Genomic DNA, 111157 nt, shown 5'->3' with positions numbered 1-111157 from the left:
ATTATTTGCAAATTGTGTTTCAGGAACTGTTTTCCATGTTCTAAATCCCAAAAACAGGGTATTCTGTGCAGCAAGTACATTTATATATGGTTCGTAATAATACATCTAAAATTTTCACAGAAAGTAGACCATGCGGCTAGTGTCCAAGGATTTTAATTTTTCTACATTTCTGGCTACTTTTACCATTCAAATGAATTTCTTGGATCACATACATGAAAGTAACTGAAATTAATTTGAACTACAAGTAAATGGTAGATTTGTTTCTAAAAATTACCAAATAATCATCTTGACGTACCCATGTAGGAATTTTGTTATTGATACATTATGCCAATAATTACCAATAATTTTCAATGCAAAACTTCAAGAACGGAAGAAAAAAAGTTCAAAAATAGTTTGAAGATGGCATTTTAGAATACACTCGGCGAACATGCTTGTTGTCAAGTTTTTATTTTCAACCCATGTGGCGAAGTCTTTTTGGGCTAAATGGGCCTTAGGGTTGTTTGGGTCGGAATAAAAACCAACGGCCTCTCTGTTTCAAATTTGAACTACATGTGCATGATCGATTTTTTCTAAAAATTACCAAAAATACTTTTGACGTACCAAATGAGCCACAATTATTATTAATTTTACATTATGCAAATAATTACCCACACTAATTCCCGCTCTCGGCCAGTAATTTCCCACACTAATTTACTCTTAAATATACTTGGTTGGTCAGAGAGTTCAACTTGGTTGAAGTTGACAAATTTATATGAGATGGCTCTTTTGGTGATTTTTCTTAAACATGTGCCAATAACTTGAACCTCATTTAAAAAACAAAGAATATAAAGTAAATATTATAAAAGAAGTGTGTTGGCATGAAGTCCTTTTATGTGTAGTAGTTGCCAGAAAAAAGCAATCAGGTTAAAATTTTGTATGGTTCCTGATGAACTTTGAATAGAGGGTCATTTTTTATGAAATTTCACTAACCAAAAAGATAATTCAAATTTTTGAAACGGTGGAACGGAGTGAAAAATAATTTTTTATTAATAGGAGAAATGTTTTTGTTCCCTAGAGAAAAATGTTGGTTCGTGCCAATAAAAGTGTTAATGTAGGCAGAGAATTCCAAATTAAACTTTTTAATTTCTACCTAGCTAGCTGTAGCTAAACCTCCAAATTCATTAGTCATGCATCCCTGAATGGCAACTACCAAGACCTAGCTGCCGATAAGATACGATGGATCTCACATCCTTCGGTCAGGTAAGCAAACTAATTAACAAATAGTTGTGCGCACAAGATGCTATGAGTATATATGTGAGTAAACTAGCCCAACTGCATGCAACGATTATGGCTACGATCGATCCAACCGCGGTCACCGGAAAATTTAGATCAAATATTTGAATTCAATTTTTTTAAATCAAATATTTGAATTCAATTCTTTCTAAAGGAATAATTAGAATCTGAATGCAGCACTAACGCAATGGCACTCATATCTCGGGGGTATAGAGTGCCACGACGTTACCGTGCACAGCACCCAAGTCCAGAGTACGAGCCCTCCTGAGTCCAATTCAACTTGATATTCAATATTGCTCGCTCCGATCCTAAATCGTTATCGAAATATTATATGTATCTAGACACCTTTTAAGAATGGATACGCCCATATTTGGACAAATTTGAGACAAGAATTTAGTATCGGAGGGAGTACTAAAGTATCGGAGTAGTACTACAAGCAAGCTACAGGGGGCTTCCAGGCTTCCAATAGACCGTCTTAATTCCTTCGATTAAGATTTAAGATGCAATTAACGAGAGTTCAACTTGGTTGAAGTTGATAAATTTATATGAACTGTTTTATGGAATGGACAGATCGAGCGCGATATCCTTTTTAGTGAGCCGTGGAAGCGCGTACTCCGAACGATGCAAGCACTACTTACTAGTTCAGATGTTGTAGATCTTTCCTCCAAGTCAACAAGCGACATGCATCATTACTAAAGGGTCGTGGGCGATCACTTCCTTTCCATGCATGTTCCCTTTCACGTTAATTATCCTGGTCACACACGCATCATTGGGTCGTCTATGGATGAATCGACGGTGGTGTCGTATCACCATTTATGTTTCAAGTACTATACGACACTTGTGCTTCCTACGCGTGTACTGCTACGTATTATGTGATTGATAATAAAAATGTCATTCTGTTTGTCGCAAAATGTGTCAAATGTAGTCGTTGATATTCCTTTTTCTCTTGGTGGTATGTCGTTCATGAGGGCCTTGGTTAGAGTACATGGAAACGAGAAATATGCATGGCAGAAGATTATTTTAGGTCTCTATAATTTGCAAACATGCAAGCACACGTCATTAGTTGCGACAGGAAATGAATGGTCGTCAAACGTAGATGGTACTTAGTCTCGTGAAGGAGTACAGGACTAGCGATATATATACAAGTAAGCATCTACGGAGTATATACAGCTCGAAGATCAAAGCCGCACAAGCTGGACTAACCTTATTGGTTTTGAATAGCCGCATGAGTCGCTCACCGCAACCGATGAGAACCTAATATCGTTGAACGCACTCTGGCCGGGGACACACCCCTTGCAAGGTAGGTTGTCGATCTGTTGTTTTGTCGCCGAACTGACTAGAAAGAAGACCAAAATAACGAAAAAACAAACCGCGAGATCCGCTAGCTCCATGGAGTAGATCGTATTGACTACGCCAGGAAGAGGATGGAGCCGGTAGACTATTATTCCATACGCCGTTGCCTCCTCCAGCAAGACGCCGTCGCGAGGACACAGAACCACATAAAAAAGGTAGACAAATTGCAGCCGGACGTTGATCTATGGTTCCACGTTGTCACGATATCTTTGTTCCCCTTATTATTTTCTCCCCCCAGGCCTGCCGCTTAGGTCCTGAGGAAAAGCTTCCGGCAAAGGTTTTGGTGGAGGCAAAGAGGCCCTTGCCGGAGGCTTGGGCCGCCGGCAATGCAGCATTCTCCGGTAGAAGATAGTGATAGCTAGCCTGACTCCAGGCCTCCTCGGCATCCTTGCCGATGGATCTAAGAAGGCCTCAAGGCCAACATTACTGACAGGGGCGCCATCAAAGACATCGGAATAACCCAAGCATACAGACAAACAAAAAATTAAGATCCCCACCTGAAGTCTTTAGACCGCCAAGAGGTGTCGAGTTTGAGACCCGGTTGCCGCAATTAAATTGCAACGCACTTTCGGTCCATGTTTAGGCCTGCGGGAGCCACACATGAGAGGGGGTGTTGAAATATAAGTGAATTGCATAGCTCTTTCCATCAGAATGGTCCTTTGGTTGCGTTGGCTAGTGAACACAAGAATATATTGCGCTCCTTCTTTGTGTTAACACGTATGCGTTGCAACCGAACGACGGAAACGTGTGTCTAGCCAAGTTCCTTCAACTAGAGCTCACTAGCTAGAAGTGTGGAGAGTTCTTAGAGACAGGTATCGCCACGAGATGATTGTAGCTAGAAGTGGGTTAGATTTGGTTAAAGTTTTGTATGGTTTCTGATGAACTTATTTGAATGCAGGGTCCATTTTGATGAGTTTTGACCAAACAAAAAGTTGATTCAAAGTAATTTTGAAACGATGAAACTGGGTGAAAAATATACTTTTGTTTACAGGAGATCGAATTACTGCTTTTCTTACCTAGATAGAAATGTTGGCTCGTGGCAACAATAAAGGTGTGTTAATGTAGCTGGTTCTTTTAGGTAGAGATATTCCATATTGAAGTTTTAAATTACTACCTAGCTGTAGCTAAATCTCCAAATTCATGAGTTACGCCATCAAAGAATTAAGGATATATGCATCGGTACTAATTAAATGGCAGCTACCACTACCTAGCTGCCGATAGGATACGATGGATCTCACATCCTTCCGTCAGGTAAGCAAAGTAATTAACAAATACTTGTGCGCGGAACATGCCATGAGTATATATATATATATGCAAGTAAACTAGCCCAACTGTAACGATCATGTCGTTGAGATATGAGCATAATGGCCATGATCCTAACGCGCGCGCCAGCTCGGAACCAGCATATACATGATCGCCTCCGGCCGGCCGTCTCCAAGAAGCACTGCTCTTGCTTCAATTATTCCTATAAAGACCAGCCAGGCATGCATGCACATACACACAGTTAAACACACCACCAAGAGCAACGCTCCTCTGCCTCTGCAAGCTAGCACGCGAGAATTTAAGCTCGATCCATCCAAGGCCATGGCACCTAGAGCAACGCTCCTCCTGGCCCTGAGCCTCCTAGCTATGGCGGCCGTGGCGAGCGCCCATGGTGGCTATGAGACCTGCCCCTCGGAGCTCCACTTCACCAAGTGCGTCAACGTGCTGGGCCTGGGCATCAACTTGGAGGCCAACGAGCCGTACAAGCTCCAGAAACAGTACTGCTGCCCTCTCATCGAGCACGTTGTCGACGCGGACGCCGCCCTCTGCCTCTGCAAAAGGCTCTACCTCGCAGGTGTTGTTGACCTCACCATCCAAGTCCGCGTCATCCTCAACAACTGCGGGAAGTACTGCCCTACAGACTTCAAGTGCCCCACATATTAGAAGAAGCTAGAAAACGATCAAGTCTATATGCATATGAATGCGATGATCTCGTATCGTCACGTTGTTGATTTTCAAGCTTTGTTAATTTGTACCATCGATCCATGTATTCTTTAGTTTCTTTTAATTCATGCCTGATTTATATGTGCTAAAGTTGATTCGCTGAGTGAAATTTATTAATCGTTTGGAATTTCTTATAGCCTCACTGCTAGCTAGCTACTTGTGGACTGTCATTCTGCTTTTCTTTTCTTAGAACAACAACATGGCTTTATGATTCGTTAAAGAAAGTACAAGACGTCGGAATAACCCAAACATACAAACAAACAAATTAAGATCCCAACCAAAAGTAAAAGCTCCATCAAAGTAAGTATTTCAATGTCAACCTCATCAATGTCTTCGGTGACAAAACTAAACGTTAGAATACCAGAAGCATGAAAGGACGATCCACAAGAACCACTGGTTCCCTTCGAACTACTAGACCAACTCTCTATCCTCGAAATTGATTAGTTGAAGAAAATCTAATCAGTATCCATGAAATGAAAATTGAAAGTTCATCCTCGTTCCATGTTGCGGAGAAAATGCTAGAAACTAAAAGTACTTCCAAAATGATAGGTCCGTCAAATTCTTCTCACCCGTTAGAATTCATGTAATGGCAATATAGAGTTAATCGTGAGATTGGTCACTAGATGTTAGCTGAATTTGGAGCCCCTAATCATGCATGGCCTGTGATGTCATCACGTGCACATTGCCCTCGAATTCCAACGGACAAATTAACTTTTTTTACGCTACTCATATGCTGCGGTTTCGTTAAGACGAGGGACAGCTCCATCATTTAACTAACATGCACGCTTGCTCTAGAGGGGCTCCGGAGTGGCGCCGATGAGGGTGGGCTTGCGGTCGTCGTCATCGCAATGGATTAGATGGAGCGATTTGACTTGTGCGATAGACCATAGTGACATAAATGTTAGACATCGGAGTAACCCAAACATACAAACAAACAAATTAAGATCCCCACCAAAAGTGAAAGCTCCATCAAAGTAAGTATTTCAATGTCAACCTCATCAATGTCTTCCATCGATCGGTGACAAAACTAAACGGTAGAATTGGAAAAAAATCTCATCAGTATCCATGAAATGACAATTGAAAGTTCATCCTCTTTCCATGTTGTGGAAAAAAAATGCTAGAAACTAAAAGTACTTCCAAAATGACAAGTTGGTCAAATTCTTCTCGCCGTCGGAGAGGGAGGGAAGACGGGAGGTGTGTGTGTGTGTGTGTGGAGGGGCGTCTCCGACGCACGGAGAATGGCGAGGATCCATGACGTCGATCGGGTATTTAGATCGGCATGATGTATCGTTTCCGAGGAGGACGACGAATCATTACGTGCACGCGAGAAAAAGGCAAGGGGTTTTGTGTAAAAAATATGTTTAAGTGGTCTGAGGGATTCCCACCTTTATCCGAACCGTGTAATATTGATAACCGCCCATGGAGGTCCTTTGAAGAATTTCACTGGAGGGAGTTTTCACCGGCAACGTCACCCCTCAAGAACAAGCAAGTTACGGGAAAATTATATGATTTTGAACAACCGAAGTTTTTAACCAAATGCCAACTTTTGGAGTCGGTTTACGACAAGAAACAAAATGTGTAAGGTGATTATCTAGCAGATTCAATTCCTAAACCAAATAAGATAACATGTTTGAATCAGCTGGTAAATTTTCACAGCCGACTCAGCAAGTTTATTTTTCCAAATAGAATATCCGGTCTTTTTTTAGCCGGTTCCGAAGGATGGTTAAGACCACCCTCTATAGTAGATGTAACTAGCATGTTTCTAAAAAAAAAAGTGTAACTAGCATGGTCGCTTCACAATTGTGAGGACATTAATTGTTCAAACTGCTAAAAAAATAGGTAAATCTATGGCGTCATAGACATCATACATGATGTTATGTTATTAGAAACACTATGGTTCGATAGACACGGCAGTCATTGTGCCAAATAAATTTCACATGTGCATGAAAAATCTTTATTCTTTTTTGAACTCCTCTCTTTATCCAAAAATATAAGAACAAATTTGAGGATTGAGGGAACCAACGAAAAGTTCCAAATATGCAGGAAAAATCTTTACTCGTCTTTATACTACTCCCTTCATCCAAAACATATAAGAACAAATTTAAGATTTGAAGGGGCCATTCCTCGGAAAGAAAAAAGAATTCAAGGAGTCAAAGAAAAAATTCCTGTTAATTAAATGTTGAGTTCCTTTACCTGGCGCTGCCTTCTGCACTGCACACGAGACATCGTGGTACACATAAGCCATGTGTGATCATTGGTCCGATGCTTTCGGACCAAACCAATTCGTTCGGTCTGATCGACGATATACACCAGCCGCGCACTCTTGAGAAGCAGCAGGCCCAATAAGAAGAAGAAAAGAAGGAGGAGGAACTTTTGTAGAGGCTCAATAATTCAGGCCCACACCGTAGCAGTGGGCCTTCAGCCCATAAAGTGGAAGCGGATCAACCGTAGCACTTCGAGTTCGACCACGTCCGTCAGGCGCCGAAAAAATACTTAGCACTTCAGAAGAAAGAATACACTGGAGGTAGTACCATACAACGATTCTTGCCGATCTTCTACTCTGACAGAAGAAGATTGAAGATGAACAAATTGGGCAAATTGGGCTCTTGTCCGATCGGATCGTCAACGACTCGAATCTCGCGAATTCGCCTAGTTTCAAGAACTCGTCGTCCGTTGGCATGGCCATTTTGCCGATGACTATGCCGAGCTTCCTAAGCTCGTCCAATTTCGTCAGTTCTTCAGATGGCAGGGATCCTTGCTGTTGCTGTTGCTGTTGCTGTCCCAGCCCTTTAGGCATTCCACCGAGCAGGTGGCATTCAGACAGATCCAGATACTCAAGCCGGTCGAGCTTGGTGATCCCTTGCCATATTCCTCCAGATTATGGCACGCCCGGAGATCCAGCACCACGAGCTCCCGCAGCCTGCCGATGGAGTCAGGGAGCGACTCCATCCGCGAGATGCCACGGAAGCTGCCGTGGCTAGGCGCTGCACGCCGCTGACCTCGATGTGGCTGGCCATGGGGTTGGCGATCTGCTGGAGCGGGCGGGATTCTCTCCACTGGTCGAGCTACAGCGCGCGCAGCTCCTTCTTCTTCCCCGCGAACCAGCCGGAGTCCAGCTCGAGGTACTTCTGGTCGATGTTGTAGATCGCCCTCGCGTCGGCGCTGAGCCGCCCCGCCGCCGCCAAGAAGGCACGGGCGGCGCGCGAGCGTGAAGTCGTTGCCGGGGTCCAGGTCGAGAAACCCGCTGCTCCTCGCCACGCTGACGAGTAGGTCGTGCAGCGGTGGACTGTGGCGCAGATCGAGGGAGGTCGTTGGACGATGAATCCCTTTGAGATGAGCTGGTCGAAACGCCTCTTCCCAGCATCGGCGGATTTGACGAACCCCTCCCAATCCACCGGTGGATGAGGAGGCGCTTCCTGAAGACGGCGCCGGAGGGGAAGGCGGCGAGGCAGAGCACGCAGCCCCACAGCCGCGCCTCGAGGCCACCGACGGGGAGCCTCAGGTGGCGCATCTGCGGGCCGTGCCGGATCTCCCCCATCCTCTTCATCGTCGCCATGGGCGTGCCCGTTGGAACCACCGACGAAGGTCCCTCGCCGCCCCCGCTGCTGCCGTTGAGGTCGTCGCAGGGATGGATGCTGGCCTTGATGGCCTTGATACCACGTAGAAATATGGGACCGTGAACCTGAATTATATTTCACGATATTGAGTGTTGTATTAATTTGACCCTCATATGGGGTATATATAAAGGTATAATGGGAGAGATAGACTTGGACTACAAGACAAGTAATTCCTTTAAACCGATTCTATCTTATCTCTAATCCCAACCATATCATATCTCTAACATTCCCCCTCAGTCGTAGCGGGAGCGAAGCGGACGATTGCGACTGAATTTGAAGTCTTGTGCTTCCGTCGTCTTCTCCGCTTCGCCATCATCAACTGCGTCTCTGATGGACTGGTCCGTCACCTAGGGCGGTGCCTACCGTCCCCTGTCTCTCCTCTATTCCCTCCTGCAGTCATAGCGGGAGTGTCGTGGACACTAGTGATGACGCGGACGCTTTGACTAGAGTTGTTGCCGACGAGTCTCTATAGACGTCGTAGCCCTTGATGTCGATGTCGAGGTAGCCGATCATGATGTAGCCATGGTCGAGGTAGTCGTGGTCGAAGTAGTAGTCGTCGTAGTGGATGGAGCCGTAAATAGCCGAAGGCGCAAAAAAAATTGCGCTATGATGATGTAGAGACGGAGTTGCAGTCGAAGACGATGCACCTTGCAGATGTCATAGGGTGTCGTCAGGAGGGTCTTGCGGATGTCAGAGAGCGCGCCAAAGGAGATGAGACCACCAATTTTGCCAGAACCGGTGGAAACTCATCGAGCACACATCGGTTTTGCCAAGACCGTGCGTGCCGTGCAACCGCCAGCTTTGCCAGAACTGGAGGGGAGTCATCACAAATAGTGATGTTGGTGTCGATGTAGTCGAAGCCGTCTGAGATGCGGGGATGCTGTCGTGGGTGAAGCGTCTTGCGGAAGAGTCTGTCAGAGGACGCTGGAGATGATGACGCGGTCGATGCCGTCGTCGGTGAAGCTGACGCGGGTATGCCGTCGTCGCTGGTGCGTCTTGCAGTTGAACTGTCAGAGGACGTGGGAGATGTCCAAGCGTGTGGTCGAAGTGGCGGCGGCGTGTCGACAAAGGTTATTGATGTAGACCACGCTGATGCAGACCTTTGGCGATGAAGTATCGGCGATGGCATATCAACGGACATGTCGACGATGATCTGTCGTTCGAAGGCGTCCCTTGTGGCGACGATGTGTCGATGCCGTGTTGTGCCGTGTCTGAGAAGTCGCTGTATGTCGACGTAGAGGTAGCTCACAGCTGGGCTGATGTAGTCGTACACCTTGATGTAGAAGGCGTGTTGGGTCGATCTTGGTCTCGTTCGCTCGTTGACGTAGAGTTGTTGCAGCAGCCGTGCGTGTTGCGTCCACGAGTCATCATTTTGCGGTCGATCAAGTCAGCGCAAGGTGGCACGTTAATAGTCCGAGTAGATGCGTGCGACACGTAGGGTGCTCGGGTTGTTGGAGACGTTCGTCTGCTCGTGGATGCCGGTACGTATAGGCGGACAATCCAATCTTCACGCTGCGTCTTGCAGCTGATGCATACGCGCCTTGATGAGATGCTTGCCGAGGACGAGGAGCCGACGCTGTCCGGCCGGTCGCGGACGATGGCGCTGCCTAAAGAAATTCCCTGAGAGCTGGACGCCGGGTTTATTTGTGGCTAAAAAATCAATCTACTAACTGGAAATTTGGAATTGATCTAAGATGAACTGATCTAATCTAAGGAACCGATCTAATCTTTGGTTGATCGGATAAAACTAAAGATGAGAGCCCTCCGGGGAGATTACGGAGATCCATCTCCCCGGAGACGGCATGATGCAGAAGGTGTGTCCAAGGATCGGCGACGTTAGTATAACCGCTCTGATACCATGTAGAAATATGGGATTGTGAACCCTGAATTATATTCCACGATATTGAGTGTTGTATTAATCTGACCCTCATATGAGGTATATATAGAGGTACAATGGGAGAGATAGACTTGGAGTACAAGACAAGTAATTCCTTTAAACCGATTCTATCTTATCTCTAATCCCAACCATATCATATTTCTAACATTCCCCCTCAGTCGTAGCAGGAGCGAAGCGGACGATTGCGACTGAATTTGAAGTCTTGTGCTTCCGTCGTCTTCTCCGCTTCGCCATCATCAACTGCGTCTCTGATGGACTGGTCCGTCACCTAGGGCGGTGCCTACCGTCCCCTGTCTCTCCTCTATTCCCTCCTGCAGTCATAGCGGGAGTGTCATGGACACTAGTGATGACGCGGACGCTTTGACTAGAGTTGTTGCCGACGAGTCTCTATAGACGTCGTAGCCCTTGATGTCGATGTCGAGGTAGCCGATCATGATGTAGCCATGGTCGAGGTAGTCGTGGTCGAAGTAGTAGTCATCGTAGTGGCCTCGCGGATGCTGGCCTTGATGGCCTTGATGTCTCCTCCACGCCTCTGGAGATCTAGTGATGGGATATGAATCGTTCAACCCTTTGTCCACCTCACATTTGGTGCGCAGCTCCCATCACCTAACAAACCACAGACCAGCCCCCGAGCTGCACACAGAGAAGAAGCAAGGTCTCGACATGGATGTCGCGAGAGATGCGATGTGGGTGATGGACACGCTAAGCTCGGCGCGCATGGAGAACAATGGGCCGGCTGCTCGGCGTTGGGGCCCTGCTCGACAAACTGCGTGTCATCATCATGGGCTTCTATGATGACACAGTTATCGTCAGAAGATTGATGATCCGCCTTCGCCATGTGCTTGCCGAGGTCCTGCACAAACAGGGGAGAGCAGAGGCATGGTATCAGGTACCTGCCCTCTCCATTAGAAACAACATCTTTCGCCGTTCCACTGCCCGCGAGCTCACAAAATTGCTGGAGTATCTCACCACAGAAAATTTTAGGAACAATAATCCTATGTTTGTCGGAAGAACTGACAGTATTGAACTTGCTCATCGTCGTGGCGTTAAGTCTAGTGGAGCAAAATTTGAACAACGTAACCATTTTCTTGGTCCAATGGTGGGAAGAGCAGAGGTGGTGGAGGAGATGCTGCAGATCTTGCTCACCGATGAGCAAGACAGGCCGCTGGTTGTGCCGATCATGGGAGGGCTTGGGGTTGGCAAGACTTGTCTCGCCGAGGTGCTGTTCGAAGATGCAGGAGTCACACAAAAGTTCCATCTGCGAAAGTGGGTGCAAGTTTCACCGCAATCGGAGCTTTGGGACTTCTTGACCTCAGTGTTTGACTTTGACACTCCAGATTTCGATTTTGACTTTGACAGTACGAATCCGCGGGAACTCATTCGAGGCTTCCTAAGAGGACGGAGTTAGTTGATCGTCCTGGATACTGTCTGGAATGTTGACGATGAGGACTGCACAGAATTGGAAAATTTCTAAAGACCCTTCCTCCCAATGTCAAAATAATTCTCACCACGCGGACTCTTAGTGTCGTGCCAAGGATAGACAACATCTTGCACACCATTGACAGCCCCTGGTGCTTCTTGCACCCTCTGAATCTAGAATTCTTCGGACAGTTCCTGTATCATCTATTCATCTACATGGTCTCTCCCTCACCAATATTGGCGATGTTGGTGCCAAGATTGCCAAAAGATGTGCTGATTTGCCAATTCTGTGGGAGTATACCGCATTTTTGTTACACCAGAATAGGCCGGAGAGTTTGCTTCAGTGCGAGCAAGCTTTGGAAGGTTTCAGCACGCTCAATTAGGAAAGCTCTCCCTCGAACAAACAGAGTGTAGTCCTCTCCTTTTTGCAGGAAAAATCCATCAAAAGTCCTTGTAGGAGCTTACCCTAGCTACCAGCATCTCCCATCACACTTGCGGAGCTGTTTGCTTTGTTGTTCAATATTCCCATTGGACTACAACTTCAGTGCTGAGGAATTAGCTGAAATTTTTGCTGCCCAAGTGTATATACCATCAACGGTGCCTACATCCCGACGAGTGCAGTTCTTCCAGCAGCTCCTCGATGAGTGCTTCCATCCGGTGCAAGAATATGAGCATGGAGATGTAGGGTCGGCGAAGCTTATCTACAGGATGCACAAGGCATTGCACATCTTTGCACAACACGTGGACAGAAATTATAGCTTAATCATCAGAGCTGGTCAGTCCAATCATGCTCCAGCTGAAGTCTTGTCTGTTCAAAATGTATTACTGCTCACTCATCCCTCCACAAAATCCTTTCCAGATAATTTGTTTCAATTCAACAAGTTGAAAACACTCAACTTACAACTTCAAGCGAAAGATTGCTCATCTGACGAGCAATGCGAGATCAAAGAGATTCCCCAGCCATTATGTCAAACACTGAGATATCTTGAGGTACTGAGTTTGGAAGCTACCAAAATCAGGAAGCTCCCTAATAAATTCGAAGCTACTGTCCCAGTTAGATATCTTAACCTCTCATGGTCAGATTTTGAAGTCATCCCTGGCTCAATCTCGAAACTGCAAACTCTGAAACTGTCCCATTGTAAAAGGCTCCAACAATTGCATGGAAATATATGCAAACTTGCCTGTCTGCAGAAGTTAGACCTGGAAGGTTGCCACTGTCTTGCTGAGTTGCCTCCGAATATGAGCAAAATGAAGAACCTTGAGTACCTAAGTGTTGTTGGATGTGCAGCACTTATTAAAATGCCTCCTAGAATGGGCCATCTTACAGACCTTCGGACGTTGTTGGGCTATATTTCATCCAACAGCGATGCAAGCGTGATGTCAGAGTTGCAACCATTGGTAGACCTTCATATGCTAAGTCTAGAAAGCCTTGAAAAGGTTACGGAACTCGATGATGCAAGAGATGCAATGCTGCAAGACAAACAACAACTCGAATCATTAGCATTGAGATGGAACATGGATGCTGAACATACCAATATAACAGCATGTGAACTCCTTGAGATTCTTAAGCCACACCAAAGTTTGAAAGAACTAGAGATTGTTGCGTACGAAGGTGATAAACTTCCATCTTGGATGACAAGCACCGAACCATATCTCAGGTCTCTGGTTGAGATAAGATTAGCTAATCTCGCATCATGTGAAACATTACCTCCTCTTGGGCTACTTCCATGTCTGAAGGTTGCTGAGATAAGTGGAGTTGAAGCAATCAGCCGAGTGGATGAAAGTTTCTATGGCCACAATGGCACATTCCCCTCACTGAAGAAGATAAGTTTTTCTTATATGCATAACCTTGAATTCTAGGAGCATACACCTACCGTGGATATGTTCCCTCATCTTGCAGAAGTGGCAATCATTCAGTGCCCAAAATTAAGAGCATTGCACATGGATCTTCCATCAGTTAAAAAGCTGATCTTGTGGATCAATAACCAGATATTGTTTACTTCCAAAGGAAGCATGAGAGGTGTGGCAAAAAGCCTGGAACACGTATCAATTTGTTTCAGCGAAGATTGGTACTTCAGACTGTGAGGGCCTGCAGGATCTTCGTATGCTGAAAAAGTTGGAGATATGTGGGTGTGATGAGCTAACAAGCCTCCACAGGGCTTTCAGCACCTTTCCTCTATCCGAAGACTGACAATTGACAATTGCCGCAAACTGGAGGCTTTACCAGATTGGTTGGAGAACCTACCTTCTCTCCAGGTTATACGTCTGTCAGGCTGTCCTTTATTGCGTTCTATTCCCAGTGGCTTGCAGAAACCTGACAAAGTCGAAATATATGTAAGAGGATTGCCCCATGTTACCAGAAGAAACACTCTTCTTTCTGAAAGAACCAGATAAAGCATCAGGTCTCTCTCCGTCCCTCTCTCGCGGATAGTTATCTTGACTCTTAAATGCATTATTCATGGGAGTCTCCAAAAAATATTACGAGAATGTTTAGTTTTCCCTATTTTGAGGGAAACTGCTACTGTCTTCATAATGATGAGTAACATTGTTAATTATTAAATAAAACCAATGAAATGCACATTCGATTTTTACAGTACCGAGTCAGGACTGTATTTCGCCTCCCGAAAAAAACACAAAAATTTATATCAGTAAACCTTCTCATTGATCAAATGATCAGTGATACATGCCTGAGCCACCTCCCGGGTGAGAGAATCAAACCTTAACAACTGCCGCTTCAATCTCCTCCATCCTCTAGCTTACTTCTGTATCAACGCTGGTCAGTGTGTCCTTTTTCCTATTATAGAAGATGATTTCTGCATCAACACTTTACACGCCGGGTAAATAAAATGTAGTTGTACGTATCGCATCCTCCAGATACTGGGAAGGGTGATCGTTTTCCGAGAAGGAGGGAAACCCACTGGCCTCTGCGTCGGGATGATCTTTCTGGTGTGTGTGTGTGTGTGTGTGTATATGCTTTCTGCAATACCCTGTTTTTTTTACTCAGTTCATTTCTTCATTCTAGGACAATCCAATGATACTCGAGACAAGAAGGGCAAACAAATCATCTGCCTCGATGACATAGAATTACAAACTGAGATTATGAGTGACGATGATGAAGGCTAATCTTCACTTTCCACCAAGCATGAATATTTCTCCAACCAAAGGAATCTTTCTTCTTAAAAATTTAGTACTGTATCACAAAAGGCATTTGCTTTGGTCCCTGGGTCTTCAAATAGGAAGCAATAATATGGCAGCACGGGGGCTTCGATCATCAGCGGATCGAGCGAATTTGCAGGCCATCATCCTACAGACGTCATCAAGGAATATCATTTTCAATCGGATCCAAGGAGAAGGCCTATTGTAAACTTGTATATCCATGACAGCAAAATGTGAATGATCTAGCATTCTAGTAGGAAATAGGAAACATTTGCTTATTGTAAAGAACGGAGGTGGTTGTTTTACTTGTTGATTTTTATACCGAAAGTACCTCTCACCGACATGAAAAGCTTACTGGTTAATTAAAGGTCAGAAAAAATACAGCACGTCTTTACTATTTCTTAATTTACAGTTGCGTTCGTGACAGTTACGTTCGTGGTAGACTCTCACGTCATCTCACCCCGCCCGCAAGGCCGCGAACCGCCCGCGAAAACAACAACAGCGCGCTATCCCCACGCGTGATCATTGCCGCGATTAACTCCATCTCTCCTGATGATTTCGGGTCCCGCAATTATCTCCAGCAACCAAAATTACAAACAATGCCACCGCGCACGAGCACGATCGATATGCTCCCCCGACCGAGGTGGCAAATTAGCAATTTTCGTGCGCCACCGTTCTCCCTTCACCGCACCCAAATCCTCCCTAGCGGCCTAGCGGCGAACGAAGATGACGGCTGCTGCTGCCTGTTGGCCACAGCCGAGGCCGCGTTCGGCAGGGGCGGGACCGGGCCACTGGTCATCGGCGGCGTCCCTCGCGCAGACGCCTTCGGGCGCTCCTCCTCTCACACAAAGCAACGGCGGACAACGACGACAATGGCCGCCGCCGCCACCTGTTGGCCAACGTCGAGGACGCGCTCGGCGGGGAACAGCACCGGGCTTCGGTCCGTCATCGGCTTCCCTCGCGCGGCCTTCATCAGCGTATGGTGATGCACCTCCCTCCTCGTATCGGTCCGCCCCCGCGCTCTGGCCCGTCTCACCCCGCGCGCCGCTCCTTCTCTCCCCGCCTCTGTGCACCCGCTACTTCAGCTTCCACCTCTGAACGCCCACCACGGAGCTCGCCGCCCCGACAGGCATGGCCAACACGGAAGCCGTCCTCCGCTCCCTCTCCGTCCCTGCCTCCCGTCTTCCCGATCTGCGTGGGCGTGGAGTGCTTCCTCCTCTGCGGATCCAGCCGCCCCGACCGGCAGGGCCACCACCAGCCGCCGCCGGCCATCCTGGAAGATCTACTGCTGCCAAATTTGTTGATGCAAATCGGTTTCTAGGTCCTTCAGAAGATATGTATCAGGAGAAGAAGGCATTATACAAGCTAATTTCAGGATTGCACTCCTCAATTTCTGTACACATTGCTTATTGCGGTTATATTCTAGACGAATCTGCTAACTTGGTGTCTACCCACTACCGTACAACGTCCTGTTCATAGTGCAATTATGGACTGACGATTTTGTTTTCTGTTGATGGAGAGAACAATTTGAATCAACAGGTGTGGTGTTCTTATCTCTTTGGGCTACTGCCAGTTAGCAACACAAAGTAAGATAGGGTAGATGCCGTGCGTTTGGTTGGTCCATGTTCCAGCTTGAGAGCATTCCCCAACATTTTGCCTTTATATGACTTGTTGTTGTTGTCGACAACAATTAGAATAAGTGGTGCCAACGCTCGATGGCACAAGTGCGGATATAAAAGTAAGGCGTGTACGCCGGTCTTATAGCGAATGTAGCCGTACACTTGGACAAGTTGACACGTCGATATTTCTTGAATATGTTCGGTCGACCCTGCGGGCACGACTTAATCCTATGTTAGAAAAGGCTTCAAGAGGATTGTTACCCAGGTCCTTGGGCCGAGCGGATCTTCCCAACTCACCTTTAGCGAGAGATTCGTTGGGACAGCCTCGTACTTGGACCGAACGCGTCTTTCCAAATATCGAGGTTAGGATACCCTCGGAACTCTAACCCAACCCATTCTCCTTCGAGCCCGTGCTAACCAAGGTTAGCTCGGAGCCTCGAAACTAGAGTCTCCTAGAAGGATTCCTCGAGGCCGGTCGACTTTCAGTCGAGAGCGGCGCTCGAGAGCGAACCTTAGAGGGAGCACTCTAACCCTCTCCCCTTGAGTTTATTCAAGTTGAAAGTGAATGGTACATGCCCCATGGGGGTTTTTGTAGCTTAGGGGTCCATGACAAAAGACCATGGCTACCCTTGGGGAAGAGAGAAAAGTGGGAATAAAATGGTAAAAGTAGCTTCTTGGTCCATAGATTTTGTGTGCACCAAGTGGGAAAAGTGGGGGTTGGTTCATGATCCACCATGGACTAAGAACCTCATCCCCACACCTTTCTTGCCCCCTACTCTAGCTCATTTCACCCTTTGACCACGGCATGAGAGGTTTGACTTGTTCACTTGTCTTCCTTTGCCACGTAGGATTGACTGCGTCACGTGGGCATCTTGACTCATGCTTGGGAAATGTTGACTTAGTCGTCGCCACGTAGGATTTACATCTCGGCCCATATAAGGGTTTTATTTTACTACAACAGTAGCCCTCTTGAGCTGGAGGCATTGAGAATGCCTTCGGGTCAACCTTCGATGCGAGACTCTTGATTCTTTTTCTTGTTCTTGTATTTATGATGGTGTCTTTGATGAATTCCCTAGCGAGCTCCCTTGTGAGAAACAGAGGTACTTGGCAATTTTCATGCAAAGAATAGGAGCCTTGGGGGTGTTTCAGGAAAATCCCATGCCTATGGCGATTTTCTCTGCGAGAAATCGAGTTTCGAGGGTATTTTAGCAAAAAAACGGGACCCTAGGGGCCTCTCTACGAGAAAACCGATGTCCCGGAGGACTTTTTTGCAAAAATCAGGGGCCCTGCGGGCCTCCCCAAAAATTCCAAGGTCTTGTTGGCAATTTTCCCAAAACCTTGGGTTTTCCTGCAAAATTGGCGAATCCAGCCGGCCCGGTACCGGCTTTGGGTCGACATTCTTTTTCAGCACGAGATCTCTTTGGGAGAAGGCTTGTTCCCGCACACTTGTGTTGTAAAAGCGTGCGGCGCTTTGGTCGTAGACTGCGTGCCTCAAGAGGGCTTTGTCACGAGCTTCTTCCACAAGATCGATGGCCGTCTTGTGATGCTCTTCATTATCGATGAAGGCAATTGGGGTGGCTTCTTGGAGCCTTTCGACCCGAGGTGAGCGGAACTCGACCTCGGCGGGAAGAACTGCTTCAGCTCCATACACCAAAGAGAATGGTGTTCGGCCCATGGAACGGCTTACGGAGGAGCGTATGCCCCAAACCACGCTAGCGAGTTCGTCTCCCCATGCTCTCCTTGCTTTGCTAATCGTGTGCTCTATCCTTTGGCGGAGTCCATGGAGGATTAGTCCATTTGCCCTTTCGCAGCGCCGTTGCTCTTGGGGTAGGCTACGGATGCGAAGTGCAGCTTGATCTCAAGGCATTCACAGAATTTGATAAATTACGCACGGTCGAACTGTTTGCAGTTGTCCACGGTTAGCTCTCGTGGGACGCCATATCGGCATATGATGTTTTTCCAGAAAAAATTCTGGACAGCCTGTGACGTGATTTTGCCAAGCGGCGCTGCTTCTATCCATTTGAAGAAGTAATACATTGTCACCACGAGGTACTTGCAAGCCCCGTTGCCTGCAGGAAAAGGCCCGAGAAGGTCCATTCCCCAGCGTGCAAATGGCCATGTTATCGAGATATTCTTCAGGGAAGTCACGGGCGCATGGATTGACTTAGCCATTTTCTGGCAAGCTTTGCATTTCCGCAATATGGTGATTGCGTCTTGCACCATGGTGGGCCAATAGAATCACTGACGTAAGGCTTTTGCCGCGGTGGCTCTTGGCGCAAGATGGTGGCCGCATATTCCGGAATGGATTTCTATGAGGAGCTCGGCTTCTCGGTCAGGAGTTATGCACTTAAGCAATGCGGCCGCTCCTTTCTTGTATAGGATGCCGTCGAGGAGCACGTACATCTTGGCTTTTGCGAGCAGAGTTTTGGCGCTTGGGCCTTCCGCTTCTTCGTCCACCTCGCCTTTCAAGGCGCGGATAATCGGTGTCATCCAAGATGGTGGAGTGTCGATGACCATGCTAGTTTTTGAAGTTTCGTCAAGGGCGTCGGCTTCTTCCTTTATGGATGGGGCGCGAATTACTTCGAAGAATGCACCAGGTGGCAACGGTTCTTTGGAACCGGCCGTTCGGGCTAACCTGTCGGCCAAGTGATTTTCTCCTCGTGGAATGCATCGCGCCTCCATGCCAAGGAAATACCGTTCCATCTTGCGAACTTCTTCGATATATTTCTTCATCCTTTCATCAAGGCATTGATATGACTTGTCCATTTGGTTTATCACCAGTTGTGAGTCTCCTTGGATGAGAAGGCGTCGGACTCCCATGACCTTGGCTAATCGCAGTCCGAGAAGGAGCGCCTCATATTCTGCCATATTGTTGGTGGCCTTGAAGTCAAGATGAACGGCGTACTCTAAGATCTTGCCTTCGGAGCTGATGAGTATGACTCCAGCCCCCACGCCGTCGAGGCGTTTAGAGCCATTGAACCTCATTACCCAATGTGGTTCGGGGGGCTCGGTCTTGGATGCGATTTCTTCGGGCAGGGCTAGTGGAGCATGCCACTCGGCCACAAAGTCAGTTAGGACTTAGGATTTTATGGCCGTTCTCACTATGAGTTCCAGAGAGAAGGGAGCCAATTCGGTCGTCCATTTGGCGATTCGTCCGGTGGCCTCCTTATAGCCGAAGACATCCTTGAGTGGGAAGGTAGTTGGCACCATGATGGTGTGGCCCATGAAATGATGACGGAGTTTGTTGGAGATATGCCCTAGAGGCAATCATGTGATGATGTTATTTCCTATGTATTCATGAGTTATTGTTATTGTCCTTGAACATCATCACTGATATGTATCAATAAATACGTGATTTGTTTGTGAGACTATGTATTCTATGATGTTGTTCTAATGGTCCCTAGTCATTGAGGTTATGCGGACACATAATCTAGACTAGCAATGTGAATCAGTATGATGACTATGTTTCACAAGTCATAGGGCAAGGTGTTGCCGACTGATAGCATGGACTCAACAATGAGATTGTTGAGTCGGACAGACCCGCACTGAGACACAACGAGATGATTGTCATTTGTTAGTCTCAAGTACGATGTATATGCCAGTCCTAGACCTGAGGTCATCGTATGAGCTTGGGATGTGAATCGGCCTACTTAGGGGTTGCCAAACGCTACTCCGTAACTGGGTGGTTATAAAGGTAGCTTTCGGGTTTGCTGAGAAGCATACTGCGAGTCATGGTTGATCAAGATGGGATTTGCCCCTCCTGTTCGGAGAGATATCTCTGGGCCCTCTCGAGTGATCAGATTCGGAAAGCATGGCCATGCGACTTGGGTTAAGTGTTAACCCGTTCGGGAATCTGTATCACAGGAACGAGAAGAGACTCGAGCTATCCACAAGGATGACACGCACTCGCCTTGAGCTCGACACATATATCGCGAGGCAAAAGGAATGTTGCATATGACACATTGTATGGTTCGTCAATATACCTTGTGGTTACTCGGGAGTTGGCACGTGCTGCTAGGCGCCGATACCAACTATCGACTTGAGTCGGTGCCAGTGGACGAGTAAGGTGTTACTCGGGCCCACAGTCCGAGCTCGTAGTCATGGCCGACTGACCGCGAACCTGAAGGGTCACACGCTTAAGGGGTGGGAACCGAGTTGGATCGGATCCAACTCGTATCGGGCTTGGACTCCTAATGGGCCTCAAGTGTTGAGCCCACTAGGGACGTCTATATAAGTGGAGGAGACCAACCCGTCTAGGGAGAACCCTAGTTGAGACGCGAGTTAGACTCGGCCGTCACACCTCCACGCCCAAAGCCTTGCGATCGGATCTAGCAGTCCGCTGCACGGAGTTCCTCCCTGTACGTGTGGATACCTCGGAGGCGCTACACCTGCGGCGCTTGGACGAACTGTTCGTGGGATCGGCGAGGAGGAGCAGGCTGTTCGACTACTCGGCATCGACGCGCCACATCGACTCTACTTCCGCTACGGGTCTGCGCGTCTAGTGGTAATCTCGTGATCCATTATCTACAGCATTGATCCGGGCGGAAGCGGTAGAAAATTTTATTTTGTGCTAGCGTAGCATACCGCGTTCCCCAACAGAGTTTTCGAGAGGCCATGAGGAGGGCGTATGCAATCTTCTCGATCTGGGTGTATCGACCTTTTGCTCCTCCCAAAGCTTCGCACACATAATATACCGGGCATTGTGACCCGTCTTCTTCCTTCACGAGTGCTGCGCTTACGGTGACCGGGGTCGCGGCAAGGTACAGGAGCAAAGGCTCCCCTTGTTTTGGGCTCTTGAGAAGTGGAGGGGTCGACAAATAGGTCTTGAGCTCTTCGAAGGCCCTTTAAGCTTCGTCGGTCCACTCAAAGTTGTCGAGGCTTCTCAAGGCTTTGAAAAAAGGAAGACCCTTCTTGGCTGACCGGGCAACGAATCGTCCCAAGGCTGCCATTCTTCCCGCTAGGCGTTGCACATCTTTGACGGATCGAGAAGGCTCCATCTCTAGGACGGCCCGGATTTTCTCCGGCTTGGCCTCGATCCCTCGTTGAGAGAGAAGGAAGCCCAAGAGTTTTCCTCCCCGAACTCCGAATGCGCACTTCTTCGGATTGAGCTTTACACCATACTTGCGGAGATTGTCGAAGGTTTCTTGCAGGTCCTTGGGATGGGTCTTCGCGATTTGACTTTTGATGACGGTGTCATCAACGTAGACTTTGGCGTTTCTCCCCAATTGTTCTTTCAGGATGAGGCTGACGAGGCATTGGAAAGTTGCGTCGGCGTTCCTCAAACCAAAAGGCATTTTGCGGTAGTAGAAGGTGCCGATGAGAGTGATGAAGCTGGTCTTTTCCTCATCTTCCTTGGCCATGTAGACTTGATGATTGTCGTAACACGGGGCTCAAACACCGGGGATGCATTGGCACCCCCCCCCCCTTTTTGCTTCGGCAGTGGACGATGGGGATCGCTCCAGCGATCGCCGGCGAGGGCCAATGCGAGGCGTAAGAGCACAAAGAACGCGAGAACACTTTTTACCCAGGTTCGGGCCACCCTGAGGTGTAAAACCCTGCGTCCTGCCTCTGAGTTTGTTATCAGCCGGTGAACAAGGGTTTACAAGTTGCCGAGCGGGGTCCCCGGGTGCTCTCTCTCCTTAGCTAAGTGTTACTTGCTATCCTTGGCCTGAGCTAGTGTGGATCTGAACGAACCGAACCCTTTTGACCGTCAGCGGGGGTTCTCCTTTTTTTACCGAAAGGGATACAATAGGTGCCACGGTGCATACGTGACAAATGACGAGCAAAGAGCTAGGGCAGCTCCTCCTCGGTGCACTGGCTTGCATGCAGGCTGGGTAGCCCTGCAACTAGGGGCCTAGGCGCCTAGAATTTACCCCAGGCCAGTCAGTGTAGGCTGAATGGACGAGTAATCCCCTTTCGGTCAGAGCATTTAATGCTGGCGTGTGCTTCACTCCTTGTCCTGACGAACCCTGTGCCCAGTGTGCCCGCCGAGCGGCCACGTGGTGCTGCTGTCGCTCCCGCTCGCTCCTGCTCATGTAACGGACACCTGCACCCGGGAACACCCTTCCCGGCAAGTAAACTTCCCGGAAAGCGCCTAGGCGAGATTTCTCTTGCTGCCCTACAAGGCAACCCCCGCAGCCCGGCTAGCCCTTCCGGGCTGGTGACTTGCCGGGCAGCTTGTGCGGAGCTGCCCGGGGTGTGATCCTTCCGGGGAGCAAGCGAGGTGGCCCACGCGTCATGCAGCGGTGGTACCCTGGGTGCCACTGGTGTGACAGTAATCCTTGGGCGTGGGCCGGCAACGCCTGTTCCAAGGTAGACCCTTCCCTGTTCGGTTGCCGGGCTACGCCCTAAACCGACGCGTGGGTCCCGAGCCGCTTCGGGGCCCCGTTTATGCGCTGTTTCAAGGATTCTGCCGTTACGTGCAGAGTAGTGGGCGCGAGATTTCCGCCCTAACCTCCCCATTAAACACGGGTGGTTAAGGCCACGCCCTGCGTTATCCCGTTTTGGAGTGTAGTTATCCCAGCGCACCCGTATGGTGCGGATGCGACCGTTGCTCAGCGCCGAGGCATTACAAGACCCCGCCGCTGTGTTGGGGAGCAAACACTTAGCCCCCCAGCTTTTCCCCTTCATCTCCAATCTTCCTCGCACCCCTGCCTCCGGCCAGCTTCCGCCTGCATTTCTCATGGTAACCCCCTCTCCCAAGAAAGGGAAAGGCTCCAAGAGGCCCGCAGCCGGCAGGAGCGAGACGGCTCCCTAGAAACCCGCCTCGGAGAAGGACCAGAAGAGGAGGGAGCTGAGGGCCACGTGCGCCTTCTTCCGGCCCGGCTACAATGGTGAGGCGCTGGACAAGGTCCGACACGCCGTCGCCTCGCGGTTCAACGAGTACGGGGAGACCCTCATCTTCCCCTCCGGCGCCGACCACCAGGAAAACGACTTCCGGGTGTTCGCACACTTCATCCTCGCCGGGTTGGTGTCTCCGTACTCTCTGTTCCTCCATGCGCTCATGGAGGCGTACCAGCTCCGGGTGGCGCAACTCCACCCCACCTACCTCTTTCTCCTCGCTGTCTTCCAATTCCTCTGCGAGGGATTCATCGGGGTGATGCCGCCAGTGGCATTATTCCGGCACTACTTCTACTCGCGCGTCGAGCAGGCGGGGGCAATGTCGTCAGGGGTGGTCTTCCGTGCCCGCGACCGGATGAAATCGGAGTTCATCTTCATGTCCGGTCGGAGAAGAAAATCGGGAAGGAGTGGCGCGCGGACTGGTGTTGGGTCCGCGTTGAGGAGCCGGAGGAGTTCATCTTCACGCCCACCGAGCTGCCGGTGCCCAACGACACCTGGCGGAACCGCTACAGCCGCGACGCCGAACTCCTCCCCATCGTCAAGCAGATCAAGGCCCTGCGGCTAACGGGGCTCACCGACCTCGACGTGACGCGCACTTACATCGGCAGGCGTATAGCGCCGCTGCAGCTGCGCTCCCGCCCCGCGTCGATGTACGCGGGGCCTGGGGACACCACCCGCCTCCAGCACGGGGACGTGGCCCCGGAGGCCATCCAGGCATGAGTGAAGGGGATCACCGGCGAGGATGCCCTCGTCACGGAGCTACCGCCAGGGGCTCCCTCCCTCCATGCCGGCGTCTTGAGGCTGCACAAGATCATCAGCTCCTGCCCGCCCTGTGACAAGTGGGGGCTGATGTCCGACTCCCCCGCCCGGGTCCCGCGTCCCCCTCCGCCGACAACCCGTGGGAAGCGGGCGCTCGTGGAGAGTGGGGGAGAATCGGAGCTCAGCTGGCCCGACCTAGAGTCCTCCGGCAACGAGGCGGGCCAGTTTGCCGGGGTCCGAGTGGTCCTTCTCCCGACGGAGGAGGAGGAAGACGAAGACGACGCACCCCTGATCGTGCAAAGATCAAGGGCAGCCGGCGCCGCGGCGACTTCCGCGGCGACCGGGAGCGCGACAACCCCTCGGGCGCCCACGGCCCCGCCTAAGCGGGGGCTCTTCCGGGGCTTCGAGTTCAAGCTCAATCCCCCGAAGGACGGCGCCCCGTCGGGAGCCGGCAAGAGGGGGAGAGCCGATTCTCCACCCGCTGTGCCGAGCAAGAGGACGTGCATCCGGGCCCGCACCAGCACCGACCCGGCCAGCGCGGGGGCCGGCGCGCCGGCACTGCGCTCGCCGCCGACCCAATTCCAACGGAGGAGGAGCCGGCAACAGGTACTGACCCCTTCCTTGACCCCATTGCACATGTTAATCCCGTCTGCTGACCTGCAACCGTGCCGCCTTCTTGACTCGCAGGCGAAATCCAGCCCACGGCAGGCGGCCCGGCAACAGCGGCCGGGACGGGAGAGGAGGAAGCTCCTCCCGCAAGGCCCTGCAAGGTACTCATACAGAGCTTCCTTGCGTTCATCGCTGGGCAATTCATCTTATTTCTGGATTCCGATTTCACTCTTTGCCGCAGCCCCGACTGTGCTCACACCAGGAGCGGGCGACGTGGTGGTCGACCTCGGCTTCGACGCCGAGGACGCGGATACGAGGGAGGAGCCGGAAGAAGCTCCTGCACCCAGCTCCTCCGCGGCAGACACGACGGTGGCGGTGCCCGCCGTCGCTACCGAGGCGAAGCTCGGCGGCGCATCTCTGGCCATGCAGGCCGGAGACGCGGACCCCGCGGTCACCCCGCAGGAGGCGCCTCCTGCCGGGGGAATAGCAGCGAGGAGGAGGTTGCGGTAGGGGAGCACCAGGAGGCTCCGCCGCAAGTGGACGACGCCCCTACCGGCCAAATAGTGGCGGCGGGGGCCTCGTCGTCGTCTGCTGCTGCCTTCGGCCCGGACTTCGGCATCCTTGCCGGGCCAACTTGGGACCCAATCACCTGGGACCCAAGCATCTACAACCAGGGGCACCAGTTCCTTGACGCGATCAAGGAGCAGCAGCTAGCGTTCGTCACCTCCTTCAACAAGGTCAGGGAGCGCCACGAGCTCGCGAAGGGCCAGCTTGGCGAGGTGCGGCAGGCCATTGAGAGGGAGCGGCAGGAGCTCTCCCGGCTGCGGGAGGAGGCGCGCCTGGCCCGGCAGGCCAGGGACGAAGCTGCAGCGCCGGTCGTCCCTGAGGTAGAGCTCCACCGGCACCTGGAGGCCCAGCGCGCCGAGCACCGGCAAGCTTTAGACTCGCTGGCCGCGGTGCACGCGAAGGCCGGGAAGGAGCACGATGAGGTGCTCGCTACGGCCTAGGCTCGCCTCAACGAGAAGAGCGAGATGGTCTGCAGCTACCTCTCCCAACTCCAGGGGCTGCGCACCAAGCTGGTGGAGCAGGCTAAGGCTGTGGAGGACGCGGCAGCGGCGTCGGTACGGCGGGAGAAGGAGCTCAACTCCGCCAAGGAGAAGAGCGCCCAGCTTGAGTCCGAGTTGGCCGCCGCTCAGGAGGAGCTCGTCAAGGCAGGCGAGGACAACGTGGCCAAGGCCAAGGAGATCGTGCGGCAGGCGGACCTTCTCCGCAAGTCTAAGCACGCTGTGGTGCGGGCGTGCAGCAAGCATGCCGCGCTGGTGGAGCAGCGCCAGAGGGAGTCCTTGAAGCTACTCGAGATCGCCAAGGCGGTGCGCAACCTGCTACCGTGATTCGAGCTACAGGCCGCGCAGGTGGACGGCACGGACGTCAGCACACTGATACCGTTCTTCTCCGACATGGTGGGGAAGCTCGGGGCGCTCGACGTGTGGATCTCCAAGTTCTGCGACCAGGAGATCGCCACGTGCGCCAGGGATATCGCCGGGACGATCCTTCCCCGGGTGCACCTCCGCCACCCGGATTTCCCCTTCGAGACACTGCTGGACACCTGGTCGGACAGCAAGGACGGCCCTACCCACTGTCAGGCGGTGAGCAGGTTCGTCGACGAGGTGGTGGACCGGATGCAGAGGAAGCCGGAGCCGGAGCCAGAGCCCCCAGCGGAAGACGCCGGCAACTAGTCTCCGCAGCCCTCTGCCGGCCCTCGTTTTATCTTCATGCTTTTGTCTTTGATTCCTGCAAGTTTCGCGCTTGGCGCTGTTTAAACAATTAATGTTTTATTAGTTCATGTAATTGTTTGCTGCCTTTATGAATTTTGTTCTTTGGTTCTACTTGGTGCTTGTTTCTTGTTCCCGAGATTGACTCACGGGGTGGATCTCCCGGCCTTCGTGTGTTATGCCTCTTGTTGCCGGGGACTCGCACGCCACACACTTAACCGGACCAGGGACCCGGGATGGACCCGCAAGCCGCACGAGGAGCACACTCGCCCCGCAAGCATCCTTCTAACACCCCAGCCACACAGAGGGCTCGAGCCACACCAGCGAGCCAATGTTAAGCGTCAGAAAGTTCAGCGTCCAAGATCATGCAGTTAGCTGTTCGTTCTTGCGCTCGGAATGCCTGCCGGAGGGGTGGCAAGGACGCTATGGCAGTGCACCCATCGGCGCTAGGCACTGATGGCATGCACCACCAGAGCGCCGCCGCAGCAGCCCTCGCCTTTGACCCACCTGCTTGAGGGATGCGGCAATAACGCTATGGTGGGGCCGCCACCGGTGCCAAGCACCGGTGGCGGCGCCATCACAGCGTCTCCGCGGCAACCCTCGCTCTGGAGACGCCCTCTGGAGGGATGCGGCAGGGACGCTGGGGCAGTGCACTCATCGACGGTGAGCACTGATGGAATACACCTCCACAGCGTCTCCGCAGCAACCCGCGCCTCGGAACTGCCTGGTGGAGGGATGCGACAAGGATGCGATGGCCGTGCACCCATCGGCACTGAGCGCCGATGGCATGCACCCCCATCGCGTCTCTGCGGCCTCCCTCGCCTTTGTAGCCACCTTCTTGGCTTCGCTCTGAGCTGCTCCATGGCCACCGTGCCCTTTTATAGGCGCGGTGAAGAATCTTGCCACCGCGCGCGCCGAGTCACCGCCGCACACGTGGTGCCACACTCCTTGAAGTGCGGTAAGGGCCCTGCCACCGCGCGCGCCAAGTCGCCGCAGCACACGTGGCGGCTCCCTCCTGCTGCAGGAACCTCGGAGTGCGGTGAGAACCTCGAAGTGCGGTTGCTACGCACAACTGGACGCCGCTGAATGACGCAGCCCGTGAGCGAACCACGAGCATTACAGTGCGCACAACTCCGTCGTTGCCCTGCATGTCAGATTCTTACCGAGCCCAAGTCTTTTTTCGAAATGCACGAAAAAAGACGCAACATGGATAAAGCACAGGTAACCCACCCTCCAGCCTCCCAGCGCCCGGGCACAGAAGGGTCGATATCAAGTAAACTTCCCGGCAAGTAAACTTCCCGGGAAGCGCCCAGGCAGGATTTCTCTTGCTGCCCTACAAGGCAACCCCTGGAGCCCGGCTAGCCCTGCCGGGCTGGTGACTTGACTTGCCGGGCAGCTTGTGCAGAGCTGCCCGGGGTGTGATCTTTTCGGTGAGCAAGCGAGGTGGCCCATGCGTCATGCAGCGGTGGTACCCTGGGTGCCACTGGTGCGACAATGATACCCTGAATAGGCGTCCAAGAAGCTCAACCGTTCGCATCCCGCCGTGGAGTCGACGAGTTGGTCGATCCGACGGAGCGGGTAGTCGTCCTTGGGGCACGCCTTGTTCAAGTCGGTCAAGTCGACACACATTCGCCACTTGCCGTTGGCTTTCTTTACAAAGACCGGATTGGCTAACCATTCGGGGTGCCAAACTTCTCGGATGAGCCCGGCGTCGGAGAGTTATGCAATTTCTTGCTTGATGACTTCGCTTCGCTCGGTGGAGAGCTTCCGAAGCTTATGCTTTACGGGAGCTTTGTCGGGTCTCACAGCGAGGCGATGTTCCATGACGTCGCGCGGGACTCCTCCCATGTCGGAAGGTGACCGAGCAAAGAGATCGGAATTCTTTTGAAGTAGGTCGACGAGTTCTTCCTTGAGTTTACTCAGGAGGTCGGCTCCAATCTTCACCGTGCTCGTGGCGTCATTTTGGGAGACGCGTACTTCCTTGAGTTCTCCTTCGGGGAGGGGCTTAGGGATGTAGCGCTCCGGGCGATCGGTTTTGGATGCTCCCGCATTTGAAAGCATGTTGATACTCTTGGATGATTCTTCCTTTTCGGCGCACTTGGTCTCATGGCGGTAGTGTCTTCCTATCGGAAGATTGCTCGCTGCGGACCGTTATCACGCCCTTCAGGCCCAGGATCTTCATGCACAAGAAGTTGTGGTGGATAGTGGCGCAGAGACGGTTTAGCGTCGTCCTCCCGAGGATGGCGTTAAAGGAGGCCTCCATATCCACCACGTCGAAGCGCACGGGCTCGGTACCATGATTTGTGGCGTCTCCGAAGGTCGTGAGGAGCTCAATTTGTCCGAGCGGCTGAATGGACTTCCCCGGCACGAAGTCGGTGAGGGGATAAAGGGATGGCTGCAGCCAGCCGTTCTTGTATCCCCCTTGTGGTTCCATCAGCTTCTTGAACGTGCTTAGATATAGGATGTCGGCGGAGCTTCCGCCATCCACAAGAATCTTCTTGAGCTCACAATTGGCGACAATCGCTGCCACAAAGAGGGCGTCATCGTGTGGGAAGCGTATCCCCTTGGCGTCTTCCTCGATGAAGGCAATTGGCACGCTCGCCCACTTGGGTGGTGGTGTCGAGGTGAAGGTTCCCATGATGTTGACTTCGCGAGCATACTCCTTGCGTTGCCGCTTCGATCTCCGTCCCGTGGCGGAGCCCCCGAGGATCAATCCGACATGATGCGCGGGTTCCTGAAACGGGAGGTTATCCTCCTTAGGTGTCGGGTCAGTGACAAGGACGTTGGCAGGGCGTGGAGCCTCGGCTGTCTTCTCATTCTTGCACCGGGCTTGCATTCGTGCCTGGAACTCTTCGCGAGCCGCGATGAGAGTGTTGCACTCTTTGGTGCTGTGGCTTGCTGAGTTGTGGATGAGGCATCTTCCAGTTCCTCCCTCGGCGGGGCAAGGTGGCTTCTTGGGTTGCCAAGTCTTTTGGGATGATGCTTGTCCTTCGACGGCGAAGATCTTTCGGGCATGGTCGCCGGAGGCCTTTTTCCCCCACCTCCTCTTCTTCTTGGAAGACGAAGTAGGCGCAGGGGGTTTGTCAGACGAGGGAGTTTCTTCGGGAGCGGCGCGCGGCGCGTCTTTTTTGGCAATGTCCCCCTCTTCGCCTCGGGCGTATTTTTGCAAGATTCGATCGAGCTCCTCGGTCGTCTTCGGAGGGTTCCGACTTAGGGCCCGATTCACTTCTCCTTGGAGATGGCCTTGCATGGAAGAAGCTTCGGAGGCCTTGCATGGAAAAAGCTTCGAAGGCCTTGCATGGAAGGCCGTGCATCGATCACGGTGGTCGATGGTGGGTTGGCGATTTGGCTTTGTACCTTTGCAAAGCGATGGAAGAAGCTTCGGAGGGATTTCCCCGGCTTTTGTTTCACGGCGTAAAGCTCGTGAGCCTGCACGGGTTCTTTGAAATTTCCCTGGAAGTTGGCGATGAAGACCTCTTGGAGGCGCTCCCACGAGTGCACGGAGTTCTTCCGCAGGTTATAAAACCAAGTTTGCGCCATCCCGGTGAGCGCGAGCGGAAAGAGGTTGCACATCTCGACGGGACCTCCCCCGGCGGCCCGTATGGCGGTGGAGTAGACATCCAAGAATTGAAGAGGATTTGACTCCCCGTCATACGGCCGTATTGTAGGCGGCTTGAACCTTGGCGGAAAAGGCGCGTCATGCGGGTTGCAAGTCAGCCGGTTCTTCCGGTTCCTTCGGTGGCGAGGTCCTCCCTCGTCAGAGTCGCTTTCGTTGCTAGAGGGGTCGCTTGGAGAATGATCTCGGTGTTTTCTTGGGGGGTCGGAGCATCGACGGGAATTCCTTTCGCCGCCGGCACAAGCTCCGGACTCCGCCACTTGCTCGTTCCCATGCACGCTGGGGTCTCGTTCCCCGCGAGGCGCAACTTGAGGTGGTACCTGGTTGCCACCTTGCTCGACCCCGACTGGGGGAGCAAGGGGCGCTTGCGGGGCGCTCGCAAAGCGAGGTTGGTGTTGAGCGTGCGTGACTTGGAGAGCGCCTTGTGGCGGAAGCCCCCAATAAGGATGGTACCAAGGAGCTCCATGGGTGATCGCGGCGAGCGCCAGCGGAGGCAATCCCGTGTTGGAGGGGTTGTAGGGTGGGACTTTTTGGTTTTTTGGCGCGGATCCTCCTGACGGTACATTGTTTCCTCTTGTAAGTTTAGAGGGTAAGGTCACTACCGGTTGTAGGGGAGGTGGCGCGAAGTCCATCGAGCGAGGCATGCCGAGTTCCATATCCCCTGCGGTGGCGGCAACCGTAGGCAGCTCGCCGATCCTTGCCACCACGTCGGGCAGTGTCGAGGGACCGTCTACGACGGTTTCGAGCACCTCGGTCCCTTCCGGGACGGCTGGGAGCGAAGAGGCGACCACGACTTCCGTCGTAGCGACCATGCTTGCGGCGACGTCCGGATTGGTGAGGGTTCCTTGTTCCTCGGGAGCCCCCGAGGCACTTTCTTTCTTTGTTTGCAACCGTGTAGATTTCGTCGGGGCCATTAAATCTTCAATTGCGGCGAGGGTTCCCCACGGTCGGTGCCACTATTGTTGTTCTCGACAACAATTAGAGTAAGGGGTACCAACGCTCGATGGCACAAGTGCGGTTATAAAAGTAGGGCGTGTACGCTGGGCATACAGCGAAGGTCGCCGTACACTTGGACAAGTTGACACGTCGATATTTCTTGAATAGGTTCGGTCGACCCTCCGGGTACGACTTAATCCTATGTTAGGAAAGGCTTCGAGGGGTTGTTAGCCAAGTGCTTGGGCCGAGCGGATCTTCCCAAGTCACCTTTAGCGAGAGATTCGTCGGGGCCGCCTCGTACTTGGACCGAACGCGTCTTTCCAAGTATCGAGGTTAGGATACCCTCGGAACTCTAACCCAACCCCTTCTCCTTCGAGCCCGTGCTAACCAAGGTTATCTCAGAGCCTCGAAACTAGAGTCTCCTAGAAGGCTTCTTCGAGGCCGGTCGACTTTCAGTCGAGAGCGATGCTCGAGAGCGAACCTTAGAGGGAGCATTCTAGCCCTCTCCCCTTGAGTTTATTCAAGTTGAGAGTGAATGGTACATGCCCCCATGAGGGGATATTTATAGCGTAGGGGTACATGACAAAAGACCATGGGTACCCTTGAGGGAGAGAGAAAAGTGAGGGTGGGGGGGAATGGTAAAAGTAGTTTCTTGGTCCATAACTTTTGTGTGCACCAAGTGAGAAAAGTGGGGGTTGGTTCATGGTCCACCATGGACTAAAACCCTCATCCCCACACCTTTCTTGCACTCTACTCTAACTCGTTTCACCCTTTGACCATGGCATGAGAGGCTTGACTTGTTGACTTGTGTTCTTTTGCCACGTAGGATTGACTGTGCCACGTGGGCATCTTGACTCATCCTTGGGAAATGTTGACTTAGTCGTCGCCACGTAGGATTTACGGCCTGGCCCATATAAGGGTTTTATTTTATTACAACAGGACCCAAGTTACCTGCACACATGATACTTTGCCATATTGGTTACCTACAATTTGCTGTGGAATAACATCTTTCTTAAAAAAGAACTCTGGCTCCTATGTGAATATTGAAGAAATCAAATTATGGAAGTTAGCTCACGTGAGAGAAAAAAACACTTACATCTCTTTGAGTGTTTGTTTCTCTGAAACTATCTGAATCTACCTTTTGAATTCATTTAAGATGTTCACAGTGCTGATTTGTCTTACAATTTTTCATCTTGGTTATTATTCAGTTCCGTCTGCAGCTAAACGAGGTCATTGCACTGGTAAATCTTCTGAACGGGCTGTTAGAATGTGTCAAATTTGTATACATGAAAAATGACCATCCACCGACGAAGGAATTAACCTGAATCTCAACCGTAAGTGTTACCTCTTGCTCATCAGTGGTATTGAACTATTGATTTGTGTTGACCACTTGATCTCTGCTCGTCTCCTTGCATTCTTTCGTCTATTTGAATGATCATTCTTTCTTATCAAACTGTGTGAGCTAAGGTTTTTCACATTGTATGATGCATATATTCCTTGTAAAGTTTTTCGGATTCCGTACATATGAGAAATGAGAAATTATGTTTTCTCTCAAGATATATATGAGAAATAAAAAGTATAGATAATATTGGGATACCCTGCTATGATGGGCGTTGTCTTTTTGTTGTGAGTAGTTCCATATGAGCTTTTTTTTTTCCTTTTCGTGGTTTGTTCCTATACTATTCCTTATGCATATGGTATTGAAGGTAACCATGTTTTTTATGAAATGCACGTCATGGTAGTCTGTTCTAATATATATCTATGGTTTGTTCCTATACTTTTCTCTTCCCCCGTTTGATCTACATGCCTTAATGTGGTGAACTGAGCTTATTTTGTCTTACACACATTCATGAATTGTTTTTGCAATTATCAAACTGCCTCACCATTTTTGGTCCTGAGTCAATGTTCCTACTGCTGCTCCTGAATCTGGGATCAGGTGGATGGACCTTTTTCCAAATATTCACCCGGTGATCGAATAGATAAATTTAAGGAGCCTGATTTTGTGTACAATGAAAAGATCCCACCGTGGAAATCATTGCAAAGGAAATACATATACATCGCTGACTCGGTCATGTTAGCTTTGCAGATTAGGCCTTCGATTAAGGTAAATATGGTAATGAAGGTAACCATGTCATCATTCTTCTTCTTTTTTTGTACTTCTGCAGTCTGTTGCTGATTTATTAGGTTGTGAAGAAAAATATGGTATTGAAGGTAACCATGTTTTTTTGTTAGCTATATCAAGACCATATAGGTTTTGGCATTAAGTAGTTATGATCAGTTATTTGAATGAGCATGGCTTAATGTATTTCTATTTGCTTTGTCAAGGCTGTTGAGGTTTGTTATAATTGTCAAAACAATGGTGGTCAAGTCGGCAGTGAACCGGTTGTGACGGCCAAAACCTCTGCCCAACGCGCCCCATACTTCTGCTTGAAGGCCGCCACAAGCACTCTGCCCTTAGATAGGAGGTTCGATCCTTAAGTTTGGTGAATCACTAGATCCTGAGAGCAGGAAATATATTTCAATTTGGTATTTTGGTATGTATCATCAGGGTCCTTATTTTCTACTTTTCTGAATTTTCACGCATAAAAATGGGTGCACTAATGCTTTCCCTGGTTATTCACGGAGAGTCAATTTAGATTCAAATGAGTTGCATATACGACATCGACGGTGTCCTTGTAGGAATTGTTCTTATAGAAAAGACGGTGAAGAACAAAATTTGTTGAAGTATAATATTTTCTTCCTTGTTTTCTCTACTCACATATTGTTTTTCCATAGCAACGCACTGGCTCCTAACTAGTGTATGTGAAATAGGCTAGCTGTCATTGTGGACTTTCTTATTTCTAGTACAGTAATCAATCTGCCTTCATAAAAGGAAGATTTATATTAGAGTGTGGTAGCAGCCCATAAAGTTCTTCATGTTGTCCATCATTCAAGTAGGAGCTTTTGATAAAGTGAACCTTGACTTCTTAGCAGAGCTTCTCAGTAAGAGATTTAGCAGAGAAATGGCTTCACCGGATACATAAGATCGCACATAATGACTGGAGATGTCTTTTCCCTTTTGTTGTTTAATCTACTGGTTAGACACTCTCAATTGGGAAATATCATCCTAAGTTCCATAATTCTATTTTTCAAGATTTTTTTCTCCGTGTATATGTGAGAACAATATCAGGCTTCCACGTTATAAATTTCTTCAGGTTCAGACTATCTAACACAACCTTCAGAGAGTAAAGGACCATAACTTATCTTTTTTTTTTGAGCCAAACGGAAGGGGAGCCCCCTACCTTAATTTTATAAAACAGAGCCAGAACGGCATTACAGAGGAGTTTGTACAGGGGATCAGGAGGAACATGAGGATAAAAAGAAAATTACAACATGCAACCTAACCATCTAATCTGGCCATGACTTATCTACATGGTTGTATTTTACTTTGATCGATAGAAAAACAAATTGGGCACCATCCTGGTAGTGGGAGTAAGATGAGAAATGTGCTAAGAGGTTGAATATACTAGTAACAAAATGTGGTAGCCTAGAAAAATGATCGATACAGAAGGAACAGAAAGTGAAAATTGCACTGCTCTGCATTCTTCCCTCAGGTCCGGACTCTTCAGTTCATGTGATAGCCGGGCTGATAGGTAGTTGCTGAAGAAATATACTAGCACAGTGCCACAACCTTCAGAGACTGAAAAACCATATAGGTCCATGTCCTGCTGAGCTTCTTCAGTAGCAGCATGACAATCAGGCCTCCTCAGTAGCAGCATCTGACAATCAGGCCTCCGATAAAATATGCCATCCAACTCGTTCTGAATAGCATGTACTGGAAATTAACAGACAGTTCACTTAATGGCACAAACGAAATTTATGCTATGGATAAACATAGATGCACAGTGGGAATAAAATAAGCAGCACCTGAACAAGAGTTTCCAGAAAAGTACATACATGGTACACATCATTATTTGCCCATGAAGTTTGGACATGCGTGTATTCGGTGTGGTCAGGATCGAGTTTCTTGAAGCAGCGCTGAAGCGTATCATGGTTGTATTGAAGATCTCTAAGAAACCTCAGGCGCAGCACCTCAACGTCCCAGCCCTCCTCATCGCTGAGAGTTGCCAACTTGCCTCCCCTAATGTACAGCTTCTTGACACCCTTCGGAACCCACTGCGGGAACTCAGCAAGTGGGAAGCAATGAAGGTCCAGCTTCTTCAGATTGGGAGGAAGTGCAAACTTCATCATAACGACTGGATGAGGTGCCGGTCCTTCCTCATTCCGGCTCTTCTCTGAGGCAAGCAACCCCCATCTGATCGTCAGTGACTCGAGGACCGCGAATTCAGCTAATTTCAGGAACTCATCATCTGTCGGCACGGCCATTTTGCCGATGACAATGCCGAGCTTCCTGAGCTTGTCTAATTTCGTCAGTTCATTCAGATGGCAGGGATCCTTGCTGTTTGTGTTGGCAACCACAAACCCCTTGAGAACCTGAAGCCGCGTGAGCCGGCCTAGCCCCTTAGGCATTCCACCGAGCAGGTGGCATTCAGACAGATCCAGATACTCGAGCCGATCGAGCTTGGTGATCCCTTGCCCCAATTCCTCCAGGTTATGGCACGCCCGGAGATCCAGCACCACGAGTTCACGCAGGTTCCCGATCGAATCGGGCAGTGATTCGATTCTGGAAATCCCTCGGAAGCTGATGTACCTCAGGCTCTTGCAGCTCTGAATGTCCGCAAAGCGCTCCACACCACTGACCTCGATGTGGCTGGCCATGGGGTTAGCAATCTGCTCGCGAGGGCCCAACTCCCTCCACTGGCCGAGCTGCAGTGTGCAAAGCTCCTTCTTCCCTGCGAACCAGCCCTTGTCGAGCTCCACATACTTGTGGTCAATGTTGTAGATCGCCCTCGCATCGGCACTGAACCTGGACAGCACCTTCCCACCGGTGAGGCAGACACGGCGTGCCAAGGCGAAGTCACTGCAATCCAACTCAAGGAAGGAAGTAGTCCTAGCCAAGCTCATGAGCAAGTCCAGCACCCATGGCCGCACCGTGCACCTGCTGACCGTACCACAGAGCGCGCTCCGGACTGGGATGATGAAACCCTTGGCGACGAGCTGGTCGAAACGCCTCTTACCCGCATCGGCAGATTTGACGAACCCCTCCCCAATCCACCAGTGGATCAGGAGCCGTTTCTTGACGACGGCGCCCTCCGGGAAGGCGGCGAGGCAGAGGAGGCTGCCCCTCACCCGCGCGTCGAGGCCGCTCACGGCGAGCTTGAGGTGGCGCATCTGCGGGCCATAGCGAAGCTCCTCCATCCTCCTGGTCATCGCCACGCCCGTGGCCTCGGGGCGCGGCGGATCATGGTCTTCCCCGGCGTCGCGGTCGCTCAAGGGGAGATTGTAGGCTGCGCAGATCTTGGTCCTGATGGCCTCGATCTCGGCGTCGACGGCGAGGAGCTGGGAGTGGATGTGCTCGACGCTGGGCCGCTCTTGCTGCTGGATCGCGTTGTCCATGTGCTGCTCCACGGGGTCGAAGCTGTACCGGATCCCCTTCTCGGTGCGGTCGATGCGGCGGAACAGCCGCCGCAGCGCCGCCATGTCCCCCTTGATCTTCTCCAGCAGCGCGCGCGCGTGAGACGTCGTGGCCTCCAGGGCGGCGGCGGTGGCATCGGTGCCCGCGGACGGCTGCGAAGAAATTGGATGCTCAGGTGAAACGATGGGCGGCGGTGCCGCGGCGGCGGCGGCTGCATCGAGGGCGGTGCAGACGGTGGTCAGACGAGCGAGGAGCGGGATGAGGATGTCCTCTTCGACGCCACGAGCGCTAGGGTGTGCGCTAGCAAGCAGAGGCATGAGCGGCTAGTATTGGGGTGGGGTTGTGGAGCAAAAGAACAATGGCGGCCGGCCGGCCGAGAAACACAGCCTACAGACTCATTAAATTTCTTCCGATTTGTTTGCAGACAAAAAAAACACAGCTTCAAATTAGTTCATATATACTCCACTCCGTATTCATGCTACTATGCCTATACGGTACATTGTTTCTTAGGTACTTATCATACTCTTTCCGTTCCGAAAAGAAAGACGCGTAACATTCCGCGCAATGTTCTGAAAGGAGTGCGCGCTCCTCTTTTCTCCTCCCACCTGACCAAAGAGTCCCTACTTTCTGTTCACTCAACTGTCCACCCTTCTGATCACTTTATTTTACTCTGCATGCAGATTCTTCCCCCTTTTCTCTTCTCCTCCCGAATACTACTCCTCCCGCTCCTCCTCCACTGCACCTTGCTGCCTCCGCCTCCAACTCCAAGAGAAGAACACCAAGACGAGATGAAATCAAAAAGAAAAATCGAGATGTTTGATGAGAAATCGAAGAGAGCTTGTCTTCCGTCTGTGGAGGACGAGTCAGCTACGCTTGCCGTTGGCTTCGACATGCCTGGCGACCACTCCGACGACGAGACCGACGATGGTCAATACCAGGATCTTTCAATTTGGGGGGAGAGTCAAGAAGATGGCTTCGATGAACTCTACGTCTGCAGCGAGGAAGAAGACACGGAAGAAGAGAAGCGCGTGGGTGGAGGGCGACGTGTCCGTCACAGCGAGCACTGCGACCCGCGCGGCAGCCACCGCGACGAGCCCGGCGGGCTCGGTGAGGGCGCACGCAGGCACGACTTGTCGGACGACGAGCCGGTGGAAGACGGCATGCGCGGGGTCGGCCACGACACGAGCACGGGCGGCACGCACGGGCGTGGCCACGGCTCCCGCGGACTCAGCAGTGAACTCTCCGTCGGCCGCGAGGAAGAAGGCGACCAGCACAGCGAGGGCCGTGCGTGCGGTCTCGATGACGGCGTGTGCGGACTCGGCGGGGACATGCACGGCGGCACGGCGCGTGGACTGGGACACACGTGAGGCAAGCTCGGCCACGGCCACGACGACGGCGCGCGTGGGCTCGACCACGACCAAGGCCACGGCGCATGTTGGCTCGGCCACGGCCACGGCCGCGGCGTGCACGGTAGGTCGTGCAACTCCCAGCTTGGCGAGCGCATCCAGTGCGTGCCCGTGGACTCAAGCGACGATGACGGAGCTCGCCATCTCTGCTGTGTGCGTGGGTGCGGAGGCGATGGTGGTGGCATGCTTAGAGACAGAGCTTGCGGCCGCGGTGACATGGGCGATGGCAGTGGCGTGCGCGATGTCATGGCCGTCCAGTGCGCGTCCATGGACTCAGGCAAGGCAAACAAAGACCAGTGTGTGGCTGCAGAACCTGGAGTTGCTGATTGCTACAAGGAAGAAGCTCCCGATACCATGAACAGCGAGGACTACGAATTGGCGTACGCACCTGATACTTACGATGAAAACACTAAAGATATTTATTGGCCTTTGATGAAAATTTATCTACCTGATTACTGGAAAATGTGTCACATGAAAGTGAAGAAGTAATACTTTATGTGTGGAGCATTGAAACTGGGGAGTATTTTGTTGTTGTTCTTGTTTTTGCAAGGCTTGATGCTTGCATAGGATGTTGATTCGGCAAAGTGTATGTTTGTGTAAGATTTGTTCCAAAACTGGGAGTATTTTGTTGTTGTTCCATGCTTAAACTGTTCTTTCCAAACAAACCAAGCTAACCAAGATAGCTAGAGATAAAAGACCGACTACAAATTTTTGATAGAAACACTACTTGCGACACTTTGAAATTCCTAGCAAAAGCTTTACACATTGTAGTGACAGCATGCTGTACAAAACATCAAACCAAGGACAGAGTACTGGTACTACTCCTGTGTAGTCCCATTTAGGAACTCTGTAGTCTCACTCACAATAGTGGGTTCACAGTGCAGCCCAGCTGGAAGTGCACCAAGTCTCTCCATAGCTTGTTTGCCGATATGCGGGATCTTCTACTTGTGTTCTCCTTTCAACCTCATGATCTCTCGCATGCATGTTTGATGGGCTAAAAAGACACGGTTGCTCCTGACAACCGGATATTCATCCCAAGCTTGAATTACCTTTGTGACTATGTCCTTGAGAGATCTTGGAGATGACTTTTGGAACAAAGACACAAGTGCAGCAAATAAACCCAAGTCTAGAATGTTGGTATCAGGAGAGTTGGGTGGCTGACATGTAAGCCGAATGTCAAACCCATCGGAGGTGGCTGCTGCTACAAACTCTGGATCATGGACTAAAATGTGAGTTTTTGCATTATCTTGTTGAATGATGATTGGCCTACCACGATCTTCTTCGGGCCACTTCTCCTTGATAGCTGGCAATACTTTGTTCACCAGGTAATCACGACTAACCTCCTTGGTGACCGTCGGCAACACCTTAGTTTCCATAGTACCTTTCGGTCGATTCACACTACTCCTTTCAGCCGGCTTCTCGGTCACAAATGGAAAGATGCCAATCTTCCCATCGAATGTAATGTTTTTTTCTGCATCAAATCTTGGTCTAGCAACGGCTGCAAGAAACATAACCTTCTCGATGAAGTGCTTGCTCTGTGTGGTTCTCAATGGATCCTCCTCATTTGCCAAGTAAAATTTCTGGGTTCTCTTTGTGCGATAGAACCATTTCTCATCAATATAAATGGTGTTGTACATGTCCAGAAATTTAGGCTCATAAGGTAAGCTCTGTGGGTCTAACATGGACAGTGCATACCGAACCCTAGCTTTCTTGTTTTCTTCGGTGATAGTCGGCTTGATCGCATTAGTGTGCCGCCTAAATCTGCCCTCCTTCAGCCGCCTAAACAAAGTGGTCTTCGCCATATGCAATTCATTGGCCAGATCCTTGAGGGTAGTTCTCTTAGATGGCGGGATCTCTTTGATGGCATCGGCATCGAATGCAATTCTTTTGCGACCACAATTCTTCAGCTTCTTGTTATTGACTCTTTCAACACCACCATGTTGTCCATCAGTCCAGATCCTCTGCACAGTCCGTCTAGGTACATCAAATTCAAGAGAAACAGCATGAGTAACACCTTTATTCAAAACATGGAGAGATGTTCTACAAAGCATTGCCGCATAAAGTGTTTGTCTCTCTTCATTGCTGTACTTTCTCCTTTGATTGACCATTGTGCCGAAATCTACAATTGAAGAAAAAGGGAGGAAAAGAATTAGCTTTAGCAACTTTTAATGGCAAAATCAACAATAAAACACCACAAGCATAATCGATGCGTGTACAACAGATCCGCATTGCAAAAGAGAAAAAAAAACTTACGGAGATGCTGCTGCTGGTGATGGGCGTGCTCCTCGTCTGCATGGCCATCGTGATGGGCGTGCTCCTCGTCTGCATGGCCATCGTGATGGGCGTGCTCCTCGTCTGCATGGCCATCGTGATGGGCGTGCTCCTCGTCTGCATGGCCATCATGGTGGGTGTGCTCCTCGTCTGCATGGCCATGGTCATCGGCGTCGCCGTGATCTCCGGTGCGCTGCTCGTCGGCGTGGCCGTATTCGCTCGCGTGCACCTCTTCGGCGTGTACCAGGACTTCAATGGCTGGTACACCGTGTCCGCGACTAGCAGTGAGTCCCAGCCGGGTGCGTCCAGCGCGTTCCAGCGTGCCCGAGCTTGAGCCAGGCGAGAAGCTTCTGCTGCCGTTGAGCTCGAGCCGTGCGCCATGAATTTCGTTGCCGCGTCCAGAATGAGGCTCGCCGAGGTGCTGCTCCGCTTGATGATCGCCACCGCGTCCAGCATGCTCGAGTCGTCCGTCGCCGTGCCCAGCGTGCTCCAGCCGTGGGCTGCCGCGGCCGGCGACGTCGTCCACTCCATTCGCATGGCCGGTGAGTCCTAGTCCGTCGCCGCGTCCGGCAAGCTCGAGCGGTGGGCTGCCGCGGCCGGCGACGCCGAGAACTCCATTCCGGCGGCCGGCGAGTTCGAGCGGTGGGCTGCCGCGGCCGGCGACGCCGAGAACTTCATTCCTGTGTCCGGCGAGCTCGATCCGTGGGCTACTGCGGCCGGCGGCGGCGTCCTCTCCTTCTCGTTCTTCATCAGTATCCCACTCCAAATCATAACTCAAATCCTCAACTTCACCCTTATACTCTTCTACCCCATCCCAGTTGATCGGTTGGTTAAGATCCAAGTCAGTCATGAAGGAAAGCAGAGAAGAAAACAGAGTGAGTGGTGAGCAGAATTGGATTTTCAGCTCATGCTAGCGCATGGAAGATGGAGCAAAGGATGAGCAGAATGGAAGATGGAAGATGGAGCGTAGGACATGAACAGTTTTTAAATTTCAATTTCGTTGGCGGTACTAATCAGTTTACTGCCGAAAATCCGTTCCCTCCAAAAAATTTCTTGTTGGTCGTCCGTCCAATGAGCAAACAGTTCTGTCCATACCGCATGCAAGGAGGTGGAAGCTGAGCGGACGTGGGCAAGCAACAAGCAGCGTAATGGTGGGCCCAATGCAAATTCTTCCGAATTGTTTGCATGCAAGGAACTGACTAGTGATAGCGACACAGCCCACAGCCAGCACTCAAAGGGCAAACAGTTCCAAAATGAGATAACTTTGCACTGCATTGGTTTGGCTGCAAGAGGTTATGCGCCCTGCTTTTTGGAATGGAGGGAGTATATTTTAGAAGCTAGTTTTTTTTATACACTTGGTCATATTCGGAGAAATTTGACTTAGAACAAAGTTAGGACCACTTAATATTTAGAAAACGGAGAGTACTAAGTTTATGCAGCTATGCGAAAAATATTTGAAGGCTATAAATGTTTCTCAAGAAATTATGAATAACTAAAATCTTGTCATGTAAATGCATGAGTTGTCCTCCTAGTTTTGCTGAAAATAAAGCGGAGACATGTCTACTACTCTCTTCGTCCCATATTAAATGACTCAAATTTGCCCAAATATGAATGTACTATGTCTAAAAAGCGTCTCGATACATTTAATAGAAAATCACTTAACATGGGACGGAGGGAGTATTAAAAGTTGAGTCAAAAAGGAGGCATTGCTGACAAAAAATGGTTCAAGATCATAATTTTAAGAACCGGACTGGACTACCGGTTAAACCGGAAAAAACATGAACCAGAGACCTCGCCGGTTTGTTAAGCGCGCACGGGTGCTTCCGCCACCGAATTGAAAACGGGCTGTGCTTGCTGGTTTTTATGAAACCGTGAATTGCTGGTTTTTATGAAACGGACTCTTGGAAAAATAGGTCAAACCGGTGTTTTTTTATGGTACCGTTTGTTAGAAAAAAAAATTGTATGTGAAAAATGCATAAGTAATAACTTTGGAAATGGAAGAAGATGATATTGTTTCTTGGTTGTCCAGCCAATCCCAATTCACTCTATGAAATTATTATGTGAAATATTATTTATATTGTCAAGTATGAATTTTGCAGCATACAATCTTATCTGTTTATTACATCATTTATGGACAAAAATGTTTCATATCTTAAAAAATCGGACATAACAGCGGTTTGATATAGTTCTTAAAACTATTTCGAGACTGTAACATCCAATCTACTGCAGTAGGGATAGTTGAGTCATTTCGGTCCTCCTTAGCACGGCCAGCCGGGCAGTCATACCTCTTTGACATATATGAAGAGTTTGCCTTTTTAGCTTGTAATTTTTTTCCTAAAGAGAGTAATGTAGTTGCTCGTACCTTCTTTAGCAGTGTCAGATCAGCTCATTGTTTGTCATGACGATCCACCCGATTCTAGTACCAGAGACCTGTTCGTTAATGATGGAACGTTATTTTCCAATAATAAAGCTGCCACGATGGTTTTTCTAAAAGAAAAACCTCTTTTGACTCACGGCATGGCCTCGCAAAATAGCATATGGGATGTCAAATAAACAAACTGCAAGGGAATCTAAAAAGCATGATTACCATTTTGAAATACGAGTAAGATAATGACACGCCCGAAATTTCAGGGCACACTAGTAGGCAGCATTATTACGGAGTTATTTGATTGCATTTTTAATTGCTAACCACATTTTCCAAGAAAGAAAAAGAAAATTGGGGGCCCCGCTTATCCTAGCGGCTTTCTCGGATTTGGCTTACCGTCGTCGTCTACTGGTTTTCCCGGTCTTGACTCGCTAGCGACACTCGCGGTGGCCGCCGCCGGCAAAGATAAACCCAAATCCGAGTAGACGCGATAGGATGGGACTGGGACTAGTCAAATCCAGCACAGGGGAGGTAGCCGCCTTGCCTAGCTAGAGTGCGAGGCGAGACGAGAATGTCGGGGGCAGATCTGCAGCGCGTGATGGACATGCTGAGCTCGGCGCGCCTGGAGGGCCAGCTACGGCTGCTGCGCGCCGGCGGCCTTCTCGACGGGCTGCGCGCCGCCGTCGGGGCCGTCTACGAGAACGGCACCGTCAGGAAGGGGGCGAACGCCAGGCTCACGCTCTGCATCGGGAACCTGAGCGCCCACCTCGGCGACGCGCTCGAGGCGGTGCTGGGCCAGCAGACGAGCGCGGACGCGTGGCACCAGCTGCCCGCCGTCGCCCTCCGGAACCGGCGGCTCCGCCGGGCCACGGCCCGCCGGCTCGCTCAGTCCTTGCGCGACTTTAGAGCCCTGGAATCCTACGTGAGGCACGATGTCGTCGGCGACGACACTTTGTCGTTGTCGTCCAGCACGGTCTTCGCCGCGCCCCCCACGCGGCCGCCCGTGGGGCCAATCGTGGGGAGAAGGGCGCTGGTGGAGAAGATGGTGAGGAGGATCCTGCTCGCCGCCGGCAGCGGTGAGACCCGGCCGTTGGTGATGCCCGTGGTCGGGGGGCCGGGGGTCGGCAAGACCCGGCTCGCGCAGGCCCTGTTCCTCGACGATAGGGTCAGGCGCCGGTTCGATGTGCGGCGGTGGGTGCACGTCTCGCCGCAGCTTCACCTCGCCAAGATGCTCATGATGATCTCCGGGTCAAGGCGGTCCGCCATGCGCGCGCTGCGCCTCGGCTACTCCAAGAAGACCATGAAGATCCTCATCTGGGACGCGCTGCGCGGCGGGAGCTACCTCATGGTTCTCGATGACGTGTGGAGCCACAGCGCGGCCGGCGCGCGGGGCTCGCTGGAGCTCGACGCCATGATGCACTCGCTCCCTCCCAACGGCGTCGTCGTCATCACCACCCGTACCCCTGCTCTGCTCTCCATGATTGCCACGGGCGTCAAGCCTTACTACCTGCTGCCACTGGGGGAGAAGCTATCTTCCTCTCTCGCGCGCAGATGGACGTCCCCGTATGCTGGCACTTGCCCGCCGGAGCTCATCCAGGAAACAGGTATGATGATTGCCAGGAAATGCGGCGGAGTGCCATCCCTACTGGAGCACGCGTGCAGAATGCTCTGTTTACCGCAGCTCGGCGTGGACTTCTGGTCGGGATTTATGGGGAAAACTTTTGACGAAAACCGCATAAGCAATCTCTGGAGGCAGCTGCCAGCTTACATTGATATGCTTCTAGAGGAAGAGTTCTGGCAAAGATTTCTCCAGCATTGTCATGGGCTCCCCGGTGCTGATCTGCTTCTCGAGAGCGCATCCGTCAGCTACCAGCAACTCCGGTTCGACTTGCGTGGATCTCTTGTGTATTGCTCGCTCTTCCCATCAGGTTACACCTTTGACGCCGAGCAGCTGGCCGAGCTTTTAGCCGTCGAAGGCTTCATACCGCCGACGGTCACAGAAGCTCAACGGAGAGCATTTCTACAGGTGCTCTTTGATGAGTGCTTCTATCCACTGGAAGAACACGGAACGGCATACAGGATGCACAGGATGTTGCACATATTCACCCGGTACATGGATAGAGAATTCATCTCAGTCATACCTGGTGGCCAGGTGACCCATATCACCAGTAGAGCTAGAGCACAACCGTCTGTTCGGCATGTGTCAATGATCATCCATTCTTCGGTTACGTCATTTCACAGTGACTTGTTTGCCTTCAGACACTTGAGGACACTGATCTTACTTCGTCAAGGAGAATCGAAGACACGGCTGCCCGACCACCAGCCTCAATGTGAGATCAAGGTGATCCCTGCCTTGTTTTGCTTGTCCTTTAAACATCTGCAAATATTGAGTTTGGAGTCTACCAAGATTGGCATGATCCCTACTAGATTTGAGGAGCTGTCCAGCTTGAGATATCTCAACCTTTCCCGGTCAGATATTGATATCGTTCCCAGGTCAGTCTCCAGGCTGCAATTCCTGCAGACACTGATACTGTCCCGATGTGAAAAGCTTCAGAAACTGCACAGCAATACAACCAAGCTTTCAAGGTTACAGAAGTTAGACCTCGAAGGCTGTCGCCAACTTGTTGAGCTGCCTCAGGACATGAGCAAGATGAGGAGCCTTGAGTACCTAAATCTGCTTGGTTGCTCATTGCTCACTCAAATGCCTCGTGGTGTTGGCCAGCTATGCAACCTCCGCACGCTACTGGGGTATGTCACGCCCATCTGCAGCGATGGAAGAACCATCTCGGAGTTGCAGGCGTTGCCGAACCTTCATAGGCTCAGTCTGGAATGCCTCGACAAGGTTACAGAACCTGTCAATGCGAGATGTGCAAAGCTGGAACTCAAAAGGAACCTCGAGTCATTGAAACTGAGGTGGAGCGCTGACGCCGAGAGCGTAAACGCAATAGCCTGTGCAGTCCTTGAGAGTCTTCAGCCACCACAATGTTTGAAGGTGCTGGAGATTGTTGCATATGAGGGGAACAAGTTTCCAACTTGGCTGATGGCCCCACAAGGGCTGAGACCATACCTCAGCTCACTGGTTGAGATCAGGCTAGTCAATCTCAGAGCGTGTGACAAGATGCTGCCTCCACTGGGGGTACTGCCATGTCTGAAGATTGCCGAGATTAGTGGAGTCCAAGATATCAGCTGCATTGACGACAGTTTCTACGGACGTGACGGCAGGTTCTGCTCGCTGGAGAAGCTAACTCTGTCTTTCATGCCTAACCTTCAAGTCTGGGAAGCAGTACACAGGGACGACGACGAAGACGTGACCAGTGGTTCAGCAGCCGCAGCTATATTTCCTCTTCTTACAGAGGTATCCATTATCCAGTGTCCGAAATTCAGAGCACTGCACATGGAGCTGCCATCAGTTGAGAAGCTCACGCTGTGGATGAACACGAGATGCTCTACAGCTCAAGAGGAGGCCTGGGAGGTGTAGCTGCAACCCTGGAACATGTCTCTATTTCCTTGTGCGAAGAGCTGCTAGCTTCCTCAGGCTGTGAGGCGTTGCAGGATGTTGCTGGTCTCGAGAAGCTAGATATCTGTGGGTGCCATGGCCTCACGAGCATCCCGCTGGGTTTGCAGCATCTTTCGTCGCTTAGATCCTTGACAGTGGACAACTGCAGTAACGTGGAGACATTGCCAGGTTGGCTGGAGGACCTTCCTCACCTGCGGCTAGTGCATATGTCAGGCTGTGTTGTGCTGCGGTCCGTTCCCCAGGGGCTCAGTCAACGCCACGATGTCGAAATAATATTTGAAGAGTGCCCCAGTTTGTCAGGACAATCAGGTATACATTATCCATCGATATTTCATTTTGGTGCACAGGGATATCGTTTCGAACTACCTGCCCTTCTAGTTTGATCTCATCCAGGTGTGTGTAACAAACATAATTTAGTTTCTGAACACGATCATGGTTTTAATTGGGCTTGGGCAGTAAATTCTAGGTCCTATCTGTGTCACTTTGATATTAAAAGGAAACATAATTTAGTTTTAATTTATGGTTGTTATGCGGTCTTATGGTGTTCTTATTTATTTGCACTTGTGCAGTAAAATCCGTCAGAGGAGCTAAAACCAAGGGCAAACGGATTGTCGGAGAAGATGACTTCCCTCTTCACTGTGCTGATGAAGATGAATATTAGTTTCTAATCCATGGATCAATCACAGAAAAGATGGCAAACTGAAGCAGCCGAGCCGCAAGCCAGGAAAGTGCTTGCATTGAGATTCGTTCTTCACTTGTTGAGCACTTGTAAAAAAAGTGCCGATGAACTACTTTTTGTATGTTGAGCCCTGCCGGAAAGCCAAAAGCCACGGTGAATTTTCCTTTGCAATTTCGACTCTTGCATCCTCTGCTTAATGTTGTACGAGTGCCAATTACTTCTGAATTGAGCTTGATTGTATTTCCAAGAGAATAATTGATTGAAGTCTTGAGAGTGGATTTATTTTTCAAATATTTCTAACTCCATTGAGACTGGGCAATATTCTGTGTTTTCGTTGTAGTCATGCTATCTCCTCATCTACGTTTCGTATGGTGTACAGGCTTTTTGTTTCAATGGTTCCACCTCAATTTCTTCCAAATTCCACATCGTGCCACGTCCCGGCTGAATGCAACTGTTGTCACTCTTTGTCACACATGACGTGGCGTGAAGAGAAGACAGCTAGTACGTAGCATCCCTAAAAAGTTACAACTTTTTTCGAAAACATTTGAGAGAGTCGACAAGATATGCGCGTACGATCATACAAAATTTCAAACTCAAATTCCATCTAATCAAAGAGAAACAACTTTTCAGACATTATTTATGGTTCAGTTTTTTTATTCTCTACGCGTAGAGCAAAGACTTAAAATTTTACATGACTACAGAGACCACTCCTCCTAACCACAGGAAGCAAAAGAATAAAAGATGGGAGTGGCTGTTTTTCAGTCGTTTGATTTTTAAGCAAATCTATACTCATATAAAAGAGTCAATCGGTGGCGACGGTCCGTCACTTGCTCCTTCACCTTCTTTTAATGTCAGAAAAACTTCTCACCTGTCTAATGCAAACAATTAAATCTATTCCAAAAGAATAAGATGGTGGTGATGTTTCTCACCAAAGTTGGGATAAATTTACTAGTAAGTGTTACTACTATATTATAATGGGTTTTAATCTAATTTATCTTTTCCTAGATAATGTAATCTAATTTATCTGTAAGTAGTAGTCTAATTTGTTTTATCTGTAGGAACGCATAGGTATTTGGCTAGTGATCATAAATTTCAGTTGATGTATCATGACCGTTGGATTAAAATCTGACGGTCATCTCCACAATTTTCATCTCTCACGTGTTATCTTAAGACCTGACGATCAAGCACATTGACTGATCTCTAACTAAAAATAAGATGATTTCTCAACAGTGAACAATAAAAATATACAGGAGTGAGGGGCCCCGTACAGTATATGCGAGATAGACAACGCGCGGCCACGAACAAGACGACGACCAGCTCGCACTCGCACGAGGAGAAACCCTAGCCCAGGTTCGTATGTTGATTGGGAGTCAAGGGCCGTCCGATCGACTGACCTCATGGAATCCCGGCCGTTGGCGCCACGACCGCTGTGCTTGGGTCTAGGCGATTCCCATGGATGACCCGGACGAGGCTTCCAAGACGGCACCAGGCCAGCAGCAGCCTCCGCAGCTCGTCGACATGGGCCTCAAGAAGCCCATCTCGGTTATGGCGAGATGGGCCGACAATTGGCCCATAGAGCTACAGTATCTTTCTATGGAAACTGCTTCCGAGCTCTGGCGTCGTAGGTGAGAGAGAGAGTGAGACGACCTCGGCGCTCGTCCGCTTCTCCCTGCTTGCCGCCTCTCCGGCCGGCGTTTCCGCTGTCGAGGAAGCTGCCGGATCTCCCGGTTCCGGCTGGAGCATCGCCGTTTCCTTCACGCATTAGCGGCGGGAGGGGGGCGCCGCCGCTACGACGGTGCTGCAGGAGCCCAATCTGCGCAGGTCTGCTTCAGCCATGGGGTTTCAGTCTTTCAGAGGAGAAACCGCCGGACGCCGGTCCGAGGTACGGATTCTTGCCTGCCTTATCCTTTTTCTTCGATGAAGGACAAATTGGCCATCATCGGCATGCAATTAGTGAGGTATTTCTCGTTGAGATATTTAGGATAGTTGCTGTCAGGTTGTGTAGCCTGCAGGGTAAGTGCAGCACAAGTTCAAGTAATAATCCTTACAAAGCCATGATAAATTGTGAAACCATAACCATATATATATATATGTATATATATTAGACTCACCTCTTAGATATTCAGTTAATTTGTCTGTGAGGCCTTGTTGCCTGCATGGCTGCATCCAAATTAATCTGCAAAGACTACAATCTCCACCGAGCGCCCATCACTGGTACTTATTTCTGTCAGTACTACTTCTCTTAGTAAAACTAGCATATATTTCCATTGGTAGTGAATCCCAACTCCTAGTTAGCTACACTGAGGACTTGAGGAGTGAAGACCTTGTGGATCTGTTTGCTAAACCAAGTAACAGTTCTTACTATTGCGTTGCTTTAGCCAAATTCCAGTTTGCCGTGAACTGAGCCTAGCTCAGGTGGTCTGGTTCCTTGTGGTGGAACCAGCCCACCCAGGTTCAAGTCCCAGACTTGACGTGGGTGTCACATTTTCCTGGATTATTCCAGGATTTAACCGGCGCTATGCTTTCAGTGGTAGGTGATGTACCCGTTAACAGCGAGGCGCCTGCGGTGACTTCATCAATCTCTCAAGATCTGCCGGCCAGTCTTTCGGAGGTGCTCATAAGGGTAGGGTGCGTGTGTGTGCGTTCATAGGGATGAGTGTACGCGTGTGTTGTGAGCGTCTGCGTTTGTACTGTGTTCCAGTTTGTGCACCTCATGGAGATTTCCTTAACTAATTTCCAGGCCAGTAGCACTTGAAGGCAGCATCAAGGGTCAGGACAGGAGTTCATCAGATATGGAGCTGAAGCAGCTATGGAAGCAACGTGGGGAGTGGGAGATCCGTGTGCTAGTCATGTCTAGCCTATCACTGCAGATCTTCCTTCTCTTCGCGGGAGGCCTACGCAAGCGCAAAGCTAACTGGTGGCTGCGCATACCACTGTGGCTCGCCTACTTGCTCGCCGACTATATTGCCATCTACTCGCTCGGCCACCTGTCCCAGAACCAGAAGCTTTGTAATGGCTCCCTCGACAATGAGATGCACCTCCTTGTCTTCTGGGCCCCGTTCCTCATTCTCCACCTTGGCGGTCAGGACACTGTCACTGCCTTTGCTGTCGAGGACAACGAGCTGTGGCTGCGTCACTTTCTGAGCCTCATGTCACAGGTTGGTCTTGCTGTCTATGTCTACTGGAAGTCAAGCCCGGGGATCAGGCTCATTAGACCAGCAATAATAATGTTTGTGGCTGGGGTCTTGAAGTATGGTGAGCGCACTTTGGCACTCAAGGCAGCGAGCATGGGCAGCTTGCGCAGTTCCATGCTCACGCTTCCTGACCCTGGACCCAACTATGCCAAATTTGTGGAGGAGTGCCAGTCAAGGAGAGATGCCGGGCTGGATGCCACGATTGTCATCGTGCCAGAGCGGCCTCCAGATGATGATGTCCATGTAGAAGATAAGCCGGAGGATTATGGCAGTCTTGTGTATAATGCACATAGGCTCTTCCAAACCTTTCGCCGTCTCTTTGTCGATCTCATGCTCAGCTTCCAGGACCGTGTTGACAGCCTATCCTTCTTTCGGAAGCTGGAGATGGACCAAGCGTTCAAGGTTGTGGAAATTGAGCTGGTACTTATGTACGAATGCCTCCACTCCAAGGCCTTGGTGATCCATGGTTGGCCTGGTCGCAGCGTGCGCTTGTTCACCCTGGCCGCTCCGGTCGTGTCACTTGTGCTCTTTACACGTGTGGTAGACGATATGCAAGGATATAAGCGGGTTGACATTATCATCTCCTACGTGCTTTTGGCTGGTGCTATCTTCTTGGAGATATATGCGATCCTGTTGATCATCATTTCCCCATGGATGTATGCGGATCTCCGAGCCAGTGAGAAGCTACAACCAGCAGCGAAGATTGTGTTCTGGTTGATCGAGTCCTTCCAGCCAGAGAAGAAGCCGAGGTGGTCCAATAAAATGTCACAGTATAACCTGTTCAGCTACTGTCTGAAAGACGAGTCTCGCTGGTACAAAAGGTGCATGGAAAGGCTGGAATGGAAATGGAACTTCCGTGTGAAGACGATGTGGGACAGCTGGCGGTACACAAAGAGTATTGCTGTGTCATGCCAACTCAAAGGTCTCATCTTCGAGCAGCTTAAGAGCAAGGCAAACAGCACCAAGGACCCCAAGAGTTACCGGAAGCTTGGGGAGCACCGTGGCCAGTGGGCGCTCCAACGCAAGGGCTTATATCAAGAGCTGGGGTGGAGTGTCGACTGTGAGTTTGACGAGAGCATCCTTCTCTGGCACATAGCCACGGACCTCTGCTTCTACGCCCAATACCCTACCGACAAAGATGATCATTTGGCTACAATGAGCAGGGAAATATCAGATTATATGATGTTCGTAATGGTAATGCGGCCTTTCATGATGACAGCGAGCATCGGGCAGATCCGCTTTGGCGACACCTGTGCAGAAACTAAGAATTTTTTCCGGCGAGACAATGACATCGAAGACGAGAAAGGCTGCGAAATCAAGCTCACAGATGTGGACACGTCGATTGCTGAGCCACGAGATGTGAAGGGGGACAGAAGTAAATCGGTGCTCTTCCAGGCCTGCAAGCTCGCCAAGCAGCTCAAGGAGTTGGAGGGCGTGACGCAAGAGAAGAGGTGGCGGATCATCTCTAGCGTGTGGGTGGAGATGCTGTGCTACGCGTCTGGCAAGTGCAGCGGCAGCTCCCATGCAAGGCAGCTAAGCCAGGGAGGCGAGCTGCTCACTGTGGTGTGGCTGCTCATGGCGCACTTCGGTGTGGGTGACCAGTACAGGGTGGAATCTGGCCATGCCAGGGCCAAGCTCATCATTGATATCTAAAGAAATTACTCTGCACAGATCCCTTTGATGAATTACCTTATGTTTAGATCAGCTCTTCAAAGTGAAACCTTTTGCAGTATTCTATGGCATCAATATTAGTCCACATAACATGGGATGTGAATAGATGCTTCAGCTTTTCATTTCATCAGATTTCATCACCTGTTCACCTCAAAACATACATTGAGAGTTTGTTGTACCATGACATAGTGCATCTGTATAGTTGACTAGATCACAAGATAGTATTGGTTTGTGTTCTCCAGGATACAGTTGCCTAATGCGTTGCAAGAATCGCAACTGGAAGTCAAAGTAAAATGTGCTGAGGTGAGGTGCGACTGAGGTTAATGGCTCTCATATCTGGATCATGGGAACGCAGGATGCCTGTGGCTCCCAGGAGAATATCATGCAGGATCAAGGTGCTCAAGCTGTGTGCATGTTTGCTGAGCAGAGATTCAGTAACCACCTGAACATTTATGTTGAGGAAAGGGTGCTCTAGTCTCTAGGGATGCAAAGTGTGAATTTTGTAATGAAACTGAAGATAGAAATTATGGATTATCTGCTTTTCTTGTGACTGTGTATACATATTATTTTATTATCTCCAAATTAGGTTCTGTTGGTGGCTATGGTGATTATGTCTACCAGCTGTCAGAGGGCCAGAAGAAAACCAGGTGGAAAAATGGTACATACAGTACAGAAGGCAGTTCTTGAGGAGCATCGGTAAGTTGTTGTAACTTGCATAAAGAATTTTCTTTATGCCATGCAGGCACATCGTCTGCTTATCATATTCTAACTAGACTAATGGTAGAAATTTTGAATTATAATTTATTAGCTCAACAAAATGGATTATTCACTAGCACTAGAAGTCTGAAGTATGCTCCGTGCTTACCATATATAAGCGTCACCTAATTCATAGAACCTGCATGTCCTAGAAATTCTTGTCAAACTTATGCAAAGATATGTTCATGATTTCCTAATACACTCAACAAGATGAATTCACTGCCACTAGAAGGTCCTGTTATGCTCCATGCCCGTATAAAGTGTCACCAAATGCATAGAACTTATATTTCCTATAAATTCTTTTGATAGTGGCAAGCTTGTGTTCGTTGTTCCTACTGTAGTTTCCCTTTTCTTATTTTATCATTTGCACTGAACATTTTGATCAATCTGGTGAAATAAGAGCAAGAGTTGAATATGGCAGATTAAATCCAACCGAAGCTGTTTGATCATTTGGCTCCAAGGTTGACACATCTTGTGAATGTTGGGTCTTGCCGATGCTTCTTCTGCTATGGCGATGGATGGCGCTCCTCGGCTAAAGCAACCACGACGAACATGGCTCTTCAAGATCTAAGTAGTGGATAATGAAAAATGGAACGATCTTGGTTCGAAAAGGAATTTCGCTCTGGAAATCTGTGATTGATTCTTCTTCTTCTTTTTTCCAAACTTAAGCAGCTGAAATGCCGTAATCAGGCAGGTAGATTAAAAGAAGAGCCTGATGCTGTAGCTAGAATCTGCAGCGACCCTTGTCAACATTCAGAAATGTATGTAAGGTACTCTTGAGCTTGTTAGCGTTCGTATTTCCCCCCAGGATGGCATGAGCTAGCTTGAGCTGCAAGATTACATTTAATCTTGACTGCATCTGTGGAAAGATACACATTGGTTTGGCATTAAGTTCGAAAATTAAAACTTTGATTGGCATTTGATACATACTCCAGCCAACTAGCTTGAGCCAGAGAGCTTGGATCACTATTGTTTGTCTGAGAAGAATGGTAAAACGAATGCCAAAAACTATGTTTCTTCTATGGTGAATTGCACGCTGTCAACATTCAGAAACGAATGCCGAAAACTTGTGCAAAGATATTACACATCCAGATAAGAAAAACAAACAAAATTTGAACACTTGCTGGCTGTGGGGTTCGAACCCACGCGCACTTCTGTGCAGAAGATCTTAAGTCTTCCCCCTTAACCACTCGGGCAAACCAGCTTATTAAGAATATTGGTTACACAGAATTTGTAAGTACCAGTACAAATAACCAAATCGGGGGATGAAAACAAAAACAAAATCACCAGCTATATATGCGCGCACACAGACAGGATGCTTCACTCCCGCGGCAGCAGGTCCCCTTGGTCTCCGCCCCCTCCAGCTCCTCCAAAACTCCCCGCCGCCCCCCAGAGCATATCCTGCTCCGGCGGCGATGAGGGGCAGGCGCGTCGACCTCATAAACGTGGCCCTCCCGGAGGAGCTCCTGGAGGAAGTGCTCCTCCGCGTGGGCGGCGCCAAGCGCGACCTGGACGCCTGCGCCCTCGTCTGCCGCCGCTGGCGCCGCCTCGAGCGCGGCACGCGCCGGTCCGCCAAGCTCCCGGCCTCCGGGGCTGGAGCCAACGAGCTGGCCCGCCTGGTCGCCGAGACGTTCTCCGCGCTCGTCGATGTCAGAGTGGACGAGCGCCTCTCCGCCGGCACCGGTCCCGGTCTCGTCGCCGTCCCGCCGCCTGGATCGCGCCGCCGCGTGAGTACCTCCGATCTGTTATTAGGGAAATGTGTTTCTTTTGGTCCGCCCTACGCGAATCGTGGGGAATCACGCCCCCTCCCTCGCGGATAATTCCCGGATCTAAATCGTGAAGGACGTTATTTTCATGTTTTTGTTGGGACAGAAATTCGCATGATTTAAGGTTTTGTAGAGGGAATGGAACACGTTATCTACTTGTGCTTGTTTTCCTGTTGCTAGTCTACCTGTGGTTTATTGCCGCTGGCCATCCGTATGCCTGAACTGTACTACCCGATTGTAGGTTGTTTTAGGTGGACTTGTTGCAATACACTAAAAATACTGCTTCTGGATGCAGAGAGTTAGCGGGAGCACATCTGCGCGCCGCAGAAGGATGTCCCGCTCGCGATGGTTATTTCCATCGGACCAGACAGCCAATGGTGATGGGATAGAGGGCAATTTTTTCACCGATGTTGGCTTGACGAATCTCGCAGAAGGTTGCAAAGGGCTTGAAAAACTAAGTCTCAAATGGTGTACTAACATCACTTCGACTGGCCTAGTGAGAATATCAGAGAATTGTAAGAATTTGACTTCTTTGGATATCGAGGTAATGTCTTGCTACCTTCTCTGTACCATTTGATCTGTTTTTGATTTGTGAGCTCCATGTTCTGTCATGTGTGTTTTCAGAAGACTTAAAAAAATGTCTCTGTGTATTTCCCTGTATAAATGGTAAATGCCCGACGTAGAGTTTACATGCAATGCGGTCATTGAATGTAATGATATGTGTGAATTGACAGCAAGCAGGTATTCTGGTTGATTATTGCTTTATATTAATGAAAGGGAAATATTTTTGCACTACAAATTTGTAGTTGATAAAGTCTAGTTATATACTTGAAGTTCCCTCACATTTGTTGACAAAATACATCTATTTCTTTCCTCGAGCAGTCTCAGTAGTCAATGGCTAATTTTGAACAAAATATGAAGTGATATTTATCTGCAGGCTTGCTATATTGGAGATCCAGGACTTGTTGCTATTGGGGAAGGCTGCAAGCGACTTAATAATTTGAACTTGAATTATGTTGAAGGCGCAACAGATGAAGGCTTGATTGGACTAATAAAGAACTGTGGACCATCACTGATTTCTCTTGGTGTTACTATTTGTGCTTGGATGACTGATGCATCTTTACGTGCTGTTGGATCCCACTGTCCTAAACTTAAAATCCTGTCACTGGAAGCAGAACATGTTAAAAATGAGGGAGTGATATCTGTCGCTAAAGGATGTCCCTTGTTGAAATCTTTAAAGCTACAGTGTGTTGGTGCTGGCGATGAGGCTCTAGAAGCTATTGGTTCATATTGTTCGTTCTTAGAAAGCTTTTGCCTCAATAACTTTGAAAGATTTACGGACAGGTACACAGTACAATCGCACTCTAATCTGTAGAGGCACAAACTCCACTATTGTTTTGTCTGTTTGCTTGGTGTTTGTAAATTTCTGTTTGGACTTTCTATGCTAGGGCAATAATATTCCTTTCCTACCTTTTTGTTTGACCCGAATGTATGCTACCCTTTGGGCAAACTTACTTCATTAGGATGTTAGGAATACATATTGTTGTTTCCCAGTGAATTACAAATCCTGCAATTGCAGGTACCAATGACCATCATAAATTCTTGTTATCTCCGACTTTTGCTTCTTCTATTACTTTTGTATGATCTTCTAACCCATTTTGCATTTCCAGGAGCCTTTCTTCCATTGCAAAAGGTTGCAAGAATCTCACAGATCTTGTTCTCAGTGATTGCCAATTGCTAACTGATAAAAGCCTTGAATTTGTGGCACGCAGCTGCAAAAAAATAGCACGTATAAAGATCAACGGTTGTCAGAATATGGAAACTGCTGCACTGGAGCACATTGGACGATGGTGCCCGTATGTCTCTTGTTGAGAACTTGATCTGTTAAAAGTTCCCTTTCTTCAGTTGACATTTATGTAGAATTGATTATCGAATATTAATCCAGTGTTTTTTCAAGTAAGTGAACTAGTGTGTTTATCTTACATTCTTTGTCTTCCTATGAAAGCAGGGGTCTTTTGGAGCTCTCTCTAATTTACTGCCCAAGGATCCGCGATAGTGCATTTTTGGAGCTTGGTAGAGGCTGCTCCCTTCTCCGTTCTCTTCATTTAGTTGACTGTTCAAGAATAAGTGATGATGCTATCTGCCACATAGCTCAAGGTTGCAAGAACTTAACTGAACTTTCCATTCGCCGTGGTTATGAGGTACTCCCTCCGATCCTAAATTGTTGTCAAAATATTACATGTATCTAGACGCTTTTTAAGAATATATCCATCCATATTTGGGCAAATTTGAGTCAACAATTTAGGATCAGAGGGAGTAATTTCCAAGTTTGCACTGATTTACTGCAAGCCTAGCATGTAGAGATAAATTGGAACCTCTTCTGTAAATGGTGCACAACTTTCTGCCCTGATATATTCTATACCATCGCTTGCATCTCAAATATGAAATGAGGTGTGTTTAATAACTTTAGTTATAGAGGGAGAAACATGATTTGGTTGCATGGTTTCGAGAACATGATTTGGTTGCATGGTATTTGAGAAATGATTTGGTTGCATTCACATTTTTAAATTCCGAACTCAGATTTATTTGTTGATTGAATTATTATTTTTTGGTGTGCAGATAGGAGATAAAGCATTGATATCAGTTGCCAAGAATTGTAAATCACTTAAAGTGTTAACACTCCAATTTTGTGAGAGGTAAAAATTATGAAGCATCTATCCTGTCTTTTTTCTTATCTTGCCCATGCATATCAATTCTTGACTGAAATACATGTGTATGATATGTTTTTTTTTGTTGGAAAAATAGGGAACCTCACTTGCTCCATCTTTTATTAAAATGAAACCAAACCACCATCTCTATGATATGTTGACATCTCAGTTTGTGAATTTTGTTTCAACTTTTTTTTCAGGGTATCTGATACAGGGCTGTCTGCAATTGCTGAAGGTTGCTCTCTTCAAAAGTTAAACTTGTGTGGCTGCCAATTAATCACTGATGATGGACTGACTGCCATTGCAAGAGGATGTCCTGATCTTATCTTTCTGGATATAGGTGTTCTCCAGGTATATATATCTTCCGAAATTTGAGAATGCAACCAAAATGGCCTCTACTTCTATTGTTGTTGTCCAAACTAGGTTGGGGAAACCTAAAGTTGACTGTGAAGACCTTTTATCACGTGTTGGAAACTTGTTAATTAACATCCCTAGCACAAGCTGTTAGGAGTTTGGCTTACATATTAGCTCCATTCTACCAAAAGAACTTTAATGATACGAGATACTAGTCCGGATCCAACATATATTCTGTTCATAGCCTTTGATGCCGGAATCTGCATTGTAGATGTACAGAAATCTGGCGCTAGTCTTGATAGATTGTGTTTATCTTCAAGATGTGGAGATGCCCATTTTGTAATTATCCTGATTTCACAGTTCTTTCATATTTTCATGTGCAATTCTCTCGTATCCATCCATATTTAGGAAGAACTTGCATTAATTTTCTCTGCAAGTAGCATTCCAAGTTATGTTATCGTTCCTGATGATTCGCTCCCCAAACTGCAGATCATAGGAGACATGGCGCTGGCAGAGATTGGCGAAGGTTGCCCCCAGCTTAAGGAGATTGCACTCTCGCACTGCCCAGAAGTCACCGATGTCGGCCTGGGACACCTCGTCAGGGGGTGCTTGCAGCTGCAGGTGTGCCACATGGTATACTGTAAGAGAATAACCAGCACCGGAGTAGCGACTGTGGTCTCGAGCTGCCCGAGGCTGAAGAAGCTCTTCGTCGAGGAGGCTAAGGTCAGCGAGAGGACACGGCGTAGGGCAGGACCCGTCTTAGCCTTCCTCTGCACCGGGATTTAGTTCCAGAAGATAAAAATGTTGTGTTACATTAAACTCCGTCGTTTACAAATTAGCAGCTGCGCTGAAGTTGCTGGACTTCAATACCTTTATAGCTCAAAAATGTTGTATGGAACTGTTGTACCAAATCAAGATGTTGTATCCACTATGTAAACAAAATAAAACACAAGTTATGAATAAATTGGGCATTGTCCCCCTCTTATGTTACACAGGAGCAATCCGTTTGCTGCAACTATGCCTTTTTTGTTGGCCGATTTGGAGCAGAAAAAACAAAAACATCTATTTATTTTTAGCCTCTTCTCTCCTCATGTGACATGGAATTGAGATACATTCACAAGAGAGTATATATCTCTCTTGCCACACTTGGAGTTGCTTGAACCAGCAATCGATTGCTTCATGTAGCCATCTGGAATCACAAAAGAAAACACAAAGGATGGAAACCAAGATAGAATCTTTACCTGTGATCAAGCAAAGCACCTTTATTTTCTTCAGCTTTCTTTCTCCATCCATCCCAGCTCCTGCAGGGAAGGAATCGATTCCAGCCTCTGTGTTGTCGGCAATGTCTGCTTCTTCCCCACGCTAACTGTCGGCCGGCTACCACCATTGTTCCTCTCCCTTATCCACCCCAAAGGCCCAAACCCAAAGCATCTATAAAGTTCATCAGCTAATTCCTCCATTTGGGCACCCCAAGGATATCATCAAACACAGAACACTACACTCTCGTCCAACCTTCTTCTGATGGAGAAAGGCGCTGCCGGCGGCGATCCGGCGAGGGCGGCGGTGGGCGTGTGCGAGAAGCTCCTGACCTTCTTCTCCAAGAACCTGTCGATGACCAGGCAGAAGGCCATCACCGACGGGCCGAGAACCGGCGCCGGCAGCGACAATCGAGACAAGGATCGTTCCAAGGAAGACGAAGAGGACGAGTTCATGGTGAAGATCGAGAGGGCCGAGTTCGAGTTCCGGGAAGAAGAAGAGGAACAGAAAAAGAGCTTCACCACTGCCACCATTCTTGGAGGACCAAGTACTGATCTGAGGAGCTCTGCAGGAGCAAGCGATCTTCAGCAGCAGCCAAAGGAGGCGCCATTGAAAGCTGCCCAGGAGGTGGCGGCGGTGGCGGCGGCGGGGCAGGGGGAGAAGAAGGTGAAGAAGACGGTGACGATCAAGGAGGAGGCGAGCGAGACGAAGGGGGTGAAGAAGGCGGCGTCGGTCGTGAAGAAGAGGGAGAGGCAGGCGTCGTCGTCGTCGGCGGCGGGGGACCAGCAGCAGCAGGGGGAGGAGGGGAAGGCGCCGGCGCAGAGGTGGGGGCTGCGGCCGAGGATGGCGTCGGGGCTGCGGGTGGCGTCCAACATCAATCAGAAGTCCACCGACTTCATCGAGCAGCGCAGGAGGGGATTCGGCGCCGGCGGCAAGTCTAGCCGGAGAAATGACGAGTCCTAATCGGGATTCAGAATTCTCCAGATGGATGATGTTGTTGTTTCTCTCCCTCCCTTCCTTCGTGGCCCATCCCAACTCGTGTACCGCTTCTATCTCTGTCCCGAAACACGAGGCATGTTAATTTCTGTTCCTGACAGTGGCTTTGACAAAAAATATATATAATTCATGTGACATATGCAAAATAACTCATGATTAAGGTTTCGATCAGATTATCCAATGTTAATAAAATATTATTGGTCAAAAAATATATTATTTTTTGACGAAAGAAGTACTATGCCACCAATCTTTGCTTACAGGCCTAATGAATGGGGTTGCCATTATTGATGTGTTTGTGTGCGTGCAAGGAATATAATGAGGATGCATAGAACTGTTTTAATGCGGAGCCACGATTGATATACAGAGGCAGAGGCACATATGTCTATAGCTGAGGTCAAGGACATTTTTGATACTTCGAAGCGGAAAAGAACTAAGACCCATAAATATGGACTAAGCGAGAATCAAAACATCTGGTAAAGCCTATAAGAAAAAAGAGTTTAGAAGAAACGTTTACATGGAGATCCCTCTTCATCCACCTGCCCACCCCGGGGGTAGTTGATGCACCACCACCACCGGCCTTTCCAGGAAACATTGAGTTTCAAGGAGCGAAAAGTGTTAGCAACTCATTTTTTTTACAAGGACGTTAGCAACTTAGTTACGTTGCAACCTTAAGAGTAAAGTTAGGGCCAATCCGATTCAGCACCAACTATGCGAGAAAGAATTAAAACAACTACAAATTTAATTAGGCCGAATGAAACCTACGATACAGAATTTCTAAAAAAAAACATAGGAGAAAAACAGAAAAATTAATATAAAAAAACATTTTTATGTGTCAAATACTCCAGTTTACAACTCCACTATACGTAGTGCAAAATCAAAATGGCCTGAATTGCTGTCAAAAAGAAAAAGAAAAAGAAAAAGAAAAAGTCCTGATTTCGACAGAACCCTAAACCCAGCGAGCCGTCGATCCCCTTCCCCAGGCGGCGGTCGACCGGCCGCCGGCCATGTCCCCGCCGGCGCCGCACCTCGTAGACGAGATCCTGGAGGAGATATTCCTGCGCTTGCCCACCCCACAGGCTCTCGCCCGCACCGCCTGCGCCAGCCCCTCCTTCCGCCGCATCGTCACGCAGCGCTCCTTCCTCCGCCGCTTCCGCAAACTCCACCCGCCGCCACTCCTAGGGTTCGTCACCGCCGGCGAAGGTGGCTTCGCTCCGGACCAGGAACCCCACCCCTCCGCGCCAATCGCCCGCGCCCTCGCCGACGCTGCTGATTTCACCTATTCATTTGTCCCAGATCTTAGCGCCGATGGTGGCTCGTTCACCGCATGGTCTCCCTGCGACATCCGCGACGGCCGTGTGCTCCTCGAGTCCCCACCCCGCTTCCTCCGGACATACGCCAGCACCTTTAGCACAACACTCCTTGCGGTGTGCGACCCCTTGTCAAGGAGGTACGTGCTGCTCCCACACATACCTGTGGATCTGTATCAACAGGGCAACCGGGAGAAGAGGCTTTATCATTTCCAGCACAGGCTCGCTCCCACCGGCGAGGACGATGAGGATGAGACGTCGTTCAGGGTGATCTGCTGGGTGCACTTCAAGGACAAGATGGTCGTCATTGTCTTCTCTTCCGCCTCCGGACAATGGTCTGTAGCTGCGACTCCCAGCTGGAGTTCACTTGGCTTAGTTAATCTAAGTTGGCGTGGGCCAAAGAACCGTTTTAAGAACTCTTGCGGCTGCTTTTACTGGACGGATCGGTGGAAGGGCGATATGATTGTGATGGACACGCGGACCATGGAGTTCTCCACTGCCAACATCCTCGACAGCGACCATATGCAGGTTATGAATCTGCCTGAACAGAGCAAGTGCACGTCTGCCGTTGTTGTGCCTACAGAAGGAGCGTTTGAGAGGTTCACTGTTGTTTACAGTCCAAATGGCTCATTTCATCTATATCATACCACTCAGCAGAGTAACGATGGTTCTTGTCAGCTAAAAGTTGTTGTACCGTTGCCTCGTGGATCCCGCTATTATACCGTGTGTGCAACTGACGGATTCGTGTTCCTTCAAGGCATTCCAGATCAAGCTCAGTCAGGAGATCTCATAATAAGAATTTCTAGGGACCTGCACCAATTACTAGATTTATTTTCGCTGGAGGTCAAGACATCTCAACTTAAGAAGGTCTGTGGACCAGCACCAGTTTCCAAATGTCTTCACTCCTACTTTGGCTTCCCACCATCAATGTCAAAACCGAGTTTATGAAGTGGTAAGTTTGTTGTCTATCATACTAAGTGCTTGCACATATAATTTTTTAGACTCCCTCTTGTGAAGTGGCAATAATATTTGGTTTTTGTTTGTGTGGTATTTTTCTAACCTAGTTTATTGTTCACGTAGGAAGTTGTCCTTTTATGATATTGACAGAACTTGTCAAAGTAATGAACTAGTCATGGTTGTTTTCTGTCCTGTTCAATACTAATTTCCAAGCAACTGGCAGATAAGGAAAAAAGTTAGTATCAATGTATCATACCAAGAAACACATTTATATCCTAGTTAATTACTCAAAACACCACCTTAAGGGACCATATATACTACACTTTGACACAACGGGTGTTGTCACACGGAACCACATGTTAGTGCTAATGATCCACATCACACCCAATCTCTAGCTTTGGCCTATTTGACAGCTGGGGCTCATGTATCGGGGCATATATGGACAACAAGCTGAGTTGGACAGGGAGTGACTTGTTGGTCTCCTCACATTCTTCATCTATATGTTTTCAAATATTCATCTTGCTCGGACAAGGTGGCCTGTCTCTGGACCTCGACCTCCTAAGCGGGACCCGCTCATCGAGGGGGAGGCTGTCATTCAAGCTCTTGGCGCTTGTCCCAGAAATCCTGTGGAGGGCCTGCTGGCTAGCGGGATGGAGGAGGCGTAGGTTGAAGAAGGGAGAGAGTGCAATGGGATAAGGATGGGAGCGTGGCTGGCTTGGCCGGCAACCTGGAGGTGCACAGCGAGAGATTGTAGTTTGATGCTTGGTTGGCCATGGTAGCCACGTCGAGCTCTGGCCTTGGTGGACTGGGATTTCGGTGGGGTGTGACAAGGCTTGCCTTGGTCTCCAACCACGCCTTCGCAGCAGTGCCCCCACATCAAGGGACCGCCATCACGGCAAGAAGAGATATGGAGGGAGGTAGGCAGAAGAGATATGGAGAGAGAAGAAAATGTGCGCCCTTTATCCACATGAACATATTGTCCATGTGTTGACCATATCAGTGCTGCTGAGTGCCGAGTGGCTCCATGTATCAGATTTGTTCTCGAATGACTAAAAGTAGCAGATTTGGGTGTGCTGTCGATCGTTAGCATGGAACATGCCACTCCCCGTTATGGAAGGAAACCAAAAGGTTGTGCGAAACTGTAGTAAGGTCCGCTGAAGTGGTGGTTTTGAGCAATCAGCCATTTATATCCCACAAATTTTGCATAATCCAGAGAACGTTTTTTTAGGCAATATCAGAAAGTTAATTTTCTATGCTACTGGTATAATTTGTCATATTATGGAAGGTTGTCATTTTCTTTTTCCTGTCCTGGTCAACATTGCCATCTGAGTGCACAGATAACACAGAACAATTTCATACTAGGGAAGACATATCCTTCTGCTGTTCTGAAATATCAAATATCCCAACTATGACGATCCACAGGGCATAGTTCAGCTACAGTAATATATTCATTTGTAGAACAGGAGTAACCACTAGGCAAACATAAACCCACAGTGAACTAATAAGGTAGGGCATGCAAGTTTTTCAGTCCCATTTCCATCCGACAACCAGTAAGCACTAAGCACCCAACTTCCCATCACCATCTGTTTAGCAAAATCCACTCAGATTGACTTAAAAGCACGAGGGTTCGCTGGGTTTTCCCAATCACTTCCTCTGACCCTGAGGTAACCTAGAGCATTTTGTTCCTTGCGTTCGAGTTGTTCTGGTCCAAGTGTCCAACTGCCGGACCAAGCTGGGTCTGATAATGCTGGTCTCAGCACCTCAGTTGAACCTATCTAAGCTAATCTCATGCTTGATTAGAGCCTATAGGAGTTTGTCGAACTATCTGTAACCATGTTATAGAAAAGGCGGAAAAAAACTAATCTATTGGTGCCAATCTTATTCTTGCTGGCTATGTTGGAACAAATCAATTCAATAATTTTCAAGGAAAAAAGTTAGTATCAATGCATCATACCAAGAAACACATTTATATCCGAGTTAATTACTCAAAACACCACCTTTGGGGACCATATATACTACACTTTAACACAACTTTTGGGTGTTGTCACGTGGAACCACATGTTTAGTGCTAATGATCCACATCACACCCAATTCTCTAGCTTTGGCCTATTTGACAGCTGGGGCTCATTTATCGGGGCATATATGGACAACAAGCTGAGCGACTTGTTGGTCTCCTCACAATCTTCATCTATATGTTTCCAAATATTCGTCTTGCTCAGACAAGGTGGCCTGTTGCTGGATCTCTACCTCTTAAACGGGACCATCTCATCGAGAGGGAGGCTTTCATTCAAGCTGCTGGCACCTGTCCCAAAAATGCTGCGGGATGGAGGAGGCGTAGGTTGCAGACAGGAGAGAGGTATCGGATAGGGATGGGAGCGGGGTACCTTGGCCGGCGACCCGGAGGTGCACGGAGAGAGGTGGTAGTTAGATGCTTGGTTGGCCATGATGTCCACGTCGAGATCTGGCCTTGGTGGACTGGGATTTCGGTGGGGTGGAACCGAGATTGTCCATCTGTTGACCACATCAGTGCTGTTGAGTACTGAGTGTCTCTATGTGTCAGATTTGTTCTCAAATGACTAAAAGTAGCAGATTTAGGTGTGCTGTGGATCATTAGCACGGAACAGGCCATTCCGTCTTACGGAACCGAAAAGTAGTGTCAAAGTGTAAGATCCGCTTAAGTGACGGTTTTTAGTAACTGACCATTTATACCCCACAAATTTTGCACAATCTGGAGGACATTTTTCATTTTTGTAGTTAATATACCTTGGAAAGTTAATTTTTCTTTTTTTGGCATATAAGTGGTTAAGTGGTGGTTTTGAGTAATTAACCATTTATCGTTTGTAGGCTACTGGTCGAATTTGTCATGTTATGGCTGGTCGTTATTTTCTTTTTCCTGTCTTGGTCAACATTGCCATCTGAGTGCACAGATAAAACAAAAAAAATATCATACTAGGAAAGAGATATCGTCCTGCTGTTGTGAAATTTCCCACCAAACTATGATGATCTATAGGGCATGGCTTTAGCTAATATATTCCTTTGAAGAACAAGAATAAACACTAGGCAGACATAAACCGACAGTGAACTAATAAGATCAGACATGCAAGTTTTAGTCCCATTTTATCTGAAAACCAGTAAGCACCCAACTTCACATCGCCATCTGTTTTGCAAAATCCACTCAGGTTGACTTAAAACCACCAGGGCTGGCTAGGTTTTCCTGTCCAGGTCCTCTGAGCCTCTGAGATCACCTAGACCATTTTGTTCCTTGCGTTCGGATTGTGTGGTCCACGTGTCCAACTGCCGGACCAAGCTGAGTCTGATATTGCTGCTCTCAGTGCCTCAGTTGAACCTATCTAAGCTAATCTCGTGCTTGATTAGAGCCTATAGGAGTTCTCCAAACTATCTGTACCCGTGTTATAGAAATACCGGGAAAATAGTCTATTGGAGCCAATCTTAATCTTGCTGTGTATATTGCAGCAAATCGATTCAAATTCCGGCATGTCAAACTATGGAAGCTAATCATGGTTTTTGTCTGTCCTGATCAACATTGCCATGCGACTGCACGAATAACGAAACCAATTTCATACTAGGAAAGGCATTTATCCTTATGCTGTTGGGGAATATCTCACCAATATCTCCGTTCCATAATTCTTGTCTCAAATTTTCCCAAAATTGGATGTATTTATTCCTAAAATGCATCTATATACATGTAATATTTCGACAAGAATTATGAAACAGAGGAATACTATATAATGGAGCTAACTTTGAACTTTTGAATCTCTACAGTACTAGCTTCCAAACCCTCTAAAACATGTTCCAAGCCGTTGATTTTGGGTCATCCAAGGGTCCATATTACTGTGATTCGCGCCTCTGTTTCCCGCGCGCACGAGATGGTGCTGTGGGTGCTTCGCAATTATTCCGGCGTCCAAGTCACGCCCGCCCGGCACGCCTTCTTTATTTTATTTTTCTGCTCATAGGCGCAGATCCCACAAGATTTCTATCTGAAATTTGCAATTCGCACCACGATCTTACTTCTGTATTCTTGTGCATCAGGCATCTCCACCGCCGTGTTGAGTATTGGACGCCGGTTGCTCCCAATTAACACGCACGTCAACTTCGATCTGTAGCCAGAGAGTCGTCCGTCCCCAGCGGGCAGCAGCCCTGCCCTACCTCGATTCCCTGACGGCCATTGCTGCAGAGTTCATCTGGTCTGGTGCGTGCTTGCCGGCTGCCGCCCCTGTCCGCTCTGCACCTAGGCGCCTTGGAGCTTGGCTTCCCTGTACGGCTCCGTTTGGCTGATCCAAAGTGCCAGAGCCAGTGAGTCTGTTGCTATCTCGATGATTTTTATTCTGTTCTGTTTTTGCGGGAGAAGAGTTTCAAGATCGATTGTTGGCTGGGCGGGCTATCTTTTTTGTTGCACACCAGATGTTTGTGTTTTTGTCAATTCAATGTATCTTTACGGCCTGCTCAAAATCTGAAAGAACATATAGCACACCAGATGTTTGTGTTTTTGTCAATTCAATATATCTTTACGGCCTGCTCAAAATCTGAAAGACAATATAGTCTCTGATTCTTTTCATCTTTTAATGGTTAAGTTTAATGATACCTGTATAACATTGGTTATGAGTCCTTAGATGCTCTTTTCGGACTAAAAAATTGGGGCTTGGGAAGTGGAACATACCACAATATGCATCAATAATCCAGTCATTATAATAGCATGAGCAAGCAGTACATTGAAATTTAGTAGCACGGTAACTATGCTTGCAAGTTGAATTGTCTTCTGCTTACTTATTTGGCGAAGTATCCAGTGAAAACCCTCATTCGGTGCAAACTTCATCAAAACCATGTTTAAAAGTTTCAAAAAAATTCTATAAAAATACCATATGTTGGGAGTGTGATGTTCTACACACCTGCAAAATTTCAAGTTCAAAATCAAAATCATTTGGAAGGAATTAAAAAGAGAAATTTACAGTGGATAGTGTCAAACATTGAAAGATCACTATTCATACAGAATTTGTTTTTTCGCTGCTACCAAACGCCATTGAATTTGGACTTGAAATTTTACACATATGTAAAACACCACTTTCTAACATATGTAATTTTTTCGAGAATTTTTTGAACTTTTTTCGATGGAGTTTTCACAGTTTGCACCGTAGAGGTGGTTTTCACCGGATATTTCGCCTACTTATTTATTCCCACTCTTGCTATTTTTAAACACCCGAACCATTTTAAATGAAGGTTAGGCAAAATATTAGACCATCGAGAGTTCCTGATCTATCTTCCCGACACCCAATAGATTGTCACAAATAAGTTCATCATTATGGGTTTAAGAGGAGTCAAGTGCATGAAAAGAGACATTGTTATTTAGCTGCAGGAAAATTAATTATTCCTGTTTAGAAACATATGGGTATAGAGAAAGCCATTCTTCATTGATGGGTTCCTTATGCATACATTTTCTATTTTTTATGTATACATACACGAAATTAATATTTGGTGTTTCTCTACAGAATTTGAACACTTATTTCAGTACGTTGCATCAAGGACATTTCCTGTAGAACATATGTATGAACATGGAAAGCCAAGATCCTTTCAGAGATACTACAAATGTTGTGAAGGTTGATTCCACATCTTCGTCATCGTCAAAAGGGAAACAAGGTACATATATATTTAGAACAATCATCAATTATTGTTTTCAGTTAACATTTTTTCACTATACATAAACAATGATAAATTTTGGTTGTTTGTGTGCTGTGCATATAGTACTTATTGCTGGAGAGGCGAAATTTTATCCAATTGAAGACAAGAATGCCATACAAATGACTCCTTCTCAACGCAAGCATTATCGTGATCGGGAAAGATATCTGCAAATGACTCCAGCCCAAAGAGAAGCCTATTTGCAAAGAAATCGTAACTATAAAAGATTAAGGCGAGATGATACTGCAAGTCGTGATCGTTCTGACATCTACACCTGATCAATTGAAGATTTGCCATCCAAAAAGTGGAACTCGGTTCAAGATCAGTCCGTCTGGCATATATGTATCACTAATTTCATCAGAAGATCAAGCTGCAAACAATAACTTTACAAATCTAGGGATGCTTAAGCGGCACCATGGCACTAATGTATACTCAGAACAAACATCTGAACATGGAGAAATATTCTTTCAAGAGAGCTGTGACTATAAAAAAAAAAAGAAAGTCAGATGAGGCAAGTTGCAGTACCACAATTACACAAGACACAACTGGATATAGGAACAACTTGCATGAGGACACTATTTATGTGCCAACGGATTCTTTTCCTGCCATGCAAAGTATTTTTCGATATTAAATAACAATGATTTAATTAATTGTCTCCTTATGCATTGTCTCAACAGTTTATATATGAATATGTAAACAGATGATTCATTAGCAGATAATATGCAAAGTGAAGACAAGATCGAGTATGATAACCTGGATGGCGAATTTCTTACTTACCGTGGACAGAGTAAGCGTTTACTGATTTTTTTTTATTAATCAATCATACAACGTTTCATTATATATTGATCTTCTAACATACTGAAAAATCTACAGGTTCTGAATTTGAAGCATACCAAGAACAGAACTCTAATATAGATGGCATACGCGAGGATCCATATGACCATATATATCATAATTTGCCCAGTAATTGTCATTTCCTGGAGCAAGTACCTAATTGCAGATATTGCAGTGCAAAAAGGTTCCAACATGAGACACCAACATTTTGTTGCATGAGCGGAAAAATAAAGATTGTGACACCATCAGTTCCTGGTGAATTGCATCAATTGTACACAAGTCAAGAACCAAATGCAAAATACTTTCGAGACAACATACAGTACTTCAACTCTCACTTCTCTTTTGCCTCTCTTGGTGTGGTCTTGGACAAACGGTTCTGCAATAATAGGTGTGGAGTATACACATTTCGTGCACAAGGCCAAATCTATCACCGAATTGATCAATTGGTCCCAAAAGAAGAAGGCCCCAAGCATATCTACAGTTATACTTCTATGACACGGATGCAGATTTGCAGCAAAGGTTTCTGTCATTCACCTAACCTTGACAAAGATCTATCCGAAAGTTATCGAATATTCTCTCATGTAATCCTTATGTCAAAATATTTAGAAGCCTTGGTTCTGTTCCGAACCTTGATGAATACAAGATTGAGCTTAACGCAGATATTGCTTTAGACCAAAGAGTGTATAATGCTCCAACAACATCACAGGTAGCAGCAATATGGGTTGAGGGGAATGATCCTCAAAGCCATTTTGACAGGAATATCATGGTTTATGGTGTATCAGATCGACCACAATACATAAAAGCATACCATGGCTGCTATGATCCATTGTCATATCCACTTTTTTCCCAAATGGTGAAATCGGATGGAACTTAAATTTACCAAAAGATGGTGCACATGCTAGAACCAATGTAGATGACCAAGCAGGCGCTGTCAACGAAGAAGTCAAGTATTTGTCATATATAACTTACTATATTTTTTTGGGATAACGTTAAAAATGTTTTTCTGTCTAACAATAAATTGTTTCGTATGTAGGTACCTCTGGTGTTTATGTTTCACCGAGAGAATATTACTGCTACAAGTTACAAATTCGAGATGGAGAGTTTAATGTGTTATTATTCGGAGGGAGGTTAACTCAACAGTACGTTGTTGACATGTACATAAAGATTGAATCAATAAGATTGGCATTCATTCTACAACCATCAACTCAGGTTCTCATACGGGCGGATCTGTATCAAGGATTGCTTGATAGCAGCATTGTTGCTGGAGAGACACGTGCAGGCATGATAGGAAAGCGTATTGTGCTCCCTCCAACATTTATTGGAGGACCAAGAGACATGAGACGAAGGTATCTTGATGCAATGGCCTTGGTCCAAAGGTATGGAAAGCCAGACTTGTTCATTACCATGACTTGCAGCCCACACTGGAAGAAATAACAAGAGAGCTCGGGCCAGGTCAGACACCACAGGATCGGCCGGATTTGGTAGCAAGGGTCTTCAAAGCAAAATTAGAGGACCTTAAGGATCTTCTGTTTAAAAAGAAATTATTTGGTGAAGTTGCTGCACATGTTCGTGTAATAGAGTTCCAGAAGAGGGGTCTACCACATGCACATTTCTTGATAATTCTGAAGTCAAATTATAAAATAACTAATCCCGATCAATATGATACGATAATATCAGCTGAGATTCCTGACAAAGACAAATACCCAATGCTTCATTCCTTAGTTATTAAGCATATGATGCATGGACAATGTGGGGTTTTGAACCAAAATAATGCTTGCATGGAAAAAGGAAGTTGCAGGTTTCATTATCCTCGACAATTTTCAGAGACTACACTCCAAGGAGAGGATTCATATCCAATCTATAGGCGCAGGGATGATGGTCGTCGAGTACATGTAAGAGGTGAGGTTTTGGATAACAGATGGGTTGTCCCATACAATCCCTACCTACTTATGCGATACAACTGCCATATCAATATAGAAGTTTGCTCTAGCATAAAGGCAGTTAAATATCTTTTTAAATATATCTACAAAGGTCATGATTGTGCCTCATTTGTCATTGAAGTTGTAGGGGACGATGTTGTTGTAGATGAGGTCCGTGATTATAGAGATGCAAGGTTTATATCACATCCAGAGGCAATATGGAGGATTTATTCTTTTAACCTAAGTGAGATGTATCCACTGGTTCTACAATTACAGGTTCATTTGCCAAATATGCACCTTGTCCGTTATAAAGATTCTGAAGATTTACAGGAAGTTTTACGCAAAGACTTATCTTCAAAAACAATGCTTACATAATATTTCAGAATGAACTCTATCGATAGTTATGCAAGGAATTTCTTATATAAGGAATTTCCAGAACATTTTATATGGGATAAAAGTCATAAAACATGGAGACGCCGTCAACGAAAAATTTAGATTGGCAGACTTGTGGCTGCACACCTTGCTGAAGGAGAGCGCTATTATTTGAGAATACTACTAAATCATGTCAAAGGGGCTACATCGTTTGAAGATCTACGCACTGTTAATGGCATTCCTTTTTTGACTTTTAGAGAAGCTGCAGAGAAAACAGGTCTTATAGAAGCTGATGGTAGTATTTCAGACTGTCTCAACAAGGCTACAACATTTCAAATGCCTTCTGCACTTAGAAGGCTTTTTGCCACGATTTTGGTCTTTTGTGAGGTAACAAATGTTCGTAGATTATGGGAGAAACACTTTGAGGCCATGGCTGATGATTATCGACAGAAGGGTGTAAGCAATGAAGAAATTGAGCAAATGGTTCTTAGAGATATTGGAAATTTACTCTATTCAATGGGGAAAGACATCAAGACCTTCGATCTTCCAGATATTTTGGGTACTGATGATATGGAAAGCTTAGAGCTGAGAGAACTGGCTGAAGAGATGTCTATTGTAGTTGACAAGAAGGACTTGGAGTTGTATGAAACTCTAAACAATGAGCAACGCTTTGCTTTTGATGAAATAATGGACCATGTATTACAAAAGAAGAGTAAAGTATTTTTCATCGATGGTCCAGGTGGTACTGGAAAGACATATCTTCATAGAGCTTTATTAGCTAAAGTGCGCTCCATGAAGCTAATAGCCATCGCAACAGCCACATCTGGCATCGCAGCTTCCATAATGCCCGGTGGTAGGACCGCCCATTCCAGATTTAAGATACCAATAAACATTCAAGAGGACACCATGTGTAACTTCAGTAAGCAGAGTGGAACTGCAAAATTACTCAACAGATCATCTTTAATCATTTGGGATGAAGTTGCTATGACAAAACGATAAGCTGTTGAGGCATTGGACAGAACCCTCCAAGATATTACTGGTCATAAATTACCGTTTGGAGGAAAAGTGATAGAGTTTGGAGGGGACTTTAGATAGGTTCTTCCTGTTGTGAGGCGTGGCACTAGAGCACAGATTGTAGATGCTTCTATTCAGAAATCTTATCTATGGAAAGGTATAAAACAAATAAAACTCCAGCGCAATATGAGGGCACAAATTGATCCATGGTTCTCTGATTTTCTTCTCAGAATTGGCAATGGTACAGAAAATACAATTGGAGAAGACTATGTACATCTACTAGAAGAGATAGTTGTAGATTACACAAATTCAGAGGCCTCCATTAGTAAGTTGATCAATGACATCTTTCCTTCACTTGACCAGAATGGAAGATCACCATCTTATATTAGTGAGCGTGCCATTCTTTCCACCAAAAATGAATATGTTGACGAGTTAAATGACATGTTTATAGACAGGTTTCCTGGAAAAGAAAAAGTTTATTACAACTTTGATTCAGCAGTGGATGATACACAGAACCAGTACCCACCTAAACTCCTTAATTCGTTGACACCTAATAGTCTGCCTCCACATGCTCTTAGATTGAAAATCAATTGTCCTGTGATCTTAATTCGAAATTTGGATCCTTCTAATGGGTCGTGCAATGGAACAAGGCTTATCATAAGGGCATTTCAAGATAATGCTATTGATGCAGAAATCATTGGCGGGCAGCATGCTGGAAAGCGTGTGTTCCTTCCTACAATTCCTCTGTACCTTTCAGAAGATGATGTGCTGCCTTTTAGGTTCAAAAGAAAACAGTTTCCAATCCGTCTTAGCTTTTCCATGACAATCAATAAAGCTCAAGGCCAAACTATTCCAATTGTGGCATCTATCTTCCAGAGCCGGTATTCTCTCATGGTCAACTCTATGTTGCTGTGTCAAGAGGCACCTCGAGAAAAACAACTAGAATACTTGTAAAACCAAACAGGGAAAAATGACCCATCAGGGAAAAGCACAAAAAATATTGTCTACAAGGATGTTCTGATGTGATCCAATGCAGATTTAACTCTGCATTATATTCCATAATAACTACAAGCATGGTTTATTACCGTGTGGATAGGTATGTCTCTCATTATATTATTAGAACTGAAACTACAAAACCCTTATTTTCTTCAGATTTTTACAAAGCTGGGAAGTACTGAATTAATCTAGATATTATACCATTCTGCAGATATTATGATCGGCGCATTATCTCTTTTTGTCAAAGAGATTAGAAGATCAGATGGAGCGCTTGCAACCTGGATCCTCTCTTCTGTTATATGCATAGATATAGATCAAACGTTCTGATTTTCTCTTGCATTATGATGGTATCCGATAAACTGAAGAGTACCGTGCTCTAGGTTGTGTTAGTCTTTGATGCAAAGTTGTCTTCCCAAATTGGAACGGAAGATGTCATTTATTTTCTGCAATTTTTGTTGTAAATAAATTTTATGTATCTTTGGTGGTCTATAAACTTTCAGACTGCAACATTATGGTGATGTTTTGTCAAGTTTATGTAAATAACATGGATATAAGAGCTTTTCAAGTTTATGTCTCTATAGTTGCAATATTTTCAGAAGATTGTGTTTTTTTTTACTATTGGAAAATTCAACCGTACATTGATCATGAAAAGAGTTACTTTACCCCATGTTTTAACATATCTTACCATAACCATTTTCTGCCGTAGCGCTTTGATGACGTGCAAATTAAACGCACGTACAACTTACTAGTATGGTATAACTTACCATCCATTTTTCAGCTATTATATGACCTTTGAAGAAGAAGGGTAAAAACTAGGCTTCGGTCAAAAAAACAAAGGGTAAAAAACTAGTCAAACATAAATCCCTAGTGAACTCATAAGGCAAGACATGCAAGTTTTCATTTTCATTCCGACAATCAATACCCATCTGTTTTGCTAAATCCACTCAGATGTACTTCAAACCACCCAGGTTGGCTGGATTATCCGAACCACTCCCTCCGATCCATATTAATTGTCGAAATATTACATGTACATATAGACGCCTTCTAGACACAGATACATTCATACTTTGGCAAATTTGAGTCAATTAATATGGATCGGAGGGAGTAGGTCCTCGGAGGTAACCCTTTCTCTCATCCAACTCTGAGGTTTGATAGCACTGGTCTTAGTGCTGCAGTTGGACCTGTTCAAACAAAATCTCATGACCGTTTGAGTATAGCCTCTAGGATTAGTCATATGTAACCAAGTTATAGGGTGAAAAGAACTAGTCTATTAGAGCCAATCTTAACTTTGTTGGTTATATTGGGCTTGCTCTATATTAGATCAGCTTGTCTCGTGCCCGTAGATTTAATGGACGAGACATGGTAATTTTGGCCTAATTAGTTTGGAATATCTTGGGTATTACACATGATGCATGGAGCATTACAGGGCCCATTTGCTTTGTATTTGGCATTCTAGTTTTGTGTAATTGTTTTTACATTGCCTCCAAACTGGAGTTACATGTCCCTGATACTCTCCTTAAGCATGAGATTTACTGTATTTTTCAATTTTGCATAGAAGACCTGCTCCCAAACTGTTAAAAAAATGTCTCTTTGACTCTTTCAAAGCAAGAACGAGCAGGGTATTTACTTTTAGTCTTTAGCCGTACTGTACCTACAGATGTGGCACTGGCACATAAGGCCGTACTTCAACTGTGGAAGCAAAGATTTTTATGGCATCCATATCAGTTTATTCTTTGTTCTAACTAAAATTCCTGCAGGGATGAACTCACTTTGCTCTTGGGCTCTGTTATTTGGACCATGGATCTGGTGCCGTTGAGGATAGATAGAAGATGGTCAAGATGGTGCTGCGTCTCTGCTTGCTGGGCATTTTTATTCCAGAAAATAGTTATGGGTTTTAAGCATGGTGGCTCTGTCAAACAATAATATGTGTATGAGATTGAAACCGACTGTTGTTGTGCTGGAAGAATGACCATCACCAATTAAGTTGACTTTATCTGGTACTAAAATATCTAAGAGACATGTTGTGCTGAGAGAAACGCTACTTATTATCGTACTTAATCTGCTCAACAAGTTCATCGTCTACCTTTATGCTCTAGTGCCTCTTGCATGAATTATAAAAGAATTGCACGATTTAGAATTGTTATGGAAGTTTTCTTGTGGGTTGTTTAGATTACAGGAATCATGTTGCAGGAAATCTACATTTCCCCTGTGCAACAGCCTGACCTCTGCATTTTGGAGGAGTGAAGGTACCCAAGTGGTGCTTTGTTCCAATCTGTATATCCTATGATCTTGTTCTAAGTAAGGTCACAGGCTGCTTCTTTTTCCAGGACTGGCTCTCATCTCCCCCTCTTCTTGTTCTTGTAATCTCGAGTCGTAATCTCACCTTCCGGTATCCATGGCGTAGCGCGTGAAGTGTATGTATGGTGTAGCTTGCTTCGGCATCGATTCAAGCACGGTGATTTTGTTGTCCAAAAGCCTGGCCAAAATCACAATAACTTGTGTTCAAATTTTCAACCAAATCTAACCCCATTTGTTTTAGAGGAAATCTAACCCTATTTTGCAAACGCCTCAAATAGGCAGGGAAACGCCAAGCTGGCGTTTCTAGCCATCCGGAAACGCCCAGGGACTGCCGTTTCGGAAACGGACGGAAACGCAGCACGTTTGGCGTTTCGCTGTCTTCCTGAAACTCCAGACTACGTGGTACAACCAGTTAGTTCGGGACGGAGGGAGTAGATTTTGTTAAAAAATTAGCCACAGGTTAGTTTAGCCTAAAATTAGGCACAGGTTAGTTTTCTGGTTCTGCCGCAAGCTTTTTACAGAATAGCTAAAGCCTGGCAGACTCTTAAGCATCCGGTACACATCGACACTTGCACGTTGCCCTCTCACGGCACTCTGGCAGCATGATGTCTTTTACAGAATAGCCTCTCACTCAGTCCCCGACCAAGAAAACTTCCAGTGTAACCATCCAAAAGCGTCTACAAGAGCAAGTACTAAAGCATCTTTTTCACAACCACACAAGTTCCTGATCCCCATGCTAGCCATGGCCGCAGCCGCCGTGGTGGCTGTCTTCTTCGTAATGGCCGCCTGTTAATTATGTTGTACAGATAGAGTTAGTTGTGCACTACACGCGTTAATAAGCTGTAGTTAGAGATAGAGTTAGAGTTGTTAGTGTCTAACCTAACACCCTAGTCGGTTTCAATCTGAACTAATCTGTAATCTGTACGATACATCCGATATATAAAGCAAACCAGCCGGCCTGTGGAGAGCTGTGCAATTCCAACCAATCCCCTGCTTCTGTTACGTTTTACATGATATCAGAGCTTATCGATCCCAGGCTATGACTTCCTCCTACAGCTCTGCTTCGACCATGGCGGCGACCTCCGCAGCCACGGCTCACTCGACAACACCAGCTGCCTCTCTCTCCAACTCCACGGGCGCGACCCTGAGCATTGGGTCCATGATGTCCATCTCCTTCGGGCACCTCATCAGCATCTCCTTCGGGCACCTCATCACCATCAAGCTAGGTCAGGAGAATCATCTCCTGTGGAAGGCACAGGTCGCGCCACTGCTCAAAAGCCTTGCTCTCTATGGCTACGTCCAGGCACCTTCGCCTGTCCGCCGGAGACGGTGGCCAAGAGCGATGAAGACGGTGCCGAGTCACGCCCGAACCCTGCTCACCATGCATGGGAGAAGCAGGATCAAGCGATCATGTCGGCGTTGCTCTCCTCCATGACCGAGAGTGTACTCGGTCAGTTTCTGTTCTTGGGTACGTCCCATGCACTGTGGTCGGCGATTGAAGCCTCCTATGCGTCGCAAAGCACTGCTCGTACTTTGCAGATCCGTCGTCAACTCTCGCAGATCAAGAAGCGAGACTCGTCCGTCACCGACTACTTCAACAAGATCAAGCCGCTGTCCGACAAACTTACATCGATCGGCCAGCCCCTCACCTCCATCGACTTCGTCGCCTATGTTCTCGCTGGTCTCGACTCCAACTATGACTCGATTGTGTCATCCATCACAGTCGGCGGGACAATCTCCGAGAGAGAGATCTTCTCTCACATGCTCAATCATGAGCAGCAGCTGGCAAGCTGGGAGGCAGACGACATGCCTGTCGCTCCTTCGGCGAACATGGCGGACGGATATGGCGGCGGCACCAGGAACACCTACCGCCCACCTCAGCAGCGGCATGAGTACAAGCAGGTCGCACCTCGCCCCAGCTACTCCAACAATTCTGGTGGCGGCGGTGCGCCCTTTCCCACAGCTGGTAATGGCGGCAATGGTGAAGATCGGCCCATCTGCCAACTATGTGGCAAGGTAGGTCACAACGCGTCCAGGTGCTTCAAGAGGTTCAAGCGTGACTTTGCCGGTATGGGCAACGAAGGGTGCATTGCTGCTGCTGCACAGCGAGGCCCTCAAGGCAGCACGCCCTCCTACTCCATCGACACAGCATGGTACACTGACACAGGGGCGACGGACCACCTGACCGGAGAGCTCGACAAGCTCTCCATGAAGCAGCCCTACACCGGCAAGGACAACGTCCACACAGTTAATGGAGCAGGTATGCAAATTCTGCATGTTGGTCAAGTTGCACTTGCATCTCGTTATAAAACTTTCAAACTTCGCAATGTGTTACATGCCCCTTCTGTAACTCGTAATCTCCTTTCCGTTAGAAGATTTACTACTGATAACCATGTTTCCATGGAATTTTATCCTAATCATCTTCTTCTTAAGGATCTGGACACAAGGAACACGGTCCTTAGTGGTCACTGTCGCGGCGATCTCTATGCAGTCAACGACAACACCACATCTTCTTCCTGCAAGTCAGTCTTCAGCGGCATCCGGACCTCCTCTGAGCAATGGCATTGTCACTTAGGTCATCCAGCGTTGCCGATTGTGCAACATGTTTTAAATTCTAGGAAACTTCCAGTCGATTTAGAGAAAAATGTTAGACAACATGTGTGTGATGCCTGTCAACAAGGCAAGAGTCATCAACTTCCTTTTTCCAATTCCGAATATGTAATAAAAGCTCCTCTCGAGCTCATATATTCAGATGTGTGGGGCCCTGCCCAAACTTTTGTTAGTGGACATCGCTTTTATGTGAGTTTTATTGATGCATACAGTAAATTCACATGGCTCTAACTGCTTAAGTCCAAATCTGATGTCTTCTCTGTGTTTGTTCAGTTTCAAAAGCATGTTGAGCGTCTACTCCATAGCAAAATAATCTATGTTCACACAGATTGGGGAGGGGAATATCACAAACTCAACACCTTTTTTCACAATCTTGGCATCACTCATAGGGTGTCCTGTCCTCACACACACCAACAAAATGGTACAGCTGAACGCAAACATAGACATGTTGTCGATACTGGGCTTACATTACTAGCACATGCCTCGGTTCCCCTTCGTTTTTGGAGTGATGCCTTCACTACTGCTTGTTTTCTCATTAATCGAACACCAAGTAGAGTTATCTCCATGGAAACACCACTTGAGCGATTACTAGGACAGAAACCTGACTACTCTTTCTTCAAAGTTTTCGGGTGTGCTTGTTGGTCCAATCTTCGTCCCTATAATTCTCACAAGCTTTCCTTTAGGTCTCACAAGTGTGTGTTCCTCGGTTATAGCCCCTCTCACAAAGGGTATAAGTGTTTGCATGTCCCATCCAGTCGTGTTTACATTTCACACGATGTCATCTTTGATGAGCATGTTTTTCCTTTTGCTAATATGCCTCACACTTCAGCTACTCCATCTTCTTCCTTAGTTCCATCTGTTGCATCGCATGACCAACTTGCAGATTATGCGTACTCTCCTGTACTTCTTCCTAACCATGGTGCAGATCCAGTTAGAGGTGCACGGATCCATGATCTCATGGGTAATCCAAATGGGGAAGAAGATTCTGCCGCATCCTCTGTCGCGGCAGACGCCGCCCCGCCAAGCTCTCCAGCGGTATCTTCTGTCGCGGCGGCAGATTCTCAGTCTGCCGCGGCAGACTCTGTCGCGCCCTCCGACTCTGCCGCATCTTCAGCAGCGTCGCCACCTCCTGCACCGCCACCTCGAGCTCGCACCCGCCTGCAGAACAACATCAAGAAGCCCTATATCCGGACAGATGGAACGATCACCTATGCGGCTGTTCGTGACTCTTCAAGCGAACCGACTTCTGTCGCTGAAGCTCTAGCTGCCCCACATTGGCACGATGCCATGAAAGCTGAGTATGGAGCTCTCATGCTGAACCAAACTTGGCGTCTCATTCCGCATTGACCGGGGGTGAATGTGATTGATTGCAAGTGGGTGTTCAAGACCAAGCGCAAAGCAGATGGGTCTATTGAACATTACAAAGCACGGCTAGTTGCGAAAGGTTTCAAGCAACGGTATGGCTATGACTATGAAGATACTTTCAGTCCCATTGTTAAGCCTACCACTATTAGGTTGCTGTTGTCCATAGCTGTGTCTCGAGGCTGGCATCTCCGTCAATTGGATGTCCAAAATGCATTTCTGCATGGGCACCTTGAAGAAGAGGTCTTCATGAAGCAGCCACCCGGATTTGAAAGCTCAGACCATCCCTCTCACTTATGTTATTTGGAGAAGGCATTGTATGGTCTCAAGCAGGCTCCACGGGCATGGCATGCACGGTTAAGCTCTATCCTATGTGAATTAGGATTCAAGGCTTCCAAAGCAGACACGTCACTTTTCTTTCGGTGCCAGCAAGGTGTGACAATGTTCTTGCTCGTCTATGTTGACGATATCATCATGATTAGCTCAACCTCCAGTATGGCAGATGCGCTCATCCAGCAACTTGGCAAAGCCTTTGCGGTGAAGGATCTTGGTAAGCTTCACTATTTCTTGGGCACTGAAGTACATGCACGTGGCTCTAGCTTGACATTGACTCAGAAGAAGTATGCTGAAGAGCTATTGATCAAAGCTAAGATGGATAAGTGCAAACGGCATCCACACCTATGTCATCGAGTGATCAACTCAGTAAGGAGGATGGTGATCCTCTATCAGCCGAAGAAGCCACACATTACAGGAGCATTGTAGGAGGTTTGCAGTAGCTCACTATCACACGTCCGGATATCTCCTTCGCAGTAAACAAAGTCTATCAATTTCTCCAAGAACCAAGCTCGGTGCACTGGATGTCAGTAAAAAGGATTCTGCGGTATATTCGGGACACAACCTCACTCGGCCTTGTCTTGATAGGCTCATCGTCAAAGCTGCTGTCAGCAAGGAAGCAGGCGACTATCTCACGCTCGAGCACTGAATCAGAATACAAGTCGCTGGCAAATGCAACTGTTGAACTTGTTTGGGTTGAATCCCTTCTATCCGAGCTTGGCCTCATGACAGATCGTGCTCCAGTACTTTGGTGTGATAACCTTGGAGCCACATATCTCTCAGCCAATCCTGTGTTTCACGCCAGAACCAAACATATCGAAGTTGATTTTCACTTCGTCAGAGAACGGGTAGCTCAAAAGCGACTGCAGATCAAGTTCATTTCCTCAAAAGATCAAGTCGCAGACGGCTTCACCAAGCCCCTACCGACGCATCCGTTCGTCAGGTGCAGACGCAATCTCAACCTCCACTACCCGGTTTCGATTGAGGGAGGATGTTAAATATGTTGTACATATAGAGTTAGTTGTGCACTACACGCGTTAATGAGTTGTAGTTAGAGATAGAGTTAGAGTTGTTAGTATCTAACCTAACACCCTAGTCGGTTTTAATCTGAACTAATCTGTAATCTGTACGATACTCTCGATATATAAAGCAAACCAGCCAGCCTGTGGAGAGCTGTGCGATTCCAACCAATTCCCTGCTTCTGTTACGTTTTGCACCGCCAGTGGCTACGCGGCGGCCGTCGAAAACACATTCGTCGTACGTAACCTCAACACTCTAGGCCCAACCCTTTACAGTTTTTTCTTGTGATCTGTTCGAAATGGTTGGAATGATACATGTCTGGTGCAATAGGTGAGCCAGGTGAGCATGAATCACCTGTGCAAGGACACGCTGGCCACCGTGGTGAACGGGCAGCTCCCGGCCCGATGATCGAGGTCAGGGAAGAAGACTCCCTGGCTGTTCATGTCGTCAATGATTCACCCTATGGACTCACAATCCATTGGCAATCAATTCTCCTTAAGTTGATTCATTTGCTTGTTGTCGGGTTTTTTTTTCATTTTAGAGTGAAGTCTGTTTCAAACCCAGAGCTTGTAGAGCAGTCCAGCCTGAGATCATTGTGCGACTTCTGCCAATAAAGTCTGTTTGAAACCTTGAGCTTGTATAGCCGGTAGAAATCAAACCTCCGCCTTATAGTCCCTGAAATCTACACATTGGCCTTACTGTTTTGGGTCATTGGTGGCCTTAAGAACGTATACAAACAGTGATTGCCGGTTTGGCCCACAGTCAAGCCTGGATTGTCGACTTAACTATTGTCAGATGGATTTTGTGTGTTGGGAAAATTATAAGATTGCCTCTTTATTTTAATGTTTTTTTTGACGAAACAGCCGCAGTGAGCTATTTATTGCCAATAGAGGAGTTGAGAGACTGAACCCCAGGAGAAAATACAGAGTTGAAATACATAAAACGTGCATGAGGAGGGGGAGTGATTTCTGATTTCTAGTCTTCATTTTATAGTTTTCTTCCGTGCGACATGTATGGCCACGTAGGCATGGGGTGAAACAAAGGTTGAACGGCTGGGTGAACTGAGCAGGGATGATAACCCAGTGTCCAATCCAGCCAGGCCACAACTTCACCTACATGTTCAACGTCGCCGGGCAGGAAGCCACACTGTGGTGGCACGCTCATGTGGCGTCCCTCCGGGCAACCGTCCATGGCGCCCTGGTTATCTGGCCGAGATCCGCCTGCCGCCGCCGCCGCCTTCGGCTCGTACCCATTTCCCAAGGCTCATGAGGAGATCCCCATTATCATAGGTTCCTTCGACAAATGCATTGTGCCAGAAGTACCCTGAGAGAGGTGTCCTCCTCTGTCGTGTCTGATGTACTTGTTGATGATTGTACTATGCCTTGTACTATTGCAGGTGAGTGGTGGGAGATGGACCTTGTTGAGTTGGACAGGAGGATGGTGAATGGTTTCTTCCATGACAACCCAAGTGCTGCAATGATCAATGGAAAGCCTGGAGATTTGTACAATTGCTCTGGTAATTACTGTCTGATCAAATGAACTACTCCGTAGTCCGTACAATAATCCTCTATATTTAAGTAGAAACAACCCACTAGCATATTTCTCTCGACATGCAGCCTATCCACGTCATCAACCAATCATGTTAAAATTTGTGCCATGTCAGCAGCCCAGTTTTTCGGTCAGCAGTAATTCCCGTCCGCTCACCTCCCTCCGGCTCCTCGACTTTGCGTTTCCGTGGCGTCCCGCGAGCGAGCCGTGCGTCGCGTTTAGGCGCCTGGGCCATGTTAACATCCCACCAGCAGCCTGCCGGCCTGTGCAGCCGGAGAAAAAAAATCAATCGGATCGATTTTCCCGTGTTTTTTTTGTGCAGCCGTGCTCCCGTTTCCCCTGCACCAGAGCTTGGCCCTGATGTGCGCCACTCCCCTACGGCCTACCCACCGCCTGCCCTCCCAAGCTGCCGTGCGCATCCATTTCCGACGCGCTGGGCGCCATGCCTCTTTCCCTCTGCGTGCCGCTTATGTGCGCTGCAAATCGACTTGTGCCGCCGCGACCGATGCTCTCCTAGCCACCAATGCTTCAGAAACGGCCCCACGTCCAAGCATTCATCTATTGCTCTGTAAATGCGGCACAGAAACTGTTCGGGTGAACTGAGACGCCACCATCTTCATCCTTTAAACCCCTCTCCGTACCGCTGCTCAAGTTGCCCTCTCTGGCACCACCTTTGCTCTGGCAGGTCTACTCTCCTACCCTTTGTTTGCTCTTTTTTTCTTCTCAGTCTCTTATGTATGTGTCCTGACTACAAGCTGTTTGATGTTTTGCCGGCCCAGAGTTTGCTTCGGTTCTCTGTGTTGCTTGCTGAAATTTGGAGGTGGCTGTCATCGGTACAAAGGGCCCATGATTTGATTCGATTTTGCACGACGGAAAGCTAGACTTGCTTGCATCGGTACACAAGGCTATCACCTCTAATTTTTGTTCCTTCTCTTGCTGTTGTTACTGTTGTACCATCTCTGATTACGTTGTATTTCAGGAAATTTGGAGCCAATTGATTTCACTACTATTGCTGCAGAATTGGTCAGGCAAGATGCCATCCATGTTTCTCAAAATATGAAAATAGATGCTGCAGAACATGTGGCCGCCCTTGATAATGACGTTCGTGAAACCAAATTATTCCATATAGGAATGAAGGTTGATTCAACATCCAGTTTCACATAAGCTGTCATAATAAAGAGCTTCTCGGCTGACAATGGACAAATGCTGCCCTCCACAAAGGTTAGACAATCCATATTCATTTATCCATTTCGTCCTAGCTACAACCATATTATGCAAAATTACTAATTTTATACTTTTTTTTTCAGTCATCTGCAAGCAAGGAACTTATTGCCAATCCATCTTCAGCCATGAGTACCCAGAGGTTTAAATGAATCATAACATTGAAATTAAAAGCTCTATTTCAACATCCATATCAATTTTTTGTTACCCACAGTCCAATTGTCGACGCACAAGATGACTCCAGCAATAATGCGCCTCCCTGTCCCCAATCTGCAGCTATTGATACAGACAAAAACAAACTCATGTAATTTTTTTTAATTTTTTTTAAGACAATTCTCTGTACATACTAATCTGTTCAGAGTTCACATGAATTAGAAATAATATTTTTCTGCAAGCAAGTCTGCAGCAAAACGAAGCATTCAGTTTACAGAACATGATCTGACGAACAAAGGAAGGTATGAAATCATGACAAAGTTTCATGTTCAGCATGGAATTTAAAAACACACAAATTAACTACTAAGCAAGATGCATTCATGCAAAGGTCATATTAAGTACATTGTTTTCACCTTATGTATAAAGGCAAGGCAATGTTGCAGCTACAAATTGTCATATTTAGTCTGGTCTAACCATTTTGCTTGATAAATTAACCAATCATTTACATGGCGCAGTGAAAATGAAGTGGAGCTTACAGATGGAACAAAGCAAATTCAGGATGTCAAACGGAATAAGCATGAGTACGTGCATGTTCTCATATCTCAAACCGAATATGGCAACCACAATTCTCACTTTTTTATCCTCAATAGCATTGCACCTTATTACAGGAAAATTGAAATCGTTAATTTCTAAGTTGTTGTCACTGCAAGTCTGTAACTGCAGTACATAATCAAGAGTTTTTCCTCTATCCCTTTTCTGACTTCTTTTTCAAAACATGCAGGACATAATCGACCATGCAGGAAGCAACATCAGGAGTACCTAAAATTAGTTATAGTGTTGCTTGAGTCAAAATTACAGGTCACCATTGACCACCTCTAATTGTAATCAATCAGACCTCTTATTAATATTGTTTGATGTCGGTCCAGTGCATGTATATGCATCTATCGCAGTGAATAAAACATCTGCACTTTCTTCTCAGCTTTGCCGACTACTTCAAGTTCACTTAAGATCTGTATGCTGACCACTTCGGGCACAAGGCACAGCCACATAAACCTATGACAATTCAATGCTCAGAAACTCTTGTAATAAAAACTTTTAGTAACATTCATTTAGGAGGTGCTGTAATGTACCATAAAATGTTTTTTAAAAACGGTGTCAACCATCTATATATCAACAACACTGGTATTACATTCCTTCAATATCAAAGTAAAAATACCACTTCCATGCCACAGTCTTCACAATCTCTGAAACATGGAGCTGACACCAAGGGAAAACCAGGTATTACTCAGTTCATCATAAAATTCTATTTCACTTCCATGCAACTACTCTTGATCATATACAGTTTTTTCATCCAGCATGCAAACGAGGAACATAGAGTATATACTCTCACCTTCAACTCATCCACAAAGAGAGGCTTGCAAGATGTATGATGAGGCGATCCAAGAACTCAATGATCCTATGAAACAGCCGATGCATATAACTTTGAAAGAAGGAGCCAAGACAGAGTTTCATGTGCAGACATCACAAGAATTCTTACATCTGATCGGCATTTCTTCACAATTGAATACATAAAAAATGGAAAAAGACATGTAACAGTCATCCTACCTGACGACAAAAATAGCAAATCTTTTCATAGTTTTCAATAAATAAAAATATATTTTGATTGGATCATATTTAGCATTTTTACAATGTATTTTCTCTTTTATACATCGCTACAAAATCCCGTCGCAACGCGCGGGGTATTATCTAGTTTAACTAATATTGGGCTACACTTGCATGTAGTAGTTGCCACGTTTGTTGTTTAAAAAACTATATAATATATTTGTTACATGATGCATGTACCAGAATTAACTTCTGGTTTGTGCGAATTTGGTTTGGCAGGTGTGCTGGAAGATAATTATATTCTGGATGTGGAGCAAGGCAAGACATATTTGTTAAGATCCATCCAGTGCCGACGCTTCATTAATGGTGCCCGAGATGCCCGACCAACATGACACAATTACGTCCTTCTACTTCCACGGCAACCTCACCAGCCTGCGAGGGCCTCCATTGCCGGTCGACGTCGATGAGCGTTTGTTCATCGTTCTTTCCCTGGGCTCCATCTCTAGATCAGGAGTCCATGGATCATGTGACAGGAGTGAAGGGAACGGATCATTCCTTGTGGCAACCATCAACGATGTCTCCTTCCAGCTCCCAGTGACGACATCATTGCTGGAAGCACACTACCACGATGACATGAGCAATGCAGGTACCCTACATGAACTTCCTGATAGGCCACCGAGGGCATACAACTTCACTGACCAAGCGATGATCCCACAGGGTCTAGAGGAGGCCCAACTAGAACTGACGTTGAAGGCGATAGTGTGGAGGAGGTTCCTATAAACCGCCACTGTGGAGATCGTGTTTCAGAGCACGGCATTGCGACAGAGCGAGTCCAACCCGATGCATCTACACGGGCACGACTTCTTCGTCCTCGCACATGGGCTCGGCAACTACGACCCCGGCGAGGGATGCCAAGGGATATAACCTGGTGATCCGCCGTTGAGAAACACTGTACTAGTGCCGAGGCTCGGGTGGGCAGTCATCAGGTTCGTCGTGGACAACCCAGGAGTGTGGTACCTACACTATCATTACGGGTTCCATACGTCTATGGGCATGACGGTGGCGTTCGAGGTGGACGAAGGTCCAACATTGGACGCAACGCTCCCTCGGCAGACCTTCCGAGATGCGAGCAGCATGAAAGCATGATTGTGTACGAATAATTAATTAAGAGTGATATGCATGGCTTTGGCACATATGTCTCGGAATATATGTGCTTGTGCTTGTGCCGTGGCTGGCAGATGAATAAAGTTAAACATCACATAGAGCTTTAGCTAAGCATCCACGGAGTATCAGTTATCATCATCAACAAGCTCTCGATCAGTGTCCGACATCTTGCCACTTAGCCTGCGTGGCGGCGTTCCTCTTGTTTTTATCATTTTTTCCCTTGTTCCGTGGTATGTTGTATTTTGACTGAGGACAAAGTTAGGACTTCAGGAACGGAAGGAGTAATGAACATGTAGAAATTACTTGTGCATTTGTGTGTCGCGTAAGAAAATTATGTTCCGGACATCTGAGAGAGACGGTTGACCTTTTGGCAATTTTTCCGAGAAGGTTGTGGCTTTTCCTGACACATGTTGGGATATAATATCTGGAGTGCATGGGTTTTTCTCCTAGTTAGTGTGGTTAGCTACTTAGCTTGTGCCATATACCTCAAAGAGACTAAACTTCAGATTAATTCGAAGAGTTATTTGTGCGGATGCCAGACAGCTATCGAGTATGCCCATCTCTCGTGTCAAAGTTTGGGGAAACGAAAAGCAGAAAGCCATGCTCTACGGTGACCAAGCCAAAAGTACACATGAACAAGCATGTGAAGTACACATCAAACGTGCTAGCGGTAGTATCTAGTACATATCCGGACCTGGATGCTATGTCGGCACAAAAATATGCACAATAAGTGAGTGAGATACATTCTTTTTATTCCGATTATAAAGAATTTTTATACTCCAAAAATATGCACAATAAGCCAAAAATATGCGGAGTAATATACATTGGTAAAAACAGTTTTATTTTTTTAGAATAAAGAGCATTTCTGTGTGTCAAAATAGTGGAGCAATCTTATACTAGGACAAAAAGAAAAAGAAAATTGAAATGACGGAGCGAAACCCTAACCCCAGCGAGCCGTCGATCCCCTTCCTCTCCACCCAGGCGGCGCCGCCGGCCATGGCCACGCCGGAGGTCCCCTTCCTCGCGGACGTGATCCTGGAGGAGATCTTCGTGCGCCTGCCCCACCCACAGGCTCTCGGCTGCGTCGCCATCGCAAGCCCCTCCTTCCGCCGCATCGTCACGCGGCGCTCCTTCCTCCGCCGCTACCGCAAACTCCACCCGCCGCCACTCCTAGGGTTCGTCACCGACCGCGAAGGTGGCTTCTATCCAGCCCAGGAGCCCCACCCCTCCGCGCCAATCGCCCGCGCCCTCGTCCACGCCGCTGATTTCAGCTGCTCATTTGTCCCATCGCCTAAACCAAAGAATTTGTTCAGCCCATGGTTTGCCTGCGACGTCCGCGACGGCCGGGTCCTCCTTGTGTCCAGTCGCTGCTTTGGCCGCAGCATCCTCCACACAGTCTTTGCCGTATGCGACCCCTTGTCGCGGCGATACTTGGTGCTCCCACCATTGCCTGTGGATCTGGTTCAAGGAGGCGTCCAGCGCAAGAACGTTCGTAATTTCCAGCATAGGCTCGCTTCGGGCGAGGATGAGGAGGAGACGTCATTCAGGGTGATCTTCTGGGTGAACTGCAGGAGCAAGATAGTCACATTTGTCTTCTCTTCCACCACTGGAGAATGGTGTATAGCTGCTTCTCCCAGTTGGAGTTCACTTGGCATAGATGACCCAAGTTGGAGAAAGATAATTCCCCGTTTCAAGTACTCCAGCAGCTGCTTTTACTGGATAGCACGGTGGAATGACAAGGTGCTTGTGATGGACACGCGGACCATGGAGTTCTCTGCTGCCAGCATTCGCTCCAGCGACCATATGCAGCTTATGAATCTGCCTCCGCAGAGCAAGTGCACGTCTTCTGTTGTTCTGCCTACAGAAGGAGCCCTTGGGATGTTTACTGTCGTCTCGGATTGCTGTCCAAATGGCTCATGTTATCTCTATCATACCACTCAGGAGAATAACAATGGCTCTTGTCAGCTAAAAGTTGTTATACCGTTGCCTCGTGGTCGTGGATGTCACTATTATACTGTGGGTGCAACTGAGGGATTCGTGTTACTTAAAGGCATTCCAGATCAAGATCGGTTCGATACTAGTGCACCATTAGAAGAATTATGTTTGCTGGAGGTCAAGACATCCCAACTTAAGAAGGTCTATGGACCAGCGCCAATTTCCAGATTTGTCCACTCCTACTTTGGCTTACCACCATTATTGTCAAGACCGAGTTCATGAAGTGGTAAGTTTGTTGTCTATCATTTTCTTGCAAATATATTTTTTAGGCTCCCTCTTGTGAAGTGGCAATCTTATTTGGTTCATCTTTGTGTGGTGTTTTTGTAACCTAGCTTATTGTTCATGTAGAAAGTTATCCTTTTATGATATTGGCAGAACTTGTCAAAGTAGTGAACTAGTCATGTTTGTTTTCTGGCTATTTTTTTTTAAATAATACGAATTTTTTAATCATTTTCAAAAATAATACGCGTTTTTCAAAATTTACAAAAATAATGCGGCCTCGGCCTGGGCGAGGCCGAATGGGCCCAGTCGGCCTGGCCCAAGCCGATTAGGCCCGGTCGGCCTGGGCCAGGCCGACTGCAGGCCGGCTGCCGACCGCGCGAGCCCTCACCAGCCAGGCGGCCTGGCCCAGGCCCATTGAAGCCTAGTCGGCTTCGCCCAGGCCGACTGGCCAGTCGGCCTCGCCGTGGCCGACTGCGGGCTGGTGGGCCGGGGAATCTTTCCCTTTTTCTTTTTTCCTTTCCTTCCCATCTCCCCTGTGCCCGCGTGAGCCCAGCCACGCCCACTGCTTCTGCTTCTTCCTCCTCTGCTCGTTTCTTCTCTTCTCTTCTTGTTCTTCATTTCCTCCTCAAATGCCCCCATTTTCTAGCCCAAATTAGTGCATTTTGATCCCATTTAACCCACAAAATCACATCCCCTACCTAGTTGGCACCCAAAGACACCTCGATCTACTGTTTTCATTGGCCATGTGGAGCTAATTTTGTGGTGCAAAGTTGGAGCAATGTTAGTGGTTTGGAGGAGTTTGGAGGTGGTGGTGCTCATCCGCTGACCGTGAGGCTGCTCGAGGTTGGGTTCACACGCTTCAAGAGTAAATCCTAATCTCTGACGTATTTATCCTATAATGTATAGGTTTATGAGGATACGTGTGTACTGCTTCAATGTATATGTTTTGATTGGAGCAATGGTGGTGATGCCAGAAGTATGTTTTAGCGTTTGATAGTGCTCATTATTTTGGATAACGGTTAATGTCGTACTGTTTAGTATTTTACGCGTATTAATATTTTTAGTAAGTCGTACTGGTCATTATTTGACGCGTATTAATATTTTTAATACGCCGTACTGGTTAGTATTTGACGCGTCATAATATTTTTAATATGCCGTACTGGTAAGTATTTGACGCATATTAATATTTTTAATATGCCGTACTGCTCAGTATTTGACGCGTATTAATATTTTTAATATGCTGTACTGCTTAGTATTTGACGTGTCATAATATTTTTAATATGTCGTACTGGTTAATATTTGACGCGTATTCATATTTTTAATATGCCGTACTGGTTAGTATTTGACGCGTATTAATATTTTTAATATGCCGTACTGGTTAGTATTTGACGCGTCATAATATTTTTAATATGCCGCACTGGTTAGTATTTGACGCGTATTAATATTTTTAATATGCCGTACCGGTGAGTATTTGACACGTATTAATATTTTTGATATGCCGTACTGGTGAGTATTTGACGCGTATTAATATTTTTAATATGCCGTACTGGTAAGTATTTGACGCCTATTAATATTTTTAATATGCCGTACTGGTAAGTACTTGACGCGTATTAATATTTTTAATATGCCGTACTGGTGAGTATTTGACGCGTCATAATATTTTTAATATGCCGTACTGCTTAGTATTTGACGCGTATTAATATTTTTAATATGCTGTACTGCTCAGTATTTGACGCGTATTAATATTTTTAATATGGCGTACTGCTCAGTATTTGACGCGTATTAATATTTTTAATATGCCGTACTGCTCATTATTTGACGCGTATTAATATTTTTTATATGCCGTACTGCTTAGTATTTGACGTGTCTAAACATTTTTTTTAGGCATCAGAGATGTCCGGTGTAGTGAAGTTTGTTTTTTACTACGGTTCCGGTACTGTCTTAACAACCGAGCACGGAGCTGATCTAAGTCAGTTTAAGTATGTGGAGTTGGATCTAACGGCCCCTCAAACTTGGACGTTTAGTCAGCTGCAGGAATGGTTGGGAGGATGTTTAGCGGTCAATCCTGAAACATACACCGTCCGTGTGCAAGCATTGTGGACCAAGTCAAGTTCAAATATTTTCTGGGTTTTGAGGCCGATAGACCGGACATCAAAGTGGGTGCGCTGGTTAGAAAGTTGCGAGAAAAGGGAAACTACACCTGTCGCCTTAATCCAGGTTGTCGCTCATGAGACCAATCCAGTTGAAGGCGAGGGTGAATCAAGTTATGACTTGTCCAATGCAAACTCTGTGTCGAATGCTGGAGGTGGTGGTTATGAATCAGGCCAGAGCTCCGGGGCAGTAGGAGAGGATGAGTACACTGGCGAGGCAGATGCGGACGAAGAAGATGGTCACTTGGAGAACGAGATGGAGGATGAAGATACAGATGGTCGTAGTTCTTATGACGATGAGTCTCATGAGTCGGACGAAGAGGAGGTGCCGATTCCTGCATCATGGAATCAGCACTCAGCACTTCTCTTCAGCTATGACTGTGAACGATGGGCATGACTCTGCATGGCAATATCATCAAAACAACATTGCGAAGGGTGCCAGATTTCCTGACAAGAAACATCTGCAGGATGCCATAGTTGCTTGGGCAATGTCCACGCAAAGGGTTTTCAAAACAACAGTCTCTTCACAAAAATATCTGACAATGGAGTGCGAACAAATAGATTGTCCCGGGAGGGTGCATGGCTATGTTCCTAAGTATGACACAGATTGGGTTGTGAGTGACTTGGTGTTGCACACATGTGTCATTCCCAGTATCCCTCAAGACCATCGTAACCTCTCGTCGACGCTTCTTGCTCGGTTGCTTTACACGGAGATAGTGGAGAGCAAAGCAATGGAAGTGAAGGCCATCATGCATAAGGTCAGGGTAAGGTTTAAGTACAAAATTTCGTATGGCAAGGCTTGGAGGGCTAAGCAGAGGACTCTTGAGGAAAGATTTGGTTCGTTTTTCGACTCGTACGACTCTGTTGTCCGCCTCCTCCATACACTGCAAGCCCGTAATCCAGGCACCTATGTCGACATCCAACACTTCGTGCACCCGGAGTATCCAACTGTGAGGGTGCTGCAACGACTGTTCTTCACTTTCGGTGTATGCGTCCAAGCTTTCCATCATTGTCGACCGGTGTTATGCGTAGATGGCACTTTTCTCACTGGCAAATACAGGGGGCAGATCTTGACCGCCATTGGTCAAGACAGCAACAATCAAATCGTTCCGCTCGCATTTGCTTTCGTGGAGGGTGAGAACACTGAAATTTGGTTATGGTTTTTCAGGCAGCTCAAGAGAGCAGTTGTGCATGATAAGCCGAATGTGTGCATCCTTCATGACAGACATGCAGGCATACTCAGTGCGATAAGGACACTGACAAACCCTGGGCCTGATGAACAGACTCCATGGCAGGACATGCAGAGTCGTTGGTGCATGCGGCATTTGGGGGCCAACTTCTTCTCGCAGTTCAGGAACAAGTCACTTATGAATCTATTCAAGAAACTCTGCAAATAGAACCAACAATGGAAGTACACTAGGATATGTGGTTATCTTGATGAGTTCACGAAGAAACATGTTAGGGAGAGGACAGCGGCACGAAATGCGGCGGTAGCAGCACATGTAGCTGCAGTGGCTGCACAGACAGCAGTTGGAACAAGACCATCTGAGGAAGAACCTGTTGGGCTTTGTGACTTGCCAGGGTTTGACCCACCCGGCACTAGGAGAAGGGTTGGGAGGCAGATTAAAAACTTTCAGCAGTGGATAGAGCACGAGCCTCTGGAGTGGTGGTCTTTGCTGCACGACACACGTGGCGCTAGGTACGGCGTCATGACTACTAACCTGGCAGAGACATACAACTTTGTCCTGAGGGGAAATAGGGTTTTACCACTTACAGCCATCGTCGAGGGTATTTTCCATGGCACGATGAAATATTTCAGAGAAAGACGCCAGAGAGCTGAAATGCATATCATGAACAACCCAAATACACCGTACTGTGAAAAGATTATGAAGTACATGGATGAGAAGATGGAAAAAGCTAGGTCGCATACTGTCATCGCCATCGGTAATCAAGAACACATGTTTGAGGTGGGCTTGCCAACTGACAAGTTTGGCGTTGGAAATGAATTGGGGACACAGGAGGTGAAGATTGGAAATGAAGCGTGGCCAACGTGTGAGTGCACCTGCAACAAACCAAAGTTGCTTCACCTTCCTTGCTCACATGTACTTGCTGCTTGCGGGCAGCTAGGGATGGACGCAATCTCTTTTGTGTCTCCCTATTACCTGAAAGAGTCTGTGCTTAGCACATGAACGGGTGAGATGCTAGGGTTTCGTGCAATGGGCAATTTCAACAAGGTAACCCCTGGTGAAAGGCGGTACATCCCTGACCCCGGGCTACTGCGGATAGGCACAGGCAGACGCCCGTCCAGGTGCATCCGAAATGATATGTATGAATCTGAAGCCGGAGGACCATCACGACAATGTTTTCTATGCAACCATTTTGGCCATAGCGACACTTATTGTCCAACTTTCGGTACTGGTGGAGCTACTGCCCGTGGAAGAGGGAGACGTGGACGACGAGGGAGAGGAAGAAACTAGGCTTATCATGCATATGTGAAACTATGTGTTAATTTGTACCCTATGTTTTAATTTGTATAATATGTGGAACTATCTGTTAATTTGTACTCCGTGAAACTATGTGTTAATTTGTACTCTATGTGGAACTAAGTTTTATTTTGTACTCCGTGAAACTAAGTGTTAATTTGTGCCCTATGTTTTAATTTGTACTCTGTGTGGACTGTGTGTTAATTTTTACGCTTTGTTCAACTATGTTTTAATATGTACTCTCGGTTTAACTATGCTTAACTTTAATTTGTATGTCTAACTATGTTTATAAATGTTGCAGGCACAAAATGCAGAGAGTATCATTGCTATCTCCAGAGATTGAGAGTAAGCATCGGTCTGCTCAATTGGTGGCGCATCCTGGGAGTGTCGAGCCCCTTGTCACGCGCACTCCTAAGGAAAATTGGATTATACACCCTGCCTGGATTCAGCGGTATTTATTCAATCATTCCTTGCATGTCCATTTTATTTATTCATCCCTTGCATGTACATTTCATTCAATAATCCCTTGCATTTACATTTTATTTATTCATCCCTTGCATGTCCACTTTATTTATGCAGTTTGAAGTGGGTTGTGTCCCACCAGTGGCACACGGGGTACCACCGCTGCGCGACGCGTGGCCCCCTCCCCCGGGTTCCCGGGATGGTCACATCCACGTTTGGCATTGACCCCTTTGTGCCAGGGGCTGGGAAGCAGGAGAGATCTATCTGTTTTACCTGTGTTACTTGTTTTCGTAAGTTTCGAAATTTTTTGCAGCACCTCGAATATGGTAAGAGTCTAACCTGCAGGAAAGGGAGGAATCTTGTACACTGTGGTGCCCGTGAGCTGCCCACGGGTCGCACCATGCACCGGTGCCTTGTGCTGAGGGAGGTCCGCAACACAAGGGGTTCCCCGCACTCCAAGGCTTCTGAGTTGATGGCTTGCCGCCACATGTGCCGCGGTTACCCGGTAAGCATGGCGGCGGAAACGGCGCCGCGTTCGAGGGAAAGGCGCCACGACGCCGCGCGGATCCGTCGCACGCTGTGGCAAGCCTCCCTCCTGCGTCTATAAAAGGTGTGCCCCAAACACGGAATGGCTCAGAGCGAAGCCGGGTTCGGGGCCGTGAAGGTAGGTGGTGCAACGGAGGCGCGGAGGTGGTGCTTCCCGCCTAGCACCGGCGGGGGTGCTGCCATCGCGCCCCTGCTGCGTCACTCCATCGAGCCCACCCCGAGGGGTGCCATAGAGGCACGGTGGTAGTGCATGCCCTAGGCGTCCCGCGCCGGCAGGTGCACTGCCGTTGTGCCCCTGCTGCGTTTCCCCAAAAGGGGCGGTTCCGGGGCGAGGGTCGCCGCAGAGGCACTGTGGTGGTGCATCCTATTAGCGTCCGGCGCCGACGGGGTGCATTGCCACAGTGCCCTTGTCGCCCCCTTCGAAGGGCACCTCCGCAAGGAGCAGGGGCTGCCGCGGATACTCTATGGTAGTGCATGCCATCCGTGCCTTGTGCCGGCGGGTGCACTATCATAGGGACCCGGCCGCATTCCCGTTGAGAGAGCCTTTTTCGGGCGCGGGTCGTTGCGAGGACACTGTGATGGCGCCGGTGCCGGCGCTCGTCGCTCGTTCCGGCCCATCACCGCGTCCTTGCCGCGGCCCTCGAGCAGTTTAGCTCCCGGGTAACACGGGTCGTCGCATCCCTTGGGACGAGTTCCCTAGAGAAAACCCAGGTCTCCCCAGTTGCGGGGACTGTCACTGGAAGGCTATAACCACCTCGTCACCCGTGCCCGCCGTTCGGGGTGTGGCGAAGCCGGCGCCGAGGACGTTATAGCCGTCTCGCGGCTTCTCCCGGAGCGGAGTCCTCCTAAGCCAGGGTTCGTCCCTGCAGGCCAGGGTCCGCCCCTGAGGGCGAGGGTTGCCGCGTGAGCGTGGTGGTAGCATCGTCGGCGGCGGTTGCCGGCGGCGGCGATCCTGCGCCTGCGTTCCCGCCACATCCCTCCAAGATCGTTTCCCTTGAACAGGTACCCCAAATGGTTTCCTACCGAGGCAGTGCCCCGTCTGCACACTACCGCAGAGCATCGCGGAACATTGGACCAAACGGAAAAGCTAAGTATCTGAACATGAACATTCGCTAAGAGCTGAACGAAATTGAGCACTGCCCACTGGGTGTGGCCCCGGATCCCGTGCGTAGCCGGAGTGTTAGAAGGGACGCTTGCGGGGGGAGTGCGCTCCCGTGTGGCCCTCGGGTCCGCCCCGGGAGGACACGGCTTGGAGTGGTTACCCCGCAAGCGGAGTGACTCCCCGCTACCGCTTGGCCCTAGGTCGGCACTGCGGGTCCGTCCCGGGTCCCTGGTCTGGTCAAGGGTGAGGCGTGCGTGAGTCCCCCCGCAACACAAGGCAGGACACGCAAAGGCTAAGGGAACCACCCCGCGAGGCGGCCTCGGGAATAAAGGACAAAAATTGAGCAAACTATCAAGCTTGATTAACTAAGTGTCGAATGGTTACATGGACTAATCAAAAGGGTCATTGTCCAAACGGTGCTAAGCGCCATACTTGCAGGAAAAGCAAACAAGAAGGAGGTACAGGGGAAGCAACGAGTATAGCAGGGAGCTGCGGCAGCTAGCTGTCGCCGTCTTCGGCCGGGGGGTCGACGGGGGGTTCAGGCTCAAGCTTCATCTGCATCCGCTCGACAACCTCGTCGACGAACTCGCGCACTGCTTGGGTGTGCGTGGGCTCGTCCTCGCTGTCGGACCAAGCGTCCAGCAGGGACTCGCCAACTTGCTCCCGGGGGTCTTGCCGTCCTTCCCCGACAACTTCCCCCACGCCCAGGCTCCGGGACACCGGGGTTGGAGAGGGTTCCCTGCTTCCGGCGGGGGTCGTCCCCTGCTGGACGACGGGTGAGCCCGAGCCGGCCACGTCCGCAGCTTCGGCAGTCCCCATTGCTGCCGCTGTGTCCGTCGCGGCAGGGGCGGACACGGGAGCCGTTTCCGACTCCACCTCCGCCCCCGCGGTCCCGACGACCGAGTCGGGGTCGACCACGGCCGCGCCTGTTCCAGGCGCGAGCGCGTTGGTGCCTGCAACTGTGGAAAAGCATGAGGGTCGGCGATGGCTGGTGCTATCGAAGGCGAATAAGGGCGACCAGGGCGGTTACCTTGTGCGGCCGTCCGGCTTGCCGGTGCAGCCTCCCCTACCTCGCCTGCGCGAGCGAGAGCGTCCAAGGGTCTTGCCGCGGGCGAGTTGCCACTCGCTGCAGAAAGAGAAGGTATGGTTGTGAATTTGGCTAGCAGGAATTGCAGTTGCAGAGAATCAACGAAGACATACTTGGTGCCGGCTCTGTCTCCGCTTGGGCTGGGTCGCCAAGGGGCACGCCCGCGCCGACGCTGGCCCCCGAGGCAGCGGGGTCGGTGGCGCCGCCACCGTCCGCGCGCGTCCTCTTGCTTGGCGAGCCGGGTGGGGAATCACTCCTCGCCCTCTTGCTGGCGCCTGCCGGCGAGGAGGACTTCGGAGGGTTGCGTCGAAGCGCGAAGCCCCGGAAGACCCCCCGAGGGGGCGGCGCCGTGGGCGCCCGCGGAGTCGTCGTGACCCGGAGAGCTCTAGGTGTCGATGGCGATGCCGCCGCGACGCCGGGCACCAAGCTCTTGGAGGCCCCCGCTACCGGAGCGAAGGCCGTCGCCGGGGCACCGGAGAACCCCGCAGGTGCTGGAGTTGCCGGGGTACCGGCGGGCACCCCGGGACCAGTTCCCGCCGCGGAGCTGGCCGCCGCCGCCAAGGCAGGGGCCGCCGCCGAGGCACTCGCGGCCCCTGTTGCCGCGGCTGCCGTCACGCTACCAACGGGCGCCCCCGGAGCGGCGGCCGCCGCCAGGTTAGGGGCCGCTGCCGGGGCGGACGTCGCTATTGAGGAAGTGGCTGCAGCCGCCGCGAACGCCCTCGACCTTCTCAGGATCAGGGGCGCGCTGTCGCTGCTTTCCTCGTCGTCATCCTCCACGGCGACGACTTCCGGGGACGCAGCCAACTGGCCCGCCTCGTCGTCCGGCAACCGGAGGGAGGGCTAGCTGGGCTCGGACCCGCCCTCGCTCTCCTCGAGCACCTGCTTCCCGCGGGGTGCTTGTGGGAGAGCGTGCGGGACGCGGGTGGGGGTGTCGTCCATCAGCCCCCACTCGTTGCAGGGCGGGAAGGCGCCGACGATGTCACTGAGCGCCTTGATGCCGGCATGGAGAGCGGAGACCCCCGACGGGAACTCTGTCGACTGGAAGACCTCTCCGGAGATCCCCTTCACCCACGTCTTGAGGGACTCCAAGTCCATGCCGTCCGCCTGGAGGCGTGTCCTGTCCCCGGAGCTCGTGTACATCCACGCGGGCTTGGAACGCAACTGCAGCGGGGCTATGCGCCGATGGACGAAGGTGCGCGCCACGTCTACATCTGTGAGCCCCGCTAGCCGCAACGCCTTGATCTTCTCCACAATGGGGAGGAGGTCGGCGTCGCGGTGGTACCTGTCCTGCCAGCCGATCTGGGGCACCGGCAGCCCTGTCGGCGGTTGGATGAACTCCTGGGGGTCCTCCACTCGGACCCAGCACCAGTCGCCCCGCCACTCTTTTTCGATCTTCTTCCCCAACCGAACGATGAACTCCGACTTCATCTGGTCGCGGGCGCGGAAAACCACCCCCGACGACATCGCCTTTGCGTTGTCGATGCGCAGGTAAAAGTAATGGCGGAAGAGCCCCACCGACGGTATCACCCCCACGAACGCCTCGCAGATGAACTGGAAGGTGGCGAGGAGGAAGAGCGAGGTGGGGTGGAGCTGCGCCACCCGCAACTAATAGGACTCCATCAGCGCGTGGAGGAACAGAGAGAAGGGCGGCACCATGCCGCAGAGGAGGAAGAGCGCGAACACCGGAAGTCGTTAGCCTGGTGTTCGACGCCCGCCGGGAAGATCCGCGTCTCCCCGTGCTCGTTGAAGTTGGAGGCGACAGCGTGCCGGAGCTTCCCCAGCGCCTCGCCGTTGTAGCCGAAGCGGAAGAAGGCTACTTTTGCGCGCATCTCCCGCCTCTTCTGGTCCTTGGCGGCGGCCGCTTTGAGTGCCGCCTCGGTCTTGCTGGTCGCGGGCTTCTTCGAAGACTGGACTTCCTTCCCCTTCCTGGTGGTGGGGGGCGCCATGGGAAGCGAGGGCGGAAGCTGGCAAGAGCGAAGGGATGCGAGATGCGGAAGAGGATGGAGGCGAAAGGGCAAAGTGTTGCTCCCCGTTGCCAACAGTGGAAGCTTTATGACGCCCGGTCGTTTGGTAACGGCCGGTTCCGTACCCTATGGGTGCGCAGGGATAACTCCTAATCACTGGGAGTAATGCGCGGAATGGCCTTAACTACTCTATTTGGGGGGGAGAGTTATGGCGGAAATCTCGCGCCCACTACTCCGCTTTTGGCGGCGCCGTACACGGGGCAGCGAAGGGACGCGGGCCCGCGACTGATCGGGGGCCCACGCATCAGTTAAGGGCGTAGCCTGGCAACCGGCTAGGAAGAGACCCTTCTGGGAACAAGTGATGCCGGCCCACGCCCGGGGGCTACTGTCGCACCAGTGGCACACGGGGTACCACCGCTGTGCGACGCGTGGCCCCCTCCCCCGGGTACCGGGATGGTCTCATCCCGGGGAGCGCCGACGAGCTTCCCGGCAAGCTACCAGCCCGAAAGGGGCCAGCCGGGCTTCTGGGAATATTCCCGCTTAGGCACCTCTCGGGAAGCTGCTTCCCGGGAGGAGGTTCTCGGGTGCGCTGGGCCCGGGTGCTTCCTGGGCCGACTTGCGGGGACTGAGGGTTCCCGGACGCGTGCCCCCGCCTCGGGTCGTGGGGCCCACTGGACAGCGTCACGCGGGCGCGTGAAGGGCGCGGAACGCGCGGTCCCACCAAGGCAAGGAGTAAGGCGTGCAGCTCAGTAAACGAACCGACCGACGGGTAGTTACCCGTCCGATCCAAGGAACAGTGGTTGTCCAATCCTACCCTAGGGTCCTAGGCCCCTAGCAGCGGAGGTGGCACCCATGCATGCCACCAGCTCACCAGGGAGAGTTGCGTGACTCCCCGTTGGACACTTGTAGCCCATGCACCGTGGCACGTGTGGCATCCCCTTGTGTATAAAAGGAGGACCCATGCCAACGGTCAAGGGGGTTAGGGGGTTGACGGGTCAGACAGTTGGAGAGGGGAGTCAGTTGGTCAGTTAGTTGGTTCGGACGAAGCTCGCTCCATATATGCTTACTGGCTCCAGTAGGTAGCCAGCGGAGGGTAGTGAAGAGTGCCTAGCCACTGAGAGAAAGCCCGGGAGCTTGCCCGGCAACCTGTAAACATTTGATCCGTAATCAATATCAGCTCAGGCAGGCAGGACGTAGGGTTTTACACCTCCGGGTGGCCCGAACCTGGGTAAAAAATGTGCGTGCGTCTGTTCTTGGACTAGCGCGTACCCCTAGCACTTTGCCTTGCCGGCCCCGTAGGGCTTCATCGGCCGTGCCGGCGATCATCTGGTCTCCACCCCAAACGCCCCTACCGAACCTAAAAGGGGGACGTGGCTGCACGCCCCCGGTGTCGGAGCACCGAGCGACGACAGGCTGGCCTTTTACCTTTCGCACGACTTGTTGAGGCAACTCGTGCGGAAATCGTAGAGGGCGAGCGACGAGGCTTCAACTCTACACGGGTACAAATTGACCACTCGCTGCTGAGCTGCTTAGTGGACAGATGGAGGCCCGAGACACACACGTTTCACTTTCGCTGGGGAGAGATGGCTCCTACTCTCCAGGATGTGTCGATGCTGCTGGGACTACCATTGGTGGGTGATCCCATAGGACCGTTGCAGGCACTAGCTGATTGGCAAGAGGGTATGGCACTACGCTTTCAAGGTATGTGTTAATTCGTGCCCTGTGTTTTAATTTGTTTGTACTTTATGTGGAACTATGTGTTAATTTGTGCCCTACGTTTTCAAGGTATTCTTGCCGGAGCTGGGCCACTCACCTCGGAGGCTTACGGACCTAAGCTAGATTGGTTGCTCAATTACCAGGTTAGATCGATGTGTTTTAAGTTAATATATCTAACTCATATACTTGCATGAGTTTACTAACACTTGGTTTTTGTTGCATGCAGATTTAGAAGTTTGGATATCCAGAGACCCAAATGACTGAGCCTCAGATCACTCGGAGCCTGGAGGCATATATAATGTGGCTTCTCGGGAAGGTGATGTTCACCGAGAACCACGTCACCACCATTAGCGCACGCTAGATCCCTATTGCAGTGGAGATCGCGAATGCAACTTGTGGTGACGACATCACACAGAGGAGTTGGGGTTCGGCCATCTTAGCGGCTACGTACCGAGGTATGTGAAACGATTGCCAGCTTGCGTCGCCCAAGTCAGCCCTGCTTGGATGTCCTTTATTGTTGCAGCTCTGGTCGTGGGAGAGGTTTTCTATCGGCCGACCAGACGTTACGGGTGATCAACCTAACCCTGAGCAGGAGTTGTTTGACTTAGAACACATCGACCTGCCTACTTTCGCGACAATTTGGACGCGTAGCAAGGTATGTCGAATGTGAAATTCATACATGAGTTTACATAAACGATGAATGAAGCTAACTTCTTTTTTTTATAGAGACGCTTTGCACACGATCAGGTCAGGAATTGCTACCCATCATTCAATGAGCAGTTCGACGTGTTGCACTCGGAGGCGGTTGTCTGGGAGCCGTACACACAGGACGCCATCGAGGCCAGATACCCTGGCGGGATGTCCACGGTCTGCACGAGAGATTACGCTTACTGGATGACAAAATCAAAAATCATCTTCAACGTCTGCGTGGAGGAGATGGCCCAGCAGAGGGTCATGAGGCAGTTTGGGGCACGCCAGTTGGTCGTTCCTCCACCGACGGAGGATCCACTTCCACAGGTCGTCCACAGGTATGTGCAGTTCTCCAATTTATGATTGTCGTCCAGAATTGTACAGAATTTATTGTTCAACTTTCTATTGCGATCTCAGGTTTACCAGGAAGGGAAGTACCAGGACCCAGACTTAGTGGCTGCAAAGGGTTCAGTCGTACGTCATAGAGTGGGAGACTGCGACGACATGGGTTTGGCCATTGGCGGCCTTTGATCTCGATCTATTCAACGGATATTTGCAAATGTACATGACAGCTACCCGATTGACCATCATTCAGCACTCTCACCCCCAGGAGATAGCTGAGCCGAGTTTACAAGATATGTACCCTAGCCAGTCTACTTTAGGCTCTAGACAGCACGCGGTAAGTATCTTCTCTTAACATAATGCATGTGTTTGTTACGTACTTTGCCATATATATGTAATACTCTTCGTGCCAATTGCAGGCTCAGTTGACACAGGATTTACAGGCCAAGTTCGCTGCGTATGGACGTTTGCTTTCGACCGATCCACTTCTACTACCACGGGAGCCGCACCAGTCCTGGCTTAGACGAATGGAGGAGAAGCTACGCTCTGTTTACGCGGCTATCACGTGCACCCGCACTTCCGACGTCGTTCACCACCAGGCGTCCGTACGGCCCCCTCGTCACTCCACGCACCAGCAGCGGCCACGTCAGCAGGAAGCACCGCACCCCCGACACCACCTGCGTCCACGTCTACCAGAGCAGTCGACGCCTAGGTGACCTCCTCCTGAGCAGGCCGGAGGTTCGTCGTGGCACCAACCGCAGTCTTCTTTCGACTATTGGCACCAGCAGCAGCCCTCTTTTGAGGCTGGAGGTTCGTCGTGGTAGCACCAGCGGAGTCCCAGGATGAACTTCAAGTTTCGTCCACAAACCCAGCCACAGGGTATGTATATTTCTATCTATTGTTTTCCTTACCGTGACTGCTACGCAATTGTAATGCTAAGTACTTTCCCACATGCAGGAGCCTACGGGCATCAGTCGTCGTTGTCTGAACCCTCGTGGGGTAGTGAGCAGGATCACGCTCAAGGAGAGGACTATTCTGTCCAACACAGCTGGATGTTTAGTACTCCGCCACCAGATCCCACACAGTAGGATACACAGAATCGTGAGGATGGGTCCGTGATTCCTCCGCGCAACGTAGTGCCACCTTATAGGTATGGTTGGACCACGCCACAGGCACCCTCGGAACGTCGTCCCAAACGCCATGCCTGATATTTGGATGTAGGTCCTATGTATGAGAGAGACATGTTACTAATTTTCGCATTCTTATTCAAGTTACATTTGCATATAAATAACGGCAGGACTGAAATACATATGCAATAGAAAGACTGAAATTAAAACCGACAACTTAAAATAGACGGGAAACGGTGGCGGTAAAAGGAGGCAGGAAAAGGAGGCGGGAAACGGTGGCGCAAAAACGAGGCGGGAAACGCTAGCGGGAAAACAAGGCGGGAAACGATGGCACGAAAAGGAGGCGGGAAACGATGGCGCGAAAAGGAAGCGGGAAACGGTGGCGCGAAAAGGAGGCGGGAAAACCAGGCAGGAAAAAGAGGAGGGAAACGGTGGCGGGAGAATGAGTTTGAGAGCCTATAAATACCTCATCTCCGATAGTCATCCAAGCATCCTTCCCACTACTGTTTTTTCCAATATTCCAGTGTCCTCAAATGAGTTTGCCTTGCTCGGACCAGGGCGAGAGGCCGAGGAGGATGAAAGATGCGATGTTGCCTCGGAGGGTGGAACATCTCAGGTGTTGGTGCGGCAATCTATGCAAAGTGAAGGAGGTGACAGATTTTTCAGATAAGCTGGGCATGAGGTTTTTCATGTGCGCGAACTATGAGTATGAACCACCTGTCCCGGTTTCGCCGTATGACAAGCCTCCGGTAAGCACATTTAGGTGTTCTAAAACATGTTTCCGGAGCGTGCGGAAAAAGCTGCAGCCCAGAAGAAAGAGGAGCAAGAGAGAGAGATGAAAGAGCATAGAGAGGAACAACGTCGTTGGATTGACGAAGCACTAAGGAAAAACAGGGAGAGAGCGCTTGAGATGCAAGAAGAGGAACGAAGGCGCAAAGATGCTCGTGAGGCAGAAAGGGAGAGGCAAAGAGAAAGGGCCGTCGTGGCAAAGGCTGCAGAAGAACGTGGCGGTACGAGCGGAAAATGGCCTAAGTGGACTCAGTAGTGCTTGTGTTTATAATGTATTTGCTATCTTTAATTATGTCCAATTGCGGTTTTACCAATGTATGTTAATTTAGTCGTGCCTTGGTTCCGTAACCAGCACATTATCGATGTATGTTAATTTATCCAAATGTCAAGTCTTTGAGTTCAAACAAACCGCAAAGAATCGACACAGAAATTGTCCAGCAAATTATCGATATATGTTACTCTTTATCCAAGTTGTCAAGCTTTTAGTTTAAAAACCGCAAGGATTCGAGACAAAAAAGGGCCTCAGCCGTGCATGCGTTGATCATGCAACGAACTAGCGGCGAAGAATAATTACTTCCAATTGGATTATGCGTGTTACTTTTATCCATGTTGTCGAGTATTTTTAGTTCAAAAGACCGGAAGGATCCGAAAAAAAATGGAATGGAATTACTTCCAATCGGTCTGGCCCAAACCGACTGAATCCAGTCGGCCTGGCCCAGACCAACTGGACCAGTCGGCCTGGGCGAAGCCAACTGGGGGCCTGCAGTCGGCCTGGCCCAGGCCGACTAGGGCTAATCGGCGTGGGCCAGGCCGACTGGGCCCATTCGGCATAGCCCAGGCCGAGGCCGTATTACTTTTGTAAATTTTGAAAAACACATATTATTTTCGAAAATGATTAAAAAATTCGTATTATTTATAAAAAATTAGCTGTTTTCTGTCTTGTTCAATACTAATTTCCAAGCGACTGCCAAATAAGGAAAAAAGTTAGTACCATACCAAGGAACACATTTATATCCTGAGTTAATTACTCAAAGTCAAAAGACCTCCTTAGGGGACCTTACTACACTTGGGCACAACTTGGGCACAAAAGAATTTAGGACAATTTTGGCGAAAGTGATTTGGATCACCACATTCAAAGCACCTTGGAGCATTGTTCCCACCTCTCTTCCTTGAACGAACATTTTGCAGGGCACGTGTAAAACGAGAGGTGAGGAGTGCCAATTCTTCCTCTGGGTATTGCTCTAGCTGTTCTTCAGTTAGTTGAGACAAAGAAGACAGAGCATAGCAATATGTAGAAGTACCATCATTAGATCTGCCAGGGTTAGTAACAAGTGCAATTGATTTGGAACCGGTTCTCCTAGCAAGAATATCTAATTCATGAGTTTTCAATTTTGAGTACAGAATATCAAGTGTAAGTGTGCTCATGACAATAGATTCTCTAATAGATGTAACTTTCATCTCCCATATGGACATATCTAATGCACTCAAAAGTTGCCTAGAAGCCTCAGCATCAGTATAAGTAACACCTAATGCACGTAATTTGCTGAGAATCTTATTAAAGCGTGCAAAGAATTCATCCAAAGATTCACCTGTATTCATCTGAAATCTCATGTACTCCTTTTTGTACATGTCCCGACGCACCTCCTTAACAGAGTTTGATCCTTCATGATAACTACAAAGTGCGTTCCATACCTCATGAGCGGATGCAAGGTGAGCGACACGGTCGAAGTCACTTCGTTGTAGACCTTGGATGACGTAGTTCCTCGCCTTGTAGTTGTTCTCCACGTGTACCAAGTTTGTTGGTGTGATCGCATTGTCCGCGGGAAGCTCATAGGGCTTGGCGATCTTCTCCCATATGGCGTAGCTTTGTGGCATGATGTATGCCTTTATCTTCGCCTTCCAAAACTGAAAATCAACACCATCGAATACACAGGGTTTGGTAGAATACCTATCCATATCTAGCAAGACTAATCAACCGGTTAAGATAAATTAGAGAGACCTTGCTCTGATACCAATTGTGAGATCGAGATAGGCAATCAGAGGGGGGGGTGAATGATTGCGCGGAAGCAAATTAAAACTTTTCCCGAAAGTTCAAACCCTAAATCACCTTTCTGTCCATGATAGTAAAACAGACGTAACTTTTGATTGGATAAACCAAAAAATACATATGAGTATGCAAAAGAAAAGTATTGAAATTATCTAACCAACGCAACAAGAATCAGCTCAATCAGACGTACCAATCAAAAGATATGATCAAAATAGTAATAGCTGACAGAAAGTTACGAGGATTAATCTAAAACCAATTTCGAGGAATAACAAGAAAGATGAATTAATCACAATCTTCTCTTGATCTCATGATAAACCTGCAACAAGGTGTTAGAAAGATGTAGCACGAAGATTTCACGAAGATCCGAGAAAAACAGAGATGACACCGCCAACGAATGTCTTTATTGCAACGATGTCGATCGATTACAAAAGATGCAACCATGCATCCAAGAACTCTCCAAGAATTGATCTAGATCCAAAGCTCTGAGTTGCCTCACGTCCTTGCTAAAAACCCTATGTAGGATTCCCTCTATTTATAAGAGAAAATTCGCGACCCTAAACCGAGTCTGAATCCAACACGAACTCCTCTGTCCCGGTCGGTATTTTGCCCGTGGGGCCCGCATACGACCTCGGATTGACATGACTCCAAAAGCAAAGTTGTTCGTCTCGACGACCCGCACAACTTTCATGTGGACCACTTTTCCATCCCAACGCCATCTTGATGACGCTACTGTTTAATCTTTAAACAGCTCTCATCCAGCCACGGCTGGACCTACATATGTTCATGTCGATATCACTCCATGCCATCAACTCTTCTTGTGATGTCTTCAAAACTCGACCATCACGTATCGAATATCTCCAATACCGTACATCTCCGGTATAAACAACGTACGACAAACCGGTGCCCTCCCGGATCATCGTAGCCTTCACTTCCATTGTTCCTTCGCACGAACGTCCCGCATGACCTTGATCCTCGACCTCAGCTTCTCCCAAGCTTCGTCCCTCGATCCCGTCATCGACCACGTTCCTCTAGCTCCGGCAACACTTGAAAGCGAACACATAAATAACCAGTACGAGCACAAGTCCACGACTTGACTCAGGGTAAGTTTCACACAACTCACGCCATATTTTCACATAAGAAACTAATGGATCAGCACACCACTAGCAAAGCACTAAGTCCAAACAAGATACATGTCATCACATAAATATCCATATTATCCAAAGTATCCACATCAATGTTTCATCTAAAATACTTGCCAATGTTACACATCACCTATGATTTCACATCTACATCACACATAATTCTCTAGCTTTGGCCTATTTGACAGCTTGGGCTCATGTATCGTGGTTTATAAGGACAGCAAGTTGAGTTGGGCAGCGAGCAACTTGTTAGTCTCCTCACAATCTTCATCTATGCGCTTCCAAATATTGGTCTTGCACGGACACGGTGGCTCATAGCTGGACCTTGACCTCCTCCGCGGGACCCTATCGTCGAGAGAGAGGTTGGCATTCGAGCTGCTCGTGCCTGTTCCAAAACTCTTGAGGTCGGCCTAACGGCTAGCGGGACGGAAGCCGAGGCGTAGGTTGCAGAAGGGAGATTGGGCTGGCTTAGCCAGCGATCTGGAGCTGCACGGCGAGAGACTGTAGTTGTAGGCTCGGTTGGCCATGGTGGCCACGACGAGCTCTGGCCATGGTGGACTGGGAGTTCGGCGGGGTGGAACAAGCTCTGGCCATGGTGGGTTGGGAGGCAGTGAGAAGAGATATGGAGGAAGGGAAAAGAGATTTGGAGAGAGAAGAAAATGTGGGTCCTGTATCCATGTCAGCACTTCAGCACATTGTCCTTGTGTTGACCATATCAGTGCTGATAAGTGGATCCGTCGTGTCAGATTTGTTCTCGAATGACCAAAAGGTACAGATTTGGGTGTGTTATGGTCTTATGGATCATTAGCACGGGACATGAAATTCAACGTTATGAAACCGAAAAGTGTGCCAAACCGTAGTAAGGTTTCCTAAAGTTCTGGTTTTGAGTAATTAACTGGCATAACCTGGAGAACATATTTGTAGGCAATATATGACCTTAGAGGCTTAGAAAGTTAATTGTTCTATGCTATTATGAGAATTTGTCAAGTTATGGAAGGTGGTCATTGTTTTCTTCTGATCAATTAACATTGCCATGTGGGTTTACATATAAAACAAAACAGTTTCATACTAGGAAAGACATTTATTCTTCTGCTGTTGTGAACCATCCCACCAAACTATGATGATCTATAGGGCATAGCTTCAGCTATTATATTCCTTCAAAAGAACAAGATTAAACACTAGGCAAATATATACCCACGGTGAACTAATAAGACACGCAAGTTTTTAGTCCCATCTTTTACTAACAACCAGTAAGCACCAACTTCACATCGTCATCTGCTTTGCCATATCCACTCAGGTTGACTTAAACCATCACAGCTGGCTGGGTTTTCCTGTCCAGGTTCTCTGATCCTCTGAGCTCACGTAGACCATTTTGTTCCTTGCATTCAAGTTTTTAAGGTCCAACTGCTGGACCAAGCTGAGTCTGATAATGCTGGTCTCAGACTCTCAGTGCCACAGTTGAGCCTATCTAAGCTAATCTCATGCTTGTTTAGAGCCTCTAGGAGGTTTTCATACTATTTGTAACCATGTTATAGAAAAGGTAGAAAAAACTAGTCTAGTGGAGCCAACCTTAATCTTGCTGGGTATAATGGAGCAAATTGATTCAAATTCAGGCATGTCAAACTACGGAAGCTAATCATGCATATTTTTTCTGTCCTGATCAACATTGCCATGTGACTGTGCCAATTTCATACTAGGAAAGGAATTTATCCCTCTGCTGTTGGGGAATATCCCACATCTATTACCTACGATGCATTTTTCAGCTATTATATTACCTTTGAAGAAGAATAAGAGTAAAAACTAGTCAAAAATAAATCCATAGTGAACTCATAACGTAAGAGATGCAAGCTTTCAGTCTCATTCCGACAACCAATACCCATCTGTTTTGGTAAATCCACTCCGCTGTATTTAAAACCACCCAGGTTGGCCGGATTATCCGAACCAGGTCTTCTGAGGTAACCCAGTCCATTTCGGTCCTTGCGTTAGGTCTGATAGCACTGGTAGTGCTGCAATTGAACCTATTCAAACAAAATCTCACGATCGGTTGATTAGAGCCCCTAGGAATTAGTGAAGCTGTATGTAACCATGTTACTGGGTGAAAAAATTAGTCTATTGTCCATTTGAAAAAAAAAACTAGTCTATTGGAGCCAATCTCAATTTTGTTGGCTATATTACGCATGCTCAATATCAGTCTGATCAGCTTGTCCCCTGCCCGTAGGATGTCCAGGTTTGGCTTTTAAAAAATCGGGATGTATAATATATATCCTTAGAAATATATAGGCAGGGAAATGTCTTGGGCATGTTGCACATCTTTAGGCATTACAGATGATTTATGGAGCATAACATGAGCATCAGTTAGTACTAGTTGACGGCCTTGAGCCTTTGTATATACCATCCAATTTATGTGTTATTATTTTTTACATTGTTTCAAAACTCGAGTAAAATTTCCTTGAGACCCCTTTAAGCATGGGACGTACTGTACTTTTCAATTTTACATGGAAGGCCTGATCCCAAGCTGTTAAAAAGTGTCTCGAGACTCTTTCACAGCAAGAACGAGCAGAGTATGCAGTTTTAGTCTTGAGCTGTACTGTACTCGCAGATGATACGGAAGGCTTTACTTAAATTGCGGAAGTAAAGATTTTGTTGCATCCACATCAGTTTATTCTTTGTTGTAACTTTTTTTTTTCTGCAGGGATGAACTTACTTCGCTTTTATCAGGAAATAGTAGCTGGTTTTAAGCAAGGTGGCTTTGTCATCGAGGATAGATGGAAGATCTATATTTATCAGAAATTGAGGCTTTACTTAAATTGTGGAAGTAAAGATCTGCTGTCATTGAGTATAGATGGAAGATGGTGCTCTGACTCTGCTTACTGGATGTATATTTATCAGAAAATAGTACTCCCTTCGTCCAACAAAAGATGTCACAATTTTGACTAAATTTGAATGCGTTTATATACTAAGTCATGTCTAGATACATCCAAATTTTGACAAACTTGAGACATCTTTTATTGGATGGAGGAAATAGTTGGTTTTAAGCAAGGTGGCTTTGTCAAGCACTAATATGTATGAGACATACTGTTTTTTTAAAAAACTTATGAGACATACTGTTGTTGTGCTGGAAGAATGCCCATCACCGATTAAGTTGACTTTGTCTGACACTAAAATATGTCTGAGACATAATGTTGTTTTCTATGGTACTTAATCTGCTGAACAAGTTCATCGTCTACAACTTTTATGTTCTAGGGCCTGTTTGGACTGTATGATTTATAAATTATTTTCCTCTTGGACTCTTTAGATTACATGAATCAGGTGGTAGGTATTATCTATAATTTTTTTCATGTGCAAAATCCTGACCTATGTGCGTATAATAAATACCACATCCGTCCATAATTCTTATCAAAATGCTACATATATCTAGACACTTTGCAGGATGGGTCCTGTTAAACTATATACCCTTCCTGTCAGGTTGATCACACCGCTACAGTTTGCTATACTAATTTGCAGATGCTCGTAGTTTGATCGAGATGTTTGCATGCATGGTCACGGTGGTCAACGGGCAGCTCCCGGGCCGAATGGGCTGCTTCTTGTGGGCCACAAGCGCATCCCCTGGCCTGGCGATCGGCCGAGCTCCAACGGCCGCCTAGGCTCCTCCAGAATCGGCTACTCTTTTGTCGTCAGCATCTCCACTGGCCCCCCGAACATTGTGTCGGGCACTAGGCTATTTGGAAGGGCCGCCGCACCCTCCATCAAACGGCCATACAATTCAAATAAAATTTTGCTGCCCCTTCACAGCCCTGTCCAAATCACAAATCGTCCAAATTCATCACAAGTTTCAGCGATCAAAATAGCATCAAACTTAAATAAAGTGAAATCACTCGGCCCATTCGTCATCTGCCAGTGTGATGGCACTTCGGAGCTCACCGGTGGTGTAGAAGTGGCCGGAGTTGTTTTTTCGGGCGGTGATGTGACCGATGGAGTAGAGGTCGCCGATGCTGCTGTGTCGGGCGCCAATGGTGAAGTCGATGACGCCGGTGCTCTCGCTTCGGCCAAAATGAGTATGCGCTGGCTGTCGTACCACGCCTTCGCCTCGGCGTCCATGCCGGTGGTGTCGCATGTCATGATCATTGTCTTATGTCGCCGACAGATGTGGCCCGCATTGCCTTTTGGCTTCAACCGGCGCCCCCCGATCCCCCCCCCCCCCACATAAGTTGGGTGCGCCCTGGGGCGCCGGCTAAAATCTTAGGCTGCGCCGGCTACTTTTTAGAATTGGGCGGCTGGCATGGGTGGGGTTTTGGGTGCCGCCGCCCCCATTTGGCGTTTGGGGGTATACCTGGCTATCGGGCTAGGCTTTTTCGAAAAGCCCGGAAGCCTGACGGGCTTGGCCCGTTTGTGCCCGGCCCGGCACATATTTAATCGGGCCGGGCCGGCCCGAAACCCCGCCTTTGCTGCACCTGGGCCTCAACCCCAGGCCCGTCAGGCAAGCCCAGCACGGCCCGTTTAGCAAGTTTTTAAAAAAAAAGACATGATCATTCAAGTAGAAATGAAAATATGTTGTCCTCGATACTCGAACCACCGACCTCCCTCTCAACCTTCACGCTCACTAGCCACTGCAGTAACAATTGCTTGTGTCAAGGTACGGAAAAGGAACATCTTGATCAATTCTCCATGGGCTGGCACACATAAACACATGCCACCGGGCTGTGATTTTTTCATGGGCTTCTTTTAAGGCCCACCAGGCTTTCGGTGCCGGGCCGGCCCGTTTGTGCTTGGTGCTGCGCCTGGGCCTCAAGGTGATCATTTGGTTCCGGCCCAGCCCGGCCCCTTTATTGTCGGGCTTCGGGGGGCCGTGCCCGGGTTAGGCCCGTTTAGATGGAGCCGGGCCTGTGACGGGCCGGGCCAGGCCTATAGCCACCTATATTTTGGGGGTCTTTAGGGGGGACGGCTGGAGTTGCTCTTATGTGGATGCTGTTAGTTTGTTATACTCTCTCCGTTTCAAAATTTCAAAATGTTGCGCATATATAACTTTCATTGATCGTCAATTTTTTCAAAAGTTTAACCAAAAATTAGCAAATAGTATCGACATATAAAGTGTCAAACCAATATATTATGAAAATATATTTCACAATTGCTCTAATGATCTACATTTGACATCGTAGATGTTGATATTTTTGTTACGCGGTTGGTCAAATTTTAAAAAACCTAACGGTTAACAGAAGTTATACGCCTTATATTTTGGAACAAAGGAGGATATGCTTTTTTCTTCTGAAATTTTATTCAGAAGATCGAGAGTTCTTCCAATTCTTTTTTTGATTATTTATTCAAAACTCTAAAAGTTGACAAAATCAAAACTTGAGGAGACGGAAAGCTGAGAAAATTGAGAGTCAGTTCAGAAAATTAAAATCTGAGAAGTTAATAAAATAAAATCAAAATTTTGGTGGAGCTCCACAGATCTAAAATTGGGAAATTACCAGGCTTCTGGCTTCAGCGTGTTGCATTGGCTGGCAGGGGCTCCACCATCGGTCTAATTGTGTTTTGATCCGGAGCCAAGAGTTCCACGTAAGGCGATGAAAACGATGCCAAAGTGGAACA

The 111157-nt window shown here is 48.3% G+C and overlaps 7 protein-coding genes, 2 long non-coding RNA genes, 1 other non-coding gene and 2 pseudogenes across 23 annotated transcripts; 9 read left to right on the top strand and 3 right to left on the bottom strand.

Annotated features, from left to right (window-relative positions):
• Window positions 1-4104: 4104 nt before the first annotated feature.
• Window positions 4105-4741, top strand: LOC100844014 (cortical cell-delineating protein). Its single transcript, XM_003577253.4, has one exon. The coding sequence runs from the start codon at window positions 4114-4116 to the stop codon at window positions 4549-4551; it is 438 nt and encodes a 145-aa protein (XP_003577301.2). The 5' UTR covers window positions 4105-4113; the 3' UTR covers window positions 4552-4741.
• An 8180-nt stretch (window positions 4742-12921) lies between these two features.
• LOC100838718 lies at window positions 12922-13938 on the top strand (annotated as a pseudogene).
• Window positions 13939-34095: 20157 nt separating this feature from the next.
• On the bottom strand, window positions 34096-36780 carry LOC100838112 (disease resistance RPP13-like protein 4). Of its 4 annotated transcripts, none has more exons than XM_014902760.2 (2): window positions 34758-36779; window positions 34096-34651 (listed from the first exon to the last, which is right to left on the bottom strand). In XM_014902760.2, the coding sequence occupies exons 1-2, from the start codon at window positions 36681-36683 to the stop codon at window positions 34340-34342; spliced, it is 2238 nt and encodes a 745-aa protein (XP_014758246.1). In that variant the 5' UTR covers window positions 36684-36779; the 3' UTR covers window positions 34096-34339. The 4 variants fall into 4 exon arrangements, with proteins under 4 accessions (XP_014758246.1, XP_014758247.1, XP_014758248.1 ...); XM_014902761.2 differs by having other exon boundaries at window positions 34788-36779; XM_014902762.2 differs by having other exon boundaries at window positions 34461-34665; window positions 34758-36780.
• A 1933-nt stretch (window positions 36781-38713) lies between these two features.
• LOC100837505 lies at window positions 38714-40893 on the bottom strand. Its single transcript, XM_010240738.2, has 2 exons — window positions 40026-40893; window positions 38714-39891 (listed from the first exon to the last, which is right to left on the bottom strand). The coding sequence occupies exons 1-2, from the start codon at window positions 40891-40893 to the stop codon at window positions 38714-38716; spliced, it is 2046 nt and encodes a 681-aa protein (XP_010239040.2).
• Window positions 40894-42806: 1913 nt separating this feature from the next.
• LOC100837198 lies at window positions 42807-46923 on the top strand (annotated as a pseudogene).
• Window positions 46924-48203: 1280 nt separating this feature from the next.
• On the top strand, window positions 48204-53018 carry LOC100843708. Of its 5 annotated transcripts, none has more exons than XM_014902764.2 (4): window positions 48204-48486; window positions 49133-49227; window positions 49345-52165; window positions 52647-53018. In XM_014902764.2, the coding sequence occupies exon 3, from the start codon at window positions 49397-49399 to the stop codon at window positions 51449-51451; it is 2055 nt and encodes a 684-aa protein (XP_014758250.1). In that variant the 5' UTR covers window positions 48204-48486; window positions 49133-49227; window positions 49345-49396; the 3' UTR covers window positions 51452-52165; window positions 52647-53018. The 5 variants fall into 5 exon arrangements, with proteins under 5 accessions (XP_014758250.1, XP_010237495.1, XP_003577300.1 ...); XM_010239193.2 differs by having other exon boundaries at window positions 49133-49232; XM_003577252.3 differs by lacking the exon at window positions 49133-49227.
• Window positions 53019-53346: 328 nt separating this feature from the next.
• TRNAL-UAA lies at window positions 53347-53429 on the bottom strand. The gene has a single exon. It is a non-coding gene; the product is annotated as a tRNA-Leu (tRNA).
• Window positions 53430-53548: 119 nt separating this feature from the next.
• On the top strand, window positions 53549-58043 carry LOC100843200 (F-box/LRR-repeat protein 4). Its single transcript, XM_003577250.4, has 8 exons — window positions 53549-53952; window positions 54287-54535; window positions 54929-55335; window positions 55662-55847; window positions 56000-56192; window positions 56611-56687; window positions 56900-57050; window positions 57543-58043. Exons 1-8 carry the CDS (start codon window positions 53641-53643, stop codon window positions 57837-57839), a joined length of 1872 nt encoding a protein of 623 aa, XP_003577298.1. The 5' UTR covers window positions 53549-53640; the 3' UTR covers window positions 57840-58043.
• Window positions 58044-58317: 274 nt separating this feature from the next.
• LOC100836892 lies at window positions 58318-59471 on the top strand. Its single transcript, XM_010239191.3, has one exon. The coding sequence runs from the start codon at window positions 58575-58577 to the stop codon at window positions 59271-59273; it is 699 nt and encodes a 232-aa protein (XP_010237493.1). The 5' UTR covers window positions 58318-58574; the 3' UTR covers window positions 59274-59471.
• A 782-nt stretch (window positions 59472-60253) lies between these two features.
• On the top strand, window positions 60254-69648 carry LOC100836579. Of its 5 annotated transcripts, XM_024462982.1 has the most exons (6): window positions 65626-65884; window positions 67075-67222; window positions 67328-67875; window positions 67962-68048; window positions 68135-68614; window positions 69129-69648. In XM_024462982.1, exons 3-6 carry the CDS (start codon window positions 67677-67679, stop codon window positions 69527-69529), a joined length of 1167 nt encoding a protein of 388 aa, XP_024318750.1. In that variant the 5' UTR covers window positions 65626-65884; window positions 67075-67222; window positions 67328-67676; the 3' UTR covers window positions 69530-69648. The 5 variants fall into 5 exon arrangements, with proteins under 5 accessions (XP_024318749.1, XP_024318746.1, XP_024318747.1 ...); XM_024462981.1 differs by lacking the exons at window positions 67962-68048; window positions 68135-68614; window positions 69129-69648 and adding exons at window positions 60254-60753; window positions 60835-61565 and having other exon boundaries at window positions 65621-65884; window positions 67328-67794; XM_024462978.1 differs by lacking the exons at window positions 67962-68048; window positions 68135-68614; window positions 69129-69648 and adding an exon at window positions 60254-61565 and having other exon boundaries at window positions 65621-65884; window positions 67328-67794.
• A 12179-nt stretch (window positions 69649-81827) lies between these two features.
• LOC104581317 lies at window positions 81828-84499 on the top strand. Of its 3 annotated transcripts, none has more exons than XR_001407630.2 (7): window positions 81828-82252; window positions 82347-82462; window positions 82547-82788; window positions 82875-83243; window positions 83457-83522; window positions 83723-84219; window positions 84297-84495. It is a non-coding gene; the product is annotated as an uncharacterized LOC104581317 (long non-coding RNA). The 3 variants fall into 3 exon arrangements; XR_001407631.2 differs by lacking the exon at window positions 81828-82252 and having other exon boundaries at window positions 82259-82462; window positions 82547-82590; window positions 82697-82788; window positions 84297-84499; XR_001407629.2 differs by lacking the exon at window positions 81828-82252 and having other exon boundaries at window positions 82259-82462; window positions 84297-84496.
• A 15019-nt stretch (window positions 84500-99518) lies between these two features.
• On the top strand, window positions 99519-100248 carry LOC112272359. Its single transcript, XR_002966059.1, has 3 exons — window positions 99519-99577; window positions 99661-100089; window positions 100161-100248. It is a non-coding gene; the product is annotated as an uncharacterized LOC112272359 (long non-coding RNA).
• Window positions 100249-111157: the final 10909 nt, after the last annotated feature.

The sequence above is a fragment of the Brachypodium distachyon genome, chromosome 4, assembly GCF_000005505.3.
Source record: "Brachypodium distachyon strain Bd21 chromosome 4, Brachypodium_distachyon_v3.0, whole genome shotgun sequence".
In the NCBI taxonomy this organism is placed as follows: domain Eukaryota; kingdom Viridiplantae; phylum Streptophyta; class Magnoliopsida; order Poales; family Poaceae; genus Brachypodium; species Brachypodium distachyon.
The sequence above is the reverse complement of the archived record's forward strand: the minus strand, read 5'-3'. Positions and strand labels throughout refer to the sequence as shown.

Coding starts and splice junctions, on each gene's coding strand:
- LOC100843200 (XM_003577250.4), top strand. CDS start 53,641: ATGAGGGGCAGGCGCGTCGACCTCATAAACGTGGCCCTCCCGGAGGAG. Junction 53,953..54,286: donor CGCCTGGATCGCGCCGCCGC/GTGAGTACCTCC, acceptor TTCTGGATGCAG/AGAGTTAGCGGGAGCACATC. Junction 56,688..56,899: donor ACACTCCAATTTTGTGAGAG/GTAAAAATTATG, acceptor CTTTTTTTTCAG/GGTATCTGATACAGGGCTGT.
- LOC100838112 (XM_014902760.2), bottom strand. CDS start 36,683: ATGCCTCTGCTTGCTAGCGCACACCCTAGCGCTCGTGGCGTCGAAGAG. Junction 34,652..34,757: donor TTCTGGAAACTCTTGTTCAG/GTGCTGCTTATT, acceptor CATGCTATTCAG/AACGAGTTGGATGGCATATT.
- LOC100836892 (XM_010239191.3), top strand. CDS start 58,575: ATGGAGAAAGGCGCTGCCGGCGGCGATCCGGCGAGGGCGGCGGTGGGC.
- LOC100837505 (XM_010240738.2), bottom strand. CDS start 40,893: ATGACTGACTTGGATCTTAACCAACCGATCAACTGGGATGGGGTAGAA. Junction 39,892..40,025: donor TCACCAGCAGCAGCATCTCC/GTAAGTTTTTTT, acceptor CTTCAATTGTAG/ATTTCGGCACAATGGTCAAT.
- LOC100843708 (XM_024462976.1), top strand. CDS start 49,123: ATGCTTTCAGTGGTAGGTGATGTACCCGTTAACAGCGAGGCGCCTGCG. Junction 49,233..49,344: donor GAGGTGCTCATAAGGGTAGG/GTGCGTGTGTGT, acceptor ACTAATTTCCAG/GCCAGTAGCACTTGAAGGCA.
- LOC100844014 (XM_003577253.4), top strand. CDS start 4,114: ATGCACATACACACAGTTAAACACACCACCAAGAGCAACGCTCCTCTG.
- LOC100836579 (XM_024462979.1), top strand. CDS start 60,311: ATGTCCCCGCCGGCGCCGCACCTCGTAGACGAGATCCTGGAGGAGATA.